This window comes from Oncorhynchus kisutch, linkage group LG2 (genome assembly GCF_002021735.2).
Source record: "Oncorhynchus kisutch isolate 150728-3 linkage group LG2, Okis_V2, whole genome shotgun sequence".
In the NCBI taxonomy this organism is placed as follows: Eukaryota; Metazoa; Chordata; class Actinopteri; order Salmoniformes; family Salmonidae; genus Oncorhynchus; species Oncorhynchus kisutch.
The window spans coordinates 3,337,554-3,480,140 of NC_034175.2; the positions used below are offsets into that span (position 1 = coordinate 3,337,554).

At 46.2% G+C, this 142,587-nt stretch overlaps 8 protein-coding genes and 2 non-coding genes across 15 annotated transcripts in view; 7 read left to right on the forward strand and 3 right to left on the reverse strand.

Annotated features, from left to right (window-relative positions):
* The window catches only part of kcnn3 (potassium intermediate/small conductance calcium-activated channel, subfamily N, member 3), a 99,690-nt gene extending 84,052 nt beyond the window's left edge, over positions 1-15,638 (forward strand). For both annotated transcript variants that reach the window (XM_031837529.1, XM_031837525.1), the window contains exons 8-10: positions 9,214-9,341; positions 9,965-10,034; positions 14,897-15,638. In XM_031837529.1, the coding sequence (XP_031693389.1) occupies positions 9,214-9,341; positions 9,965-10,034; positions 14,897-15,265 (567 nt within the window). In that variant the 3' untranslated portion in view covers positions 15,266-15,638. The remainder of the gene's footprint in view (positions 1-9,213; positions 9,342-9,964; positions 10,035-14,896) is intronic.
* A 3,282-nt stretch (positions 15,639-18,920) lies between these two features.
* On the forward strand, positions 18,921-40,334 carry LOC109885895 (nuclear pore membrane glycoprotein 210). 2 transcript variants are annotated; one of them, XM_031837545.1, is made up of 17 exons: positions 18,921-19,477; positions 19,636-19,805; positions 19,887-20,018; positions 21,396-21,474; positions 24,021-24,171; positions 24,357-24,489; positions 25,223-25,366; positions 25,593-25,661; positions 25,745-25,851; positions 26,362-26,502; positions 26,588-26,725; positions 26,883-27,038; positions 29,469-29,703; positions 31,035-31,180; positions 33,996-34,208; positions 37,314-37,505; positions 40,223-40,334. In XM_031837545.1, the coding sequence occupies exons 1-17, from the start codon at positions 19,311-19,313 to the stop codon at positions 40,238-40,240; spliced, it is 2,391 nt and encodes a 796-aa protein (XP_031693405.1). In that variant the 5' UTR covers positions 18,921-19,310; the 3' UTR covers positions 40,241-40,334. The 2 variants fall into 2 exon arrangements, with proteins under 2 accessions (XP_031693405.1, XP_031693414.1); XM_031837554.1 differs by lacking the exon at positions 19,636-19,805 and having other exon boundaries at positions 19,376-19,477.
* On the forward strand, positions 40,255-75,685 carry LOC109882328 (nuclear pore membrane glycoprotein 210-like). Its single transcript, XM_031837541.1, has 24 exons — positions 40,255-40,416; positions 40,688-40,758; positions 40,839-40,943; positions 58,261-58,362; positions 58,585-58,713; positions 58,908-59,035; positions 59,158-59,290; positions 59,977-60,039; positions 65,973-66,152; positions 66,238-66,318; positions 66,488-66,619; positions 66,757-66,903; positions 67,576-67,661; positions 69,469-69,643; positions 69,798-69,973; positions 70,938-71,158; positions 73,189-73,325; positions 73,409-73,532; positions 73,712-73,864; positions 73,975-74,258; positions 74,393-74,594; positions 74,798-74,911; positions 75,265-75,324; positions 75,415-75,685. Exons 1-24 carry the CDS (start codon positions 40,368-40,370, stop codon positions 75,516-75,518), a joined length of 3,156 nt encoding a protein of 1,051 aa, XP_031693401.1. The 5' UTR covers positions 40,255-40,367; the 3' UTR covers positions 75,519-75,685.
* A 227-nt stretch (positions 75,686-75,912) lies between these two features.
* On the reverse strand, positions 75,913-80,076 carry LOC109882329 (40S ribosomal protein S27-like). Of its 2 annotated transcripts, XM_020474428.2 has the most exons (4): positions 79,972-80,076; positions 79,289-79,397; positions 78,488-78,598; positions 75,913-76,164 (listed from the first exon to the last, which is right to left on the reverse strand). In XM_020474428.2, the coding sequence occupies exons 1-4, from the start codon at positions 79,975-79,977 to the stop codon at positions 76,136-76,138; spliced, it is 255 nt and encodes an 84-aa protein (XP_020330017.1). In that variant the 5' UTR covers positions 79,978-80,076; the 3' UTR covers positions 75,913-76,135. The 2 variants fall into 2 exon arrangements, with proteins under 2 accessions (XP_020330017.1, XP_020330016.1); XM_020474427.2 differs by lacking the exon at positions 79,972-80,076 and having other exon boundaries at positions 79,289-79,439.
* LOC116356893 (small nucleolar RNA SNORA13) lies at positions 78,280-78,415 on the reverse strand. The gene has a single exon (XR_004205191.1). It is a non-coding gene; the product is annotated as a small nucleolar RNA SNORA13 (small nucleolar RNA).
* LOC116356892 (small nucleolar RNA SNORA13) lies at positions 78,709-78,844 on the reverse strand. Its single transcript, XR_004205190.1, has one exon. It is a non-coding gene; the product is annotated as a small nucleolar RNA SNORA13 (small nucleolar RNA).
* Positions 80,077-80,508: 432 nt separating the features above from the next.
* On the forward strand, positions 80,509-93,319 carry LOC109882330 (ras-related protein Rab-13). The gene is made up of 7 exons (XM_031837589.1): positions 80,509-81,175; positions 81,888-81,948; positions 87,432-87,492; positions 87,784-87,861; positions 89,956-90,045; positions 90,324-90,389; positions 90,617-93,319. The coding sequence occupies exons 1-7, from the start codon at positions 81,052-81,054 to the stop codon at positions 90,734-90,736; spliced, it is 600 nt and encodes a 199-aa protein (XP_031693449.1). The 5' UTR covers positions 80,509-81,051; the 3' UTR covers positions 90,737-93,319.
* A 2,528-nt stretch (positions 93,320-95,847) lies between these two features.
* On the forward strand, positions 95,848-114,940 carry LOC109882331 (protein FAM189B). Its single transcript, XM_031837565.1, has 14 exons — positions 95,848-96,182; positions 96,824-96,880; positions 97,161-97,268; positions 97,464-97,580; positions 100,077-100,184; positions 100,331-100,491; positions 108,072-108,171; positions 108,332-108,404; positions 109,428-109,738; positions 109,835-110,172; positions 110,703-110,771; positions 110,864-111,045; positions 111,185-111,331; positions 111,406-114,940. The coding sequence occupies exons 1-9, from the start codon at positions 95,952-95,954 to the stop codon at positions 109,715-109,717; spliced, it is 1,245 nt and encodes a 414-aa protein (XP_031693425.1). The 5' UTR covers positions 95,848-95,951; the 3' UTR covers positions 109,718-109,738; positions 109,835-110,172; positions 110,703-110,771; positions 110,864-111,045; positions 111,185-111,331; positions 111,406-114,940.
* Positions 114,941-115,305: 365 nt separating this feature from the next.
* On the forward strand, positions 115,306-119,279 carry LOC109887305 (farnesyl pyrophosphate synthase). Of its 3 annotated transcripts, none has more exons than XM_031837579.1 (10): positions 115,306-115,517; positions 116,168-116,323; positions 116,478-116,618; positions 116,721-116,801; positions 117,004-117,126; positions 117,225-117,313; positions 117,460-117,532; positions 117,630-117,707; positions 117,795-117,929; positions 118,101-119,279. In XM_031837579.1, the coding sequence occupies exons 1-10, from the start codon at positions 115,515-115,517 to the stop codon at positions 118,293-118,295; spliced, it is 1,074 nt and encodes a 357-aa protein (XP_031693439.1). In that variant the 5' UTR covers positions 115,306-115,514; the 3' UTR covers positions 118,296-119,279. The 3 variants fall into 3 exon arrangements, with proteins under 3 accessions (XP_031693439.1, XP_031693445.1, XP_031693436.1); XM_031837585.1 differs by lacking the exon at positions 115,306-115,517 and adding an exon at positions 115,608-115,712; XM_031837576.1 differs by lacking the exon at positions 115,306-115,517 and adding an exon at positions 115,847-115,927.
* A 5,511-nt stretch (positions 119,280-124,790) lies between these two features.
* The window catches only part of LOC109882334 (RUN and SH3 domain-containing protein 1), a 31,308-nt gene continuing 13,511 nt past the window's right edge, over positions 124,791-142,587 (forward strand). The window contains 1 exon segment of the mRNA XM_031803386.1: positions 124,791-124,855. The gene's annotated coding sequence lies outside the window, so the exon portion shown is untranslated.

Below are 142,587 nucleotides of genomic sequence, written 5' to 3' on the forward strand. Positions count from 1 at the left end.
CTCGCTCCTCTCTCTCTTTCTATCTCCCGCGCCCTCTCTCTTTCTCTCGCTCCTCTCTCTCTCTCTTTCTCTCGCTCCTCTCTCTCTTTCTATCTCCCGCGCCCTCTCTTTCTCTCGCTCCTCTCTCTCTTTCTATCTCCCGCGCCCTCTCTCTTTCTCTTTCACTCTCCATTTACCTCCCTCTTTCCTCTCTCTTCTCTCTCTCTCTCCTTCTCTCTCTCTTGTCCTCACTCTTGTCCTTAACTCTCTCTCTCCTTTCTTATTCAGCCTTGACTCTCTCTCTCTCCTTTCTTATTCAACCTTGACTCTCTCTCTCTCTCCTTTCTTATTCAGCCTTGACTCTCTCTCTCTCCTTTCTTATTCAGCCTTGACTCTCTCTCTCTCCTTTCTTATTCAGCCTTAACTCTCTCTCCTTTCTTATTCAGCCTTGACTCTCTCTCTCTCCTTTCTTATTCAGCCTTGACTCCCTCTCTCTCCTTTCTTATTCAGCCTTAACTCTCTCTCTCTTCTTTCTTATTCAACCTTGACTCTCTCTCTCTCTCTTCTTTCTTATTCAGCCTTAACTCTCTCTCTCTTCTTTCTTATTCAACCTTGACTCTCTCTCTCCCTCTCCTTTCTTATTCAGCCTTAACTCTCTCTCTCCTTTCTTATTCAGCCTTAACTCTCCCTCTCCTTTCTTATTCAGCCTTAACTCTCTCTCTCCTTCCTTATTCAGCCTTGATTCAATTCAAGGGGCTTTATTGGCATGGGAAACATGTGTTAACATTGCCAAAGCAAGTGAGGTAGATAATATACAAAGTGAAATAAACAATAAAAATGAACAGTAAACATTACACATAGAGAAGTTTCAGAACAATAAAGACATTACAAATGTCATATTATATATATATATACACAGTGTTGTAACAATGTACAAATGGTGAAAGGACACAAGGGAAAATAAATAAGCATAAATATGGGTTGTATTTACAATGGTGTTTGTTCTTCACTGGTTGCCCTTTTCTCATGGCAACAGGTCACAAATCTTGCTGCTGTGATGGCACACTGTGGAATTTCACCCAGTAGATATGGGAGTTTATCAAAATTGGATTTGTTTTCGAATTCTTTGTGGATCTGTGTAATCTGAGGGAAATATGTCTCTCTAATATGGTCATACATTGGGCAGGAGGTTAGGAAGTGCAGCTCAGTTTCCACCTCATTTTGTGGGCAGTGAGCACATAGCCTGTCTTCTCTTGAGAGCCATGTCTGCCTACGGCGGCCTTTCTCAATAGCAAGGCTATGCTCACTGAGTCTGTACATAGTCAAAGCTTTCCTTAATTTTGGGTCAGTCACAGTGGTCAGGTATTCTGCCGCTGTGTACTCTCTGTTTCGGGCCAAATAGCATTCAGTTTGCTCTGTTTTTTGTTAATTCTTTCCAATGTGTCAAGTAATTATCTTTTTGTTTTCTCATGATTTGGTTGGGTCTAATTGTTCTGCTGTCCTGGGGCTCTGTAGGGTGTGTTTGTGTTTGTGAACAGAGCCCCAGGACCAGCTTGCTTACGGGACTCTTCTCCAGGTTCATCTCTCTGTAGGTGATGGCTTTGTTATGGAAGGTTTGGGAATCGCTTCCTTTTAGGTGGTTATAGAATTTAACAGCTCTTTTCTGGATTTTGATAATTAGTGGGTATCGGCCTAATTCTGCTCTGCATGCATTATTTGGTGTTCTACGTTGTACACGGAGGATATTGTTGCAGAATTCTGCGTGCAGAGTCTCAATTTGGTGTTTGTCCCATTTTGTGAAGTCTTGGTTGGTGAGCAGACCTCAGACCTCACAACCATAAAGGGCAATGGGCTCTATGACTGATTCAAGTATTTTTAGCCAAATCCTAATTGGTATGTTGAAATTTATGTTTATTTTGATGGCATAGAATGCCCTTCTTGCCTTGTCTCGCAGATCGTTCACAGCTTTGTGGAAGTTACCTGTGGCGCTGATGTTTAGGCCAAGGTATGTATAGTTTTTTGTGTGCTCTATGGCAACAGTGTCTAGATGAAATTTGTATTTGTGGTCCTGGTGACTGGACCTTTTTTGGAACACCATTATTTTGGTCTTACTGAGATTTACTGTCAGGGCCCAGGTCTGACAGATTCTGTGCATAAGATCTAGGTGCTGCTGTAGGCCCTCCTTGGTTGGTGACAGAAGCACCAGATCATCAGCAAACAGCAGACATTTGACTTCAGATTCTAGTAGGGTGAGGCCAGGTGCTGCAGACTTTTCTAGTGCCCGCGCCAATTCGTTGATATATATGTTGAAGAGGGTGGGGCTTAAGCTGCATCCCTGTCTCACCCCACGACCCTGTGTGAAGAAATGTGTGTTTTTTGCCAATTTTAACTGCACACTTGTTGTTTGTGTACATGGATTTTATAATGTCGTATGTTTTACCCCAACACCACTTTCCATCAGTTTGTATAGCAGACCCTCATGCCAAATTGAGTCAAAGGTTTTTTTTAAATCAACAAAGCATGAGAAGACTTTGCCTTTGTTTTGGTTTGTTTGGTTGTCAATTAGGGTGTGCAGGGTGAATACATGGTCTGTTGTATGGTAATTTGGTAAAAAGCCAATTTGACATTTGCTCAGTACATTGTTTTCATTGAGGAAATGTACGAGTCTGCTGTTAATGATAATGCAGAGGATTTTCCCAAGGTTACTGTTAACGCATATTCCACGGTAGTTATTGGGGTCAAATTTGTCTCCACTTTTGTGGATTGGGGTGATCAGTTCTTGGTTCCAAATATTGGGGAAGATGCCAGAGCTAAGGATGATGTTAAAGAGTTTTAGTATAGCCAATTGGAATTTGTTGTCTGTATATTTGATCATTTCATTGAGGATACCATCAACACCACAGGCCTTTTTGGGTTGAAGGGTTTTTATTTTGTTCATTCAATGTAATTGGAGAATCCAGTGGGTTCTGGTAGTCTTTAATAGTTGATTCTAAGATCTGTATTTGATCATGTATATGTTTTTGCTCTTTATTCTTTGTTATAGAGCCAAAAATATTGGAGAAGTGGTTTACCCACACATCTCCATTTTGGATAGATAATTATTTGTGCTGTTGACTCTCTCTCTCTCTCCTTTCTTATTCAGCCTTAACTCTCTCTCTCCTTTCTTATTCAGCCTTGACTCTCTCTCTCCTTTCTTATTCAGCCTTGACTCTCTCTCTCTCCTTTCTTATTCAGCCTTGACTCTCTCTCTCTCCTTTCTTATTCAGCCCTGAACTCTCTCTCTCTCTCCTTTCTTATTCAGCCTTGACTCTCTCTCCATCTCTCTCTCCTTTCTTATTCAGCCCTTAACTCTCTCTCACTCTCCTTTCTTATTCAGCCCTGAACTCTCTCTCTCCTTTCTTATTCAGCCTTGACTCTCTCTCTCTCCTTTCTTATTCAGCCTTTACCAGATGATAACGCCCACACAGAGGGTTCCCTTCCTCACACTCACTCCTCTTCTCTCTCTCTCTTTCTCATTCCCCTTTTCATGGCTCTCTTACTCTATCCTCCATATCTCTTCAGTGATTGGGTTAATTCTAATTGAAGTCAGTCAATTCAGGAAGTAAACTGAAAAAAAAAAATTCAATCACTTCCTGAATTGAGGGACTTTAATTCAAATTGACCCCAACCCTGCTGATGTCATTGCTAAATGATCTCCCTCTCTCCCTATGTGTGTGAGAGAGAGACACGTGTCTACTTCCTTTGTCACCTTTGACATGAGCTAAAGGTCACAGGTAAACACATGTTAGCCAGTGACACGCAGCGTTGAAGGGGAGGTAGGTGGGAGGTCGTTGCCAGGGTAATTGGAAGTTTGTTGATGTTACGTGTTCTCCAAGAAAACACCATTCTAATGCCTTGTCCTCATTGCTAATTATACACGTTACACACATTAGATATCAATTGCACTGTAAGCAGAAACTACATTTTACCATGGGGACACAGAGTAATCATATAAAGCTGTAGAAACCATGTTCTCTGAGTTGGTAATTGCCATTGACAATCCACAAACACATGACAATCATTACCATTGTCACGTAGAGTAGGCAGAAGGCTAAACTGGAAAACCTAACCTTTGTCAAAAAAAAAAGATGTTCTTCTGTGCTTCTGGGTGTTTATTTATTTATTTATTTATTTCTGGGTGTTTATTTACAAAGTGTTCCGGAACAAAAACAACAGTACTGCCATCAAACATATGGGACAGCTAAACACAATGCTGCCCCACTCACAGCTCAATCCAAAATGCCTCTCCATGAACTGAAAGAGAGGCTCCTTTTGTAGAAAGGAACAATTAACACTAATTAATTAAGCAATTACCTATTCAAACCTACATTTTACATTTAACTAAACATACTAAAGTATATACATTGCAACACGTTTATGAAACAATATCCCAATATAACATTTACAAAATTACATCACTACTGACATAGTGTCTTTCAATATGTCCATTTACATCAATTTACATTTCCATCAATATGTCCATTTACATTAATGAGCCATTCGGGACAGGCACTACAAAGTCAGCCCAATTCCCTTAGCTCGGGTCCTTATCCAGCATACCCGGAAGCTACAGAGTTTGAGAGAGAGGAAAAGAACAAACAAACAACGCGCTAATCCATAACAACGATAAGTAAAATACATATTGCTTATATTAAATATGAACACTTGTCTATTTCTTTATACCATAACCGGTTACTGACGTAAGTGTGAAATGTATTTACTAAAATAGTGAAGTTAATTTGTGTGTCGGCCCACATTGTTAATTTATCTGATAACGGAGCAGGGAGGAGTGAAGAATGTGTGCGTGCGTTAAAGAACCAAATGCTGCCCGCGGCAAGTGACGGACGTCTACGTCACAACCATTATTAATGATAATAATTGATAATTTCCAGTTAAAAAATAAACAAAAAATCATTGATATTAATATCACCTAGATTCCAGCTCATCCCTCTGGTCCTCCTCTCTGGTCCTTGACCTGTTAGCCCAGTACATGTTATCCTGTAATCCCACATTAAGCGTTACCACACAGTTAATCCGATTAGTGACCAGATGTTGGACTGTTTTGCTGGAGTTATTGGGTTTTGGGCTCTAGACTGTGAAACTGTTTATATTGAGAGGATGCCCTCCCCCCGCCCTGAGGTACATTCCAATGCTCACAGTGGAGGAGTGAGTGGACTTAGTGATGTCATGTCCTTAGCCCTCACTGTCTCCCCCTCATATGGAGTGGTCACCCACAATTCCCAGCAACCTGCCCACCCTCATGGTTCACTCCCCTTCAACCACCTGTTGATATGATAATAACATGAATATATAGTATATAATAATATGGTAATAACATGGATATGTAGTATATAATAATATGATAATAACATGGATATGTAGTATATAATAATATGATAATAACATGGATATGTAGTATATAATAATATGATAATAACATGGATATGTAGTATATAATATGATAATAACATGAATATGTAGTATATAATATGATAATAACATGAATATGTAGTATATAATATCATAATAACATGAATATGTAGTATATAATAATATGATAATAACATGGATATATAGTATATAATATGATAATAACATGAAATGTAGTATATAATATGATAATAACATGAATATGTAGTATATAATAACATGATAATAACATGAATATGTAGTATATAATAATATGATAATAACATGGATATGTAGTACATAATATGATAATAACATGGATATGTAGTATATAATAATATGATAATAACATGGATATGTAGTATATAATAATATGATAATAACATGAATATGTAGTATAAATCATAATATAATATGATGGTTAGTTAGTATATATGTGGCCCATGCAGGAATCAAATCTCTAACTCTGGGGTTGCTAGCACCATGCACTAACAGGTGGAGCCGTCAGAACCACCACCATTGTTCTCCAAATTGCATTCGCATTTGGTCACAGTGAGTTTGCTGTGTTATGTAAGGAAGGATCCAGAATAGAAACAAAGCTGACTCCAAGTACGAGGTCAGGTCATGATAACCATATGGCACCAACATGGCTGGCCAGTGCCCAGGTAGGGGGAAGCCATACGGCACCAACATGGCTTCCCTGTGCCAAGGTACAGATGTAGGATCTTAATTTGAACCAGTTTGCTACAGCAGGAAAATAATTCTGCAGCAACAAGACATGTGAATTATTATGTGGATGGACATTTGTGTAGGGGTTGATACATTTTTCATAAGCCAAAATCAAGTCTGACATTTCAAATACACTACAAGTTCTCCTGCAGCAGGGTGATCAAGTTAAGATCCTACATCTGTAGGGGGAAGCCATTGTCTGTGCCCAAAAATGTTTGTACCGTGTATGGTGCTGCTACCATGTTGTGTTGCTACCATGTTGTGTTGTCATGTGTTGCTGCCTTGCTATGTTGTTTTCTTAGGTCTTTCTTTATGTAGTGTTGTGTTGTCTCTCTTGTGGTGATTTGTGTTTTGTCCTATATTTATATTGTAATTATATTATTTTTTAAATCCCAGGCCCCCGTCCCCGCATGAGGCCTTTTGCCTTTTGGTAGGTGGTCATTGTAAATGAGAATTTGTTCTTAATTGACTTGACTAGTTAAATAAAGGTTAAATACATTTTTAAAAAATGGAAAAAATGGCAGCAACATGGCTGGCTGGGAAGGAGATGCCCATATGGCCCTAATAGGGATACCAGATTGAGTAGGGAGAAAACCTAACAATGGGATTTCCTGAGGTTCAACGTTATCTTCCTTTCCTAATCTATCTCTGATCTGAATTAATATTGTGTTAATTAATATGTGTTCAGTATCAACACTGAAAACAGCAGGACACGTGAAAGAATGACAGTTATTTAAGATGTCTAACCTCTTGCAGTCTCTATTCCCTGCTGTCTGTTGTACTGATCCTGTTATAAGCTTTAGGAGAAGTCTATCTGCAGACCTCCTCCCAAATAAATAGGAAGGTGGAGCTAGTCTTGGTCCTGAAAGTACCGGAGTAAAATGGAGCAGACATAAACTGCCATCTTTTATCACTATCATCTTAACCATGAGATGAATCAGCTGACAGATGACATTTGACCTGCCAATCTACTAAGGGTTCTGTGGATACTAGATGTTTATTAAACTGCTCTCCAATAACCTGTCCTGTCTGTCACTATTCTAGAGGAACTTCAGTTCACTAAAACATGACCTGTAGGATTTAACCATTGGATGCCACTTCAAACAACTGTTATGTTACAACCAATAAGAACCCATAACCCAAGATGTTGACACACACAAATAGGTTATGACAAGGGCGGTAACAGCACCCATATGTGACTAACAAGGATGATAGCGTTGTAACTATGTGACTAACAAGGATGATAGTGTTGTAACTATGTGACTAACAAGGATGATAGTGTTGTAACTATGTGACTAACAAGGATGATCGTGTTGTAACTATGTGACTAACAAGGATGATCGTGTTGTAACTATGTGACTAACAAGGATGATCGTGTTGTAACTATGTGACTAACAAGGATGATAGCGTTGTAACTATGTGACTAACAAGGATGATAGCGTTGTAACTATGTGACTAACAAGGATGCTAGCGTTGTAACTATGTAACTAACAAGGATGATAGCGTAACTATGTGACTAACAAGGATGATAGTGTTGTAACTATGTGACAAACAAGGATGATAGTGTTGTAACTATGTGACTAACAAGGATGATCGTGTTGTAACTATGTGACTAACAAGGACGATAGTTTTGTAACTATGTGACTAACAACGACGATAGTGTTGTAACTATGTGACTAACAAGGACGATAGTGTTGTAACTATGTGGCGATAAAGTTGCTAGGGAGCACCTTGGAGTTGTTGTGACATCATTATGACACACAATTTCAGAATGTGCCAGCCAGCAAATGCAATGACATTTCCTACCTGCATGTTATCTGTCTACCTTCTGATTAAAACACACTCTCCTAGGTTGAATGAACTCTCCCACCAGCCCTAAGAACTGCTGTGTGTGTGTGTGTGTGTGTGTGTGTGTGTGTGTGCGTGCAGTCCTTGACTGCGGTGGACTCATGCTGATTAGCAGTGCTGCCAGGTCCTTTGTGCTCCTCAGACGGGGGGATAATTGTTTTGTTCACTGCACAGCATCTCTTTGAAGTCCTCATTCAATTTATGTCTTCAGAGATGTTCCCTCATTCAAAGGAAGGGGTTGAGGGGATTTTTCAGGCCCCTGTGTTGTAATTGCATAGCAACCTACTAAACCACACAGAATATACATAATGTACATATATAACAAGGCTAGCTAGGCATCCCTGGTGCTGGAGTTCCAGAAGCAGTGTGTTTTTCCAGCCATGCAGCACACCTGACTGTACTTAGCATTTAACACACTGAGCTAATTGATCCATTTCACTGATTGATACATGCTCCCTCACTGCCACCCTCCAGGGTGTCCTACTGATGATTTAACAGTGTTCTTCAACCCTGGTCTTGGAGAACCACAGTGTGTGTGTGCAGGCTTTTGTTCTACCACAGCACTAACACACCTGGTTCAATTAATCAAGCTTGATTTGTTGAATGGTGTGTGTTAGAATGTGATTTGATATGGCAGAGGCGGTGACTGTGACTCCTCCCAGGTCTCTCCTCTGACCCTCCCTAAGGACAGGTCTGTGTGGATGAATAGTATTGGGCTTTGGAGGCTGACTCCCTAAGGACAGGTCTGTGTGGATGAATAGTATTGGGCTGTGGAGGCTGACTCTCCCTAAGGACAGGTCTGTGTGGATGAATAGTATTGGGCTTTGGAGGCTGACTCCCTAAGGACAGGTCTGTGTGGATGAATAGTATTGGGCTGTGGAGGCTGACTCTCCCTAAGGACAGGTCTGTGTGGATGAATAGTATTGGGCTGAGGAGGCTGACTCTACGTAAGGACAGTGTGTGACTGACTGTATGTGAGCAAATGTGTGTGGAGGGACAGAGAGAGTAGGGACTGTTGTACTCTCCAGGAGAAGAGAAAAACAGAGGAGTGAGTTGAAAGAAGACATTGTCTGTGTGTGGAGGGAGAGGAAGAGAGATGGAAACAGAACGAGAGAGAGGAAGATAGATGGGGAAGAGGCCGGGTAGATCTGCTGCCTGACTTGCTAAAGTGTAACTGTGTGTGTGTGTGTGTGTGTTCTCTCCGTGCAGATAAAAAATGCTGCGGCCAATGTTCTGAGGGAGACTTGGCTCATCTACAAACACACCAAACTACAGAAGAAGATTGACCACTCCAGAGTCCGCAAACACCAGAGGAAGTTCCTGCAGGCCATCCACCAGTGAGAGCACACACATCACATCTCTGACCCGCAGCCCTCAATACACTTACATGTATTAACAACCCAGACATATTGTCTAGCCTAGGTCTCTGTGGTTAGTTCAAGGACAGGAAACACTACATTGTGATTGGTTGACAGGGCTGACCCAGCATCATTATGAGAAACATCCTGATAGACGTGATTAACTATTTCTAGCTAGGTCATCCATGATGAATGAAAAACGCCATTGACCATGCAAACAGTGGTTAACCTGTGTTAATTAGTTGTAGAGGTTGGCTAGCTAGTCTGACACCTGTCTAGTCTGACATGAAAATAGATTAGACAATGATGGGTTTATACCTGCTCTGGAAGCCGAATGGAACTCCTGTCCAGTGAATGGTGCTAACTGAAGCTGTTGGATCAATTGGCTTCTACTGTATGTACTTCCTGGTCTGGTCTATGCTGTCTAATTCTAGAATCTGATGCTATACACCTGCTGCTAACCTAGCTGGGCTAATAACTGTTACCTGGCTGTGACCTAGCAGTTTTCTGGCTTAACTCTTTTGTGGATGCATCATCGATGTGTGTGTGTGTGTCACAGTGTGTAAGTGTGTGACACAGTGTATGTGTGTGTTTCTTTGCAGACTGCGTAGTGTGAAGATGGAGCAGAGGAAACTGAGTGATCAGGCCAACACTCTGGTGGACCTCTCAAAGGTGACACACACACACACACACATCACACACACGTAGAGCAATGTCAAATGCTGACATCTGTAATCATACAGGATATTGTTTACCTCTGTTTGCCACTGACTGGTGTCTTTGTGTACATGGACACTTCCGGATACAGAAAGCACCTCCTCCAAACAGCTAGGCTGCCCATAACAGTTGAAAGGGAGTAGTAGCTCGCTAGTTACTTTGCTTTAGTCTTACTGTACTCAGGCCTGCAATCTGAAGGCCATGTTTTATTTTTTATTTCACCTTTATTTAACCAGGTAGGCAAGTTGAGAACAAGTTCTCATTTACAATTGCGACCTGGCCAAGATAAAGCAAAGCAGTTCGACACATACAACGACACAGAGTTACACATGGAGTAAAACAAACATACAGTCAATAATACAGTATAAACAAGTCTATATACAATGTGAGCAAATGAGGTGAGATAAGGGAGGTAAAGGCAAAAAAACCAAAAAAAGGCCATGGTGGCGAAGTAAATACAATATAGCAAGTAAAACACTGGAATGGTAGATTTGCAATGGAAGAATGTGCAAAGTAGAAATAAAAATAATGGGGTGCAAAGGAGCAAAATAAATAAATACAGTAGGGAAAGAGGTAGTTGTTTGGGCTAAATTATAGGTGGGCTATGTACAGGTGCAGTAATCTGTGAGCTGCTCTGACAGCTGGTGCTTAAAGCTAGTGAGGGAGATAAGTGTTTCCAGTTTCAGAGATTTTTGTAGTTCGTTCCAGTCATTGGCAGCAGAGAACTGGAAGGAGAGGCGGCCAAAGAAAGAATTGGTTTTGGGGGTGACTAGAGAGATATACCTGCTGGAGCGTGTGCTACAGGTGGGTGCTGCTATGGTGACCAGCAGGCTGAGATAAGGGGGGACTTTACCTAACAGGTTCTTGTAGATGACCTGGAGCCAGTGGGTTTGGCGACGAGTATGAAGCGAAGGCCAACCAACGAGAGCGTACAGGTCGTAATGGTGGGTAGTATATGGGGCTTTGGTGACAAAACGGATGGCACTGTGATAGACTACATCCAATTGATTGAGTAGGGTATTGGAGGCTATTTTGTAAATGACATCGTCGATGTAGGATGATCAGTTTTACAAGGGTATGTTTGGCAGAAGAGTGAAGGATGCTTTTTTGCGAAATAGGAAGCCAATTCTAGATTTAACTTTGGATTGGAGATGTTTGATGTGAGTCTGGAAGGAGAGTTTACAGTCTAACCAGACACCTAGGTATTCAATCAGAACCGTCCAGAGTAGTGATGTTGGACAGGCGGGCAGGTGCAGGCAGGGATCGGTTGAAGATCATGCATTTAGTTTTGCTTGTATTTAAGAGCAATTGGAGGCCACGGAAGGAGAGTTGTATGGCATTGAAGCTCACCTGGAGGGTTGTTAACACAGTGTCCAAAGAAGGGCCAGAAGTATACAGAATGGTGTCGTCTGCGTAGAGGTGGATCAGAGACTCACCATCAGCAAGAGCGACCTCATTGATGTATACAGAGAAGAGAGTCGGTCCAAGAATTGAACCCTGTGGCACACCCATAGAGACTGTCAGAGGTCCGGACAACAGGCCCTCCGATTTGACACACTGAACTCTATCAGAGAAGTAGTTGGTGTACCAGGCGAGGCAATCATTTGAGAAACCAAGGCTATCGAGTCTGCCGATGAGGATGTGGTGATTGACAGAGTCGAAAGCCTTGGCCAGGTCAATGAATACGGCTGCACAGTGTTGTTTCTTATCGATGGCGGTTAAGATATCGTTTAGGACCTTGAGCGTGGCTGAGGTGCACCCATGACCAGCTCTGAAAACCATGTACTGTTAGTCTATGTACGTGGCTGAGACTGCCAAATATCAGTGCTACTAACTTGCACTTATATCCAAAGCTGTCCAAGCATGATACGAGGGGCTGGTATTTAAGAAGCACACAAACACATAAACATACAAACACACAATATCCTCTGACACACATAACTTTGCCCCCCAAATATATCTCAGCATTCCGCTGTTTCCATTCTGACCAGTCTGTTTCTGTGGCTTTGCGTCTCCTAGCAACCGGAACCAGTGTTAAAAATGGGATGACAGAGAGAGAAAACGAGAGAAGAGAGGGGGGGGGTGTATTTCTGTTAATGTGTGGGTGTGAATGCGTGAGAGAAAGAAAAAGAGAGAAAAAGAGAAAGAAAGTGAAAGAGAGGGTGGTTCGGTGTGTAGGTGGTGTGTGTGGGTCTCTATGGATCAGTGCCTTCTGCCACAAATATTTTCAATCGGCCACTCTTTACCATGGTTACGCTGCTCTGATGGGCGATGGAGGGATGTTCTATCTACCTGTACTCTCTCTCTCTCCTTTCTTATTCAGCCCTTAACCCTCTCTCTCCTTTCTTATTCAGCCTTGACTCTCTCTCTCTCCTTTCTTATTCAGCCCTTAACCCTCTCTCTCCTTTCTTATTCAGCCTTGACTCTCTCTCTCTCCTTTCTTATTCAGCCCTGAACTCTCTCTCTCCTTTCTTATTCAGCCCTGAACTCTCTCTCTCCTTTCTTATTCAGCCTTGACTCTCTCTCTCTCCTTTCTTATTCAGCCTTTACCAGATGATAACGCCCACACAGAGGGTTCCCTTCCTCACACTCACTCCTCTTCTCTCTCTCTCTTTCTCATTCCCCTTTTTCATGGCTCTCTTACTGAATCCTCCATATCTCTACAGTGATTGGGTTAATTCTAATTGAAGTCAAATCAAATCAAATTTTATTTGTCACATACACATGGTTAGCAGATGTTAATGCGAGTGTAGCGAAATGCTTGTGCTTCTAGTTCCGACAATGCAGTAATAACCAACGAGTAATCTAGCTAACAATTCCAAAACTACTACCTTATACACACAAGTGTAAAGGGATAAAGAATATGTACATAAAGATATATGAATGAGTGATGGTGCAGAGCGGCATTGGCAAGATGCAGTAGATGGTATCGAGTACAGTATATACATATGAGATGAGTATGTAAACAAAGTGGCATAGTTTAAAGGGGCTAGTGATACATGTATTACATAAGGATGCAGTAGATGATATACAGTACAGTATATACGTATACATATGAGATAAATAATGTAGGGTATGTAAACATTATATTAAGTAGCATTGTTTAAAGTGGCTAGTGATATATTTTTACATCAATTCCCATCAATTCCCATTATTAAAGTGGCTGGAGTTGAGTCAGTGTGTTGGCAGCAGCCACTCAATGTTAGTGGTGGCTGTTTAACAGTCTGATGGCCTTGAGATAGAAGCAGTTTTTCAGTCTCTCGGTCCCAGCTTTGATGCACCTGTACTGACCCCGCCTTCTGGATGATAGCGGGGTGAATAGGCAGTGGCTCGGGTGGTTGTTGTCCTTGATGATGTTTATGGCCTTCCTGTGACATCGGGTGGTGTAGGTGTCCTGGAGGGCAGGTAGTTTTCCCCCGGTGATGCGTTGTGCAGACCTCACTACGCTCTGGAGAGCCTTACGGTTGTGGGCGGAGCAGTTGCCGTACCAGGCGGTGATACAGCCCGACAGGATGCTCTCGATAGAAGTTTGTGAGTGCTTTTGGTGACAAGCCGAATTTCTTCAGCCTCCTGAGGTTGAAGAGGCGCTGCTGCGCCTTCTTCACGATGCTGTCTGTGTGAGTGGACCAATTCAGTTTGTCTGTGATGTGTACGCCGAGGAACTTAAAACGTACTACCCTCTCCACTACTGTTCCATCGATGTGGATAGGGGGGTGCTCCCTCTGCTGTTTTCTGAAGTCCACAATCATCTCCTTAGTTTTGTTGACGCTGAGTGTGAGGTTATTTTCCTGACACCACACTCCGAGGCCCCTCACCTCCTCCCTGTAGGCCGTCTCGTCGTTGTTGGTAATCAAGCCTACCACTGTTGTGTCGTCCGCAAACTTGATGATTGAGTTGGAGGCGTGCGTGGCCACGCAGTCGTGGGTGAACAGGGAGTACAGGAGAGGGCTCAGAACGCACCCTTGTGGGACCCCAGTGTTGAGGATCAGCGGGGTGGAGATGTTACCTACCCTCACCACCTGGGGGCGGCCCGTCAGGAAGTCCAGTACCCAGTTGCACAGGGCGGGCTCGAGCTTGATGACGAGCTTGGAGGGCACTATGGTGTTAAATGCCGAGCTGTAGTCGATGAACAGCATTCTCACATAGGTATTCCTCTTGTCCAGATGGGTTAGTTCAGTGTGCAGTGTGGTTCAGATTGCATCGTCTGTGGACCTATTTGGGCGGTAAGCAAATTGGAGTGGGTCTAGGGTGTCAGGTAGGGTGGAGGTGATATGGTCCTTGACTAGTCTCTCAAAGCACTTCATGATGACCGAAGTGAGTGCTACGGGGCGGTAGTCATTTAGCTCAGTTACCTTAGCTTTCTTGGGAACAGGAACAATGGTGGCCCTCTTGAAGCATGTGGGAACAGTAGACTGGGATAGGGATCGATTGAATATGTCCGTAAACACACCAGCCAGCTGGTCTGCGCATGCTCTGAGGGCGCGGCTGGGGATGCCGTCTGGGCCTGCAGCCTTGCGAGGGTTAACACGTTTAAATGTTTTACTCACCTCGGCTGCAGTGAAGGAGAGTCTGTTTTGGTTGCGGGCCGTGTCAGTGGCACTGTATTGTCCTCAAAGCGGGCAAAAAAGTGACTTATTTGAAGTCAGTCAATTCAGGAAGTAAACTGAAATTTAAAAAATCTAATCACTTCCTGAATTGAGGGACTTTAATTCAAATTGACCCGAACCCTGCTGATGTCATTGCTAAATGATCTCCCTCTCTTCCTGTGTGCGTGTGCGTGTGCGTGTGTGTGTGCGTGCGTGCGTGCGTGTGTACAGATGCAAAGTGTGATGTACGAGCTGATGTCGGAGCTGAACGATCGCAGTGAGGACCTGGAGCGGCAGATGCTGTCTCTGGAAACGCGGGTGGAACAGCTGACCACTGGCTTCAGTGCCCTGCCTGCCCACCTGTCTGCCACGCTGTCTGCCCAGCACACCACCTTGCTCCACCTGCTCCGAGAGAGGGACTACAGAGGAGGAGGATGGGGAGGTGCAGGTGGAGGAGGGACAGCCCTGGTCCCTGTTGCTCAGCTGGCCCCTGCCCATGCCCTGACCCCAAGCCCAACCCTGGCCCCAGAGCCACAGCAGCCCCCAGAAGTAACCATAGAGGGCAGCACTAGTCCCAATACTAGCACCTCCAGTTGTTGAAGAGAGGAGGAGGAGAGGATGGGAAGGGGAAAGAAGAGGTGAGGGTAAAGGAGGAGATAGAGGGCCAGTAGGAATACGGGATGAGGAGGTCAGCCCCAATACTAGCAACTTCAGATGCTGCAGAGAGGAGGGGGGGGGGGGGGGCAAGGGAGGTTGGGAGAGAGAGAAGGAGATGGAAACGGAGAGGGGAGAAAGGGGGATGAAGGTGGAAACAGATAACCAGGACTAATTCCAGAGGTTTTTAATGGAATCCAATCTAATGACAGGAAAACGTCTCCCTCTCTTTTTCCATTCGTCCCTCTCTATCCATCTTTCTCTATCTCTTTCTCTCCCTCCATCTCTCACCCTCTTCCCTCCCATCCCTCCATCTCTTCCCCTCTTCCCTCCCATCCCTCCATCTCTCCCCCTCTTCCCTCCCATCCCTCCATCTCTCCCCCTCTTCCCTCCCATCCCTCCATCTCTCCCCCTCTTCCCTCTCTTCCCTCCCATCCCTCCATCTCTCCCCCTCTTCCCTCCCCTCCCTCCATCTCTCCCCCTCTTCCCCCCCCTCCCTCCATCTCTCCCCCTCTTCCCTCCCATCCCTCCATCTCTCCCCCTCTTCCCTCCCATCTCTCCCCCTCTTCCCTCTCATCCCTCCATCTCTCCCCCTCTTCCCTCCCATCCCTCCATCTCTCCCCCTCTTCCCTCCCATCTCTCCCCCTCTTCCCTCCCATCCCTCCATATCTCCCCCTCTTCCCTCCCATCCCTCCATCTCTCCCCCTCTTCCCTCCCATCCCTCCATCTCTTACCCTCTTCCCTCCCATCCCTCCATCTCTCCCCTCTTCCCTCCCATCCCTCCATCTCTCACCCTCTTCCCTCCCATCCCTCCATCTCTCCCCCTCTTCCCTCCCATCCCTCCATCTCTCCCCCTCTTCCCTCCCATCCCTCCATCTCTCCCCTCTTCCCTCCCATCCCTCCATCTCTCACCCTCTTCCCTCCCATCCCTCCATCTCTCCCCTCTTCCCTCCCATCCCTCCATCTCTCCCCTCTTCCCTCCCATCCCTCCATCTCTCACCCTCTTCCCTCCCATCCCTCCATCTCTCCCCTCTTCCCTCCCATCCCTCCATCTCTCACCCTCTTCCCTCCCATCCCTCCACCAGGAATTATTGACTATGACTTTTTGTCCTTATGATCTATTTTCTATCTAACTGCTACTTGTGTGGTAACAAGCATCCCTTTAACGAACAATTTAATCAACGACCATAATACATACTTAACACCGCACACACACACACACACACACACACACACACACACACACACACACACACACACACACACACACACACACACACACACACACACACACATACACAACACACACACACATACACACACACACACACTCTCCATGTAGTATGCCTACCTTTTAACACACACATACACACACACCATGGCAACATAAACACACTACAACAAAATACACAGCAAACACACACACACACACAAAATAGCACACAATATCGCGCAGCATTCTATAGTAGACTATAAAACACTATAGCACAGCCTATACTATAGCCTATTACTGCTAAGCAGACAATGCACTAAGTCCAACTGAAAAGAACATACTGCCAGGCATTTATTACTTGACGCAGAGAGCATAGACACTGTCCAAGGAAACACTACTGCCATATTTCCTTATGCACACACGTCCCCAAAACTCTGTTTTAATGAATGTATGCTGTACATTTCAAACCACAAGCACACAGTTTGCACAAGGGCACAGATATGCCTAAATCCACACACATACACGCTGAACCACATCCACATGCGGACACACACACACACAATCTACCAAAGTGCTCTCTCTCAAATGGACTAGAAAAGAGAGGCAGAAGAGGATGTCACTGGGGAGATGGGAAGAGGAGTTTCAGATTTCCTGACAATGTTTTTCAAGGAACATTGGATTTGGACTAGTACTAGTGCTTTGTGGACGGCACTTTTCACTGTGCTCGATGGACTGCCATAGACAGGGAATGAAGGAATATTAACCAGACAAAGGATACAGGCCATGGCAAGAGAGAAACGATTGCTTACAAAACTTAACCCTATAGAGGGAGAGACTATATATCTGAGAGAATCATTATTATGATGTGATGGAATAAGATTTCTATTTCTACGGAGACCCTTTTCAAAACTGTCTTATAGGGACATTCTGTGGCCGGAATACTGAATTACACCCGCTTGGAATATTGTACTGTACAGTAAGTATACTGTTACTGAAATCTACATAGCTTTGTATTGCTCAGTCTTTTCTACCATTACGATTTAACGGTTATAGCTAATATCTACTATTATTATACTATAGTATTCTTCTCATTCGTCCTGACAATTATGATAAATGTATTAATAATAAACTTGAATAATAATAAATAATGGACAAGGGAAATGCGTTTGAGGGTGAAATGATTTTGTAATTTTATTTTATCAGAGATAATTAATAAAGTATATATCTATATAACATCACTGAGTTATTGGGTGAATTTTGGCTTGTCTGTTCTTTCTTCTTTGGAATCATTACAGTTGACCTGCAGTATAAACACTACTCTGCCTGTAGACACCTGTCCTGTTCCGAAAGGTTGCTTGATCAAATCCCCACCTGTCGTTCTGCCCCTGAGCAAGGCAGTTAACCCACTGTTTCCCGGGCGCCGAAGACGTGGGTGTCCATTAAGGCAGCCCTCCGCACCTCTCTGATTCAGAGGGGTTGGGTTAAATGCGGAAGACACATTTCAGTTGTATACATTCAGTTGTACAACTGACTAGGTGTCCCCCTGTCCTTTTCCTATGTTAGAATACCTGATTTTATGGTCTACATGCTAAAATGTGTGTTCTTTCCCCAGTCCAATTTACACCTCACATTGTTGTTAAAATGGCAATCTGCACTTGTTACATACATTTGACATAAATTAATGATATACTCATTGATTCTTGAAGAATATAACTTAGAAATGCTTATGTTACAATAGTTATATTTGATTTGTTTTTAGTCTCATCCTTCAGCTCCACTCAACCCCTCCCATCTCATCTATCTCTGAACACCATCCAGTTTTGATTTCTATTTGCCATATATTTTTTTGTATAGTATGTATAATCTGGAAGTAGAAGCCTGAGTGTTGTTGTCCATTAGTTTACTCCAATGTATAAATTCCTCATGAGCTTAGTTCAACTGTCACCCCATCAGAACCCAAAATATAAACTTGTTTGACTAAAATGTTTGTAAACATTGTAAATGTAAACAAACACTGTATAGCCTCAAAACATGGTTAAAACGATCATGTTGATATTATGGATGATCACTGCTTGCATCCAAAGCTATGTCTATGAATTTGAGTGGTTCCATTTGTTCAGGCCCATCCCTCAGCTTTTTACCAAAACAGAGGCGGGGCATCTGCTTTGTTATTGTTTTAATCGCAGATTGGCTCTTTAAAGAATCTAGTTGCAGCTGCATAAGGAGTGTTTGAAGACGTATTATGGTGTGAAATTCTATTTGTTCCTTGGAGATACAAAATGTATTGTATATCAATGTAACACGTTTTATAATTTAATGTTAGATAAAAAGAAATGTAGCCTGTCTGTCCAAATAATTATTTTGGGCCCCAAGAAGAGTAGAGTTGGTTGGGGAATGTTCAAGACTGTAAACACATGACGTCCCATGAACGCGCTGCTTTGTTTTTGGCAGCTCAGATCAAAAATCAACAATGATAGTGACGCGTTGCTGTCTACCAACATTTTGCAATATTGATTAGTTTAATGGCTTTTTAGTTGCTGTTTTTGTCTCATTAATTCGTTTATTTAGAAATGACAAGTCACTGCCGAACATATATCGTTTTTTATTACTTGTTAGCTAGCAATGGCTATCGAAACCTCTAAGTTTAGCTAGTTAACGTTAGCTAGCGTTAACAATCCAACGTAAACAATGCGACGTTGCTTAAAAAATTAAACCGCTCTAACGTCAGTTTAAGTGTTTTGATCGCAATTGTTGAGACCTCAACATGTATTCACAATAATGGCCGTTTTAAACTCTAAAGTATTATGTAAATTATTGATTTTTAGTGTAACTATTATTGCTTTGAGTCAGTCGACAAGGCTGAATGTTCCCAAGTTACTTTTGCCCAGATCAAATCATAATCATGTCAACTTCACGTTGACAGCAGAGAAGGGATGCTATAAATGGTGAGTGGCAGTGAATGATGAAATTAATGTTTCTATTCAGATTGTCAAGTTGATGTGGTGGTGCTGAAAAAGCAGAAGATGTATCAACTTAAATATTAGACAATGCCAAGTGGGTGTGGATAGAACGCCACTTAGTTGTCTGTGTGTGATATTTTCAGGGTGTCCTCCCAACCCCAGGCAGTCGTTGTTTGGCCCCTCTCTCCTTCCATCCCTCCCGCCATCCTCCCTTCATCAGCCTGTAGCCAGCAGGTTCTAGTGTCGGCCCGGCCTCTGTCCGCTCCACTGGACACTAACCGAGGGGCCAGCATCATACGGGGACAGGACTCTGGTGAGGGGAGTGTGTGTGTGTAGCAGAAAGGAGAGAGGGAGGTGTGGAGGGTGTAACTAAACAGCCCTCATCATCTTTCAGTGACTGGCCATACCCTGCGCTGTGATGTCATTATTGACCAGATCAAGCAGATTCAGGTTGTCACGACGACGCGTCAACTGTTCACCGAGGACCCACCCCTCGTGCTCTCTGTCATGGCACTGGACTCAGGAGGTACTCGCCTTGTCATTGACATATCACCCACCCTACACATTTAACTCTGAGGGCTAAAGGCTGTCAATATGTAGACACAGTGTTGTTCTTCCTTTCATCCCTCCTTAACTCTGAGGGCTAAAGGCTGTCAATATGTAGACACAGTGTTGTTCTTCCTTTCATCCCTCCTTAACTCTGAGGGCTAAAGGCTGTCAATATGTAGACACAGTGTTGTTCTTCCTTTCATCCCTCCTTAACTCTGAGGGCTAAAGGCTGTCAATATGTAGACACAGTGTTGTTCTTCCTTTCATCCCTCCTTAACTCTGAGGGCTAAAGGCCGTCAATATGTAGACACAGTGTTGTTCTTCCTTTCATCCCTCCTTAACTCTGAGGGCTAAAGGCTGTCAATATGTAGACACAGTGTTGTTCTTCCTTTCATCCCTCCATAAGAATGAGCACTGAGCATGGGCCACTGATGTTCCTTCGAGAGCTGAGCTTAAATGCCCCACACATCCAAATGTACCACAGGCTCACAAAGGGAACAACTCAAACCATCCAAATGTACCACAGGCTCACAGAGGGAACAACTAAAACCATCCAAATGTACCACAGGCTCACAGAGGGAACAACTCAAACCATCCAAATGTACCACAGGCTCACAGAGGGAACAACTAAAACCATCCAAATGTACCACAGGCTCACAGAGGGAACAACTCAAACCATCCAAATGTACCACAGGCTCACAGAGGGAACAACTCAAACCATCCAAATGTACCACAGGCTCACAGAGGGAACAACTCAAACCCAAAGGGTTATTTAGGAAACCTTGGTTTATTGTCGACAGTTTTCGGCTGCCAGGCTTAGTTCAAAACAAACCTGTCTATCACCTTTTGTCTATTATCCACATCCAGCCCCAGAAGGTCCCTTTTCCTCTTTATTCCCTTGGCTTAGAAACTCATCCAGGTCACAGTGTTCAGATTGTATAGCCATCCAATAGCCCAGGGTAGACTGGAGGAAAAAGACAGTAGGTGTTAGACTCAAGGCTAACTAACCTGAGGCTAGTCCCTGCAGGCAGACCGACCGACCGACCGACAGACAGACAGACAGACAGACAGACTGACTGACTGACTCTGTCTGTCTGTCTGTCTGTCTGTCTGTCTGTCTGTCTGTCTGTCTGTCTGTCTGTCTGTCTGTCTGTCTGTCTGTCTGTCTGTTGTGCTAAAGAACCTGGATCTGTGTGTTTACTACTCCCTTCTGGCACCAGGAGTCTCTCTGCCTGAGGATGTCATTATCATCTCTCTCTCTCTCTCTCTCTCTCTCTCTCTCTCTCTCTCTCTCTCTCTCTCACTCTCTCTCTCTCTCTCTCTCTCTCTCTCTCTCTCTCTCTCTCGCTCTCAGGCAACACATTCAGTAGTCTGGCAGGTCTACAGTTTGAGTGGAGGCTAGTAAAGGACTCAGAGACAGCAGAGATTGTTAGGTGAGAGAGAGAGGGGGATGGAGAAAGAGGGAAATAATGGCAAAGGAAGATGAAAGGAACATAGTCAACTGAAAATGTTATGTACAGTGCATTCAGAAAGTATTCAGACCCCTTGACTTTTTCCACATTTTGTTACGTTACACCCTTATTCTAAAATTGATTAAATAAACATTTTCCTCATCATTCTACACACAATACCCCATAATGTCAAAACAAAAACAGATTAGGCCTCCCGGGTGGCGCAGTGGTTAAGGGCGCTGTACTGTAGCGCCAGTTGTGCCACCAGAGACCCTGGGTTCGCACCCAGGCTCTGTCGTAACCGTCCGTGGGGCGACGCACAATTGGCCTAGCCTCGTCCGGGTTAGGGAGGGTTTGGCCGGTAGGGAAATCCTTGTCTCATCGCGCACCAGTGACTCCTGTGGCGGGCCGGGCGCAGTGCGCGCTAACCAAGGTTGCCAGGTGCACGGTGTTTCCTCTGACACATTGGTGCGGCTGGCTTCCGGGTTGGATGGCGCTGTGTTAAGAAGCAGTGCGGCTTGGTTGGATTGTGTATCGGAGGACACTTTCAACCTTTGTCTCTCCCGAGCCCGTACGGGAGTTGTAGCGATGAGACAAGATAGTAGCTACTACAACAATTGGATACCACGGGGACAGGTAAAAAAAATAAAAAAAACATATTTAAAACAACAAAAAACAGGTTTTTAGAATTAAAATAAATAAATACCTTATTTAAATAAGCATTCACACCCTGTTTCCATTGATCATCCTTGAGATGTTTCGACAACTTGATTGGAGTCCATCTGTGGTAAATTCAATTGATTGGCACACAATCTCTGCAGCACTCTACCAATCAGGACTTTATGATTGAGTGGCCAGACGGAAGCCACTCTTCAGTAAAAAGCACATGACAGGCCACTTGGAATTTGCCAAAAGGCACCTAAAGGACTCTCAGACCATGAGAAACAAGATTCTCTGGTCTGATGAAACCAAGATTGAACTGTTTGGCCTGAATGCCAAGTGTCACGTCTGAAGGAAACCTGACACCATCCCTACGGTGAAGCATGGTGGCAGCAGCATCATGCTGTGGAGATGTTTTTCACCGGCAGGGAATGGGAGACTAGTCAAGATCGTGGGAAAGATTAATGGAGCAAAGTACAGCGAGAACTTGATGAAAACCTGCTCCAGAGAGCTCAGGACCTCAGACTGGGGGCAAAGGTTCACCTTCCAACAGGACAACTCTAAGCACACAGCCAAGACAATGCACAGGTGGCTTTGGGACAAGTCTTTAAATGTCTTTGAGTGACCCAGCCAGAGCCCGGACTTGAACCCGATCGAACATCTCTGGAGAGACCTGAAAATAGCTGTGCAGTGACATTCCCCATCCAACCTGACAGAGCTTGAGAGAATCTGCAGAGAAGAATGGGAGAAACTCCCCAAAAACAGGTGTGACAAGCGTTTGCATTTTTTTTATTTCACCTTTATTTAACCAGGTAGGCAAGTTGAGAACAAGTTCTCATTTACAATTGCGACCTGGCCAAGATAAAGCAAAGCAGTTCGACACATACAACGACACAGAGTTACACATGGAGTAAAACAAACATATAGTCAATAATACAGTATAAACAAGTCTATATACAATGTGAGCAAATGAGGTGAGATAAGGGAGGTAAAGGCAAAAAAAGGCCATGGTGGCGAAGTAAATACAATATAGGAAGTAAAACACTGGAATGGTAGATTTGCAATGGAAGAATGTGCAAAGTAGAAATAAAAATAATGGGGTGCAAAGGAGCAAAATAAATAAATACAGTAGGGGGAGAGGTAGTTGTTTGGGCTAAATTATAGGTGGGCTATGTACAGGTGCAGTAATCTGTGAGCTGCTCTGACAGTTGGTGCTTAAAGCTAGTGAGGGAGATAAGTGTTTCCAGTTTGAGATTTTTGTAGTTCGTTCCAGTCATTGGCAGCAGAGAACTGGAAGTAGAGGCGGCCAAAGAAATAATTGGTTTTGGGGGTGACTAGAGAGATATACCTGCTGGAGCGTGTGCTACAGGTGGGAGATGCTATGGTGACCAGCGAGCTGAGATAAGGGGGGTACTTTACCTAGCAGGGTCTTGTAGATGACATGGAGCCAGTGGGTTTGGCGACGAGTATGAAGCGAGGGCCAGCCAACGAGAGCGTACAGGTCGCAATGGTGGGTAGTATATGGGGCTTTGGTGACGAAACGGATTGCACTATGATAGATAGCTTGTTGCGTCATACCCAAGAAGACTCGAGGCTGTAATCGCTGCCAAAGGTGCATCAACAAAGTACTGAAGAAAAGGGTCTGAATACTTATGTAAATGTGATATTTCAGCTTTTTATTTGTAATAAATTACCCAAAAATTCTAAAAACCTGTTTTTGCCCTGTCATTATTGGATGTGTATAGATTGATGAGGGAAAAAAACCATTTAATAAATTTTAGAATAGGGCTGTCACATAACAAAATGTGGAAAAAGTCAAGGGGTCTGAATACTTTCTGAATGCACTATATATACTGTATGTTGTGTAGGTTTGTGCGCTTCTCAGAGGCGGGCTACTCCCCGCCCCATCACATCCTGTCCCTGGAGGAAGCAGGTCAGAAAGGGGACAGTGTGTTGCTGGAGGGGGTCCGTAGCGGTGTGGTACGGGTCAGGGCCTCCCTCTCGCACCCAGACTACAAGGTAAGGAGGATGGAGGGATAGATGAAGGGATTGATGCATTGGCTTCGAAGGATAAATACATTTATGGAAGCACCTGGAATGATGGACGATTGGATGGGGTGATAGATTATGGATGAAGATCGATGGATTAGTTTGTATAAGAATAGTTTGTGCTGGTTTTTACCTGTCCCCTGTGTGTTACTTAGTGGGTAGAGACGGCCTCTGTGAGCCTGACCGTGACAGACAGACTCTACCTTAGCCCCTCCCATGATGCCTACCTGCTGCTAGGCTCCACGCTCTCCTTCAGAGTCTGGAAAAGCGTGCATGACACAGAAACGGGTGAGTCCCTAATGTAGACAGTAGTGTAGTCTGTCAGATCTTTACAGAGCCTTTAGGTGAGTCCCTAATGTAGACAGTAGTGTAGTCTGTCAGATCTTTACAGAGCCTTTAGGTGAGTCCCTAATGTAGACAGTAGTGTAGTCTGTCAGATCTTTACAGAGCCTTTAGGTGAGTCCCTAATGTAGACAGTAGTGTAGTCTGTCAGATCTTTACAGAGCCTTTATGTGAGTCCCTAATGTAGACAGTAGTGTAGTCTGTCAGATCTTTACAGAGCCTTTATGTGAGTCCCTAATGTAGACAGTAGTGTAGTCTGTCAGATCTTTACAGAGCCTTTAGGTGAGTCCCTAATGTAGACAGTAGTGTAGTCTGTCAGATCTTTACAGAGCCTTTATGTGAGTCCCTAATGTAGACAATAGTGTAGTCTGTCAGATCTAATGTAGACAGTAGTGTAGTCTGTCAGATCTAATGTAGACAGTAGTGTAGTCTGTCAGATCTAATGTAGACAGTAGTGTAGTCTGTCAGATATTTACAGAGCCTTTAGGGAGCTTTATGGGTCTAGTTAGGGTCCCTTTGTGTTTTTCTAAGATCCAGAGGAAGAAGAATGAAGGAACATCAAAGCTCAGACAAATATATTGGAGACAGAAAACATCAAGTGCTCAGTCCTCTTTGTACTTATTAGAGCTGTAGAGCAGCCGATGATGCACCACAATGTTCTCTTCTCTGTCTCCTATAGAGGTGCTGCTGGGTGAGGGAGAGTATGAGTTGTCTGTAGAGAGAGACCCAAATAACGATGATGATGTCATCACTGTGGACCAGGACACAGGGACCGTCACCGCCCGAGGGCTAGGCCGCACCACGCTGTCCGTCACACACCCCAGTGTCCTTCCACCATGGGACTACCTTACCTAACCACTTTAAAGTTATTCCTGTAGTTTAGCATTGATGTCGTCCTGTAAGGTGTGGTTTCTGGGGTTGTGGGTAGTGTAGTCCTACAGGTGTGGTTTCTGGGGTTGTGGGTAGTGTAGTCCTACAGGTGTGGTTTCTGGGGTTGTGGGTAGTGTAGTCCTACAGGTGTGGTTTTCCTCAGCATTCCCTGTACCCAGGCCTACCAGAAAACTCTGCTTCCCACCTGCCTCGCTGTTCTGTGTTTGTGGTGGAGCCAAATTACCTGAGTGAGTGAGCCCAGCTATCAACATGTCTGTTGTCGTACTATGGCAAGCCATGACTGTGTGTGTGTGTGTGTGTGTGTGTGTAGCGCTAGGTGTGGAGGAGGAGGACAGGTGGGTGTTGGAGAGTGGTCGTCAGTACCAGGTGACTGTACGAGTTCACGACCAGGAGGGTCACACAGCACACCTGGCACAGGTACGTTACCATGACAACTATAAGAGTTACCCTCCCTTACACTAGACGTCTAAAGCCTACTCTATGTCAGGGACAGGAGGCTTAACTGAACCTAACACCCCTCTCTCTCCCCCCTCCTCTCTAACCCCTCTCTCCCCCTCTTTTCTAACCCCTCTCTCTCCCCCTCTTTTCTAACCCCTCTCTCTCCCCCTATTTTCTAACCCCTCTCTCTCCCCCTCTTTTCTAACCCCTCTCTCTCCCCTCCTCTCTAACCCCTCTCTCTCCCCCTCCTCTCTAACCCCTCCTCTCTAACCCTCTCTCTCCCCCTCCTCTCTAACTTCTCCATCCCCCTCCTCTCTAACCCCTCTCTCGCCCCTCCTCTCTAACCCCTCTCTCTCCCCCTCCTCTCTATCCCCTCTCCCCTCCTCTCTAACCCACCTCTTTCCCCCTACTCTCCAACCCCTCTCTCTCCCCCTCCTCTCTAACCCCTCTCTCTCCCCCTCCTCTCTAACACCTCTCTCCCTCTGGTAGAATGTGGTGATGACCGTGGACTTCTCTGATTGGCTGTTCTATGTCCTGGAGACTTCCTCTAACAGTTCCTACCATGTACTGGAAACACGAGGGGCTGGGCACACTACTATACGAGCTGCACTGTTCACTGTGCTCACTGAGGTACACACACACACCTCTGTTAAACGTCATGGCACCTTGGCATGGGTGATGACAATATCATTACCATGGTTGTCTCTCTCTCCAGGATGGCCGCGCGTTGCCCCTGATACCACCAATCAGAGTAGAGCAAGAAGTCGAGATCTACGAGCCCCTCACCCTGCAGCCCCGCCTCCTTGTGTTTCCTTGGCAACCTGAGGGACAGCTGTATCAGCACCACTTGCAGGTGTGTGTGTTTGTGAGAGTGACAGAAAGAGAGACATGTGTGTTTGACTACTGTAAGTCTGTATATGTTTAAGTGTGTGTTTGACTACTGTAAGTCTGTATATGTTTAAGTTTGTGTTTATCTGTACTCATTACATGGTCTTTATGTGTGTGTCCAGGTAGAGGGTGGCAGTGGTGCTGTGAGCTGGTCAGTGAGTGACAGTGATGTTGCCGTGGTGACAGTAAAAGGGGAAGTCATGGCGGGAAAGAGAAGGGGCCAAGTGGATATCCAGGCATCAGACGCACGCAACCCTCTACACACCGCTACTGGACAGGTGACACACACACACACACACGCACAATCCCAAATCAACTTCTTGTACCTACGGCAGATACACTTGAGTAGATCTGAGGATTGGACAGGTTTATCCAATCGATGGGAATAACACACTCTTATCTCACAGTTCACACTATAGTAACAGTAACTCCCTCTCATCTCCTCCCCTCTCTCTCTCTCTCTCCCTCTCCCTCTCCCTCTCCCTCTCCCTCTCCCTCTCTCTCTCCCTCCCTCCCTCTCCCTCTCTCTCTCCCTCCCTCCCTCCCTCTCCCTCTCTCTCTCCCTCCCTCCCTCCCTCTCTCTCTCTCTCTCTCTTTCAATTCAAGGGGCTTTATTGGCATGGGAAGTGAGGTAGATAATATACAAAAGTGAAATAAACAATAAAAATTAACAGTAAACATCACAAATACAGAAGTTTCAATACAATAAAGACATTACAAATGTCATATTATATATATATACACAGTGTTTTAACAATGTACAAATAGTTAAAGTACACAAGGGAAAATAAATAAGCATAAATATGGGTTGTATTTACAATGGTGTTTGTTCTTCACTGGTTGCCCTTTTCTTGTGGCAACAGGTCACAAATCTTGCTGCTGTGATGGCACACTGTGGAATTTCACCCAGTAGATATGGGAGTTTATCAAAATTTGATTTGTTTTCAAATTCTTTGTGGATCTCTCTGTAGGTGATGTCTTTGTTATGGAAGGTTTGGGAATCGCTTCCTTTTAGGTGGTTGTAGAATTTAACAGCTCTTTTCTGGATTTTGATAATTAGTGGGTATCGGCCTAATTCTGCTCTGCATGCATTATTTGGTGTTCTTCGTTGTACACTGAGGATATTTTTGCAGAATTCTGTATGCAGAGTCTCAATTTGGTGTTTGTCCCATTTTGTGAAGTCTTGGTTGGTGAGCGGACCCCAGACCTCACAACCATAAAGGGCAATGGGCTCTATGACTGATTCAAGTATTTTTAGCCAGATCCTAATTGGTATGTTGAATTTGATGTTCCTTTTGATGGCATAGAATGCCCTTCTTGCCTTGTCTCTCAGATCGTTCACAGCTTTGTGGAAGTTACCTGTGGCGCTGATGTTTAGGCCAAGGTATGTATAGTTTTTTGTGTGCTCTAGGTCAATGGTGTCTAGATGGAATTTGTATTTGTGGTCCTGGCGACTGGACCTTTTTTGGAACACCATTATTTTGGTCTTACTGGGATTTACTGTCAGGACCCAGGTCTGACAGTATCTGTGCAGAAGATCTAGGTGCTGCTGTAGGCCCTCCTTGGTTGGTGACAGAAGCACCAGATCATCAGCAAACAGTAAACATTTGACTTCAGATTCTAGTAGGGTGAGGCCGGGTGCTGCAGACTTTTCTAGTGCCCGCGCCAATTTGTTGATATATATGTTGAAGAGGGTGGGGCTTAAGCTGCATCCCTGTCTCACCCCACGACCCTGTGTGAAGAAATGTGTGTGTTTTTTGCCAATTTTAACCGCACACTTGTTGTTTGTGTACATGGATTTTATAATGTCGTATGTTTTACCCCCAACACCATTTTCCATCAGTTTGTATAGCAGACCCTCATGCCAAATAGACATTTTTGAAATCAACAAAGCATGAGAAGACTTTGCCTTTGTTTTGATTTGTTTGTTTGTCAATTAGGGTGTGCAGGGTGAATACATGGTCTGTTGTACGGTCATTTGGTAAAAAGGTCATTTGGTATAAAGCCAATTTGCTCATTACATTGTTTTCATTGAGGAAATGTACAAGTCTGCTGTTAATGATAATGCAGAGGATTTTCCCAAGGTTGCTGTTGACGCATATCCCACGGTAGTTATTATGGTCAAATTTGTCTCCCAGAGCTATGGATGATGTTAAAGAGTTTTAGTATAGCCAATTGGAATTTGTTGTCTGTATATTTTCGCATTTCATTGCGGATACCATCAACACCACATGCCTTTTTGGGTTGGAGGGTTTTTATTTTGTCCTGTAGCTCATTCAAGGTAATTGGAGAATCCAGTGGGTTCTGGTAGTCTTTAATAGTTGATTCTAAGATTTGTATTTTATCATGTATATGTTTTTGCTCTTTATTCTTTGTTATAGAGCCAAAAAGATTGGAGAAGTGGTTTACCCCATACATCTCCATTTTGGATAGATAATTCTTTGTGTTGTTTGTTTAGTGTTTTCCAATTTTCCCAGAAGTGGTTAGTCTCTGTCTTTCTCTCTTTCTCTCTTTCTCTCTTTATCTCTCTCTCTCTCTCTCTATCTCTCTCTCTCTCTCTCTCTCTCTCTCGCTCTCTCTCTCTCTCTTTCTCTGTCTCTCATTCCCCCTGTCTTTCGCTCTCTCTCTCTCTTTTTCTCTGTCTCTCATTCCCCCTGTCTTTCGCTCTCTCTCTCTCTTTCTCTTTCTCTCTCTCTTTCGCTCTCTAGGTGTACGTGTTGAGGCCAGCTGGTGTGGATATCCTGGCCCAGAGAGGTGACTGTAGGGTGGGAGAGACCATCACGCTTCCCCTGGCTGTCTGGGGGGTCCAGGAGGAGGAGACCCAGGCCCAGGACCCTCCCCAGGGAAGCTCTGGCCCCCAGACCCTGCTGGAGGTGACAGACTGCTCTCTCATCAACCTCCACGTCACCACGTCACCACAGGGGGTTTTCACCCCTCTACCAGGTACACACACACACACACACACAGTGTGGCTCTGCTCTCTATGTGCGTAGCTAAGGTAAGCTGTGAAAGCAGAAATACTGTCACATACACACACACACACCAGCACGCATGCATGCACACACACTCTTGTAAACACACACAGTTTACAACACGCACACTCTTATAAACACACACAGAGGAGAAACACAGAAGTCATTTGTAAGTTCAATTCGTTTTACTTGATATTAGCTGATCAATATCACTCTTCCTGTGATTAAGTATGTATGTTTTAATTATTGAGATGGAATCTCAGTGCTCTTAACGGTGTGCTGATGTGGGTCAGGTCCTCTCTTTCCTTATTGAGTAGAGGACCTGGAGGAGTGGACACCTGATTCACTGCAGGCTAGAGAGACATACAGAAAGACACACAGACAGCGAGAGAGAGAGAGACACACACAGAGTGAGAGAGACACACACAGACCAAGACAGACAGAGCGTGAGACAGACAGAGCGTGAGACAGACAGAGCGCGAGACAGACAGAGCGCGAGACCGACAGAGCGCGAGACAGACAGAGCGCGAGACAGACAGAGCGCGAGACAGACAGAGCGCGAGACAGACAGAGCGCGAGACAGACAGAGCGCGAGACAGACAGAGCGCGAGACAGACAGAGCGCGAGACAGACAGAGCGCGAGACAGACAGACAGAGCGCGAGACAGACAGACAGGGAGCGAGACAGACAGAGCGCGAGACAGACAGAGCGCGAGACAGACAGAGCGCGAGACAGACAGAGCGCGAGACAGACAGAGCGCGAGACAGACAGACAGGGAGCGAGACAGACAGCGCGAGACAGACAGAGCGCGAGACAGACAGCGCAAGACAGACAGAGCGCGAGACAGACAGAGCGCGAGACAGTCAGACCGAGCGCGAGACAGTCAGACCGAGCGCGAGACAGTCAGACCGAGCGCGAGACAGTCAGACCGAGAGCGAGACAGTCAGACCGAGCGCGAGACGGTCAGACAAAGCGCGAGACAGTCCGACTGAGAGAGACAGTCCGACTGAGAGAGACAGTCCGACTGAGAGAGACAGTCAGACAGAGCGCGAGACAGTCAGACAGAGCGCGAGACAGTCAGACAGAGCGCGAGACAGTCCGACTGAGAGAGACAGTCCGACTGAGAGAGACAGTCCGACTGAGAGAGACAGTCCGACTGAGAGACGGTGTATAATGGAATAATCTCCACTCCTGCTACTAACTCTAAAATGCAGTTCACTAGTTTCCAATTCAAATACATGTTTGTGTGTGTGTGTGTGTGTGTGTGTGTGTGTGTGTGTGTGTGTGTGTGTGTGTGTGTAGGTTCTGTGGGTCCAGGCTCAGGGTTCTGTGGAGGACTCCAGCTGGAAGCAGTGGGACCAGGCCACACCCTCATCACTATCACCGTGGAAATGGAACACTACAACATCACTTCCATGGCAACGCTGGCCGCCCACAATCCCCTCAAGGTGCACACTGAGACTGGGAGGGTTTAATTGACTTATTTACCCCAGGTTGGAGGAGAGTGGTTTGTAATGATGCCATTCGAGGGTTTAGCACCACACTGCTCCCATCTGGATACACTCTGACACATGTACTTCTAGTTCCTGATAGGCTTAGGCGGTATCCATTTTTCCATACCTTCATACCATCCTTTTACCATCCCGGGGTTTACGGTATTACCGATGCACGCCCAGGGGGGGGGGTACTGTATGGCCTTCCTTGCGCTTTACAATGCACTACTGCCGGTTCATGTGTTGCGCTTACAATGCACCACTGCCAGTTCATGTGTTGCGCTTACAATGCACCACTGCCAGTTCATGTGTTGCGCTTACAATGCACCACTGCCGGTTCACGTGTTGCGCTTATAATGCTACCTGTCTTATGTCAGTGCCACTGACACAGCATTTACCTTCTCTAGGCCTACTTGTTATTGACATTAGGGTTTTTATGTTCTCGTCAACACAATGCAACACAGCAATCTCACCTCAGTGAGGCACATTCGTTCTATTCTAATTGTTCAGTTATATGGCTCACTTTCCCATCAACTACAACCATGCCTGTTGCTTGTAGCCTACCATTTAAGCCAGGTGGACACTGCACAACTTTCAAAATCCTAACATCGCTGAGCCTCTATTATTAAACGACTGTCTATCCAGTTGGATAAACACTCCAAACAGCCTGTCCGAAGGCTCGGTGGTGTCCGCATGGTCCTAAAGCACACCAGGCCTCATTTTGTATCACATTCCAATGATAATACTGGCGTTGACAAAAATTATTTATTTTCCCCAGTGAAAGTTGCGCACCTGCCCCACATATACAATTATCTGTAAGGTCCCTCAGTCGAGTAGTGAATTTTAAACACAGATTCAACCACAAAGACCAGAGAAGTTTTCCAATGCCTTGCAAAGAAGCACACCGATTTGGTAAAAATAAAAAAGCAGACCCTGAATATCCCTTAGCACATTGGTGAAGCTGTTAATTAGGTTTTGGATGGTGTATCAATAAACCCAGTCACTGCAAAGATGCAGGCGTCCTTCCTGACTCAGTTGCCGAAGATGAAGGAAACCGCTCAGGGATTTCACCATGAGGCCAATGGTGACTTTAAAACAGTTACAGAATTTAATGGCTGTGATAGGAGAAAACTGAGGATGGACCAACAACATTGTAGTTACTCCAACATACTAACCTAAATGACAGTGAGGAAGTCTGTACAGATTTCCTGTTTGCAATAAGGCAGTAAAGTAAAACTGCAAAGAAATGTGGTAAAGGAATTAACTTTATGTCCTGAATACAATGCATTATGTTTTGGGCAAATCCAACGCAACACATCACCACTCTTCATATGGCCTTCCTTGCATGGTGGTGGCTGCATCATGTTATGGGTATGCTTGTCATCGGCAAGGACTATGGAGTTTTGTATGATACAAATGAATGGAATAGAGCTAAGCACAGGTAAAATTGTAGAGGAACACCTGGCTCTGTCAGCCTTCCAACAGACACTGGGAGACAGTCAGCAAGACAATTACCTTAAACAAGGCCACTTGAGTTGCTTGAATGTTCCTGAGTGGCCTAGTTAGTTTTGACTTAAATTGACTTGAAAATAGCTGTCTAGCAATGATCAACAACCAAGTTGGCAGAGCTTGAAGAATTTTTAAAATAATAATGTTGTACAATCCAGATGTGCAAAGCTCTTAGAGACTTACCCAGAAAGACTCACAGCTGCCAAAGGTCGTTCTAACATGTATTGATTCAGGAAGTTGAATACTTAAACTACTTACATACTGGGTAAGTGGGTTTTATTTTTCATATTTTTTGTTTTACAAATATTATAATTTTTTCTTCCACCTTGACATTACAGAATATTTTGTGTAGATCGTTGACAATTCAATAATTGTAATCCCACTTTGTAACACAAAATAATGTGGAAAAAGTCAAACGGTGTGAATAGTGAAAGCACTGTACATCTCTATTCATACAGTATACCAGGTTTCTCTCTGTCTGTCATCTCTATAAATGTACATCTCTATTCATACAGTATACCAGGTTTCTCTCTGTCTGTCATCTCTATAAATGTACATCTCTATTCATACAGTATACCAGGTTTCTCTCTGCCTGTCATCTCTATAAATGTACATCTCTATTCATACAGTATACCAGGTTTCTCTCTGTCTGTCATCTCTATAAATGTACATCTCTATTCATACAGTATACCAGGTTTCTCTCTGCCTGTCATCTCTATAAATGTACATCTCTATTCATACAGTATACCAGGTTTCTCTCTGCCTGTCATCTCTATAAATGAACATCTCTACTCAATACCATCTACTGTATCTTGCCTATGCCGCTCTGTACCATCACTCATTCATATATCTTTATGTACATATTCTTTATCCCCTTACACTTGTATGTGTATAAGCTAGTAGTTTTGGAATTGTTAGCTAGATTACTTGTTGGTTATTACTGCATTGTCGGAACTAGAAGCACAAGCATTTCGCTACACTCGTATTAACATCTGCTAACCATGTGTATGTGACAAATAAAATTAGATTTGATTTGATTATAAATGTACATCTCTATTCATACAGTATACCAGGTTTCTCTCTGTCTGTCATCTCTATAAATGTACATCTCTATTCATACAGTATACCAGGTTTCTCTCTGTCTGTCATCTCTATAAATGTACATCTCTATTCATACAGTATGCCAGGTTTCTCTCTGCCTGTCATCTCTATAAATGTTACTCCTTGTCCCTCTGCTCACCCCTCTCTTCCCCCTCTCCAGGCCCTGGTTTCAGAGGTGGTCTTGTCTTTGGGTGCGTCTTGCCTCGTCGTCTTCGAGGGGGGGCCACAGCCCTGGCCCCTGGTCCCTGCACGTTTCCATGGCGATGCCCAGGCTGAGGGAGAGGGGCTGGGCGTGGAGGCTCTCAGCCTATCAGAGCCCAGGAGAGCCCAGCAGCACACCTACAGGGTCACCTGCCACGCCCTGGGGGAACAGGTGGGGGGGACAGGGGTGTGTGTTTCAGAGGGGGAGACAGGTGTGTGTGTTTTCAGATGGAGGAAGGGAGGGAGGGACAGGTGTGTGTGTTTTCAGATGGATGGAGAGAGGGAGGGACAGGTGTGTGTATTTTCAGATGGAGGGAGGGAGGGACAGGTGTGTGTGTTTCAGAGGGGGAGACAGAAGTGTGTGTTTTCAGATGGAGGGAGGGAGGGACAGGTGTGTGTGTTTAAGATGGAGGAAGGGAGGGAGGGACAGGTGTGTGTGTTTCAGATGGAGGGAGGGAGGGACAGGGGTGTGTGTTTCAGAGGGGGAGACAGAAGTGTGTGTTTTCAGATGGAGGGAGGGAGGGACGGGTGTGTGTTTTCAGATGGAGGGAGGGACAGGTGTGTGTTTTCAGATGGAGGGAGGGAGGGACAGGTGTGTGTGTGTTTCAGATGGAGGGAGGGAGGGACAGGTGTGTGTGTTTTCAGATGGAGGGAGGGACAGGTGTGTGTGTGTTTTCAGATGGAGAGAGGGAGGGAGGGAGGGAGGGAGGGAGGGACGGACAGGTGTGTGTGTGTTTTCAGATGGAGGGAGGGAGGGAGGGACAGGTGTGTGTGTGTTTTCAGATGGAGGAAGGGAGGGAGGGACAGGTGTGTGTTTTCAGATGGAGGGAGGGACAGGTGTGTGTGTTTTCAGAGGGAGGGAGGGACAGGTGTGTGTGTTTTCAGATGGATGGAGGGAGGGAGGGACAGGTGTGTGTGTGTGTGTGTGTGTGTGTGTGTGTGTTTTTTCAGATGGAGGAAGGGAGGGAGGGACAGGTGTGTGTTTTCAGATGGAGGGAGGGACAGGTATGTGTGTTTTCAGATGGAGGGACAGGTGTGTGTGTTTTCAGATGGAGGAAGAGAGGGACGGGTGTGTGTGTTTTCAGATGGAGGGAGGGAGGGAGGGACAGGTGTGTGTGTTTCAGATGGAGGAAGGGAGGGAGGGAGGGACAGGTGTGTGCGTTTTCAGATGGAGGAAGGGAGGGAGGGAGGGACAGGTGTGTGTGTTTCAGATGGAGGGAGGGACAGGTGTGTGTTTTCAGATGGAGGGAGGGAGGGAGGGACAGGTGTATGTGTGTTTTCAGATGGAGGAAGGGAGGGAGGGACAGGTGTGTGTTTTCAGATGGAGGGAGGGACAGGTGTGTGTGTGTTTTCAGATGGAGGGAGGGAGGGAGGGACAGGTGTGTGTGTTTTCAGATGGAGGGAGGGAGGGAGGGACAGGTGTGTGTGTGTTTTCAGATGGAGGAAGGGAGGGAGGGACAGGTGTGTGTGTTTTCAGATGGAGGGAGGGAGGGAGGGACAGGTGTATGTGTGTTTTCAGATGGAGGAAGGGAGGGAGGGACAGGTGTGTGTTTTCAGATGGAGGGAGGGACAGGTGTGTGTGTGTTTTCAGATGGAGGGAGGGAGGGACAGGTGTGTGTGTTTTCAGATGGATGGAGGGAGGGAGGGAGGGACAGGTGTGTGTGTGTGTTTTTTCAGATGGAGGAAGGGAGGGAGGGACAGGTGTGTGTTTTCAGATGGAGGGAGGACAGGTATGTGTGTTTTCAGATGGAGGAAGGGAGGGAGGGAGGGACAGGTGTGTGTGTTTCAGATGGAGGAAGGGAGGGAGGGACAGGTGTGTGTGTTTTCAGATGGAGGAAGGGGAGGGAGGGAGGGACAGGTGTCTGTGTTTCAGATGGAGGAAGGAAGGAAGGGAGGGAGGGACAGGTGTGTGTGTTTTCAGATGGAGGGAGGGACAGTTGTGTGTGTTTTTTTAGATGGAGGGAGGGACAGGTGGGTGTGTTTTCAGATGGAGGAAGGAATGGAGGGAGGGACAGGTGTGTGTGTTTTCAGATGGAGGGAGGGACATGTGTGTTTTCAGATGGAGGGAGGGACAGGTGTGTGTGTTTTCAGATGGAGGAAGGGAGGGAGGGACAGTTGTGTGTTTTCAGATGGAGGGAGGGACAGGTGTGTGTGTTTTCAGATGGAGGGAGGGACAGGTGTGTGTGTTTTCAGATGGAGGGAGGGACAGGTTGTGTGTGTTTTCAGATGGAGGGAGGGACAGGTGTGTGTGTTTTCAGATGGAGGGAGGGATAGTTGTGTGTTTTCAGATGGAGGGAGGGATAGTTGTGTGTGTTTTCAGATGGGGGAAGGGAGGGAGGACAGTTGTGTGTTTTCAGATGGAGGGAGGGACAGGTGTGTGTGTTTTCAGATGGAGGGAGGGACAGGTATGTGTGTTTTCAGATGGAGGAGGGAGGGACAGGTGTGTGTGTGTGTGTGTGTGTGTTCAGATGGAGGGAGGGAGGGACAGGTGTCTGTGTGTGTTCAGATTGAGGAAGGGAGGGAGGGAGGGACAGGTGTCTGTGTGTGTTCAGATTGAGGAAGGGGAGGGAGGGAGGGACAGGTGTCTGTGTGTGTTCAGATGGAGGAAGGAAGGGAGGGAGGGAGGGAGCGAGGGACAGGTGTGTGTGTGTGTTCAGATGGAGGAAGGGAGGGAGGGAGGGAGGGACAGGTGTCTGTGTGTGTTCAGATGGAGGAAGGAAGGGAGGGAGGGAGGGACAGGTGTGTGTGTGTGTTCAGATGGAGGAAGGGAGGGAGGGAGGGACAGGTGTCTGTGTGTGTTCAGATGGAGGAAGGGAGGGAGGGACAGGTGTGTGTTTCAGATGAAGGGAGGGGGGGACAGTGTGTGTGTGTTTCAGATGAAGGGAGGGAGGGACAGGGGTGTGTGTTTTCAGATGAAGGGAGGGAGGGACAGGGGTGTGTGTTTCAGATGAAGAGAGGGACAGGGGTGTGTGTTTTTAGATGGAGGGAGGGAGGGACAGGGGTGTGTGTTTCAGATGAAGGGAGGGAGGTACAGGGGTGTGTGTTTTTTTGATGGAGGAAGGTAGGGAGGGACAGGGTGTGTTTTAGTGTGATGTCTTTAGCTAATTGACAATACATGGACTTTATAGAGTTTATTGACTGACAGTAAAACATTCTTATTGAAGCTGACACCAATTTCTCAGATACAAATACAAGACAATATTCCATTTAAATCTATACTCTTATGAAGTATTTGCCTCTCTGAATCAACTGTGTGTGTCTTTGTGTGTGTGTGTAGTGGCTGGTGTTCAGCAGTGGGAACTCCCCAGGTCCTCTGAATCAGGATCCCTCAGTAGAGCGGAGCAGAGTGAGAGTAGACTGCAGCGCCCCGGGTTCTCTCTCTCTCTCCCTCCTCCCCTCCTTTCCTCCCTCCATCCCTCCATCCTCCCTGTCCCACCCGTGCCCTGAGCCCCACTATCCTGACAGTCTGGTGAGTGTTTCTCTATCGCTCATTGTTTCTTTACCTCCCCTTTCCCCCACCTCTGTCTCTCTCTCTCAGTCTCTCTCGGTCTCTCTCGGTCTCTCTCGGTCTCTCTCTGTCTCTCTCTCTCGGTCTCTCTCTGTCTCTCTCTCTCTGTCTCTCTCGGTCTCTCTCTGTCTCTCTCTCTCTGTCTCTCTGTCTCTCTCTGTCTCTCTCTGTCTCTGTCTCTCTCAGTCTCTCTCTGTCTCTCTCTCTCTGTCTCTCTCTCTCGGTCTCTCTCTCTCCTCGGTCTCTCTCTCTCTCTCGGTCTCTCTCTGTCTCTCTCGGCCTCTCTCGGTCTCTTCTCTGTCTCTCTCGGTCTCTCTCCCATCTCTGTCTCTCTCGGCCTCTCTCGGTCTCTCTCGGTCTCTCTCGGTCTCTCTCTCTGTCTCTCTCTATCTCTGTCTCTCTCGGTCTCTCACTTTTTCATATTTCCTTTTATATTTTTTATTTCTCTGCCCTCATTAACCTCTCCTAGTTTATCTCTGTTTCCCTCTATCACACACAGACACATGCCTCGCTCCCTTCCTCCTTCCTCTCTCCTCCCTCCTTCTCACTCCTATTACTTGTACCTGAGAAAAGTGATGGTGGTCTCCATAGCAACTCCTGTATCTGTCTTCACAGCAACGTTTGTGTGAAAGGGGGGATTTTTCACCCAAGGAAAAGGACATTGGAGCATACACACACACACACACACACACACACACAGAAAACCTGTTGACTGCAATCAGGGCCTCTTTCACACAATTGCCTGTGAAAATTTCAGATGAGAATGTGTGACTGATTTTGATTGAAATAGAACTAGAGTACGATATCCTTTCTGTTTATCCTTGTGGTTTAAGAGGCTGCTTGTAGAGGCAAAGCTAATTTTTGTTGAAACCTAAAAGAGACTGGCCGCCACTCAGGCTAGTAGCCATATTGCAGCAGTGTTCTCAGTGTACAGTGCCCTCTCTCCACTGAGCAAACGAATAAACACACTTCTACTGCAATGTCTCTACTTCCTGTTGGGATGGGAACGACCAATCAGTCAGCACATACACACACACACACACAGCACACACACACACATCACACTCACACACACAGCGCACACACACACACAAATACACAGCGCACACACACACACTCACACAGCACACACACACACATCACGCGCACACACACACACACACACAAATACACAGCGCACACACACACAAATACACAGCGCACACACACACAAATACACAGCGCACACACACACTCACACAGTACACACACACATACAGCACACACACACACAGCACAAACACACACACAGCACTCAGTCCTCTCTTTGCTTATCTTAATGACCCAAACAGATAGCTCAAGTAGCTCAGACCTCTCTCCCACTCTCCGTCTGCCTCTCTCCCACCCTCCGTCTGCCTCTCTCCCCACTCTCCGTCTGCCTCTCTCCCACTCTCCGTCTGCCTCTCTCCCCACTCTCCCGTCTGCCCTCTCTCCCACTCTCCGTCTGCCTCTCTCCCACCCTCCGTCTGCCTCTCTCCCACCCTCACCTGCCACTCTCTCCCACCCTCCGCCTGCCTCTCTCCCACCCTCCGTCTGCCTCTCTCCAACTCTCTGTCTGCCTCTCTCCCACCCTCCGTCTGCCTCTCTCCCACTCTCCGTCTGCATCTCTCCCACTCTCTGTCTGCCGCTCTCCCACTCTCCGTCTGCCTCTCTCCCACCCTCCGTCTGCCTCTCTCCCACCCTCCGCCTGCCTCTCTCCCACCCTCCGCCTGCCTCTCTCCCACCCTCCGCCTGCCTCTCTCCCACCCTCCGTCTGCCTCTCTCCAACTCTGTCTGCCTCTCTCCCACCCTCCGTCTGCCTCTCTCCAACTCTCTGTCTGCCTCTCTCCCACCCTCCGTCTGCCTCTCTCCCACTCTCCGTCTGCCGCTCTCCCACTCTCTGTCTGCCGCTCTCCCACTCTCTGTCTGCCGCTCTCCCACTCTCTGTCTGCATCTCGCCCACCCTCCGCCTGCCTCTCTCCCACCCTCCAGTCTGCCTCTCTCCCCATCCCTCCGCCTCCTCTCTCCACCCTCCGCCTGCCTCTCCCACCCTCCGCCTGCCTCTCTCCCCCACCCTCGGCCGCCTGCTCTCTCCCACCCTCCGCCTGCCTCTCTCCCACTCTCTGTCTCGCATCTCTCCCACTCCTTATCTAACAACACTTTACCCCTCACTCTTGTTCATGTTTGTATTGTGTCTATGTTTACTTTTAGGACGTAAATGGAGATTTGTTGGGCCAGTCATATTATAGGAAACCTCGTCCCCTTAACGTCATCCTCCCTCCCGCCCTCCCGTCCCCCCTCCTCCCTCCCTCCCTCCTCCTCCCTCCCTCCCTCCCTCCCTCCCTCCCTCCCTCCCTCCCTCCTCCCTCCCTCCTCCTCCCTCCCTCCACTCCCTCCCTCCCCTCCCTTCCCTCCTCCCCTCCCTCCCTCCTCCTCCCTCCCTCCTCCCTCCCTCCCTCCCTCCTCCCTCCCTCCCTCGCCTCCTCTCTCCCTCTCCTCCTCTCTCTCTCTCTCCTCTCTCTCTCTCTCTCTCTCTCCTCCCTCCCCTCCCTCCCTCTCTCCCTCTCTCCCTCTCCCTCCCTCTCTCCCTCTCCTCCCTCCCTCCCTCCCTCTCTCCCTCTCTCTCTCTCTTCTCTCTCCCTCTCTCTCTCTCTCTCCAGTTGTCTTGTGTCCAGTAGCAGGGATGCTGTGCTGCAGTTAGCAGTGTTTGACCACCGGGGGGTGCAGTTTGACAACTTCAGCTCGTGCTCAGTGAACTGGCTGACCTCTAACTACTCCCTGCTGTCCCTGCCCTCACACACACACATGGGCCTGGCAGACACACATACACCCAGCGGCCACAGCAAACTGCACGGTCAGGGTTTTCATTACTCGTTCAGCCTAGTGGAGATCCAGGCACAATAGAGATTGTGTGTGTGGTGTTTAGTATGTTTTATGGTCGTTGATTAAATGTTGTTAAAGGGATGCTCGTTACCACACAAGTACCAGTTATCGGGGATTGTGTTGAGGGGATTTCAATAGAATCAGAGAGGCCGTGTTGTCAGGCCCCTAACATTTTCAGAAGTAGATGCTGATAGGCGGTGTGTGTACATGCAGAGTTCTGATTGGTTGTCTCTGTGTTGCAGGTCGTCAGGTGCTCCGCGCCCACGATCTAACAGGGACAGTCACCATCACTGTGGCCCTCACACCTGCACAGGTAATTGTGTGTGTGTGTGCGTGTGTGGTGTGTGTGTGTGTGTGCGTGCGAATTATAACTGTGTGTGTGTTGTATTGTAGGACTCATGGGCAACACCGCTGACTGCGTCTGTGCATCTGAGACTGGTGGAGGACGTGCTGTGGGACAAACGTGCTATAACCCTCTATAACCACCCTGACGTCACTGTGAGTGTTATAAAGCCTTTATAACTACTCTGACACATTGCCAATGCCACTGTGAATAACCTCCTAGCAGATTTAATGCAGGACTTTCCCCTCTCTCTCAATTCAATTCAATTCAAGGGGCTTTATTGGCATGGGAAACATGTGTTTACATTGCCAACGCAAGTGAGGTAGATAATATATAAAAGTGAAATAAACAATAAAAATTAACAGTAAACATTACACATACAGAAGTTTCAAAACAATAAAGACATTACAAATGTCATATTATATATATATATACAGTGTTGTAACAAAGTACAAATGGTTAAAGTACACAAGGGAAAATAAATAAGCATAAATATGGGTTGTATTTACAATGGTGTTTGTTCTTCACTGGTTGCCCTTTTCTCTTGCTGCTGTGATGGCACACTGTGGAATTTCACCCAGTAGATATGGGAGTTTATCAAAATTGGATTTGTTTTTCGAATTCTTTGTGGATCTGTGTAATCTGAGGGAAATATGTGTCTCTAATATGGTCATACATTGGGCTGGAGGTTAGGAAGTGCAGCTCAGTTTCCACCTCATTTTGTGGGAAGTGTGCACATAGCCTGTCTTCTCTTGAGAGCCATGTCTGCCTACGGCGGCCTTTCTCAATAGCAAGGCTATGCTTACTGAGTCTGTACATAGTCAAAATGTCACGCCCTGGTCTAAGTATTTTGTGTTTATCTTCATGTATTGGGTCAGGCCAGGGTGTGGCATGGGGTATTGTGGTGTGTTTTGTCTTGGGGTTTTGGTGTGTATGTATTGGGATTGTAGCTAGTGGGGTTATCTAGCAAAGTCTATGGCTGTCTGGAGTGGTTCTCAATCAGAGGCAGGTGTTTATCGTTGTCTCTGATTGGGAACCATATTTAGGCAGCCATATTCTTTGAGTTTGTCGTGGGTGATTGTCCTTAGTGTCGTTGTTCCTGTCTCTTTGTTTATTTACACAAGTATAGGCTGTTTCGGTTTTCGTTACGTTCTTTGTTTTGTAGTGTTTTGTGTTTATTCGTGTTTCACGTTATTCATTAAACATGGATCGCAATCTACACGCTGCATTTTGTTCCGACTATCCTTCACACCTAGAAAACCGTAACGCAAAGCTTTCCTTAAGTTTGGGTCAGTCACAGTGGTCAGGTATTCTGCCACTGTGTACTCTCTGTTTAGGGCCAGTCACAGTGGTCAGGTATTCTGCCACTGTGTACTCTCTGTTTAGGGCCAGTCACAGTGGTCAGGTATTCTGCCACTGTGTACTCTCTGTTTAGGGTCAGTCACAGTGGTCAGGTATTGTGCCACTGTGTACTCTCTGTTTAGGGTCAGTCACAGTGGTCAGGTATTCTGCCACTGTGTACTCTCTGTTTAGGGCCAGTCACAGTGGTCAGGTATTCTGCCACTGTGTACTCTCTGTTTAGGGCCAGTCACAGTGGTCAGGTATTCTGCCACTGTGTACTCTCTGTTTAGGGCCAGTCACAGTGGTCAGGTATTCTGCCACTGTGTACTCTCTGTTTAGGGCCAGTCACAGTGGTCAGGTATTCTGCCACTGTGTACTCTCTGTTTAGGGCCAGTCACAGTGGTCAGGTATTCTGCCACTGTGTACTCTCTGTTTAGGGTCAGTCACAGTGGTCAGGTATTCTGCCACTGTGTACTCTCTGTTTAGGGTCAGTCACAGTGGTCAGGTATTCTGCCACTGTGTACTCTCTGTTTAGGGCCAAATAGCATTCTAGTTTGCTGTGTTTTTTTGTTAATTACTTGACACATTGGAAAGAACTCTTTTTTTAATCATGATTTGCTTGGGTCTAATTGTGTTGCTGTCCTGGGGCTCTTTGGGTTGTGTTTGTGTTTGTGTTTGTGAACAGAGCCCCAGGACCAGCTTGCTTAGGGGACTATTCTCCAGGGTCATCTCTCTGTAGGTGATGGCTTTGTTATGGAAGGTTTGGGAATCGCTTTCTTTTAGGTGGTTGTAGAATTTAACGGCTCTTTTCTGGATTTTGATAATTTGTGGGTATCGGCCTAATTCTGCTCTGCATACATTATTTGGTGTTCTACGTTGTACACAATATATATTTTTGCAGAATTCTGCATGCAGAGTCTCAATTTGGTGTTTGTCCCATTTTGTGAATTCTTGGTTGGTGAGCAGACCCCAGACCTCACAACCATAAAGGGCAATGGGCTCTGTGACTGATTCAAGTATTTTTAGCCAGATCGTAATTGGTATGTTGAATTTTATGTTCCTTTTGATGGCATAGAATGCCCTTCTTGCCTTGTCTCTCAGATCGTTCACAGCTTTGTGGAAGTTACCTGTGGCGCTGATGTTTAGGCCAAGGTATGTATAGTTTTTTGTGTGTTCTAGGGCAACAGTGTCTAGATGGAATTTGTATTTGTGGTCCTGGTGACTGGACCTTTTTTGGAACACCATTATTTTGGTCTTACTGAGATTTACTGTCAGGGCCCAGGTCTGGCAGAATCTGTGCAGAAGATCTAGGTGCTGCTGTAGGCCCTCCTTGGTTGGTGACAGAAGCACCAGATCATCAGCAAACAGTAGACATTTGACTTCAGATTCTAGTAGGGTGAGGCCGGGTGCTGCAGACTTTTCTAGTGCCCGCGCCAATTCGTTGATATATATGTTGAAGAGGGTGGGGCTTAAGCTGCATCCCTGTCTCACCCCACGGCCCTGTGTGAAGAAATGTTTTTTTTCTTCACATTTTTACTTTCAAATTTGTATTTTTATTTTTGCATTTTCCAATTAAGAACATTCAAAACAAAAGTGAAAGGATATTAGACAACAATAGGACAAAGTGACAGTAAAAGACGAGCGTAAAAAAAATATATATATATAATTATATATACAAACATACAATAAAAAATGAGACATTGGATCATATGGTCACCTGCCGTAAGCTACATATTATACATGACGTGTGAAATATTATGTGAGGATTATATAGAGATTCAATCAATGAGATGTGGGGGGAGATTCTCCATATAGTCAATAAAAGGTTGCCAAATTCGGTAAAATGTCTAACTTATTCCTCAAGCAGTAAGTGATTTTCTCCAGTGGGATACAACTATTAACTTCCGATAGCCACATTGCAACTGGCAGGGAGGAATCCAATTTCCATTTCAAGGCAATACATTTCTTGGCAATCGCTACCAATATTTCTGTTAGCTTTATAGTATGGCTTTGCCTAAGATTGGTGTTCGTAAAGTTGCCCAGTAGACAGACCTCCGGGTCTAAAGGGAATGCAACCCTGTGAATTGAGGATATGGTATCGCATACCCCCTGCCAGAAACCGTGTAGTTTTGAACACTGCCAAGTGGAATTAAGGAATGTTCCTTCATCTGAGCCACATCTAAAACATAGGGAGGAGATATCAGAGTTGAACTTGTGCAGTCTAGATGGGGTGATATAGAGCTGATGGAGGAAATTTAACTGGATCAGTCTGTATCTGGAGTTCAATGTGGATGTAACACCATCCCTGCATAGGTCACTCCATAGACCCTCATCAAGATCAAGATCCAGATCTTTTTCCCATCTTAGTCTGGGTTTATCTAGCTCAGGCAGTGTTAGTCCTGACATAAGACACGGGAAATGGTCTTGAACAGTGGTTGGTCTGCGTGGCAGAGTTGATCAATAGGTGACATCTTAGGTAGGTTCCATTGTACCTTGAGTCACCCTAATAAAGTTTCGTAGTTGTAGGTAGCTAAAGAAGTCCCTGTTAGGCAAGTGGTATTTCTGTTTCAGCTGATCAAAAGGCATGAGAACTCCCTCCTCGTAACAATGTTCCAGAAGAGTGGTACACTTATCAGACCATGGTCTAAAGTTACTATTCTGGAAAAACATAGGAATCAATCTATTGTTCCATAAAGGGGTTTTAGGGGAAATAAATCCCCATCGTCTGAACAACTCTGCAGTTTGCACAATGCCAGGACAGAATGTATGATTAAAGGGTTGTCTGTGATGGTTTTTATAGATTTTCTGTCCCATTTGTAAAACAATTCTGCCCCAGTGTCATCATTTACCTCAAGCTTTTCAATGTTCAACCATGAGGGAGAGGGACCATTGTCAATCCTCTGAGCCAGAAACCTACACTGTGCAGTCCAGTAGTACATTCTAAAATTGGGGAGGTTTAAGCCCCCTTAACTGTAATCAAAGGTCAGTTTATCCAGACCAACCCTAGGGGTTTTGCCGTGCCAGATATACCGTCTGGTCAGCTTGTCTAGAGAGGAAAAGAATGCTGCGGGCACAGGGATAGGGAGAGATTGAAACAGATATAGAAATCTGGGCAGGACATTCATTTTAATTACATTGATTCTACCCAGTAGAGTGAGAGGTAAGTCCATCCATTTACAAAGGTCACCCTCCACCTTTTGCAACAAACTGGCCAGATTGAGTTCATAGAGGTTGTTCAGATTACCATCCACCATTATGCCCAAATATGTGAAGCCCATAGGCGACCATCTAAAAGGAAACTTGTGCTTGATGATATGATGGTCAAAGACAGACAACGGTAATATTTCGCTTTTATCAAAATTGACCTTATATCCAGAGAAAGAACTATAACACTGTAGTAGGATCTGCAAGTGAGAGAGGGAGTGTTCTGGGTTTGTTAGAAATAAGGTAAGGTCGTCTGCAAAGAGTGATCATTTATGGGTATGGGGGCCCACCTCAAAGCCATGTATGTCAGGGCACGTTCTAATAGCCTCAGCCAACGGTTCGATGGCGAGGGCAAAGAGGTGGGGGCTAATTGGGCAACCTTGTCTGTTCCCCCTATAAAGAGGGAAAGTGGAGGAAGTAATCCCATTGGTAGCAATCCTAGCTTTAGGAGATTTGTAGAGTGATTTTATCAAATTTACAAACACGGTACCTAAACCGAACTTTTACAAGATGCGAGAGGTATGGCCATTCAACCCTATCAAAGGCCTTTTCAGCGTCGAGGGAGACTGCGACACTAGGTATTTTGTTTTTGCAAGGTGAATTATATCAAAGAACCTTCTGAGATTATTGGAGGACAATCTATTAATTATGAAGCCAGTCTGATCTGTGTTGACCAACAGGGGAAGACATGACTCCAGTCTCTTAGATAGCATCTTGGTGACCAGTTTACAATCTGTGTTAAGGAGAGAGATTGGTCTATAGGAGGCGCACTTTAGCGGGTTTTTCCCTTTCTTGTGGATTACAGTAATCACTGCTTGAGAGAAAGACTGGAAAGCAGTTGTCTTCCCTGGCTTTTTTAAGTACCTCCATAAGGTAGGGGACCAACAGCTCCCTAAATTCTTTATAGAACTCTGGAGGGAAGTCATCCTCCCCAGGAGATTTATTTAGGTAAGGTAAGGATTTAATGATTATGATTATGATTATTATGATTGCCTCGCCTGGTTCACCAACTACTTCTCTGATAGAGTTCAGTGTGTCAAATCGGAGGGTCTGCTGTCCGGACCTCTGGCAGTCTCTATGGGGGTGCCACAGGGTTCAATTCTTGGACCGACTCTCTTCTCTGTATACATCAATGAGGTCGCTCTTGCTGCTGGTGAGTCCCTGATCCACCTCTACGCAGACGACACCATTCTGTATACTTCCGGCCCTTCTTTGGACACTGTGTTAACAACCCTCCAGGCAAGCTTCAATGCCATACAACTCTCCTTCCGTGGCCTCCAATTGCTCTTAAATACAAGTAAAACTAAATGCATGCTCTTCAACCGATCGCTACCTGCACCTACCCGCCTGTCCAACATCACTACTCTGGACGGCTCTGACTTAGAATACGTGGACAACTACAAATACTTAGGTGTCTGGTTAGACTGTAAACTCTCCTTCCAGACCCATATCAAACATCTCCAATCCAAAGTTAAATCTAGAATTGGCTTCCTATTTCGCAACAAATCATCCTTCACTCATGCTGCCAAACATACCCTTGTAAAACTGACCATCCTACCAATCCTCGACTTTGGCGATGTCATTTACAAAATAGCCTCCAATACCTTACTCAACAAATTGGATGCAGTCTATCACAGTGCAATCCGTTTTATCACCAAAGCCCCATATACTACCCACCATTGCGACCTGTACGCTCTCGTTGGCTGGCCCTCGCTTCATACTCGTCGCCAAACCCACTGGCTCCATGTCATCTACAAGACCCTGCTAGGTAAAGTCCCCCCTTATCTCAGCTCGCTGGTCACCATAGCATCTCCCACCTGTAGCACACGCTCCAGCAGGTATATCTCTCTAGTCACCCCCAAAACCAATTCTTTCTTTGGCCGCCTCTCCTTCCAGTTCTCTTCTGCCAATGACTGGAACGAACTACAAAAATCTCTGAAACTGGAAACACTTATCTCCCTCACTAGCTTTAAGCACCAACTGTCAGAGCAGCTCACAGATTACTGCACCTGTACATAGCCCACCTATAATTTAGCCCAAACAACTACCTCTTTCCCAACTGTATTTAATTTTAATTAATTAATTTATTTTGCTCCTTTGCACCCCATTATTTTTTTATTTCTACTTTGCACATTCTTCCATTGCAAAACTACCATTCCAGTATTTTACTTGCTATATTGTATTTACTTTGCCATCATGGCCTTTTTTGCCTTTACCTCCCTTCTCACCTCATTTGCTCACATTGTATATAGACTTGTTTATACTGCATTATTGACTGTATGTTTGTTTTTACTCCATGTGTAACTCTGTGTCGTTTTATCTGTCGAACTGCTTTGCTTTATCTTGGCCAGGTCGCAATTGTAAATGAGAACTTGTTCTCAACTTGCCTACCTGGTTAAATAAAGGTAAATAAAATGGCCTCCAACAATTCAGGAACTGAGAAGTGTTCACTCAGGCGCTCGTTGTCTTCCCATGACAAGCATGGGAGGTTGAGAGAGGAGAGAAAGGAGTCGATCTCTGATAGATCATCGCTTGATTGGGAAGTGTAGAGGTCTTCATAGTATTTCTTAAAAGTATTATTAATTTCAGTAGGGTCGAAAGATATCTCATTAGTAAGAGTTTCTATAGCAGTAATTGTCCTCTTACTTTCCTCTGCTTTCAGTTGCCATGCCAACACTTTGTGAGCTTTCTCTCCAAGCTCGTAATAACGCGGTTTTGATTTAGTGATGGCCCTCTCAGCTTGATATGTGTTCAGAATATTATATTTCAGTTTTTATTTACCAAAAGCCTGTATAGATCTTTAGTCGGGCCTCTTTGGTAGGTTTTCTCTAGCTCAGAGATTTCAGATTCAAGGGCACTCAGTTCCGCACCGTGTTTTCTCTTCAGCCCTTTAGTATAGGAAATTATCTGTCCCCTCAGATAGGCCTTCAATGTGTCCCAAAGAATGAAACTGTCAGGAGCCGAGGGTTTGTTTGTCAAAGTAAAAATATTGATCTGCTCTTTGATGAATGCACAAAATTCAGGTTGCTTTAGGAGTGTAGAATTTAGTCTCCATCTATATGCTCCATTTACCTTGGTAGGAATGGAGATTGATAATACCAGAGGAGAATGGTCACTAAGCAATCTGGGGAGATACTCGACATCTAACACTCTATGAAACAGTTGTGTCGAAAGTAAAAAGTTATCTGTGTGTGTGTCTTGTGTGGGTGTGAATAAAAAGAGTAGTCCCTATCCTGTGGGTGCAACTGTCTCCAGATGTCTAGTAAATTGAGATCTTTCATGAATGACATAGTGAACTTGTCGGCTTTGGTAAGAAGTGAGGGTTTATCAGAGGACCTATCAAGAACTGTATCTAAACGAAAATTAAAATCTCCTCCAACCAGTAGCCATCCTGGTGGTGCTTGAGTGACCCGAAGGAAGACATTCTGAATAAACATATGGTCATCGAAGTTAGGAGCATAAATATTCAATAGGGACGCAGAAGGGGATGTTTCTACTTAGCAAAATTGCAGTTCCTCTTGCTTTGGAGTTAAGAGGATGCAAAAACTTGTCCTACCCATTCCCTCTTCAATTTCTTGTGTTCACTGGCTGTAAGATGTGTTTCTTGTAAAAACACAATGTCAGCCTTTAATTCCTTAAGGTATGTATAGACTCTTTTCCTTTTAATCGGGCTGTTAAGACCTTTTACGTTGAATGTGACATATTTTAGTGGATTAAGCATAGGTTGGGTTTCAAATATGTAACTGAATGGAAATCTATCATATGTAGATAGTTAGGAAATGTTTCAACTTTGGTTTGAACACAGAAGTGACCTATGTGTCTCTTTAGGAAGGAAACAATAAACATAACATTTTTTAAATCCCACCCACCCCGATTGTCAGACTAAAACAACAATCCCAACAATCAAACATGAATACACTTGTAGAGATACGTTGCTGCTCGCTTTCCATCTTGCTCTTACTAGCTAAACCTTGGCGGAAACTAAAACCTGCGAGCTCTCTAAGTTGAAAACAAATGTTGTGAATAGATATTTATGGCTGAATATTTACTGCCCACGGTAAGGGCTGCTTGAGTCTCTTTTCCGAAAGATTAACATAAATGAGGGGGAAAGCAGTGGGCCTAAGCCCACTTATTGCATCGCCCAGTGGATATGGACTAAACCAAAATGTACTCTCCTGTAAATGTAATAGAACTCACCCCGGAAAGATACAGTTAGTTGAAAATGTACAAATCAATTATAGTGACCGGGAGATACCAGCAGTTTAGTCCAGATAAGAGAAAACAAACAAACTGCATTTTATCCCCCAGAGAGACCGTCCTGGCTCAGACGTTGTTCAGTTCTTTGAGAAAAGTGTGCACTTCTCCCGGTGTGTTGAAGAGATGGCTTCGGCCTTTGTACTGAACTTTCATCCGCGCAGGGTGGATGAGGTAGCCGGTGATGTTCTTCTCCTTCAGTGCTTTGGTGGCAGGTCTGAACTGCTTGCGACGTCTGGTGAGATCCGCGCTCATATCTGGGAAAAGGCTGACCCTCTTTCCATCGATGGTGATGTCCCCTTTGACTCTTGCGAGTTGCAGTATCTTCTCTCTGTCTTGGAAACGGAGGAACCTGATCAGGACGGCTCGTGGGGGCTCATTTGACCGGGGTTTCGGCGCTGATGTTCTGTGGGCGTGTTCGATTTCCAGTGGCTTGGTGAAGTTGATTATGCCTAGGACATCCGGGATCCATTGAGTGAAGAAACGGACCGGGTCACGGACCTCGCTGTCCTCTTTCAATCCCACCACACGGATATTACTACGTCTACTCTGGTTCTCCATCTGATCTACCTTGTTTTTGAGGTAGGCATTGTCCTTTTGCAGTTGTATCAAGACCTGGTCATGTCGAGTGATGGTATCTTCAACTGTGCTAATGCACAACTCTGCCTCAGTCGTTCTCAAAAGGAGATCATTCATGGAGGATTTCAGGTCGTCAATGGAAGAATGGAGTTCAGCCGATTTCTTATCAATTTTCATAGAAAGAACTTTGTTACCATCCTGAATTTCCCGGAGGAGAGTAGCCAGCATGTCGGCAGGCTCGCAAGAGGCTGCTGAGAGCAACAGTCTGGAACTGTCGTCTGAGTTATGAGGGCTAATGCTAATCTTGCTAGCTGGAACGTTATCGTTATCTTGGGAATCAACTACGTTTTGGTCGTCCTTCTTGCCTCTCGGTCCATCGATCTTTGGGAAGGTAAGTACTTGACAACTTATCAGCCGATGTTAGAATATTGTTTCAATGTTGTTATATAGGTAATAATAGACTAACTTTGAAGAGCTAGGTTTGTCAACGTCTGCTCAGCACCGCAGCATCACGTGCTCTGTCTCGTTTTTTGCCAATTTTAACCGCACACTTGTTGTTTGTGTACATGGATTTTATAATGTTGTATGTTTCACCCCCAACACCACTTTCCATCAATTTGTATAGCAGACCCTCATGCCAAATTGAGTCGAAGGCTTTTTTGAAATCAACAAAAAGCATGAGAAGACTTTGCCTTTGTTTTGGTTTGTTTGGTTGTCAATTAGGGTGTGCAGGGTGAATACATTGTCTGTTGTATGGTAATTTGGTAAAACGCCAATTTGACATTTGCTCAGTACATTGTTTTCATTGAGGAAATGTACGAGTCTGCTGTTAATGATAATGCAGAGGATTTTCCCAAGGTTGCTGTTGACGCGTATCCCACGGTAGTTATTGGGGTCAAATTTGTCTTAATTTTTGTGGATTGGGGTGATCAGTCCTTGGTTCCAAATATTGGGGAATATGCCAGAGCTAAGGAGGATGTTAAAGAGTTTTAGTATAGTCAATTGGAATTTGTTGTCTGTATATTTTATCATTTCATTGAGGATACCATCAACACCACCTACCTTTTTGGGTTGGAGGGTTTTTATTTTGTCCTGTAACTCATTCAATGTAATTGGAGAATCCAGTGGGTTCTGGTAGTCTTTAATAGTTGATTCTTAGATTTGTATTTGATCCTGTATATGTTTTTGCTCTTTATTCTTTGTTATAGAGCCAAAACGATTGGAAAAGTGGTTTACCCATTTTGGATAGATCATTCTTTGTGTTGTTATTTGTTTAGTGTTTTCCAATTTTCCCAGAAGTGGTTAGAGTCTATGGATTCTTCAATTACATTGAGCTGATTTCTGACATGCTGTTCCTTCTTTTTCCGTAGTGTATTTCTGTATTGTTTTAGTGATTCACCATAGTGAAGGCGTAGACTCAGGTTTTCCGGGTCTCTATGTTTTTGGTTGGACAGGTTTCTCAATTTCTTTCTTAGATTTTTGCATTCTTCATCAAACCATTTGTCATTATTGTTCATTTTCTTCGGTTTTCTATTTGAAATTTTAGATTTGATAGGGAAGCTGAGAGGTCAAATATACTTGTAAGATTTTCTACTGCCAAGTTTACACCTTTTTACCCAGGAAATTGTCTAAAAGGGATTGAATTTGTTGTTGCCTAATTGTTTTTTGGTAGGTTTCCAAACTGCATTCCTTCCATCTATAGCATTTCTTAATGTTACTCAGTTACTTTGGCTTTGATGCATCATGATTGAGTATTGCTCTGTTTAAGTAGACTGTGATTTTGCTGTGGTCTGATAGGGATGTCAGTGGGCTGACTGTGAACGCTCTGAGAGACTCTGGGTTGAGGTCAGTGATAAAGTAGTCTACAGTACTACTGCCAAGATATGAGCTATAGGTGTACCTACCATAGGAGTCTATGGGACTACCAGCTCTCTGTAACCTAGAGGGCAACCAGTGGGTCCGTCTCCACTATACCAGGTTTCTTGCAGGATGACAATGTCTGTATTACCGATTTATTTGGTGAAGTCCGGGTTCCTGCTCTTTAGGCCAAAGGCAGATGACCTCAGGCCTTGGATATTCCAGGATGATATAGTGAAGGCTTTTTGTTCCATAAAGTGTCCAATGTTGTTGGTCGTGGTTTGGCCTCAGGCCAGTAAGTGTGAGCAGAGCCTGCTGAGCATCTGGTACATGCCATTGGCTTGGGCGAGTGTGAGAGTGGGGGTTGGGACTGTTTGCCCGCTCACTACCTGGGCGTATGTGTGGCTTCCATGTTGAGGCCCTCTTTGCGGGGGTGGGGTGCATGGGGTGGGCAGAAGTGGCATAGGTCTGATCTGAGGGGGCCTAAATGGGGTGTGGGCATGGTTGACGTGGGGGGGTGTTGATTGGTTGGGGTGGGGGTGTGGATGTGTCTGGGGGTGCTGTGGTCTGGATGTAATTCCGCTTGGCGTGGGTCCTCTATGTGTAGGTCCAGGGGGGGTCCTGCAGGTCTGGGAGGGTGTCTCGCTGGTCTGGGTGGGGTGTCTATTGATCTGTTGCTCCTGTGTGAAGTGTTGGGGATACGTTTGAGAGCGATGTCCTTTAGAGTTCGGGCAGAGGTGGGCACTGCTGCTTTGTAGAGGTGGACCTGGTCATAGAGGCTGTTCAAGTCCAGGGTGGAGTGGTGGGCCAGGAAAACAGTTTTGAGGCACAGTCATGGGAAATACTTGCGTTTACCCGCTGTATTGTGGCAGGGTGGAAGTATTTTCGTGGTAGAAGGGTGGAGATAACCACTTGTGCGTTGGGAAAAGTAGAAGGTGCCTTTTCAATCACTCCCTTCAGTGCTGTGGCCACCCTTTCCTGCTGTGCTCTCAGGTCGTTTGTGCCTGTGTGTATTATTATGTGGCTAGGTGAGCCTAGTTGGTCCTCAGACAGAAGGTCGAGGGCGCGCTGGGTGTTTGGACACCAGAGTTTAGACACACTGTGTTTGGGGAAAAGGTTTTTTTCTTCTATATATTTCCCATTTGAGTCCATAAGTAGTACAATCTGGGTCTTGTGTTTGTCCTCAGTGGGTGTGGGGGGGTTGTCAGAAGGGCTATCAGGGTGGCTGACAGGGGGGGTGCTCAGAGGGGGTGAGAGCCGCTGGGCTTGGGGTTCTTCATTTGTCTGTTCTGCTGTGATGTCGACGCTATGGTCAGGGTCTGGTGTGGACTGTTCTGCTGTGCTGTCGAGACTTTTGTCGGATGGGCTGTTCTGCTGGCTTCTCTGTGGGGGTGGCCACCTCTCTAGTGGGTTGTTCTCTGTCATACGCCGTCCCCCTCAACCTCTCCGCCATCCCCCTCAACCTCTCCTCCACCAGCAGTCTGATCCTCTCCTCTAGTGCTCTGTTCTTCTCCTGATCCTGCTCTTTCTCCTGTTGAAGTTGTCTCACCACTGTCCAGAGTGCAGATATGTCTCTCTCCACCTCCAGCATTCCGGGTCTGGTTAAGGGGGTGTTGTTGTGCTGGACTGTTGTCTGGGTCTGTGCTGACTGAAGTGTAATCACCTGCTGTTCCAGCTCCACCTGCCTTACCTCCAGCTGGGTGAATGTGTCCTTCATTTCAATGAGGGAGTGGTAATCTGTGCTGGGAGGTTGACTCTCCGCTGGGGGTTGCTCGTCTGTGGGGTTACATAATGAAGAGGTCTGGTCTGACCCGCTCGGGGTGGGGGTATCTTTATCAAGGGAGAGCTTCTCCTGCTGGGCTAATTCTTTGATTAGGTGAAAGTCCAGCTGAAACTGTTTGGGGTTACCCTGTACCATTACTGTTCCAGACTTATAGATATTTATATTACCTGACTCAGAGTCCTCGTTATCAAGTATTCTGAGTTTCCACCCCTCGTTAACCCCACCTCTCTTAACAAAGGGGTAGTGTGCTAATATAGCACTGTGCCATGCCAGGGGATGGTTTGTGTGGAAGATAAGGTTGCTGATGTTCCCATTTTTGTAATAGTCAGCAAAAAGTGTCTCTTGATTTTCCATAAGGAGCTTCATTTTGTAATCTTTTCTTGCTTTATCATTCTTTACATGCACAGGGTACTGTATTTTAATTACCTCTGAACAGCGGGAGGGAGCTTCTAAGGCCTCTCCATTTGGTTGGGGTAGACTGTGTGACTCTCCTGCCATTGTTGGGCTAATGGGCTTTGACACCTCTCACTTGACACGTCAGTGCTAGTTGAAGCTGTATCAAGCTTGGCAGAATTATGTTAGAATTCAGTCCTTATAAAGTAATGTTGTGTATTTTTCTTCTTGGCTTTTGGAGATAAAATATAGTTTCAGACTAAACTCACTCAGTTCCAGGTTCGATGGTGTTTTCAGGTTTCTGTTGTTTTCCAGAGAATTTGCTGTATAGAGTAATAATAGAGTCTGTACTTCCGGCGCCGACAGAGATGGCAGCCTCGCTTCGCGTTCCTAGGAAACTATGCAGTTTTTTGTTTTTTTACGTGTTATTTCTTACATTAGTACCCCAGGTCATCTTAGGCTTCATTACATACAGTCGAGAAGAACTACTGAATATAAGATCAGCGTCAACTCACCATCAGTACGACCAAGAATATGTTTTTCGCGACGCGGATCCTGTGTTCTGCCTTACAAACAGTACAACGGAGTGGATCCTATGCAGCGACCCAAAAAAACGACTCCGAAAGAGAGGGAAACGAGGCGGTCTTCTGGTCAGACTCCGGAGACGGGCACACCGTGCACCACTCCCTAGCATTCTTCTTGCCAATGTCCAGTCTCTTGACAACAAGGTTGATGAAATCCGAGCAAAGATAGCATTCCAGAGGGACATCAGAGACTGTAACGTCTTTGCTTCACGGAAACATGGCTCACCGGAGAGACGCTATCCGAAGCGGTGCAGCCAACGGGTTTCTCCACGCATCGGGCCGACAGAAACAAACATCTTTCTGGTAAGAAGAGGGGCGGGGGCGTATGCCTTATGGCCAACGTGACATGGTGTGATGAAAGAAACATACAGGAACTCAAATCCTTCTGTTCACCTGATTTAGAATTCCTCACAATCAAATGTAGACCGCATTATCTACCAAGAGAATTCTCTTCGATTATAATCACAGCCGTATATATCCCCCCCCAAGCAGACACATCGATGGCTCTGAACGAACTTTATTTAACTCTCTGCAAACTGGAAACGATTTATCCGGAGGCTGCATTCATTGTAGTTGGGGATTTTAACAAGGCTAATCTGAAAACAAGACTCCCTCAATTTTATCAGCATATCGATTGCGCAACCAGGGGTGGAAAGACCTTGGATCATTGTTACTCTAACTTCCGCGACGCATATAAGGCCCTGCCCCGCCCCCCTTTCGGAAAAGCTGACCACGACTCCATTTTGTTGATCCCTGCCTACAGACAGAAACTAAAACAAGAGGCTCCCACGCTGAGGTCTGTCCAACGCTGGTCCGACCAAGCTGACTCCACACTCCAAGACTGCTTCCATCACGTGGACTGGGAGATGTTTCGTATTGCGTCAGATAACAACATTGACGAATACGCTGATTCGGTGTGCGAGTTCATTAGAACGTGCATTGAAGATGTCGTTCCCATAGCAACGATTAAAACATTCCCTAACCAGAAACCGTGGATTGATGGCAGCATTCGTGTGAAACTGAAAGCGCGAACCACTGCTTTTAATCAGGGCAAGGTGTCTGGTAACATGACCGAATACAAACAGTGCAGCTATTCCCTCCGCAAGGCTATCAAACAAGCTAAGCGCCAGTACAGAGACAAAGTAGAATCTCAATTCAACGGCTCAGACACAAGGGGCATGTGGCAGGGTCTACAGTCAGTCACAGACTACAGGAAGAAATCCAGCCCAGTCACGGACCAGGATGTCTTGCTCCCAGGCAGACTAAATAACTTTTTTGCCCGCTTTGAGGACAATACTGTGCCACTGACACGGCCTGCAACGAAAACATGCGGTCTCTCCTTCACTGCAGCCGAGGTGAGTAAGACATTTAAACGTGTTAACCCTCGCAAGGCTGCAGGCCCAGACGGCATCCCCAGCCGCGCCCTCAGAGCATGCGCAGACCAGCTGGCCGGTGTGTTTACGGACATATTCAATCAATCCCTATACCAGTCTGCTGTTCCCACATGCTTCAAGAGGGCCACCATTGTTCCTGTTCCCAAGAAAGCTAAGGTAACTGAGCTAAACGACTACCGCCCCGTAGCACTCACATCCGTCATCATGAAGTGCTTTGAGAGACTAGTCAAGGACCATATCACCTCCACCCTACCTGACACCTAGACCCACTCCAATTTGCTTACCGCCCAAATAGGTCCACAGACGATGCAATCTCAACCACACTGCACACTGCCCTAACCCATCTGGACAAGAGGAATACCTATGTGAGAATGCTGTTCATCGACTACAGCGCGGCATTCAACACCATAGTACCCTCCAAGCTCGTCATCAAGCTCGAGACCCTGGGTCTCGACCCCGGCCAGTGCAACTGGGTACTGGACTTCCTGACGGGCCGCCCCCAGGTGGTGAGGGTAGGCAACAACATCTCCTCCCCGCTGATCCTCAACACTGGGGCCCCACAAGGGTGCGTTCTGAGCCCTCTCCTGTACTCCCTGTTCACCCACGACTGCGTGGCCACGCACGCCTCCAACTCAATCATCAAGTTTGCGGACGACACAACAGTGGTAGGCTTGATTACCAACAACGACGAGACGGCCTACAGGGAGGAGGTGAGGGCCCTCGGAGTGTGGTGTCAGGAAAATAACCTCACACTCAACGTCAACAAAACTAAGGAGATGATTGTGGACTTCAGGAAACAGCAGAGGGAACACCCCCCTATCCACATCGATGGAACAGTAGTGGAGAGGGTAGCAAGTTTTAAGTTCCTCGGCATACACATCACAGACAAACTGAATTGGTCCACTCACACAGACAGCATCGTGAAGAAGGCGCAGCAGCGCCTCTTCAACCTCAGGAGGCTGAAGAAATTTGGCTTGTCACCAAAAGCACTCACAAACTTCTACAGATGCACAATCGAGAGCATCCTGGCGGGCTGTATCACCAGCTGGTATGGCAACTGCAACCGTAAGGCTCTCCAGAGGGTAGTGAGGTCTGCACAACGCATCACCGGGGGCAAACTACCTGCCCTCCAGGACACCTACACCACCCGATGCTACAGGAAGGCCATAAAGATCATCAAGGACATCAACCACCCGAGCCACTGCCTGTTCACCCCGCTGTCATCCAGAAGGCGAGGTCAGTACAGGTGCATCAAAGCTGGGACCGAGAGACTGAAAAACAGCTTCTGTCTCAAGGCCATCAGACTGTTAAACAGCCACCACTAACATTGAGTGGCTGCTGCCAACACACTGTCAATGACACTGACTCAACTCCAGCCACTTTAATAATGGGAATTGATGGGAAATGATGTAAATATATCACTAGCCACTTTAAACAATGCTACCTTATATAATGTTACTTACCCTACATTATTCATCTCATATGCATACGTATATACTGTACTCTATATCATCGACTGCATCCTTATGTAATACATGTATCACTAGCCACTTTAACTATGCCACTTTGTTTACATACTCATCTCATATGTTATACTGTACTCGATATCATCTACTGTATCTTGCCTATGCTGCTCTGTACCATCACTCATTCATATATCCTTATGTACATATTCTTTATCCCCCTACACTGTGTATAAGACAGTAGTTTTTTGGAATTGTTAGTTAGATTACTTGTTCGTTATTACTGCATTGTCGGAACCAGAAGCACAAGCATTTCGCTACACTCGCATTAACATCTGCTAACCATGTGTATGTGACAAATAAAATTTGATTTGATCCTTCCAGGTGATTCCGTAATTCCGTCGAAAATCAGGTTGTAGGCTTTAAGTTTTGATTTGAAGTGGGGGTTATGTTGTAGAGGGTAGAATCCAGTATGTGTTCCTGACAAAAAATCCAAGTTTATCTAACTCCTAATCTATTTTTTTTTAAAGAAAATGCAGAAAAATGCAGGAGCTCATCTGATCATGACCTCTGCTCTCTCTCTCTCTCTCTCTCTCTCTCTCATATCTCTCTCTCTCTAGGAGAACCTGACATTGGTTCAGGGTTCAGGACAATTCTTGGTTCGTCTTCAGGACAGAGAGCTGGCCAACATCACTTACCTGGAGAACAGCAATGTTGTACAGGTGACACACACACAAACTCACCATTAACACACACACATACACACACACACACACACACACACACACACACACACACACACACACACACACACACACACACACACACACTCACCATTAACACACACACAAACTCACCATTAACACACATACACTGGCCATAGCCAAGGAGTTCTGACTACGGTCCACAGAGTGCTGCTAAGTCAGGCTTGTGATGTCTCTTAGGTGTCTCCCCAGCGGCCCGGCCTCTCCTCCATCCTGGCCTATGACCTGTGTTTGACCTCTGCTGACCCTGCCGTGACCTCCATCTCCATCTCTGACATCACTGACTTCCAGATAGACTTTGTTGACATTGTGAGTGTCCTCTCATTCTGTTGGATGAAGGAGAGTTGGTCTTTACAACCATGCTGGAATATAGGACACCGCATTTGGTGTGTGTGTGTGTGTGTGTGTGTGTGTGTGTGTGTGTGTGTGTGTGTGTGTGTGTGTGTGTGTGTGTGTGTGTGTGTGTGTGTGTGTGTGTGTGTGTGTGTGTGTGTGTGTGTCAGGTGGAGGTGGACCACAGTGCTCTGGTTCGTGTGCGTGTTCTAGACTCTAACAGGCAACCGTTCCTACATCGTTACCTTCCTCTGATGCACCTCAAACTGACCCCCTCCTCACCCATCCTCACTGTGGAGTGAGTACCTGTGTGTGTGTGTACATTCTGTCTGTTATGTCCACATTCCTAAGAAACATTTCACTGGATAGAGATGTGTGAAATATTTAGTCAACCTGGTACATAAACGTGTGTGTGAGTAGGCCTGCAGGGCCGTTGGACAGCGTCTCCGTAGGTTACCGTGTGTCGGGTCATACAGTGGGAGTGGTCAGTCTTCACCTGTCTGCAGTGGACAGCAGTGGGAGTGTCCGGACTTCCTCTCACAAACAGCTACAGGTAGACAACCAATCATAACCCCAGCAGAGCAATGCACACAACACACCATAAAACTATCTGATGTACTGTCACAACACACCATAAAACTATAGTATACAGTCCTGATGTACTGTCACAACACACCATAAAACTATAGTATACAGTCTGTATACAGTCCTGATGAACTGTTACAACACACCATAAAACTATAATATAGAGTCTATACAGTCCTGATGTAATGTCACAACACACCATAAAACTATAATATAGAGTCTATACAGTCCTGATGTAATGTCACAACACACCATAAAACTATAGTATACAGTCTGTATACAGTCCTGATGTAATGTCACAACACACCATAAAACTATAGTATACAGTCTGTATACAGTCCTGATGTAATGTCACAACACACCATAAAACTATAGTATACAGTCTGTATACAGTCCTGATGTACTGTCACAACACACCATAAAACTATAGTATACAGTCCTGATGTACTGTCACAACACACCATAAAACTATAGTATACAGTCCTGATGTACTGTCACAACACACCATAAAACTATAGTATATAGTCCTGATGTATTGTCACAACACACCATAAAACTATAGTATACAGTCCTGATGTATTGTCACAACACACCATAAAACTATAGTATACAGTCCTGATGAACTGTACATTGTTTTCATGTTTTCATATGCAGGTCTACCCCAGATTCACCCTGCAGCCACGAAGTCTGGCACTGACACTGGGCAGCGTAGGACAGGTATCCAAATACACATTATCAGTTTTTCTAAAATGATGGTTCAGGAGGAACCACTGGTGGGTTTCTGGTCACGCTGACACATTGCAGAAATCACTCTGACATTTCCTAGTTGCTAAAATTCGAATAGTTCGCCTAATATCAGTTTATGTGCAAAACCAAGCAAGTATCGTGTGGAGAATCATCGGACCATCTAAACCCCTGTGAAATATATTTTCCATAACTGAAATGTTTTATTTTCAGCTGTTTGAAAATGATGTACAAAACCGTAGGTAAAAGATGCAAAAACAAAAGAATAGGAAGCATAGAATTAGCGCACATTGAACAGATCTACCCCATTTTAGACTTGCTTTCAATGAGAATGACAGATCTATAACACACATTTCTTTGTAAATTTGATCATCACCCAAAAAGTTACATATTGCAGCTTTAACTCTGACTCTAGGTTTCTGTTAACTCTGACACTAGGTTTCTGTTAACTCTGACACTAGGTTTCTGTTAGCTCTGACTCTAGGTTTCTGTTAGCTCTGACTCTAGGTTTCTGTTAACTCTGACACTAGGTTTCTGTTAGCTCTGACTCTAGGTTTCTGTTAGCTCTGACTCTAGGTTTCTGTTAGCTCTGACACTAGGTTTCTGTTAGCTCTGACTCTAGGTTTCTGTTAGCTCTGACTCTAGGTTTCTGTTAGCTCTGACACTAGGTTTCTGTTAGCTCTGACTCTAGGTTTTTGTTAGCTCTGACTCTAGGTTTCTGTTAGCTCTGACTCTAGGTTTCTGTTAGCTCTGACTCTAGGTTTCTGTTAGCTCTGACTCTAGGTTTCTGTTAGCTCTGACTCTAGGTTTCTGTTAGCTCTGACTCTAGGTTTCTGTTAGCTCTGACTCTAGGTTTCTGTTAGCTCTGACACTAGGTTTCTGTTAGCTCTGACTCTAGGTTTCTGTTAGCTCTGACTCTAGGTTTCTGTTAGCTCTGACTCTAGGTTTCTGTTAGCTCTGACTCTAGGTTTCTGTTAGCTCTGACTAGGTTTCTGTTAACTCTGACTCTAGGTTTCTGTTAGCTCTGACTCTAGGTTTCTGTTAGCTCTGACTAGGTTTCTGTTAACTCTGACCCTAGGTTTCTGTTAGCTCTGACTCTAGGTTTCTGTTAGCTCTGACTCTAGGTTTCTGTTAGCTCTGACTCTAGGTTTCTGTTAGCTCTGACTCTAGGTTTCTGTTAGCTCTGTTTCTAGGTTTCTGTTAGCTCTGTCTCTAGGTTTCTGTTAACTCTGACTCTAGGTTTCTGTTAACTCTGACACTAGGTTTCTGTTAACTCTGTCTCTAGGTTTCTGTTAGCTCTGACACTAGGTTTCTGTTAGCTCTGTTTCTAGGTTTCTGTTAGCTCTGACTCTAGGTTTCTGTTAGCTCTGACTCTAGGTTTCTGTTAGCTCTGACTCTAGGTTTCTGTTAGCTCTGACTCTAGGTTTCTGTTAGCTCTGACTCTAGGTTTCTGTTAGCTCTGACTCTAGGTTTCTGTTAGCTCTGACACTAGGTTTCTGTTAACTCTGACTCTAGGTTTCTGTTAGCTCTGACACTAGGTTTCTTTTAGCTCTGACTCTAGGTTTCTGTTAGCTCTGACTCTAGGTTTCTGTTAGCTCTGACTCTAGGTTTCTGTTAGCTCTGACTCTAGGTTTCTGTTAGCTCTGACTCTAGGTTTCTGTTAGCTCTGACTCTAGGTTTCTGTTAGCTCTGACACTAGGTTTCTGTTAACTCTGACTCTAGGTTTCTGTTAGCTCTGACACTAGGTTTCTTTTAGCTCTGACTCTAGGTTTCTGTTAGCTCTGACTCTAGGTTTCTGTTAGCTCTGACTCTAGGTTTCTGTTAGCTCTGACTCTAGGTTTCTGTTAGCTCTGACTCTAGGTTTCTGTTAACCCTGACTCTAGGTTTCTGTTAGCTCTGACACTAGGTTTCTTTTAGCTCTGACTCTAGGTTTCTGTTAGCTCTGACTCTAGGTTTCTGTTAGCTCTGACTCTAGGTTTCTGTTAGCTCTGAATCTAGGTTTCTGTTAGCTCTGACTCTAGGTTTCTGTTAGCTCTGACTCTAGGTTTCTGTTAGCTCTGACTCTAGGTTTCTGTTAACTCTGTCTCTAGGTTTCTGTTAACTCTGTCTCTAGGTTTCTGTTAACTCTGTCTCTAGGTTTCTGTTAGCTCTGACACTAGGTTTCTGTTAGCTCTGACACTAGGTTTCTGTTAGCTCTGACACTAGGTTTCTGTTAGCTCTGACACTAGGTTTCTGTTAGCTCTGACTCTAGGTTTCTGTTAGCTCTGACTCTAGGTTTCTGTTAGCTCTGACTCTAGGTTTCTGTTAGCTCTGACACTAGGTTTCTGTTAGCTCTGACACTAGGTTTCTGTTAGCTCTGACACTAGGTTTCTGTTAGCTCTGACTCTAGGTTTCTGTTAACTCTGACACTAGGTTTCTGTTAACTCTGACACTAGGTTTCTGTTAACTCTGACACTAGGTTTCTGTTAGCTCTGACACTAGGTTTCTGTTAGCTCTGTTTCTAGGTTTCTGTTAGCTCTGACTCTAGGTTTCTGTTAGCTCTGACTCTAGGTTTCTGTTAGCTCTGACACTAGGTTTCTGTTAGCTCTGACTCTAGGTTTTTGTTAGCTCTGACTCTAGGTTTCTGTTAGCTCTGACTCTAGGTTTCTGTTAGCTCTGACTCTAGGTTTCTGTTAGCTCTGACTCTAGGTTTCTGTTAGCTCTGACTCTAGGTTTCTGTTAGCTCTGACTCTAGGTTTCTGTTAGCTCTGACTCTAGGTTTCTGTTAGCTCTGACACTAGGTTTCTGTTAGCTCTGACTCTAGGTTTCTGTTAGCTCTGACTCTAGGTTTCTGTTAGCTCTGACTCTAGGTTTCTGTTAGCTCTGACTCTAGGTTTCTGTTAGCTCTGACTCTAGGTTTCTGTTAACTCTGACTCTAGGTTTCTGTTAGCTCTGACTCTAGGTTTCTGTTAGCTCTGACTAGGTTTCTGTTAACTCTGACCCTAGGTTTCTGTTAGCTCTGACTCTAGGTTTCTGTTAGCTCTGACTCTAGGTTTCTGTTAGCTCTGACTCTAGGTTTCTGTTAGCTCTGTCTCTAGGTTTCTGTTAACTCTGACTCTAGGTTTCTGTTAACTCTGACACTAGGTTTCTGTTAACTCTGTCTCTAGGTTTCTGTTAGCTCTGACACTAGGTTTCTGTTAGCTCTGTTTCTAGGTTTCTGTTAGCTCTGACTCTAGGTTTCTGTTAGCTCTGACTCTAGGTTTCTGTTAGCTCTGACTCTAGGTTTCTGTTAGCTCTGACTCTAGGTTTCTGTTAGCTCTGACTCTAGGTTTCTGTTAGCTCTGACTCTAGGTTTCTGTTAGCTCTGACACTAGGTTTCTGTTAACTCTGACTCTAGGTTTCTGTTAGCTCTGACACTAGGTTTCTTTTAGCTCTGACTCTAGGTTTCTGTTAGCTCTGACTCTAGGTTTCTGTTAGCTCTGACTCTAGGTTTCTGTTAGCTCTGACTCTAGGTTTCTGTTAGCTCTGACTCTAGGTTTCTGTTAGCTCTGACACTAGGTTTCTGTTAACTCTGACTCTAGGTTTCTGTTAGCTCTGACACTAGGTTTCTTTTAGCTCTGACTCTAGGTTTCTGTTAGCTCTGACTCTAGGTTTCTGTTAGCTCTGACTCTAGGTTTCTGTTAGCTCTGACTCTAGGTTTCTGTTAGCTCTGACTCTAGGTTTCTGTTAACCCTGACTCTAGGTTTCTGTTAGCTCTGACACTAGGTTTCTTTTAGCTCTGACTCTAGGTTTCTGTTAGCTCTGACTCTAGGTTTCTGTTAGCTCTGACTCTAGGTTTCTGTTAGCTCTGAATCTAGGTTTCTGTTAGCTCTGACTCTAGGTTTCTGTTAGCTCTGACTCTAGGTTTCTGTTAGCTCTGACTCTAGGTTTCTGTTAACTCTGTCTCTAGGTTTCTGTTAACTCTGTCTCTAGGTTTCTGTTAACTCTGTCTCTAGGTTTCTGTTAGCTCTGACACTAGGTTTCTGTTAGCTCTGACACTAGGTTTCTGTTAGCTCTGACACTAGGTTTCTGTTAGCTCTGACACTAGGTTTCTGTTAGCTCTGACTCTAGGTTTCTGTTAGCTCTGACTCTAGGTTTCTGTTAGCTCTGACTCTAGGTTTCTGTTAGCTCTGACTCTAGGTTTCTGTTAGCTCTGACTCTAGATTTCTGTTAACTCTATCTCTAGGTTTCTGTTAACTCTGTCTCTAGGTTTCTGTTAACTCTGTCTCTAGGTTTCTGTTAGCTCTGACACTAGGTTTCTGTTAGCTCTGTTTCTAGGTTTCTGTTAGCTCTGACTCTAGGTTTCTGTTAGCTCTGACTCTAGGTTTCTGTTAGCTCTGACTCTAGGTTTCTGTTAGCTCTGACTCTAGGTTTCTGTTAGCTCTGACTCTAGGTTTCTGTTAGCTCTGACTCTAGGTTTCTGTTAGCTCTGACTCTAGGTTTCTGTTAGCTCTGACACTAGGTTTCTGTTAGCTCTGACACTAGGTTTCTGTTAGCTCTGACACTAGGTTTCTGTTAGCTCTGACTCTAGGTTTCTGTTAACTCTGACACTAGGTTTCTGTTAACTCTGACACTAGGTTTCTGTTAACTCTGACACTAGGTTTCTGTTAGCTCTGACACTAGGTTTCTGTTAGCTCTGTTTCTAGGTTTCTGTTAGCTCTGACTCTAGGTTTCTGTTAGCTCTGACTCTAGGTTTCTGTTAGCTCTGACTCTAGGTTTCTGTTAGCTCTGACTCTAGGTTTCTGTTAGCTCTGACTCTAGGTTTCTGTTAGCTCTGACTCTAGGTTTCTGTTAGGTCTGACACTAGGTTTCTGTTAACTCTGACTCTAGGTTTCTGTTAGCTCTGACACTAGGTTTCTTTTAGCTCTGACTCTAGGTTTCTGTTAGCTCTGACTCTAAGTTTCTGTTAGCTCTGACTCTAGGTTTCTGTTAGCTCTGACTCGGTTTCTGTTAGCTCTGACTCTAGATTTCTGTTAGCTCTGACACTAGGTTTCTGTTAGCTCTGACACTAGGTTTCTGTTAGCTCTGACACTAGGTTTCTGTTAGCTCTGACACTAGGTTTCTGTTAGCTCTGACACTAGGTTTCTGTTAGCTCTGACTCTAGGTTTCTGTTAGCTCTGACTCTAGATTTCTGTTAACTCTATCTCTAGGTTTCTGTTAACTCTGTCTCTAGGTTTCTGTTAACTCTGTCTCTAGGTTTCTGTTAACTCTGTCTCTAGGTTTCTGTTAGCTCTGACACTAGGTTTCTGTTAGCTCTGTTTCTAGGTTTCTGTTAGCTCTGACTCTAGGTTTCTGTTAGCTCTGACTCTAGGTTTCTGAAGCTCTGACACTAGGTTTCTGTTAGCTCTGTTTCTAGGTTTCTGTTAGCTCTGACTCTAGGTTTCTGTTAGCTCTGACTCTAGGTTTCTGAAGCTCTGACACTAGGTTTCTGTTAGCTCTGACTAGGTTTCTGTGAACTCTGACTCTAGGTTTCTGTTAGCTCTGACTTTAGGTTTCTGTTTACTCTGACTCTAGGTTTCTGTTAGCTCTGACTAGGTTTTTGTGAACTCTGACTCTAGGTTTCTGTTTACTCTGACTCTAGGTTTCTGTTAGCTCTGACTAGGTTTTTGTGAACTCTGACTCTAGGTTTCTGTTTACTCTGACTCTAGGTTTCTGTTAGCTCTGACTAGGTTTCTGTGAACTCTGACTCTAGGTTTCTGTTAGCTCTGTTTCTAGGTTTCTGATCTTGAACAGTGTTTGATTCATCATTGGATCACATGACAATTCAAAAGGCTTTTAGAGATTCACAACAAAGTGAATATGATGCTGATGGAAGTCATGGTATTACTATCTACTGTGTCAATGTCATAACTCCCTCTCATACACTTACACACGCACACCTCTCTCAGGTGAAGTGGGAGGGCGGCCCCCACCCCCAGTCCAGTGTGGGCTTCTCTGTGAGTGACAGCCGCATCGCCACGGTGACCGAGACAGGATTGGTCCGTGGAGTGGCAGTGGGCATGGTCAAACTCAGAGGGGCGTTGCAGACCGTCACTCAGGACACCGGAGCTCTGCTCACCTTCGCACAGGTACACACACACACACACACACACACACACACACACATATACTTTTGAATAGTTGATTATCTGGTTGTCTTTGTGTGTGTGTCAGGATGAGGTGGATGTGGAGGTGTTTAACCTGACAGGGGTCAGGATCCAGGGCCCTCTGGTCAAACTGTCTGTGGGCACTGAGGTAACATACAGATCATGTTTGTATTCTCTCTCAAACATTGTCATTGTATGATGAATGTATGTGGCAGGCAGTGTAGCTTGTTTCTGTGTATGTTTGTACGATATTTGGGTGCGTATGTGCATGTGGTTTAGTAACCCCAGTGTGTGTGTGTGTGTGTGCGTGCATTTAGATGCCAGTGTATGTGATGGGCAGTGACAGTAGTCAGAACCCCTTTGCTCTGGGCAGTGTAGAGTCTGGTCTCTCCTTCCACTGGAATCTGGGCAAGCTTGGAGTACTGGAGATACAAACCCGACACACTCAGGTACGCTACACTTTGTCCCTGTATATGTAGGTCAATGTGTGTCAATCCACTTGGATATGACTGTGTGTGTGTGTGTGTGTGTGTGTGTGTGTGTGTGTGTGTGTGTGTGTGTGTGTGTGTGTGTGTGTGTGTGTTAGGCGGGGGTGACTGTCTCTCCAGCCCATAGTTTCTCTGTGCTGGTGAGGGCATGGGCAGCGGGCAGGACCAGTTTGAGAGTGACAGTTCAGCTGGCCAATCACACGTCAGCCTCCCACCAGCAGCTTTCTGATGAGATACAGATACTGGTAAACACACTGGGTCCACCTCCTGCTTTTGAGACATTTGTTTATAGGTTGTTGTTGAGTAGTTTATGTCCACTCTTTACTCCTTTCTACTCCTGTCCTCTCCTCTCTCCTCTCTAAGGTATACCAGGAGATGCAACTGGCTGTAGGAACCTCCAGATCTCTCCTCTAAGTTGTACCAGGAGATGCAGCTGGCTGTAGGAACCTCCAGATCTCTCTCCTCTCTAAGGTATACCAGGAGATGCAGCTGGCTGTAAGGAACCTCCAGATCTCTCCTCTCTAAGGTGTACCAGGAGATGCAGCTGGCTGTAGGAACCTCCAGATCTCTCTCCTCTCTAAGGTATACCAGGAGATGCAGCTGGCTGTAAGGAACCTCCAGATATCTCCTCTCTAAGGTATACCAGGAGATGCAGCTGGCTGTAAGGAACCTCCAGATATCTCCTTTCTAAGTTGTACCAGGAGATGCAGCTGGCTGTAGGAACCTCCAGATCTCTCCTTTCTAAGTTGTACCAGGAGATGCAGCTGGCTGTAGGAACCTCCAGATCTCTCCTTTCTAAGTTGTACCAGGAGATGCAGCTGGCTGTAGGAACCTCCAGATCTCTCCTTTCTAAGTTGTACCAGGAGATACAGCTGGCTGTAGGAACCTCCAGATCTATCTCCTCTCTCCTCTCTAAGGTGTACCAGGAGATGCAGCTGGCTGTAGGAACCTCCAGATCCATCCTCATGTCTCCCTACTCACACTACGCACTACAGAGCAACAAGTGAGAGCCAGCATGTGTGGTTGTGTGTGTCTGCATGTGCAGAAAAACAAAATATCACATTTACGTATTCAGACCCTTTACTTGATTGTTGAAGCACATTTGGCAGCGATTACAGCCTCTATTCTTCTTGGGTATGACACCACAAGCTTGGCACACCTCTATTTGGGGGGTTTCTGCAGATCCTCTCAAGCTGTCAGGTCGGATGGGGAGCATCGCTGCACAGCTATTTTCAGGTCTCTCCAGAGATGTTCGATCGGGTTCAAGTCCATGCTCTGGCTGGGCCACTCAAGGACATTCAAAGACTTGTCCCATAGCCACTCCTACATTGTCTTGGCTGTGTGCTTAGGGTCATTGTCCTGTTGGAAGGTGAACCGCTCTGGAGCAGGTTTTCATCAAGGATCTCTCTGTACTTTGCTCCGTTCATCTTTCCCTAGATCCTGACTAGTCTCCCAGTCCCTGCCACTGAAAAACATCCCCACAGCATGATGCTGCCACCACCATGCTTTACCGTAGGGATGGTGCCAGGTTTCCTCCAGACGTGATGCTTGGCATTCAGGCCAAATAGTTCAATCTTGGTTTCATCAGACCAGAGAATCTTGTTTCTCATGATCTGATAGTCCTTTAGGTGCCTTTTGGCAAACTCCAAGTGGGCTGTTTATGTACCATTTACTGAGGAGTGGCTTCCGTCTGGCCGCTCTACCATAAAGGCCTGATTGGTGGAGTGCTGCAGAGATGGTTGTCCTTCTGGAAGGTTTTCCCATCTCCACAGAGGAACAATGGAGCCCTGTCAGAGTGACCATCGGGTTCTTGGTCACCTCCCTGATCAACTTTAGAATGAGGCTCTTATTGGCAGACTCAACAGGCTTGGTTTCTCAAATGATTGCCTCGCTTGGTTCACCAACTAATTCTGTATGTCAAATCGGGGGGCCTGTTGTCCGGACCTCTGTTTTATGGTGTGTTGTGACAGTACATCTGGACTGTATACAGACTGTATAGTATAGTTTTATGGTGTGTTGTGACAATACATCAGGACTGTATACTATAGTTGTATGGTGTGTTGTGACAATATATCAGAACTGTATACAGACTGTATACTATAGTTTTATGGTGTGTTGTGACAATACATCAGGACTGTATACAGACTGTATACTATAGTTTTATGGTGTGTTGTGACAATACATCAGGACTGTATATAGACTGTATATTAGAGTTTTATGGTGTGTTGTGACAATACATCAGGACTGTATACAGACTGTATACTATAGTTTTATGGTGTGTTGTGACAATACATCAGGACTGTATACAGACTGTATACTATAGTTTTATGGTGTGTTGTGACAGTACATCAGGACTGTATTGACTGTATATTAGAGTTTTATGGTGTGTTGTGACAATACATCAGGACTGTATACTATAGTTTTATGGTGTGTTGTGACATTACATCAGGACTGTATACTATAGTTTTATGGTGTGTTGTGACATTACATCAGGACTGTATACTATAGTTGTATGGTGTGTTGTGACAATACATCAGAACTGTATACAGACTGTATACTATAGTTTTATGGTGTGTTGTGACAATACATCAGGACTGTATATAGACTGTATACTATAGTTGTATGGTGTGTTGTGACAGTACATCAGGACTGTATTGACTGTATATTATAGTTTTATGGTGTGTTGTGACAATACATCAGGACTGTATACTATAGTTTTATGGTGTGTGTGTCCAGTCTCTATGGGGTTGTGTGTGTGTGTTTGTCTGTACTCATGTCTGTAGTCATGCATGTGTGATTGTGTGTTTTAGAGACGCTATCTGTCCTGTGCGGTACGCCCTGTGTCAGTGTGTGAAAGGGGAGGGTCTTGTAACGGTGGACAGCCAGGGAGTTCTGAGGGCGGGGCCTGACACGGGATCCGCCCTGCTGGAGGTCATCGCTATGGAGACCTGTGGGGTCAACCAGACCCTGCTCATCAGCGTCCGGGTAAGTTGGTCACTTGTGTCCTTCGATGGGATCCATTCTAAAGTAGACCTGGTGAGAAACTCAGCATCCACAGTTGACCCTAACTGGGACTGGGTCATCACTATCTGACCATGCTAGGGAGTACAAAAGTGTATTTGTGTGTTTTGTCTGCCAGGTGTCTCCAGTGTGGTTTGTCAGGCTATTCAGTGTGTCCAGCCTGTACAGTGTTGGAGGGGAAGGCCTGCCTGCCTTTCCCCTGGGCTGGACCATCAGAGTCAGGGCTCTCTGCTACGACAACCTGGGACAACAGTTCAACGCCCATAACACCCTCACACACATTACCACCAACAGGTAACACACACACTCTGACATTACCACCAACAGGTAACACACACACTCTGACATTACCACCAACAGGTAACACACACACTCTGACATTACCACCAACAGGTAACACACACACTCTGACATTACCACCAACAGGTAACACACACACTCTGACATTACCACCAACAGGTAACACACACACTCTGACATTACCACCAACCGGTAACACACACACTCTGACATTACCACCAACAGGTAACACACACACTCTGACATTACCACCAACAGGTAACACACACACTCTGACATTACCACCAACAGGTAACACACACACTCTGACATTACCACCAACCGGTAACACACACACTCTGACATTACCACCAACAGGTAACACACACACTCTGACATTACCACCAACAGGTAACACACACACTCTGACATTACCACCAACAGGTAACACACACACTCTGACATTACCACCAATAGGTAACACACACACTCTGACATTACCACCAACAGGTAACACACACACTCTGACATTACCACCAACAGGTAACACACACACTCTGACATTACCACCAACAGGTAACACACACAGTATATAGTCAAATCTCTCTCTCTGTCTGTTTTATTTTCCTTAAAGCTGGGATCCTTCATGGTCAAACTGCCATGTCCGTTTGGGAAACAAAGAAGTTACTGCCAACAACCAACACTGTTTCTCCTCTCAGACATCACTGCCCGCGTGATAGAACAGCACAATGTATACAGATCATTTTTTACCATGTGGATGGAGTCTGCTGCCCTCTGTTTCTCCTCTGTTTCTCCTCTGTTTCAACAGCAAGACAAAAACCATAACAAAGGTGCTCAGGGCGAACAGTAGCGTTGTTTCCCCTAATGTGGATTCCATCTTAAAACACTCTTTCTTCTCTCTCTCTCCCCCTCTCTCTTTCGCTCTCTCTCTCTCTCTCTCTCTCTCTCTCTCTCTCAGGGATGACTTGGTGCAGGTGACTCCAGACTCAGACAGTCATTCCTTTGTGGTCCAGACAGTGTCTGGGGGTTTGACAGTCCTAGGGGTGCAGGCAGACCCCACCAACCCCTCCCTGAGTGATTACACCCCCCTCCCTGTCCTCCCCGCCATCTCTGCCCCCCCACACACACTCAGGCCCGGAGACACACTCTGCTTCAACACCCCCCTGACAGGACCGCAAGGTGAGACACACACACAAGTTGTACAACTGAATGCATTCACCTGAAATGTGTCTTCCGTATTTAACACCTCTGTATCAGAGAGGTGCGGGGGGGCTGCCATAATCAACATCCACGTCATCGGTGCCCAGGGAGCAGTTGTTGTTGGAGGTTACTAGCTCTTAACCGCTAGGCTACCTGCCACCAAGACATACCCACACTCTCTCAAAGAATCATAACTGAGAAGGAGGAGACAAGTGATGCTTTCAATCATCATTTTAAACAGTGGTTTAACTGAACCTGGTCAGTCAATCGACTGCTCTTCACTCCGCCAGCCTCTAGCTGACTCGACGGTTAACACGTCTAGTGAAACTTTGTTTTCATTTCAGCAATTTACTATCTGTGATGTGCTAGCTGTCTTGCTTAAGATTTATGTAAAAAGAAACATCAAAAACTGGGGCTGATATGCTTGATCCATTATTGCTGCAGCTCTCTGCCCCCTGCTTGCCGAATCATTAACCCATATTTTAACCTGACCATTATATCTGGTACTATTCCCAAGGTTTGGAAGGCGGCCCATGTACTCCCCCCTTCACAAAAGTGGTGACCTAAATAATTATTGCCCTATTTCTAAACTTTCTTGCCTCGCTTAAATATTAGAATCCTTGGTTAATTCTCAGCTAAGATCGTTCTTATCTTTGAAATGTAGTCTAAAAGTACATCAGTCGGGTTTTAGACCAGGTCATAGCATCTCTGCTCCATCCCTAGTTATAAATGTGGTTAATTGTCTGGATAAAGGGCAACATTGTGCTGCCCTCTTCATTGGCCTGTCAAAGGCCTTTTGATACTGTTGTTCACTCACTGCTAATCCAGAAGCTGGCCTCAATTGGCCTGGACCAGGCTGCATGTAACTGGTGTGAAAATCATTTGACAGATGTGTATCTACTGATGGTGTTAAATCAGGTTTCCTGGATACTATGAAAGGTGTCCCGCAGGGGTTCATTTTTGGTCCTGTAATTTTGACTGTTTACATTAACAATATCAAATTGTCTGTAAAAATGTTTAACCTGCAATTGTATGCCGATAATACTGTTGTGTAGACTACAGTCTGCCTTCATTGTATTACAGAAAAACTTTATTGACCTGAAATGAGTATTGAATGCAGGTGAAACTAAGTACATGTTGTTCTCTAGAGCGCATAAATATAACTCTGATTTAAGCATATGTACTTTGGATGGTGTCCATATTGATCGTGTCCCTACTTACAGGCATCTGGATAGATGAAAAGCTGTCTTTTAAAAAGAATGTTGACGAATTAGTTAAGATGCTGTGAATAAAAATGGGCTTCTATAGAAATAGGTCCTGCCTCTCGATAAATAGTAGAAAGCAGATTAGTCAGTCAACGTTCTTATCAGTCCTAGACTGTGGCGACATCATCTATATGAACGCAACTGCTACTTCATTAACGCAGCTAGATGCAATTTATCATAGCGCACTGTGCTTTATTACGGGTGACAGTTTTAGCACTCTTCACTGCATTTTCTACCAGTATGTTGGTTGGCCCTCTTTGATGTCACTCACATAGGTTGATACATTGCTATGTTTTCATTTATAAATGAGTCACAAAAAGTCCCACTGTACCGAACATCTTTACTGAACTTATGAGATAGGAGTTACCACACCTGGTCTCAGGGATTGTTAACTCTGGAAATTTGTCCTTTTGTCTCTAATGAGTTAGGAAATCAGCTTTTAGTTTAGTTAGTTAGTTTTTTGTACCTTATTTGTGGAACAATCTTCAAAATGTTCTTAAATGTGATGTTTTGGTTCCTCTAGGCCAGTTCAGAATGCTGATTGAGGACCTTTTTACTGATGAATGTCTCTTTTTCATGACCATGATTTTATTTCTGCTTCCATTTTGTATTTTTGAAGTGTGTATTTTCTGTAATTTCTGTCATCCAGGGCTCATCTGTAGAGACCTTGGTGTCAGTATGACTCCCTGATAAAATGAAGGTTAAAATAAAAGAAAACACACACACTCTCTGTCTCTGTCTCAGGCCAGCCAGGTCAGTGGAACGTGTCGTCTAGTCGTGTTCTGCAGATTGACCCAAAGACGGGAGCTGCTCTGGCAAAGCATTCTGGGACGGTAGTGGTCTACTACAGACTGGAAGGTGGACAGCAGGCCCTCAGAGAGGTATAGTACAGCAGAGGGTTACCATGGAAACGAGGGGTTGGCATGGAAATGAATGGGCCACCATGGTAGTGTTTTGCCAACAGGTGAAGGTGGACTCTCCAGTCATCCCAGAACTCTCTCCTCCTGATGATCGTTTCCTCACCAACTGGCCTGACGCAGCTGACTACACGGTTCCTGTGGAACTATACACCTCCCCCTTCAACACAGGTGAGTAGTAAATTGATACCTCTCTGCTCTCTCTCCTTACCTTGCTCCTCTTCTCCCACCTCCCCATCTCTTCCCCCACCTCCCCATCTCTTCCCCCACCTCCCCATCTCTTCCCCCACCTCCCCATCTCTTCCCCCACCTCCCCATCTCTTCCCCCACCTCCCCATCTCTTCCCCCAGCCCAGTGTTCCCTGTCCCAGAGGGAGGCCATAGAGAAGAGGCTGCAGCCAGAGGCAGAGTTACGGTGTTTCCTGCATTTCAGCGCCCCCTACCTCCAGCTCAACACGCTGCAGGCTGTGATGGTCACCACGCCTCACTATGACCTCGACACAGGTACGACAGGGACACAGGACTTCTCTTCCCTATCCCATTGATAAAAATACCATGTCTCTAAAATTATACAGTAAATAATTATTTTACCAATTTTTGACTCTCTCCCTCAGGTGAATACAGCTGCAGAGTCTCTGTCCGTCCCCAGTCAGACTCAGTCCTCCACCTCCTCTCCTCCCTCTCTGTCTCCGTCTCTCTCTCAGCCTCTCTGCGGGGCCAGTCCCCCATCCCTGTCCTCCCTCTCTCTGCTCTGTCGCTACCTCTCTCCGGACGTTTGGTACAGTTGCCGTACCTGCCTGCGTTCCACTGCCCAGTGTCTTTCCTGGTGCTATCTGCTCTGCATCCCATGGCAGAGTTCTCTGTGCTGGGCACCAAGGAGGTGCTCTCTGCCCTACAGGTGGGTCACCTTAACATTAAGCATTAGAGCATTTACAGCCCCACAATACACAATGCATACAGCTTTAAGACTTTGGCATAGACAATATGGAGTGAATGCAATCCATATCTCTTCTCTCTCTGTGTTGCGTTCAGTTCCACTCTGACAGTACTGACGTGCTGCTATCTGAGCCCAGTCAATCAGACGGACATCTGGTGTTGTCTGTATACATTTCCACTTCCTGGGTCAAAAGTCAGGCCCTGCCCCCTCCTGCCAACATCACCCTCTCCAGCCACCTGACCCCACAGACTCATGTCCTTACAGTTTACATCACGGTGGACAGCGAGGTGAAGATAGGTGAGGAGCAGACTCACACAGAGCCAAAACACAGCTAAACACGACAATGAAAACGTTCCTATACAACAGTGTTTCCCAAACTCGGTCCTGGGGCCGCCCCTGGGTGCACGTTTTGGTTTTTGTCCTAGGAGGACAGAGTTAGGGAAACCCTGCTATAGCCCACTGACTCACCCCTGTATCCACACATCTGACCCTGTGTTCAGGTTCCACAGATCTGATTCGTCTACAATCTTCCTGGACTCAGCTCCTCGACTTCCATCTCATCCTGGTCTTTGCTGTGTTTGCAGTTATGGCCACTACTGCCACCTTATACATAGGTAACTATCTAACCACTCTTCACCACTACTTGTTCATAGGTAACTATCTAACCACTCTTCACCACTACCTTGTTCATAGGTAACTAACCATACCACCACTACCTTATTCATAGGTAACTAACCACACCACCACTACCTTATTCATAGGTAACTAACCACACCACCACTACCTTATTCATAGGTAACTAACCACACCACCACTACCTTATTCATAGGTAACTAACCACACCACCACTACCTTATTCATAGGTAACTAACCACACCACCTCTACCTTATTCATAGGTAACTAACCACACCACCACTACCTTATTCATAGGTAACTAACCTCAGTTGGCACCTCTGTATTTGTCAGTGCATAACTCCTGCATGCAGACGGTTCCTGTCCCGGTGGTCGGCCTTTACCCAAACACACGTCAGTACCAATTACCTTCTCCTACTATATTGGTGCATCAGGTAGCATAAATTATTTTTAACTTTGTCAAAGCTGGTGTGTGTTCTCCAGTGGAATGCAGCAGGACGGTGCGTTTCTCTCCCTGGATCAGACCCTCGTCTCCAGACACAGAAAGGATCATCCGCCGTCGCAACTGGCTCTGGAGCACACGGTGACACGAACAGCCCTGTGAATGATCCATGTTGAAACCTTCCAACTAAACAATTCCCTGACAAACATTGTCGTTGCGTTGGTCCATTTAAGGCACAGGTGTCAAACTCATTCCAGAGGGACGAGTGTCTGCCGCCTCCCTTGTACTTGAATTAAGGTCACTGATTAGTAAGTTATTGTCCTCGCCTGGTTATTTAGGTCTTAATTGAAAGGGAAGAAACAGCAGACCCTAGGTCCTCCATGGAATGAGAGACACCCCTGATTTAAGAACAGTGGGTCTCTAGGTAGTTCAGGCATAGATCTAGGACCAGCATACATTCCCCACATGACACCATGTTGTTTTCTAATAAGAGTCAAACATATTTGACACCTGGATCAAGGACTGACAAGTAAACTGGATTCTTTAACAAAAAGCTAAACTTTATTAAGTGAGAAAGACCGGTGGAGTGATGTCATCATGCCAGGGGACGTTCTCTCTCTACATACACAAAGCAGAGCTCAACACCATCTTTCCTCTTCAGTTTCATCTCCACTTTTCCTCTCGCGTTGTCACTTCCTGAGCAGGGTCACTCGTCTCTCCTCCCTTGGGTCTCTCGGTCCAACAAGCTCCATTGCTGAGAGTCTAGTGCTGTTTCCTCCTGAATGAGCATCCTGGGTGAAAGAGGAAGAGTTAGTTATGGTCCCAGACAGATTTCACTTTTATATGGTAGGGAGAGTGAGGTCAAACTACTGTTTATTGTTAAGGCCAGACAGACAGCCTAGCGGTTATTTCAATAATTTAATCTAAACTGCATGCGCGTCTGCGTAGCCAGGTGACAAAATGGTTCTATTTTTGATGCTTGATGCGCTGCAAGTCCCGCCTCTCCCATCTCGTTGATTATTGAAATATGAACTAAAGGTCCACACACCAGTCCAGTCGGTGGTGGTAATGCACTTTAAAGTTGGTTGCCAACTGACAAAGTCCACAGAAGGAGAGATGACTAGAAACTAACTAGGTTTCCCCTTTTATCTGTGGATTGTCAGAGTAGAGAACATGATTGTGTGCAACTCAATTGGTCAATATTCTATAAAGATCCAGAAATAAAGGACCTTGTGCATTTCAGGTAAAATAACCCAATGTTCATCTCCCAGGACAAATTAGCTCACAACAGCTAGCTAGCTAAATGTTTTACATCAGTCAATTAAAATAAATTAATTTCACTTGACTGGGAATACAGATATGCATCTGTTGGTCTAAGATAACTATATAAAAAAATGTATCTCATGCTATTTCTGCGCATTTAAAATGCAATTGTGTTCGTAGCTTATTCCTGCCCATACCGTAACCCCGGGGCACTCTGTACACAACGTTGACATCAGCAAACTGCTCACCCACACGACGCCATACACGTGGTCTGCTGTTGGATGTACTGCCAATTTCTCTTAAAACGACGGAGGCAGGTTATGGCAGAGAAAAACGTTAAATTCTCTGGCAACAGCTCTGGTGGATATTCCTGCAGTCAGTATGCCAATTGCACACTCCCTCAACTCCAGACATCTGTGGCATTGTGACAAAACTACACATTTGAGTGGCCTTTTGTCTCCAGCACAAGTGGAACCTGTGTAATGCTCACTAACAGGGATCAACACATGTTGCGTTTATCTTAGTGTTTTGATATTTCAACCTGCGTGTCTGGTGTGGACATAAAAAACCAACATGGACAGACATTCACTAACTCATTGCATGCCAATATTTTCAATCATTAACACTAGGACCAACTGACTGGTGATCCAGGAAACGGTATATAGCACTGGTCACTAAGCAATACAGGGAATAGGTTCCACCTGGCAACAGCACAGATCATATAGTGAGAAATATGTTTAACGTCAAATCGCAATAAAGATTCACCCATTTTGAATGTTTTTGTGCAATGTTCTATCAATTATTTTGGTCATTTCATATGTATCTGAGCCATTGTCATTAAGGCCGGTATGATGTAGCACTGATATATTCCCATTAACTTCCAGAGGTAGTGGGAGGCTGACTTTTAGATTGTAATACTGGGAGAGGTGTCTTCGAGTGAGCCATTTATCGCATTGAAATGTGTAATTTAACAAAGGGTCTAACACATTCTCCCCGTGTCTGCTTCGTCAGTCCAGGGTGCATTGCATGGTGCTGCGGTAATGTCAGACTCTACGATGAGCATCGATCTGCAGGTTGAAAATGGTGAGATTGTAGACTCCTAAATTGATAGTGCAGTTTGTTTAGATGATTTCACAGCTAACTAGCAACTTCATATGCTGATATTGACTTTGCCGTTGCGTTTAGATAAGTTTGCATTGTGGATTTTGTAGTCGGCTTGAGCCGAGACAGATTTCCAAAATGATTTTTACACATTGCTACCAACCTTATAACAAAATGAAACATTTGTTCAAACATTGTCCACTTATGTAGCACCGTAAATGGGTTTGGGTGGAATTTTCCTCTAAGTATTGTTATGCTAATATTGTGAGGTCCCTAGCCATTCCTAGCCTTAACACTGCCAACCTGAGCTGTGGTGAACACAAACCAAGCCAGCTGAGCTGGTCAAGGGTCATGCTTCAATGGGGGCTATTGAAAAGCAATACATTAAATGATTTGGGTCATGGTCAGTAAAGTATGAAAAAAAAACAGCATTTTCAACTGGAAAAACAAAAAGGAGTTTAATTTAACATCTCATGGCATGATCCTAGAGTGGCAGGTCAGACTTACAACTAGAAACAGAACAGTATTATTTCTGTATACTAGGGTGTTCTTGCAGTTAGTTATTGAAAGGAATCAGTGGAGACTCCTTTCCAAAAAAAGACAACCACAAGGTTACTGTATGCCTTGGTTGACACCTCATTCACTCTGGAGACAATGAATGGGCAACACATAAAGGCATCAATTATGTCCAACAGTATTTTTCCATCCTGGACACTGTGTGGAAGGCTGGGGGTGTGTGTAATATAGTACCTTCTGTGAGGCGTGCTTTACCCCCTGTAGGTTGACACAGGACTGTGGAGCATCCGACACACAGGACGACCGTCTGGGCGTGACTGAACACCGTCGTGATCTTATAGCATCCTGTAGAGAGAATAGTTCAGACAAATTAACATTCACCTCAATGTCCTGAACGAGACCAACTCGTGTTTTCAGTCCCAACAAATCACGCACAAATGATGTTCTAATTACTGTTGTGTTCTTGCAGTTGTGGTTATTGAAAGGAATCAGTGGAGACTCCTTTCAAAAAAAAGACAACCACAAGGTTACTGTATGCCTTGGTTGACACCTCATTCACTCTGGAGACAATGAATGGGCAACACAAAGGCAAGTCGCTACACATCCCTCTAGAAACAAGTCAGTCTCTAATAAATAACCACCAGACTAGATTTACATTTAAGTCATTTAGTTGACAACTTACAGAAGAGCACATACATTTTTGTACTGTTCCCCTGAGAGAATCAAACCCACAACCCTGGCGTTGAAAGCCCCATGCTCTACCAACCGAGCCACACTGGATCACATCTAGTTTCCATTAGCCATGCAAACTCTCCCTTTGGTGGACTGACCAATTTTACTGAAGACAGGCAAACCAATGACCTGTCAGTTGAATATGGTCCCACATCTCTAGATACTAAACCATGGTCAGTTTGGTTAACGTCTTTATAAAAATAAAATAAGTCAGTTAGGAACACAATATTTACAAAGACGGCTGCGTTTGGTGTGAGCTGAGCCGTGGAGTCACTTCTAGCTCAGCTACAGGGACACACTAACCTGGACATTTGACGTCCATAAAATACGAGTTAGGGCTCTGTACAAGACGCTTCTTCTTGTGACTCCTCTTCTCCTCCTCTGAGGTTGGGTGCAACAGGTCCTTTGCGAGCTGAAAGAGAAACCAGAGGGTGGCCATCTTAGAAAATGCAGATGGGAAAGTCCATTTGATAATCTAGCTAGCTAACAAGTTAAAACCATGTCCATACGGGAGACATGTACATAAGTTAGTATAATCAAAAACATTTGACAAATGTTCGTTGGGTAAACGCCTGGCTAGTAACTTCAGTACTGGCTAGCCTACGCTTTTTAACGTTAGCTTGTTTAGCTAAAGCCTGCGTACATCTACTATCAAACATAAGTCAAGGAATGCGCATATCTAGTCAAACTGCATCGTGTACAAGCGCTGTCAAATGCTTAGAAACAATCACTAAACAAACTAGTTAATGTCAGTCCATGCTTTCTATTGCATGTACGCCGCCATATTGCGTCAATTCAGCAGACCATAGCACGCGCTTGGCACGCAGTTTAAGATTGTACTAGCTATCCATTGGTTGAATAATCCCGAATATAAATACATCGTAATATTTGCAAAGTTCTAATACATCGATGGATGTGGTCATGTCCCGCTCAAACAAAATTCCCACGGATGAAGCAAGGGTTATATTGCCTGTGTGCGCACTTACTGGCATGTTGGCGAGTTTGTAGCCGTTGCCGAAAAGAAGGATCAACCGGAAGTTGACAGTTAATAAATGAACGGGCCGAAGTGCAGGGGCCGGAAGTGTTTTGTCGCCATTACGTGTCAAGGAGGCGAGGCAAAGGAGGCCATGTTTGTGAGGTCAACGCTTTCTTCCAAATCACACAGGTCTACACACAGAGGTTTTGTTCAGCGCCATCTATAACTAGCCTTACTGGCACATTTGATTTGGTTAGATTTCTCTCGCAGTGTGAGGGAGACACCACTTTATTTTTAATAGAGACATTCCATTTTGTATTTCTCATCCACCTCATCTCTTCATTTAATTGTCAGTCAAATCGTGTTTGTTACTCGTTGTTTTATCCACGAAAAATAAATATGGTACTAAAGGATACACGTATTCAGAGATATTATGACATTTTTCAGTACATGGGGCTCTATAATACAGCTAAAACCATTGACTTCATTCATATGGTCGAGCGCCCTCTGCTGTCTATAAGCAGTATCGGCCATTCCTGCTGTCCCATTTCAGTCTGTTCCCTCCACTGTAATAACTGAACCTCTCCCTCTACGTAATCCTACGTTAATTTCGGCAGTAGAAAGTTTTTGGGCGAAACGTAGCCCTGTCTGTGTGGAATGGATGTATGTTAATCGGCCTTTGGAAGAAAATAACTTGACATTTTGGCTTGATAAATGGATTTTAACAAAGCTTTGTGGCGCTGTAGAATTGTATAGCCCATTGAAGTGCAGAAGCGTTTGTTCCAACTTTCGTTTTTAACTTGTGGCGTTCTGATTTTTCTCGGACCAAAAGAGACATTGGGGGAGAACCGTATTTACCGGTGACAGTTTTCAAGGGAAAGGGAAAACAAGCGGATTTTATGCTAAAGAAAAGCAGAAACTCCCCAGGAGAAATGAGAGTGTAATTTTGACCTTTGTGTATGTCGAGCAATACTTTTTAAGGCATTTGTTAACCTCGTTACACATAAGTGTAAGAAGAACATTGGAAAGTGTACTGGTTTTGTAAAAGGTCGTAGTTTCTGATAATTCACCAAAAACTTTGAAAAACATTATGGCGAAGAAGTACGACTTCCTTTTCAAATTATTACTCATCGGAGATAGTGGAGTGGGGAAAACATGTCTGATTATTAGATTTGCTGAGGACAACTTCAACTCAACCTACATATCAACTATCGGTATGTAGCCTAGCTCTACGAAATCTCATTTAATCGGTTATAGCCTAATCGGCCCAAAAATATTCAGCAACCCTTTAAATTTGTCATTGCTGATATAGGCACCATTATGTCAGCAACATATAATGCCAAGTTCTTATCACTTTCACCACGCACTTGTCTCACGTTTCCAGTTCTGCTGTGTTCATGTCTCTACATGTCTCTATCGCTGTCTTCCTATATCTCAATCTGATATCCCTATTGTAGTTCACCTATATTGTTGCTGTGCTGCTGTTTCTATATCTTCTCCATATCCCCCTCTCCCTTCCCTCACTTTACCCAGAGGGTCCACCCACCCCAATTCCTCCTATCTCTTTTCAGTCTCTCATTAGCAGAAAAATGGTTGTCCTCCCTTGGAATTCACAGTTTAAGACGCCCATCTTCTCTGTCCTCTCTCTCCGTCCCTGTCCTGCAGGAAACCCAGACAATAACAAACCCAGAGAGTGTGTGTGTGTGTGTATGGCAGAATGGGGCAGAGCTAGACAGACTTTACTATCCCAGTGAAAGTTTGATGAATTGAGAATGCCTGTCTCACCCTCCATGCATGTCAAAATGGTTTAATTGGCATGACCTATATTTGCTGCAATGTGTGTGGGAATTGAACTCATTGCCTTCCCTCCCTTCCTGTCGACCTCCTCCCTCCCCTCTCTCTGTCATCCTCCCATCCTTTCTTCAGGCATCGACTTTAAAGTAAAGACGATAGACGTGGAGGGAAAGAAAGTCAAACTGCAAGTCTGGTAAGAGAAGAGGATCCAGGCAAAGACAGAATGAAAGGTCCATTTAGGACTACTGTTTCCATTTAGGACTACTGTTTCCATGTAGGACTACTGTTTCCATGTAGGACTACTGTTTCCATGTAGGACTACTGTTTCCATGTGGGACTACTGTTTCCATGTAGGACTACTGTTTCCATGTAGGACTACTGTTTCCATGTAGGACTACTGTTTCCATGTAGGACTACTGTTTCCATTTAGGACTACTGTTTCCATGTAGGACTACTGTTTCCATGTAGGACTACTGTTTCCATGTAGGACTACTGTTTCCATTCAGGACTACTGTTTCCATTTAGGACTACTGTTTCCATTTAGGACTACTGTTTCCATTTAGGACTACTGTTTCCATTCAGGACTACTGTTTCCATTCAGGACTACTGTTTCCATTCAGGACTGCTGTTTCCATGTAGGACTGCTGTTTCCATGTAGGACTGCTGTTTCCATGTAGGACTGTTGTTTCCATGTAGGACTGCTGTTTCCATGTAGGACGACTGTTTCCATGTAGGACGACTGTTTCCATGTAGGACGACTGTTTCCATGTAGGACGACTGTTTCCATGTAGGACGACTGTTTCCATGTAGGACGACTGTTTCCATGTAGGACGACTGTTTCCATGTAGGACGACTGTTTCCATGTAGGACGACTGTTTCCATGTAGGACGACTGTTTCCATGTAGGACGACTGTTTCCATGTAGGACTACTGTTTCCATGTAGGACTACTGTTTCCATGTAGGACTACTGTTTCCATGTAGGACTACTGTTTCCATTTAGGACTACTGTTTCCATTTAGGACTACTGTTTCCATGTAGGACTACTGTTTCCATGTAGGACTACTGTTTCCATTTAGGACTACTGTTTCCATTTAGGACTACTGTTTCCATTTAGGACTACTGTTTCCATTCAGGACTACTGTTTCCATGTAGGACTACTGTTTCCATGTAGGACTGCTGTTTCCATGTAGGACTGCTGTTTCCATGTAGGACTGCTGTTTCCATGTAGGACTGCTGTTTCCATGTAGGACTGCTGTTTCCATGTAGGACTGCTGTTTCCATGTAGGACGACTGTTTCCATGTAGGACGACTGTTTCCATGTAGGACGACTGTTTCCACGTAGGACGACTGTTTCCACGTAGGACGACTGTTTCCATGTAGGACGACTGTTTCCATTTAGGACTACTGTTTCCATGTAGGACTGCTGTTTCCATGTAGGACTACTGTTTCCATTTAGGACTACTGTTTCCATTTAGGAATGCAAGATTTAGATTTTATTCGTCTTGTCAGACTAAAGACATGCAACCCAGTATGCAATAGCTGCAATTTACACTACAAATTAAAATCAAATCAAATACCGTGAAATGCTTACTTACAAGCCCTTAACCAACAATGGAGTTAGTCCAGGTGGCTGTTTGATTAGTTGTTCAGCAGTCTTATGGCTTGGGGGTAGAAGCTGTTAAGGAGCCTTTTGGTCCTAGACTTGGCGCTCCGGTACCACTTGCCGTGCGGTAGCAGAGAGAACAGTCCATGACTTGGGTGACTGGAGTTGTTGACCATTTTTTGGGCCTTCCTCTGACATACCTAGTATATAGCCACCTGCCAGGGCGGCAGGGTAGCCTAGTGGTTAGAGCGTTGGACTAGTAACCGCAAGGTTGTGAGTTCAAACCCCAGACCTGACAAGGTACAAATCTGTTGTTCTGCCCCTGAACAGGCAGTTAACCCACTGTTCCTAGGCCGTCATTGAAAATAAGAATTTGTTCTTAACTTGCCTAGTTAAATAAAGGTAAAAAAAAAAAAAAGGTCCTGGATGTCAGGAAGCTTGACCCCAGTGTTGTACACACTACCCTTTGTAGTGCCTTACGGTCAGATGCTGAGCAGTTGTTGTACCAGGCGGTGATGCAACTGGTCAGGATGCTCTTGATTTTTAAAATTTGACCTTTATTTAACTAGGCAAGTCAGTTAAGAACAAATTCTTATTTTCAATGACGGCCTAGGAATAGTGGGTTAACTGCCTTGTTCAGGGGCAGAACGACAGATTTTTACCTTGTTAGCTCGGGGATTCGATCTTGCAACCTTTCAGTTACAAGTCCAACGCTCTAACCACACCTGCCGCCCGAAGGTGCAGCAGTAGAACTTATTGAGGATCTGGGGACCCATGCCGAAAAGGTGATGTCGTGCCCTCTTCACAACTGTCTTGGTGTGTTTGGACCATGATAGTTTGTTGGTGATGTGGACACCAAGGAACTTGAAACTCTCGACCAACTCCACTTCAGTCCCGTCAATGTTATCGGGGGCCTGTTCGGCCCTCCTTTTCCTATAGTCCACATTCAGTTCCTTTGTCTTGCTCACATTGAGAGAGAGAGGTTGTTGTTCTGGCACCACACTGCCAGGTCTCTGAACTCCTCCCTATAGGCTGTCTCATCGTTGTCGGTGATCAGGCCTACCACTGTTGTCTTCAGCAAACTTAATGATGGTGTTGGAGTCGTGCTTGGCCACGCAGTCGTGGGTGAACATGGAGTACAGGAGGGGACTCAACATGCACCCTGAGGGGCCTCAGGGTTGCGAATCAACATGGCAGATGTGTTGTTGCCTACCCTTACCACCTGGGGGTGGCCCGTCAGGAAGTCCAGGATCCAGTTGCAGATGGAAGTGTTTATTCCCAGGGTCCTTAACTAGTGATTAGCTTTTTTGATCACTGGCGTTGAATGCTGAGCTGTAGTCAATGAACAGCATTCTCACATATGTGTTCTATTTGTCCAGGTGGGAAAGGGCAGTGTGGAGTGCAATAGAAATTGCATCATCTGTGGATCTGTTGGGGTGGTATGAGAATTGGAGTGGATCTAGGGTTTCTGGCATGATGGTGTTGATGTGAGCCATGACCAGCCTTTCAAAGCACTTCATGGCTACCAAAGTGAGTGCTACAGGGCGGTAATCATGTAGGCAGGTTACCTTCGCTTTCTTAGTCACAGGGACTATGGTGGCCTGTTTGAAACGTGTAAGTATTACAGACTCTGCCAGGGAGAGATTAAAAATGTCAGTGAAGACACTTGCCACGTCCTGGTAATACATCTGTCCCTGCGGCCTTGTGAATGTTGACCTGTTTAAAGGTCTTGCTCACATCGGCTACGGAGAGCGTGATCATACAGTAATCTGGAACAGCTGTTGCTCTCATGCATGCTTCAGTGTTGCTTGCCTCGAAGCGAGCATAAAGGGCATTTAGCTCGTCTGGTAGACTCGCGGTGACCAAAAGCATGTGGGCACCTGTTCGTTGAACATCTCATTCCAGATTCATGGGCATTAATATGGGGTTGAGGTCAGGGTTCTGTGCTGGCCAGTCAAGTTCTAACACACCAATCTCGACAAACCATTTTTGTATGGACCTGGCTTTGTGCATGGGGGCTTTGTCATGCTGGAACAGGAAAGGGCATTCCCCAAACTGTTGCCACAAAGTTTTAAGCACAGAATCGTCCAGAATATCATTGTATGCTGTAGTGTTAAGATTTCCCTTCACTGGAACTAAGGGGCCTAACCCGAACCACGAAAAACAGCCCCAGACCATTATTCCTCCTCCACCAAACTGTACAGTTGGCACTATGCATTGGGGCAGGTAGCTTTGTCGTGGCATCAGCCAAACCCAGATTTGTCGGTTGGACTGCCAGATGGTGAAGCGTGATTCATCATTCCAGAAAACATGTTTCCACTGCTCCAGAGTCCAATGGCAGCGAGCTTTACACCACTCTAGCTGACGCTTGGCATTACGCATGGAGATCTTAGGCTTGTGTGAGTCTGTTCGGCCATGGAAACCCATTTCATCAAGCTCCAGATGAACAGTTCTTATGCAGAGGCAGTTTGGAACTTGGTAGTGAGTGTTACAACAGACTATTTTTACACGGTACGTGCTTCAGCACTCAGCAGTCCCGTTCAGTGAGCTTTTGTGGCCTACCACTTCATGGTTGAGCCGTTGTTGCTCCGAGACGTTTCCACTTCACAATAACAGCACTTACAGTAGACTTGGGCAGTTCTAGCACGAACTGACTTGTAGGAAAGGTTGCATCCTATGACGTTGCCACATTCAAAGTCACTGAGCTCTTCAGTATGGGCCATTCTACTGCCAATGTTGGTCTATGGAGATTGCAAAGCGGTGTGCTCGATTTTTATACACCTGTCAGCAATGGGTATATACCTGTCAGCAATGGGTATACACCTGTCAGCAATGGGTATACACCTGTCAGCAATGGGTATACACCTGTCAGCAATGGGTATACACCTGTCAGCAATGGGTATACACCCGTCAGCAATGGGTATACACCCGTCAGCAATGGGTGTGGCTGAAATAGCCACACCCACTAATTTTAGAAGAGATGTCCACATACTTTTTTTTATATATAGTGTATATCTGGCATATGTCACTGAGTACACTGAGACATTGACTGGCAAGGCCTTTGGTGTAGGCTATGACTTCACCTATGTTTTATCTGTCAGGGAATGCCAGTGAGTTATCATAAAGTCAGACATGAAGTCTGAAGCAGCCATAAAGAGTTTATTGAATTGGCATGAAACATACGCATGTCTCATCTCTGTGGATTCCACACCCCTGGTAGAAGTTGTCCTTTGATACAGGATCAGGTTAACCTCCCCAAATCCTGACTTGAGCCGTTAGGGGGGGGATATGCCGTACTGACCATCACAGGAGGCTGCTGAGGGGAGAATGGCATGAACGGAGCAAATTGGAATGGCACCAAAACACCTGGAAACCATGTGTTTGATGTATTTGTTACCGTTCCACTTATTCCGCTCCAGTCATTAGAACGAGCCTGTCCTCCCCAATTTAAGGTGCCACCAACCTCCTTTGCTGACCATAGCTCAGTGTGTAGGTGGGGAACTTCTACGTGCTGTGAGAACATTAGTGTGACCATAGCGTAATGTTTTTGCAGAAGCGTGGATAAATGATGTGCTGGACACACGTGTGTGAAGGCTGCATGGCTCTGGATATGTATGTGTAAACAGTGTACTCTTTCAATTGGGTGCTGCATTAGAAAAACAGGAAATGTGTAGAGAAAGAACAGCCACCAACTGCCAACACAGACACATCTGCAGTAGTTTCAGTGCTTACTACAGACGTCGAATCTTAATTTGATCATGCTTTTGTTGCTGAGAATCTTCCTGCAAAGTATGAAATGCAAACTTATAGTGTTTTTGATTTTTAAAAAGGGTTCTAAAATGTGTAATTTCCACTTTCAAATTTCAGACATGATTTACCCTTATGGAAAATGTATCAACCCCTACAAAAATGTCCAGTAATTATAATCCACATAATAATTCACATTTCCTGATGCTGCAGGATTATTTTCCTGTTGTTGCGAACTGGCTCAAATTAAGATCCTACATCTGTACTCCAGGTTGTTCAAAGAGCTACTTTGGTGAAACATTTTCCCTAATATATTCTGTTTTCAGGGACACAGCAGGGCAAGAGAGGTTTAAGACCATCACTACAGCCTACTACAGAGGAGCTATGGTGAGACTCTCAACTCTCTCTCAATCAGATCACAAGTGATTTAATCATCTACACCTGTCTAAAACTGTGAGCACAATCAGAATGTGGACAAGATCAGGACAAAAGGGGCATCTTAGCACCAGGCATAAACGGGCCTTCTCTCTCTCTTCACCTTTGTAGATATGAGAGAACATTATGGGTGTAAGATTATGACTGAAACTATTAGTATCAAATTTCTTACATCCATCAGGTTGATTTTGAATTGCACAATGTTTTATTTTTGTCTGACTCATGTCTCCCGTGATCTCTCAGGGCATCATCCTGGTGTATGACATCACAGACGAGAAGTCCTACGAGAACATTCAGAACTGGATGAAGAGCATCAAGGAGGTGACAGGGGAACACAGACTGACTGTTGACAGGGAAACACAGACTGACTGTTGACAGGGTAACACAGACTGACTGTTGACATGGAAAACACAGACTGACTGTTGACATGGAAACACAGACTGACTGTTGACTTGGAAACAAGAAGACTGACTGTTGACTTGGAAACACGAAGACTGACTGTTGACTTGGAAACACGAAGACTGACTGTTGACATGGAAACACGAAGACTGACTGTTGACATGGAAACACGAAGACTGACTGTTGACATGGAAACACGAAGACTGACTGTTGACTTGGAAACACGAAGACTGACTGTTGACTTGGAAACACGGAAGACTGACTGTTGACATGGAAACACGAAGACTGACTGTTGACATGGAAACACGAAGACTGACTGTTGAAAGGGAAACACGAAGACTGACTGTTGAAAGGAGAACACGAAGACTGACTGTTGACAGGAAACACAGACTGACTGTTGACAGGGAAACACAGACTGACTGTTGACAGGGGAACACAGACTGACTGTTGACAGGGTAACACAGACTGACTGTTGACATGGAAAACACAGACTGACTGTTGACATGGAAACACAGACTGACTGTTGACTTGGAAACACGAAGACTGACTGTTGACTTGGAAACACGAAGACTGACTGTTGACATGGAAACACGAAGACTGACTGTTGACATGGAAACACGAAGACTGACTGTTGACATGGAAACACGAAGACTGACTGTTGACTTGGAAACACGAAGACTGACTGTTGACTTGGAAACACGAAGACTGACTGTTGACATGGAAACACGAAGACTGACTGTTGAAAGGGAAACACGAAGACTGACTGTTGAAAGGAGAACACGAAGACTGACTGTTGACAGGAAACACAGACTGACTGTTGACAGGGGAACACAGACTGACTGTTGACAGGGGAACACAGACTGACTGTTGACAGGTGAACACGAAGACTGACTGTTGACAGGGGAACACGAAGACTGACTGTTGACAGGGGAACACGAAGACTGACTGTTGACAGGGGAACACGAAGACTGACTGTTGACAGGGGAACAGACTGACTGTTGACAGGGGAACAGACTGACTGTTGACAGGGGAACAGACTGACTGTTGACAGGGGAACAGACTGACTGTTGACAGGGTAACACAGACTGACTGTTGACAGGGGAACACGAAGACTGACTGTTGACAGGGGAACACGACAGACTGACTGTTGTGGAAGAGGGAAGGGACAAGACATGACACAGGCCAGAAAGAAACCGAGGACAGCATTTTCTCAGGCCTCTAGAAAGGATTTGAAACAATAAAATTAGACATGAGCAACACTACCAGAGGGTCTCATACCACTGTTTCTTTATTCCTTGGTCAGTGATGGATGACTTTTAGAAAAGCACGAGGAGCAGAAATCATGTAGCTGTCTCTCCACTGACATGTTAACATTCTTTAGATGAATCAGCCATTATTGCACAGTGACATTAAACAACCCCTAGACAGACAGTCTTATGGAATGACTGCACAGTGACATTAAACAACCCCTAGACAGACAGTCTTATGGAATGACTGCACAGGACATTAAACAACCCCTAGACAGACAGTCTTATGGAATGACTGCACAGCGACATTAAACAACCCCTAGACAGACAGTCTTATGGAATGACCGCACAGGACATTAAACAACACCTAGACAGACAGTCTTATGGAATGACTGCACAGGACATTATTCTGATTGACCAGACTTCTTATTGCCATCTATAAACCACAGTAACAAGGGTTACATTGAGACTAGATGTTAGTCTGTTTTCTAGGGGGGTGCCTTTAGTGAGTAACGGGGCATACAACTGCACTCCCAGAAACATGTTTACATTTGTTTGCATAGTTAACAAAGATAACAGCTCAAAGTGAACATTTTGAAATGAGTTCATGATTCCCCATCTGAACCAAGAGTTAGACGTGGCTCCAATTTAGAGCTGAATTAAAGCCTCTCCTAGAGGGTGCTTGGGGAGGCAGAACTAAGGGCAGAAGATGAGGGATACATCATTGAAATATAAAATGGATGCCAACTCCCTATCTTTTATCCCCCAGAATGCATCAGCGGGGGTCAGCCGGATGTTGCTAGCTAACAAGTGTGACATTGAGGCCAAGAGGAAGGTATCCAAGGAAACGGGGGAAAAGGTGAGCCTCTACCATTTTAATGATCATTGTTTTGATTATGAAGTGTTTTCTTTCAATGATATTGACACTGATGTGCAGATGTTCGTGATGGATGGATGTGTGGATCATTGAGGGAGAAGAGCTCCGACTTTTCAACCTGAAGATCACTGACGTCATGATTTGACCTCATATTTTTCTTAGTTCCCAGTTGTTTTGAACGTGGCATAAACTCTGCTGATTAGGAGAGGGAAGTGACATCATATCCTGCTGTAATCACACTTGTGTTCTGTTGTTGACAGCTGGCAAAGGATCATGGGATCAGATTCTTTGAGACCAGTGCAAAGGCCAGCATCAATGTTGATGAGGTGAGATAAATATGTTATTTTAGATATTATATTTATCTCCTTTATTCAATCACAGAGTCTGTCTTTATCTGGTCCTTTATTATGCATTTCACATGGGGAATATGGGTGTTGTCCTTCTCATACAGGTTACATGTGCCACATACCCTAATAATCCCCATACCCCCTCTCACCTACTGTTACCCTTTCTCTGCCCCTCTCTCCCTCCACCTCTTCCTGCCTCTCTGTAGTCTTTTATGGCTTTGGCTCGAGATATTCTACTGAAGTCCAGCAAGAAGCCGGGCCCCACAGGTCGCGAGGTCAAAATCACCAACGCTGAGAAGAAATCCTCCAAATGTCTCCTACTGTAGAGGCAGAGCTGGCCTGTCCTGGCTGACTCTTCGTTGCCCGAGGGAACAATCACATATAGGAACAATATTATTGCAAAGGAAAGGGTTTCAAAGGCGCAATCCACAAGTTCTCTGTCCCCTGTGGCAACAAGATCAATTTCAAACACTATTGACTTGAAAAAATATAAATGTTTTCATTTACTTCCCCCTCCCCTTTAAAAAGTGCTTACTACACTTTTTTTTTTGACCAGAAAGCAAACTTCTGGATTGCACTTTTAATGACCATGTAACTATGTTGAGGTGGTCCAAGGGCATTTTACAGAGGAATATCCAGTGGTTTGTTTAAACAATAGGATGAACACCACTTTGATTTCACCCAAAACATGTTTTGTATCAACTGTCTTCAATCTCCTGTAATTGCTTGGTTGTCTTGGTGACTGACTGATTGACATGGTATGTTTACACTCCACCAGAGCCATACAGAGTTAAGGAAAATATCTTCCATGTTGGCTCCACATGTTCCATGAGACAACATTCCAAAATTAATTCCTTCTACAATGATCTGTTGAACTAGATTTTTTGGAACCAACATGGTGGTCGATCAAATTCTAAATCCCAAACTGAGTTTGCTGAACTCTGTAATCCCATGGCTCTGGACTTCACACTGTAGAGTAGGGGTGCACAGCTCCTTAATGGAACAAGAGTCTGCTGTGTTATTATTTTTCCTTGATTAACCAGGAACATTAACAAGTGACCTTTCAGTCAAACTGCCAATCACATTCTTGCTTTTTGATTGAACAGTTGATGTACCAGTAGATTGTCTCGAGAGTGTAATCACTGGGCTCCTCGGATGGAAATGAGTTCCTGATGGAGAGACGAGGTCAAAAAGCAGCAGGTAGTACTGTAACATTAAAGGTAACTACTACCATAATGGGGACCCTAGAGGACCTGAGTTGTGCACCGCTGCGATAGAATCACTTTTCAGTGTCATAGCCAAAGAATGTAAATTAGGACAATACACAGACATTCCCTTCCATTCGTTTTATTTCTATGTTCATAGCAGCTCATAGTGTTTAGGAGGAGCACAGGGGGCATTCTAGAGCGTGACGGGAGTTTAGATCTATATGCTGTAACTATGGTGATGGTACCTTATGCTCTTAAAGGGATAGTTCACCCTGAATTGTAATTTTGCCTGTGTTTTCCACCCTACGTAAAGATGGGTGATCTGGGTTGTGCTTGTTGTAAACTATTCTTCTACTACATAAAGTGTGGTACATGGATGGACTGAGGATGTGGAAGAGGGAGACAGGGAAGTGCAATATGAGAGGAGTGATGAGAGAATGAGATGGATAGATGAAGCAAGGGAACAAAAACAGATGAGTAAAGCAAGTGTCATAGAGACAGGGATGGAATGATGCTGATGAGAGTTGGACATGGAGGGATGAGATGTTCTCTTTTGCTGATAGACATACTGACCCTTTCTGATCTGATACACATACTGACCCTTTCTGATCTGATACACATACTGACCCTTTCTGATCTGATACACATACTGACCCTTTCTGATCTGATACACATACTGACCCTTTCTGATCTGATACACAAACTGACCCTTTCTGATCTGATCCACAAACTGACCCTTTCTGATCTGATACACATACTGACCCTTTCTGATCTGATACACATACTGACCCTTTCTGATCTGATACACATACTGACCCTTTCTGATCTGATACACATACTGACCCTTTCTGATCTGATACACATACTGACCCTTTCTGATCTGATACACATACTGACCCTTTCTGATCTGATACACATACTGACCCTTTCTGATCTGATACACATACTGACCCTTTCTGATCTGATACACATACTGACCCTTTCTGATCTGATACACATACTGACCCTTTCTGATCTGATACACATACTGACCCTTTCTGATCTGATACACATACTGACCCTTTCTGATCTGATACACATACTGACCCTTTCTGATCTGATACACATACTGACCCTTTCTGATCTGATACACATACTGACCCTTTGTCTCATGCACCTGTTCAACAGCTTTGTTAAAAAAGAAACACCCTTCCTTCCTCTTTCAGACAGACCAGGGCCCTGGTCCAATGCACCCCTGGAGGTAATCACTGATGTACTACTGGATAGATTTGCAAATATATCTCTCCATATATCATTTACTGTACTGTGATTGGACAAGACTTCCACCTCGATACTCTCACCAATCCAAACGTGCCAGATCAGTGATTACTCTGAAGGAAGGAATGATGTCTCTTCCCATGCCAGACACTACATAATCATTACTGTGCCAGCAAGCTTCTCTGTCTATGGGTTCATTTCAATTCTCTAAAGTGGCTTCCACTGGGAAGAAGACAAGGGGAAGAAGCTACTCCAGACTATTGAGATGATGCACCCTGTGTGTTTTTACTCTGATATCTCACTGTCCCCTCCCTCACCTTTCCTCTTTTCCTTCACACACATGTTCACCCACCATTCCTTATCTGATCAATTATCTTATGACCAATGTATACCAGTTTACATACGCTCTGCTTAGCCTATTCAATAAAAGACTGTCAAAAAGAACCCTTCTATTTTGTAGGATTATACTTTCATTTTCTCAGAGTGAATTGCATGTTGGTGCATCACTCTTGTCTCTCCCACTAAAATAGTGTATCTCAGCTTACAGGAATCAGTGCATTGTCTCCCAGTCTCTAAACCTTCCCAGTTTCATGAATAAATCTAAACCCCCCTAAAGAGCATTGCTGCATTTTTACACTATGACAATACCAGCTGGGCAAAATGTGTCCTTTAATGGCTTACATAAATGTTCTTGTGGAGGCCCTCACCATTCTTCCCCCTGGTATGTATAGGCCTATATAAGAGATGAGGATGGAACCAAAGTGAAACACAATGTAACATGCAGACAGTCCTATAGTGTGAGACGTGTATAATAGTGAACTACAACTGCCTATAGTCCTGGGACTACAAACTTCCTGGAGGCCTCACAGTGCAGTGAAATCCTATCTGATTGGCTGGCTGCAGTAAACCTTGAAGGTGGATGCCCCTCCCTCGCAGCATCAGCACCAGGACACGCGGGCTTTGCCGCATCCTCCACGCGCGTCTGGCGTGCCTTTTCGTCACATGACGACGTGTTGGTTTACAAACACTAGGCATTCCTTTCTTTTGCCTCTATGGTGAAGGAGAGAGAATGGAGGGGTGGGGTGATGGTGAACGGGAAAGAGAAGAATGATCATCAGCAAGGCTCTTAGACTTGGGAAACGGATGTGTGTGAAACTGGAACCGATCGCTTGAGGTGTGTGTGACGTATAATTCGGTGCAGTGAGGTAGATGTCCGGGATATACACGAGCAGAACGGGAGGCCCGCGTGACTGCTGCAGGGAAGAGAGAAGAGGACAGAGGGGGTGAGTTTGTGTGGTCCATCGCAAAACTCCCATGGAGGTAAAATATGGAAAGATGAGGAATAGCAAATGAAAACAGCACAAACGTGCCGACGCCTCAAGGATAATGGACTTTCTATAATTGATTTACGTTTACTTTCGACGGATTTAAGTAATTTTTTAACCTGGACGGTTTGCCGACCGGACCGATTAAGATCTGATCAAGAGCTATCTCTCTCATCCTTCGGATAGGTCGGGTAGTCGGACCTTCGTGAGGACAGGACAACTCGGGCCTTGTTTCGATGCTTGTTCCTCGTCACCTTGACAAGATCCAGTCCCACTCACCGCCACACAATACATATGGTTTCTCATTACGGTAGAAACAACGGGATATCTGGTGCTTAATAACGGGTGCAGCTACAGGACTGCGGCCTCGGGGCTCCGCCCACCGCAATGCTATGGGCCTTGGGAGGTAGAGATATGGAGAGAAAAGAACAGAGGGACGGAGCTGTGTGTCGTAAATGATTCAGGTTCTCAAAGATTAGCCCTAGATATTTTTTCTTATTTTTCCCCTCACGTGAACATGTTGAAGTTTGTCTGGGGTGCAGATGTAATAGGACATATACACTCTGCTAAGCAGCTATTGCTGTTTTCATATGCTAAATAGCCCAGTCTTCTGAGTTGAGAGTTTTTGGAAACTGCACTGTGGCGCGTCAGGATCGAACCTTGGGGATTATTGCACAACGGGCTTTGTCATCTGCCAATTGACAACCCAGGGCCAAAGTGAAAAGGGGGTGATTTTTTCAAAGCAACAAACTCTCCATCTCTCTTTTACACACACACACCGCATATAGGCTTACACACACGCACACATACACAGGCTCACCACTCTCCACACACACACAGGCTCACCACTCTCCACACATACACAGACTCACCACTCTCCACACATACACAGGCTCACCACTCTCCACACATACACAGGCTCACCACTCTCCACACATACACAGGCTCACCACTCTCCACACATACACAGGCTCAACACTCTCCACACATACACAGACTCACCACTCTCCACACATACACAGGCTCACCACTCTCCACACATACACAGACTCACCACTCTCCACACACACACAGGCTCACCACTCTCCACACACACACAGGCTCACCACTCTCCACACATACACAGGCTCACCACTCTCCACACATACACAGACTCACCACTCTCCACACATACACAGACTCACCACTCTCCACACATACACAGACTCACCACTCTCCACACATACACAGACTCACCACTCTCCACACATACACAGACTCACCACTCTCCACACATACACAGACTCACCACTCTCCACACATACACAGACTCACCACTCTCCACACATACACAGGCTCACCACTCTCCACACATACACAGACTCACCACTCTCCACACACACACAGGCTCACCACTCTCCACACACACACAGGCTCACCACTCTCCACACATACACAGGCTCACCACTCTCCACACATACACAGACTCACCACTCTCCACACATACACAGACTCACCACTCTCCACACATACACAGACTCACCACTCTCCACACATACACAGACTCACCACTCTCCACACATACACAGACTCACCACTCTCCACACATACACAGGCTCACCACTCTCCACACATACACAGACTCACCACTCTCCACACATACACAGACTCACCACTCTCCACACATACACAGACTCACCACTCTCCACACATACACAGACTCACCACTCTCCACACATACACAGACTCACCACTCTCCACACACACCAGCCATGCCATCCCCGTCAGACTCCAGCAGTGTAGTGTCAGCCTCTGGGTCTAGGGGCTGGTCAGATAGCTGCCGGGGCATGTCTGGCCGTCAGGGTGGGGCCAAACTGCTGCTGTACCTGGGGCTGTGCCACCTGGGCCTGGGGGCCATGGTCCTGGCCTTCTCCTTCACCAGCATGGCCTTCACATCCTCAGCCCGCGTCCGACAGTCCTGCCCCTTCTGGGCCGGCTTCTTTGTGAGTATCCTGTGGGAGCATCTCTAAATGGGCTGAATCACTACCTTTCCTTCATCTGCACTGATAAGGAGGGACTATCCTGGAGACCTAAATATCATGTTTAGCAGGATAATCATAAGTCCATTATGCAATGGAGGAACATGATCGTAATGCAAATAAATCGATTTATATTTTACAGATGGGGGAACTTTGTTTGATCACTATTTCACATGCAAAGCATGAAATGCAAACTTGTAGTGTATTTGAGTTTTTCCACATTCAAATTTCTGGCTTGATTTGCCCTAACTGAAAATGTATCAACCCCTACAAAAATATACGCAAATTATAATTCACAAAATAATTCACATTTCCTTTTGCAGCAGGATTATTGTCCAAACTGCACCAAACTGTCTCAAATGAAGATCCTACATCTGAATGTGAAACTCACCCCTGAAAAGACAGAAGGCTGTTTTATAGGTGAAAGTAATATGGAGAATGTCTCTGTCAGATGGAGATGGAGTGCAGATGGAGGAAAGGATTCATGGAGAAGAAACCTCTTCAGAATATTGAAATGATTCCATATTTCCTGGCTGTGGTTCATTGTGTTCTAGATGTGATAATTGATGAATGTATTTTCCTTACTGTTATTTGTGTGTTCTTAGGTTGTGGCATCAGGGTTAGTTGGACTTATCTCATGGAGAAGACCACTCACTCTGGTGGTGAGTAGTACACAAGAGCCTATTTATATGTCTATGGTGTGTGTGTGTTTGTGCGTGTTTGTGCATGTGTGTGTGTGTGTTTGTGCATGTGTATGTTTGTGTGTGTGTATGTAACTGACCAACCTGCTACCTGATTGGAACACAGATCATCTGCACACCGAGCGCACCGAGCTACAGCCTATAGGCAGCTAGAACAAGTATTTAGGTCACAGGCAAGGTTACTCATCCCATGTGTAGTTCTCTGACCCCCTGCGTGTCCTCCCCACGTCTCCCTCTCCAGGTGTCCCTCTTCATGCTGCTGTCTGCTGTGTGTGTCATCCTTAGTCTGGCTGGATCCATGCTCTCCTGTCAGAACGCACAGATGGTCAAGTCACTCCTCACCTGCCAGGTATGTAGGGAAAGGGGAAATGGGTTGCACCACTGAATGGATTCAACCAAAATGTGTCTTCCGCATTTAACCCAACCCATCTGAATCAGAGAGGTGCACACAGCCCTGTGGAGAGTAGGTGTGTGTGTGTGTGGGGGGGGGGGGGGGGGGGATGTGTGTGTGTGTGTGTGTTAATTCTCTGTGTGTGTTTTGCAGGTGGAGAGTGGGTTGTGTGTGTGTTGCGCCCCAACACACTCCTGCTCTATAAACGAGGAGGAGACCCTGGTACTCTACCTAAACGCAGACTGCCACTCTGTCAGACATCAGCTAAAGGTGTGTGTGTGTTTAATGACAGCTCGGTGTGTGTCTGTGTTTAATGACAGCTCAGTGTGTGTGTGTTTAATGACAGCTCAATGTGGGTGTGTTTAATGACAGCTCAGTGTGTGTGTTTAATGACAGCTCAGTGTGTGTGTTTTTAATGACAGCTCAATGTGGGTGTGTTTAATGACAGCTCAGTGTGTGTGTGTTTAATGACACTCTGTGTGTGTGTTTAATGACAGCTCAGTGTGTGTGTGTTTAATGACAGCTCAGTGTGTGTGTTTAATGACAGCTGAGTGTGTGTGTTTAATGACAGCTGAGTGTGTGTGTTTAATGACAGCTCAGTGTGTGTGTGTTTAATGACAGCTCAGTGTGTGTTTAATGACAGCTCAGTGTGTGTGTGTTTAATGACAGCTCAGTGTGTGTTTAATGACTGTGTCACGTTCTGACCTTTATTTCCTTTGTTTTGTCATTATTTAGTATGGTCAGGGTGTGAGCTGGGGTGGGCAGTCTATGTTTGTTTTTCTCAGATTTTGGGATTTCTATGTTTCGGCCAAGTATGGTTCTCAATCAGAGGCAGGTGTCATTAGTTGTCTCTGATTGAGAATCATACTTAGGTAGCCTGGGTTTCACTGTTTGTTTGTGGGTGATTGTCTATGTTAGTTGCTTGTGTCAGCACAGTTCTCATTATAGCGTCACGGTCATTATTCGTTTATTGTTTTGTATAGTTTGTATTCAGTGTGCAGTGCTTTCTTTAATTTAAAAATCATCATGAGCACATATCACGCTGCATTTTGGTCCGCTCCTTACGACGATCGTGACAGACAGCTCAGTGTGTGTGTGTTTAATGACAGCTCAGTGTGTGTGTGTGTGTGTGTTTAATGACAGCTCAGTGTGTGTGTGTTTAATGACAGCTCAGTGTGTGTGTGTTCAATGACAGCTCAGTGTGTGTGTGTGTTTAATGACAGCTCTATGTGTTTAATGACAGCTGAGTGTGTGTGTGTTTAATGACAGCTCAGTGTGTGTGTGTTTAATGACAGCTCAGTGTGTGTGTGTGTGTGTGTGTGTGTTTAAAGGCAGCTCAGTGTGTGTGTGTTTAATGGCAGCTCAGTGTGTGTGTGTTTAATGACAGCTCAGTGTGTGTGTGTTTAATGACAGCTCAGTGTGTGTGTGTTTAATGACAGCTCAGTGTGTGTGTGTTTAATGACAGCTCAGTGTGTGTGTGTGTTTAATGACAGCTGAGTGTGTGTGTGTTTAATGACAGCTCAGTGTGTGTGTGTGTGTGTGTTTAATGACAGCTCAGTGTGTGTGTGTTTAATGACAGCTCAGTGTGTGTGTGTGTGTGTTTAATGACAGCTCAGTGTGTGTGTGTGTTTAATGACAGCTGAGTGTGTGTGTGTTTAATGACAGCTCAGTGTGTGTGTGTGTGTGTGTGTGTGTGTGTGTTTAATGACAGCCCAGTGTGTGTTTAATGGCAGCTCAGTGTGTGTGTGTGTGTGTGTGTTTAATGACAGCTCAGTGTGTGTGTGTTTAATGACAGCTCAGTGTGTGTGTGTTTAATGACAGCTCAGTGTGTGTGTGTGTTTAATGACAGCTCTATGTGTTTAATGACAGCTGAGTGTGTGTGTGTTTAATGACAGCTCAGTGTGTGTGTGTGTGTGTTTAATGACAGCTCAGTGTGTGTGTGTTTTAAAGACAGCTCAGTGTGTGTTTAATGGCAGCTCAGTGTGTGTGTGTTTTAAAGACAGCTCAGTGTGTGTTTAATGGCAGCTCAGTGTGTGTGGCGTCTATATTCTCTGAGAGTATGTGGGCTACATTTTCTGATGTCGACAATTTATGCAGATGATGTAAGCAGAGCATAATATAATAGCCAAGGGAATTGATGCACGCTGCAGTATGTATAAATTATTACAAACAGTAACCTGTATATAGACTCCCCCTTTGTTTTCTACTGTGTTATTGACTTGTTAATTGTTTACTCCATGTGTAACTCTTTGTTGTCTGCTCACACTGCTATGCTTTATCTTGGCCAGGTCGCAGTTGCAAATGAGAACTTGTTCTCAACTAGCCTACCTGGTTAAATAAAGGTGTTCTCAACTAGCCTACCTGGTTAAATAAAGGTGTTCTCAACTAGCCTACCTGGTTAAATAAAGGTGTTCTCAACTAGCCTACCTGGTTAAATAAAGGTGTTCTCAACTAGCCTACCTGGTTAAATAAAGGTGTTCTCAACTAGCCTACCTGGTTAAATAAAGGTGTTCTCAACTAGCCTACCTGGTTAAATAAAGGTGTTCTCAACTAGCCTACCTGGTTAAATAAAGGTGTTCTCAACTAGCCTACCTGGTTAAATAAAGGTGTTCTCAACTAGCCTACCTGGTTAAATAAAGGTGAAATAAAAAAATAAAAACCTAACTGCCCTGGCCTCCTGACTGTGTTACGTGCTGATCTCTTCTTCTCTGTTCCAGGACCTGTTGTTCAGTGCTTGTGATCTGAGTGTCCTCTTCTCTGTTCCAGGACCTGTTGTTCAGTGCTTGTGGTCTGAGTATTCTCTCTACCATCATCTGTACTCTCTCTACTGTCACCTGTAGTATACACATCTTCTCCCTGGACCTAGTGCACCTGGTGAGTCTACACACACACACACACACACACACACACACACACACACACACACACACACACACACACACACACACACACAGACAATATTTTCTTTATCCATCCCTTATGATTTCTCCCCTCCTCTATCTCTATTTGTTTCTCTCTAGCTCGCCCCGCACCGCTCTCGCTCCGTCAACCCAGAATGCACCACTCCTCAGGACGCCTTCCTGACCAACATCATGGACTTTGAGGAGTTTGTCCCGCCCATCCCTCCGCCCCCCTACTACCCCCCTGAATACACCTGCAGCTCTGAGACAGACGCACAGAGGTAATAACACACACACAGGTAGCCTGCAGGTTAGAGCGTTGGGGTTGCTGGTTCGAATACCGGACCTGACAAAGTGATAGATATGTTGCTGTGCCCTTGAGCATTGCACCTAACCCTAATTGCTCCAGGGGCGCTGGACAATGGTGACCTTGGCTGTGACCCTACTCCCTGCGGGTGTCTCAGGGGGAGTTGGGATATGCAGGAAACACATTTGTTACAGTTTTTCTTAAATTGCTAACAAGCATTGGTCAATACTGAAGCCACTTCAAAACTCTTCACAGTCTGCATTACTGTCAAGAGAATTATGTTCTCAGTGTTCATAAACCCAATTGAATTAATTACTCAGCCTGAAACCCAGAATTTGTAGGAAACTGGTTGGAATGAATCAGACGGAGGCCCAGTTACAATAGTCAGATAATTTATTTACGAGAGAGCGCTGCCTGTCATTTCCTGTACATTGGTCTATATAGCTCACATTTCGTCATAAATGTCCCTCCTCCTCTCAGAAACAATGACAATATGGTTCACAAGTCTTCTCTTACTCACACATTGTCTGCCACCTGTTAAACAATCTACTACAAGCCCAAGGTCTCTCCCCTCCCTGGGTGGGGACAGAATGTCCTGTAAGGAACATAATATTCCATCCTGTCTGACGGTAGCTCCATTTTGTTTCTCACTTACACCCTGCTTACACTCTAACAAGGAACAGAAAGTCCTTGTTCTAATTCTTGACTAAAACTACACACATTATAATTAGTTTTATGATTCTAATAAGATTCATACAATCATACAGTGACAGGGTAGTATTCTGTTGGTTATAGTTTTACGCTAAATGTATACCTCATTTAGTAATTATTCATAACAATTACCAACATGCATCTTGGCCAAACACTTAATCTCACCTCCTGGCAACAATTCTCAGTCAGAAAGCGTACAGTACGTTGTCACACACGGACCTAAATAACACTAACAGGGAGCATTACATAAATGAGGAACTTTTCTTTGAAGTTGAATGATTTTTCATTATAGAAATAGAATAACACCTTTTCACTTTATTGACTGTACTAAAGTTTATGTAACAAGAATGAACCAGAAATGTTGCAATTTGCTTCAATAACCTTAATTGTTTTCTTTATCTTTGCATATATTAATTTACTTGTGAAAAATAAAAAGTTTAAACAAAAACAAATTCCAGAAATTCCAGGGTTGCAATAATAATTACAAAAAACCATCATCACCATGTCTAGTATAACACTCATACTGTACAGTACTGTGAGGGTTCTAGTTCTCATCAACATGTCTAGTATAACACTCATACTGTACAGTACTGTGAGGGTTCTAGTTCTCATCAACATGTCTAGTATAACACTCATACTGTACAGTACTGTGAGGGTTCTAGTTCTCATCAACATGTCTAGTATAACACTCATACTGTACAGTACTGTGAGGGTTCTAGTTCTCATCAACATGTATAGTATAACACTCATACTGTACAGTACTGTGAGGGTTCTAGTTCTCATCAACATGTCTAGTATAACACTCATACTGTACAGTACTGTGAGGGTTCTAGTTCTCATCAACATGTATAGTATAACACTCATACTGTACAGTACTGTGAGGGTTCTAGTTCTCATCAACATGTCTAGTATAACACTCATACTGTACAGTACTGTGAGGGTTCTAGTTCTCATCAACATGTATAGTATAATCACTCATACTGTACAGTACTGTGAGGGTTCTAGTTCTCATCAACATGTATAGTATAACACTCATACTGTACAGTACTGTGAGGGTTCTAGTTCTCATCAACATGTATAGTATAGTCACTCATACTGTACAGTACTGTGAGGGTTCTAGTTCTCATCACCATGTCTAGTATAACACTCATACTGTACAGTACTGTGAGGGTTCTAGTTCTCATCAACATGTATAGTATAGTCACTCATACTGTACAGTACTGTGAGGGTTCTAGTTCTCATCACCATGTCTAGTATAACACTCATACTGTACAGTACTGTGAGGGTTCTAGTTCTCATCAACATGTATAGTATAACACTCATACTGTACAGTACTGTGAGGGTTCTAGTTCTCATCAACATGTATAGTATAGTCACTCATACTGTACAGTACTGTGAGGGTTCTAGTTCTCATCACCATGTCTAGTATAACACTCATACTGTACAGTACTGTGAGGGTTCTAGTTCTCATCAACATGTATAATATAATCACTCATACTGTACAGTACTGTGAGGGTTCTAGTTCTCATCAACATGTCCAGTATAACACTCATACTGTACAGTACTGTGAGGGTTCTAGTTCTCATCACCATGTCTAGTATAACACTCATACTGTACAGTACTGTGAGGGTTCTAGTTCTCATCACCATGTCTAGTATAACACTCATACTGTACAGTACTGTGAGGGTTCTAGTTCTCATCAACATGTCTAGTATAACACTCCTACTGTACAGTACTGTGAGGGTTCTAGTTCTCATCAACATGTCTAGTATAACACTCATACTGTACAGTACTGTGAGGGTTCTAGTTCTCATCAACATGTATAGTATAACACTCATACTGTACAGTACTGTGAGGGTTCTAGTTCTCATCAACATGTATAGTATAATCACTCATACTGTACAGTACTGTGAGGGTTCTAGTTCTCATCAACATGTCTAGTATAACACTCATACTGTACAGTACTGAGAGGGTTCTAGTTCTCATCAACATGTCTAGTATAACACTCATACTGTACAGTACTGTGAGGGTTCTAGTTCTCATCAACATGTCTAGTATAACACTCATACTGTACAGTACTGTGAGGGTTCTAGTTCTCATCAACATATATAGTATAATCACTCATACTGTACAGTACTGTGAGGGTTCTAGTTCTCATCAACATGTATAGTATAACACTCATACTGTAGAGTACTGTGAGGGTTCTAGTTCTCATCAACATGTATAGTATAATCACTCATACTGTACAGTACTGTGAGGGTTCTAGTTCTCATCAACATGTGTTGTATAACGCTCATACTGTACAGTACTGTGAGGGTTCTAGTTCTCATCAACATGTCTAGTATAACACTCATACTGTACAGTACTGTGAGGGTTCTAGTTCTCATCAACATGTATAGTATAACACTCATACTGTACAGTACTGTGAGGGTTCTAGTTCTCATCAACATGTATAGTATAATCACTCATACTGTAGAGTACTGTGAGGGTTCTAGTTCTCATCAACATGTATAGTATAACTCTCATACTGTAAGGTACCATGAGGGTTCTAGTTCTCCATCTCTCCTGTATTTGGCCACAAGTTCTCATCAACATGTATAGTATAATACTCATACTGTAAGGTACCATGAGGGTTCTAGTTCTCCATCTCTCCTGTATTTGGCCACAAGTTCTCATCAACATCACATCTTATGTCCTCTCTGGCGATGCATCTTGGAAAGTATCTTCTGGAATGTCTAATCCAACCCTGCCCTGAGAACCTTGAGAAGTGTAAACTTCTGGCAGTCTTCAGGAAAAGTGTCTCCTTACCCCTGGCAGTCTTCAGGATAAGTGTCTCCACACCCTGCCAGTCTTCAGGAGAAGTGTCTCCACACCCTGGCAGTCTTCAGGAGAAGTGTCTCCACACCCTGCCAGTCTTCAGGAGAAGTGTCTCCACACCCTGCCAGTCTTCAGGAGAAGTGTCTCCACACCCTTGCCAGTCTTCAGGAGAAGTGTCTCCACACCCTTGCCAGTCTTCAGGAGAAGTGTCTCCACACCCTGGCAGTCTTCAGGAGAAGTGTCTCCAAACCTAGAAGTCTTCAGGAGAAGTGTCTCCACACCTAGCAGTCTTCAGGAGAAGTGTCTCCACACCCTGCCAGTCTTCAGGAGAAGTGTCTCCACACCCCTGCCAGTCTTCAGGAGAAGTGTCTCCACACCCCTGCCAGTCTTCAGGAGAAGTGTCTCCACACCCCTGCCAGTCTTCAGGAGAAGTGTCTCCACACCCCTGCCAGTCTTCAGGAGAAGTGTCTCCACACCCCTGCCAGTCTTCAGGAGAAGTGTCTCCACACCCTGGCAGTCTTCAGGAGAAGTGTCTCCACACCCTGGCAGCCTTCAGGAGAAGTGTCTCCACACCCCTGCCAGTCTTCAGGAGAAGTGTCTCCACAGCCTTGCAAGTCTTCAGGAGAAGTGTCTCCACACCCCTGCCAGTCTTCAGGAGAAGTGTCTCCATACCCCTGCCAGTCTTCAGGAGAAGTGTCTCCATACCCCTGCCAGTCTTCAGGAGAAGTGTCTCCACACCTTGCCAGTCTTCAGGAGAAGTGTCTCCACACCTTGCCAGTCTTCAGGAGAAGTGTCTCCACACCTTGCCAGTCTTCAGGAGAACACCCCGAATACTTCTGGCCCTTCCTCGGACACTGTGTTAACTAACCTCCAGACGAGCTTCAATGCCATACAACTCTCCTTCCGTGGCCTCCAACTACTCTTAAATGCAAGTAAAACTAAGTGCATGCTCTTCAACCGATCGCTGCCCGCACCTGCCCGCCCGTCCAGCAACACTACACTGTTCTGACTTAGAATATGTGGACAACTACAAATACTTAGGTGTCTGGTTAGACTGTAAACTCTCCTTCCAGACCCATATCAAACATCTCCAATCCAAAATTAAATCTAGAATTGGCTTATTTCCCCACCAACCTGTCTCCCTCTCCCAGTCACTCTTCTTTCCCCACCAACCTGTCTCCCCCTCCCAGTCACTCTTCTTTCCCCACCAACCTGTCTCCCCCTCCCAGTCACTCTTCTTTCCCCACCAACCTGTCTCCCTCTCCCTGCCACTGATCTTTCCCCACCAACCTGTCTCCCCCTCCCAGTCACTCTTCTTTCCCCACCAACCTGTCTCCCTCTCCCAGTCACTCTTCTTTCCCCACCAACCTGTCTCCCCCTCCCAGTCACTCTTCTTTCCCCACCAACCTGTCTCCCCCTCCCAGTCACTCTTCTTTCCCCACCAACCTGTCTCCCTCTCCCTGCCACTCATCTTTCCCCACCAACCTGTCTCCCCCTCCCAGTCACTCTTCTTTCCCCACCAACCTGTCTCCCTCTCCCAGTCACTCTTCTTTCCCCACCAACCTGTCTCCCCCTCCCAGTCACTCTTCTTTCTCCACCAACCTGTCTCCCTCTCCCTGCCTCTCTTCTCTCTCCACCAACCTGTCTCCCTGCCACTCTTCTTTCCCCACCAACCTGTCTCCCTCTCCCAGTCACTCTTCTTTCCCCACCAACCTGTCTTCCTGCCACTCTTCTTTCCCCACCAACCTGTCTTCCTGCCGCTCTTCTTTCCCCACCAACCTGTCTCCCCCTCCCAGTCACTCTTCTTTCTCCACCAACCTGTCTCCCTCTCCCTGCCTCTCTTCTCTCTCCACCAACCTGTCTCCCTGCCACTCTTCTTTCCCCACCAACCTGTCTCCCTCTCCCAGTCACTCTTCTTTCCCCACCAACCTGTCTTCCTGCCACTCTTCTTTCCCCACCAACCTGTCTTCCTGCCGCTCTTCTTTCCCCACCAACCTGTCTCCCTCTCCCTGTCACTCTTCTTTCCCCACCAACCTGTCTCCCTCTCCCTGTCACTCTTCTTTCCCCACCAACCTGTCTCCCCCTCCCAGTCACTCTTCTTTCCCCACCAACCTGTCTCCCCCCTCCCAGTCACTCTTCTTTCCCCACCAACCTGTCTCCCCCTCCCAGTCACTCTTCTTTCCCCACCAACCTGTCTCCCCCTCCCCAGTCACTCTTCTTTCCCCACCAACCTGTCTCCCTCTCCCTGCCACTGATCTTTCCCCACCAACCTGTCTCCCCCTCCCAGTCACTCTTCTTTCCCCACCAACCTGTCTCCCCCTCCCAGTCACTCTTCTTTCCCCACCAACCTGTCTCCCTCTCCCTGCCTCTCTTCTCTCTCCACCAACCTGTCTCCCTGCCACTCTTCTTTCCCCACCAACCTGTCTCCCTCTCCCTGTCACTCTTCTTTCCCCACCAACCTGTCTCCCTCTCCCTGTCACTCTTCTTTCCCCACCAACCTGTCTCCCCCTCCCAGTCACTCTTCTTTCCCCACCAACCTGTCTCCCCCTCCCAGTCACTCTTCTTTCCCCACCAACCTGTCTCCCCCTCCCAGTCACTCTTCTTTCCCCACCAACCTGTCTCCCCCTCCCAGTCACTCTTCTTTCCCCACCAACCTGTCTCCCCCTCCCAGTCACTCTTCTTTCCCCACCAACCTGTCTCCCCCTCCCAGTCACTCTTCTTTCCCCACCAACCTGTCTCCCTGCCACTCTTCTTTCCCCACCAACCTGTCTCCCTCTCCCTGCCACTCTTCTTTCCCCACCAACCTGTCTCCCTCTCCCAGTCACTCTTCTTTCCCCACCAACCTGTCTCCCTCTCCCTGTCACTCTTCTTTCCCCACCAACCTGTCTCCCCCTCCCTGTCACTCTTCTTTCCCCACCAACCTGTCTCCCTCTCCCTGTCACTCTTCTTTCCCCACCAACCTGTCTCCCTCTCCCAGTCACTCTTCTTTCCCCACCAACCTGTCACCCTCTCCCAGTCACTCTTCTTTCCCCACCAACCTGTCTTCCTGTCACTCTTCTTTCCCCACCAACCTGTCTCCCTCTCCCAGTCACTCTTCTTTCCCCACCAACCTGTCTCCCTCTCCCAGTCACTCTTCTTTCCCCACCAATCTGTCTCCCTGCCACTCTTCTTTCCCCACCAACCTGTCTCCCTCTCCCAGTCACTCTTCTTTCCCCACCAACCTGTCTCCCTCTCCCTGTCACTCTTCTTCCCCCACCAACCTGTCTCCCTCTCCCTGTCACTCTTCTTTCCCCACCAACCTGTCTCCCTCTCCCAGTCACTCTTCTTTCCCCACCAACCTGTCTCCCTCTCCCTGTCACTCTTCTTTCCCCACCAGCCTGTCTTCGTGCCACTCTTCTTTCCCCACCAACCTGTCTCCCTGCCACTCTTCTTTCCCCACCAACCTGTCTCCCTCTCCCTGCCACTCTTCTCTCCGCACCAACCTGTCTTCCTTGATCCATGTTTCCAAACTAAATCATTCTGAAGCCGTCCTCTTTTGTCTGTTTGGTAGCGAGACCAGAAACAGGACACTTGGGTCGGCTTTCAGCTGAAATTGCAATCAGCTGTGTTTGGAATTATTAAATATTCTGCTGAGTTTTTCTGTTTCAATCTGGTTACTGCAGAAATGCGCGGCATTTGCCATCATTCTGTTTTGAATGTGTTTAACAAATTTTGGAAACAGTGTGTTGGCATTTGAAAACCTGTGCTGCAAGTATATAGTTTTACAGGTGGTGGAGTATGAATGAGAAAAGAGTTCATGGATGTTGGAGAATGTGGTCATTGATGCATTTCTGTGTCACTGACTGTGTGAAGAGGTTTGACAATGTGACTTCAGTTTTGACCGATGCATGTTGAATTGAAAAAAAAACGAAACACTTGTGTGTAAAAGGACAAATATATATTATTATTACACACACACTCTAGCATTTGTAAATAGACAATATAATCAGTCTTCATTGTTTTGTCTGTGTATCTATATGTCCTCAGTATCACCTATAACGGGTCGATGGAGAGTCCAGTTCCTCTGTACCCCACTGACTGTCCCCCTCCTTACGAATTAGTGATGGGACAGAGAGCAGCTAGCCAGGTCAGTGGAGGAATCTAGACATGTTTGCGTGTGTGTGTGAAATAGAGAGAGAGAACGTGCTAAGCAGGAATACAGGACAATTGTCTCTGTGTGTGTTTGTTTGTGTGTGCATGCGGGTGTATGTGTCTATTAAACACATGTGCTGTGTGGTTGTCTTTAGGCCACGGTGTTTGACAGCCATGGGAATGAGCTGTCTGGAGAGAGGGCCACATCCACTGCCTTCAGCGGAGAGGGTCAGAGTCACACATGCTACATTCTGTTCACTTCAGCTCTGTTATTCATGTTTTTACCAGTCTGGTATTGAAAGGAGAGTTTCCATGAAGGGCCCATTGACTCTGGTTCTTTACCTACAGTTCAAGTCAGAAGTTGACATACACCTTAGCCAAATACATTTAAACTCATTTTTTCACAGTTCCTGACATTTAATCCCAGTAAAAAAAAGAAATCTGAGGTCTTGGCTGATTTTCCCATGATGTCAAGCAAAGAGGCACTGAATTTGAAGGTTGAAATACATCCACAGGGGGCCTCACGGGTGACGCAGTGGTCTAGGGCACTGCATCGCAGTGCTAGCTGTGCCACCAGAGACTCTGGGTTCGCGCCCAGGCTCTGTCGCAGCCGGCCGCGACCGGTAGGTCCGTGGGGCGACGCACAATTGGCCTAGCGTCGTCCGGGTTAGGGAGGGTTTGGCTGGTAAGGATATCCTTGTCTCATCACGCACCAGCGACTCCTGTGGCAGGCCGGGCGCAGTGCACGCTAACCAGGTCGCCAGGTGCACGGTGTTTCCTCCGACACAATGGTGCGGCTGGCTTCTGGGTTGGATGCACGCTGTGTTAAGAAGCAGTGCGGCTTGGTTGGGTTGTGTATCGGAGGATGCATGGCTTTCAATTGAGAAGCTTCTAAAGCCATGACATAATTTTCTGGAATTTTCCAAGCTGTTTAAAGGCACAGTCAACTTAATGTACTGTATGTAAACTTCTGACCCACTGGAATTGTGATACAGTGAAATAATCTGTCTGTAAACAATTGTTGGAAAAATTACTTGTGTCATGCACAAAGTAGATGTTCTAACCGACTTGCCAAAAACTATAGTTTGATATAGTTTGATAACCATGAATTTGTGGAGAGGTTGAAAAACGAGTTTTAATGACTCCAACCTAAGTGTATGTAAACTTCCAACTTCAACAGGCAACACTGCCAATTCATAAATTTAGCCTAATATAAACAAGTAAATTAACGGTCTCCCTCCCTCCCTCCAGTCTCCATGGACAGTGGTTCTCTGTTGATGTCGGAGATCATTGACATCCCAGACGACTCCTCACCTTCAGAGGACTCCTGCCTCGTGGGGGTGGGGGTGAGGGCTAGGGGGGAGAGAGGGAGCACCGGGGGGAGTGGAGGGGGGAGATGGGGGAGAAGGAGGGGAGTATGTGAGCTTCCGTGGCCCCCCTCCCCAACCCCCGGAAAGTCCCCTGGTAGAGAGTCCCCTGGTGGGCCCCAGGGCCAGGCGATGCTACAGAGGAGAGAGGTCCAACTCCTGCTCCTCATCTAGCACTGCTACAGCTACATACAGGTAAATACAAGGACAATCACACACACAGTTCACAGCCACTTTCTTACAGCTCCTTCTCAAAAGAGAACAACCCTCCCCCTCCCCCCCTCTTTGCAGGTCTCCAGTGTTGAGGCGACAGGCTATGTTGGCCAGTAGTTGTTCCCAGTTGGAGCTGCTAGGGGGCGCCACCTCTCACCAGTGCTCCTCTATCCTAGAGAAACGAGTCGGACCTTGCACCCCTTTACGATGCGGTTCCACCCTCAGGCAGCTCCTCCCACTTCCTCATCCTCAGCTGTCAATCAGCTGGGTGGTCAGGGCAACGGGGGTACCCCTCCCCCTACAGCCGTTGTACCTGCGTCGTCAGGGCGGAAGGAGCGAGAGGGGGGATAGTGACGGGCTTTTGCCCCTAGTGAGGTCACACAGCGAGCCTGGCCTCAGCTCTTCTGCTGATACAGGTGGGTACACACACACACAACACATGTACAGACATCCAGTGTTAGTGATTTACAACTCATACTATGAACACACTATATAACACACTATAACACACTACTCTCTCCTCTTTTCCCTCCTTCCCACTCTCCTCTCTCTCCCCCCTCTCTCCTCTCTCCCTTCCTTTCTCCTCTCCCTCTCTTTCCTCTGACCCCTCACGCTCTCCTCTTTTCCCTCCCTTCCTCTCTCCCTTCCTCCCTCTCTCCTCTCTCCATCCCTTTCTCCTCTCTCCCCTCACTCTCTTTCATCTGACCCTCCCTCCCTTTCCTTCCATCTCTCCTCTCTCCCCTCCCTTTCTCCTCCCTCCCTTTCTCCTCTCTCCCTTCCTCTATCTCCCTCCTTCTCCTCCCTTTCTCAACTCTCCCTCCCTCTCTTATCTCTCCCACCCACCCTCTCTCTTCTCCCAGCTCCTTCTCTTCTCTCCCCTCCCTCTCTCCTTTCTCCCCTCACTCTCTCCCTCCCTCTCTGCTCTCTCCCTCCCTCTCTACTCTAGTATACTTCAGTGGTGGCTCAGTGGGCAGTAAAGGAGTGAGGGAGGGCTCTCAGACCTCTACAGACACAGGTGAGAATCTAAAGGTTAGCGGTTAGAGAAGGCAGTGTTGACCACCTTTGGGTTAGACACTACAGATTATAGTTTCGGTCTGTCTTCCCCAGGTCCGTCCTCCGAGGCATGCCTGCTACCCCGCTCCTCTCTGGTGCCCCCCTCAGCCCTCCTCCCCAGGAAGGGCGGTGTGAAGGCAGCCACCATGAGCCGCACCTTGCCCCTCTCCAAAGGCCCTGCCAACTCTCCCTTGCACCTTCCCAAAGAATGCAACCGCTCTCTTGGGGACCTCAAGGTGTGTAATGGCTGAAAAAGACTAATAACAGCAGCCATAAACTCTGCAAAGATACTTATATCTAGAAATGGACATATTGTATGTAGAAAGATTATGCCAGGTCCTCATTTCTCATCCTCTCTCCTTTTCTTCCTGTCAGGTGACGAGGGGGTTGGTGGCTCGCTTCCTGCAGCGCTCCAAACGGAACCTGGCGTCCGCCGCAGAGCATTCTGGGAACACGGGACAGGGTCAGAAAAGAAGAGGTGGGGTGGAGGGCAACGGGACAGGCCATCTCCCTTTAGAACAGGTAACACACACTGACACATATAGACACATACAGTAAATACACACACACTCACACTAGTGTCTGTCTGTCTCAAGGTGTTACGTAACTCCTGGGGGGCCAGCCAGGGATCCCACCCGCCATACCCTCATCACCGTGGTCACCACCACTCCCATAGCGACAGCCGCCACAACCGCCATCATAGCAACCAACCCCCTGTGACGGAAGGGATCCACTTGCGCAGCTGCGGCGACTTAAGCTCCTCCTCCTCTGCGTCGCTATGGCGATTACTGACGGCCAACCCCCCTCACGGGTCATCAGGGGCACTGTACACAGAGTCAGCCCTGTAAGAGGGGGAGGAGGGAGGAAAGATGGGAGGGGATGGGGAGGAAAAGGAGAGGAGGCAGAAAGTGTACCCACACAGAGGAGAGTGGAGGCATGGTATGGTCTAATGAAGAAGAGATACAAAGGGAGGAGGAGAGGTGGAGGATGGTAGGATGAGTTAGACAGGGGAGAGGAAGGATGAAGGAACAGGCTACTGACATATCCTGATGGGCGGTGGAAGGAGTCAGCACTATGAGGAGGGAACGACTGGACCTTTGCTACAGCCTTGTTCCAATACTTTCAACATGCATCCTACTGCTTTCCCTTCCTCCTTCCCCTTGGAGCCCTCCTCTGCACCTGCGCCTGGCCTTCCTTTCCTGAACTTTGACCTCTCAACTAACCTTCAACCTCCACCTAGCCATACTGAAAACAACTCTATCTGTCCTCTCCAACTCTCTGGGATCTCTCTCTAACTTCAAGAGTAGAGAGGATGGAGAGAAGGAGTAGGATAATGAAGTTTCCCCTAGACTCTGAGCTATGGTCAGTTTAGTGTTTCTCCTCCTAATGGTTAAGGTTAGGATCAGTGGAGCATAAGCTGATCCTAGATCTGTGTCTAAGGTAAACACTTTTCTGGAGCTGTGAATATCACTCTTACACAAACCGCATACACTCATTAAACTGCTCACTCTTTTTCAAAACTCAAATGTACGTTCATTTGTCCAGCTCTTCATCTGGAGCGAAACTCACTTTAAGTGTTCACGGAATTCACCTTTTTGTCTTCCACTCGCGAAATGGTTAACCTTCCTTTTCTCCTGATGACACTGTAAAATGTACAGAAACATGTACACTCATTTTGCCCACTGACAGTGAAAGTTTAATGGCCTGCTAGTGTCGCCGTATGTTTACAAACTTACATCGTTATTATTTTAGTATTTTATTTGTGGTTAATTTTCTTGAGGTAAAATCAACATGTAATCCTCAACACCCCTTACCTAGTCCATCTCCAATCTGCCTTCAGAAGAAAGGTGCCTCAAACTCAAAACTCACACACCATCTACCCCAGACTCAAAACTAACACACCATCTACCCCAGACTCAAAACTCACACACCATCTACCCCAGACTCAAAACTCACACACCATCTACCCCAGACTCAAAACTCACACACCATCTGCCCCAGACTCAAAACTCACACACCATCTACCCCAGACTCAAAACTCACACACCATCTACCCCAGACTCAAAACTCACACACCATCTGCCCCAGACTCAAAACTCACACACCATCTGCCCCAGACTCAAAACTCACACACCATCTACCCCAGACTCAAAACTCACACACCATCTACCCCAGACTCAAAACTCACACACCATCTACCCCAGACTCAAAACTCACACACCATCTGCCCCAGACTCAAAACTCACACGCCATCTGCCCCAGACTCAAAACTCACACGCCATCTGCCCCAGACTCAAAACTCACACACCATCTGCCCCAGACTCAAAACTCACACACCATCTGCCCCAGACTCAAAACTCACACACCATCTGCGCCAGACTCAAAACTCACACACCATCTGCCCCAGACTCAAAACTCACACACCATCTGCCCCAGACTCAAAACTCACACACCATCTGCCCCAGACTCAAAACTCACACACCATCTGCCCCAGACTCAAAACTCACACACCATCTGCCCCAGACTCAAAACTCACACACCATCTGTCCCAGACTCAAAACTCACACACCATCTGCCCCAGACTTAAAACTAACACACCATCTGCCCCAGACTCAAAACTCACACACCATCTGCCCCAAACTCAAAACTCACACACCATCTGCCCCAAACTCAAAACTCACACACCATCTGCCCCAGACTCAAAACTCACACACCATCTACCCCAGACTCAAAACTCACACACCATCTGCCCCAGACTCAAAACTCACACACCATCTGCCTCAGACTCAAAACTCACACACCATCTGCCCCAAACTCAAAACTCACACACCATCTGCCCCAGACTCAAAACTCACACACCATCTACCCCAGACTCAGAACTCACACACCATCTGCCCCAAACTCAAAACTCATACACCATCTGCCCCAGACTCAAAACTCACACACCATCTGCCCCAAACTCAAAACTCACACACCATCTGCCCCAGACTCAAAACTGACTATTACACCGTTCTAAGACATCCTACTCCTAAACTCTGCATTTCCTGTCTCTGAGATGCCCTTGGACATAGCGATTTGATGTGTATGTTATGGTACAACCCCCCATAATGTACTCCGAATGAAACAGGAACCTTGTTCAAATACTACAACTTCCCTCCCTGTGTATCAAATCCTACAAAATAACCAACCTTCCCCTAAGAATGACTTTAGCTGCATGTTTTGGCAATGCTTCTTACTTTTCTCTCTCTCTCTTGCACCCAAAACCTAGTTGCTCTGAGCCTTTGGAAATGTGTTAATGTATAGTGAAGGAGATGGATCAATGTTGTGCTGTTGAACCCAGAGCCGTAGATATACTGGGTCCTAACTATCATCCATGAACTCTGTGATGTGTCTGGCTCTGGCTGAACAGTTATGTCTGATCAATTACACCTCAGTATGAGTCCCAAAGCACTAAAGAGATTCTTGCAATAAATGTACAGATACGTTTGTATAGATGTTGGGGATCAGATATTCAGGATGGTAGTTCCACCAAGACTTAGTGGGAACTATGAGAATCTGGATATTATAGTCTGATACTGGAGGTTGGATGACATAAAGCATGCAGTATTCTTAGAAGACATACTGTCTGGATTGGAATAGAAGCTGGCTAACCTCAACCCAGTCAGACAAGAGTTATACACTCAATGGCGATATTGTGAAGTCTTAAGTTTTGAATATACACACAATTATGTATGTAACTGATTTAAACACAACACACACAGACACACAACCACCCACACACAGACACACACAGACACACAACCACACACACACAGACACAGACACACAACCACCCACACACAACCACCCACACACAGACACACACAGACACAGACACACAACCACACACACACAGACACAGACACACAACCACACACACACTCAAACTCACAGAAGCACTGAGCTGTGTTAAAAATGTTGCTATAATTTCTACCTCCTATTTTGCACAGTGTATAATTGTATGGCTTGAAGTGATAGAGCCTAACTGAATAAACATATTATTCTCTTCAAATATGATACATAAATGTTCTAATGCAAGAACTTTTAATGCAAGTAATGTATTTCAACATATTGAATAAATGATCCACAACATGAAAGTGTTCATGCGTGTAATGCGCTCAAAATGTGTAGCTAGGTTAAACATTTGATAGAAATGCGCTATTTATTCTATTCTTATGGAACCACAGATTTAATGTTGCATATTATATATTGTTTCATGTATTAGACTATTAAACCTCTAACTCATGCATGGGTTAAACCTCTAACTTATGATTGGGTTAATGTTCATATTTTGTGGGCAGTTCCTTTCACCACACAACTCTCGAAACATCAGACATGTTCCCCCCATCTAAACTCCCCCTCTTCCGGATTTCTATTGGTTAGTCAGCCCGAAAGCCCATCCTGGTTCGATGGCGTTATCGAATCAAAAGGCTCGATGTCATATGAAGCCTTGTGGTCCCACGGCCCTGCGATCACTCGCGAAGGCTGTCGGGAGGTTTAGTTCAGAAGCTATGCCATAAAATAAACACCAACGTGGTCAAAAACTACAATACACCGAATTCCCTAGTTCTGTGTGCGTCGTACTCTCCCATTTGACAGGTAAAGAGACACCAGTGAAGAGGGATTTGCCAAACAGACTGTCACTACGAGCAAGAACAAGATAATAATGGTAAGAAGGACTGCAGATATTGCAACCTAGTGTGTAGTTGCTTATTTAGTTATCTATTTATGAAAGGGATCTAACGTTCAGGCGTGATATCGCTCTGTGTCGTGAATGGCAAGCCAGACAAGTTTATTATCTGGAGACGAAGCGCTTTCTACTGTAGCTAGGTAACGTTAGCTAGCTAGATGTATTCTAGCCAAGGTAACGTGCTATTTTTACTAATGTTAGTGGGTCATCTCTATTATTAGACTTTGTTTATCTGGGTCTTTCGAGCTATAGTTTCACCTTAAATTCGTCACATTACTGCAGAGAACATACTGTTGAAGCTACTGCTGACAGCACCGCTGGGATGTTGCTAGCGGTCATTTACTGTAGTTGTGCAGTTTGCTGTAAAGATGTTCATCCTGTCTGCTTGTGTGTGTGTAATGAGCTTACAGTTTTAGTTAGTTAGCTACATTGCTATAGCCAACTAACTTAGTACTGGTAGTTAACAAACTGAGAGTTGTTGACACAGTGAACTATGTTTCTGTATAAGCATTCTTTGGGTGGGATAAGCACAAACCAGATCTTTATTTACATGTGATGCTTTGGAAACTAAGGCTGTTGTTTCTCCCTCCTGCTTTTCCCTCACAATCTGAAATGTCCTCTGCTCTCAGGGTGACAGTAGTTGCAGCAACGGGACCCACCACTCGGGGGCGGTGCAGTCAGACCCACAGCTGTTTGAGGCCCAGTTTGAGGAGCTGGTGACCGAGCTCACAGAGCAGGACCTCACAGACTCTGTCCTCGCTGACGCTCTCAACAGACTCCGAGAGGTAGGGTGTGTAGGGGTTGTGAGAACACCATAGGAAGTTTTTAAAGTATTTCTCCTTCAGATCTATGAGAAGTGTCTAGGGGTAGGTGCTAGGGTTTGATTTGAGAAATTGAGATGTGCAAAGATGCCATACAACTCATCTCTATTTCTCTTAGGTGTTGCATTACAACACTCCTGGAGGAAAAAGAAACAGAGGTCTGTCTGTGATTGGCTCTTTGAGGGAGCTTGTTCCTCCCACTGAGCTGACCCAGGATGCTGTGCGACGGGCCTTGCTGGTTGGCTGGTGCATTGAGCTGGTGAGAGACACACACTCAGTTATTGCCTCAATTAGCACTTTGCTGAGGTACCACAGTGAAATGACTAACGCTGACTTTTTATTTCTCTTCTCTCTCTCTCAGCTCCAGGCGTTCTTCTTGGTAGCTGATGACATCATGGATGCTTCAGTGACTCGGAGAGGTCAGCCCTGCTGGTACAAGAGGGTGAGACTGACTGTTATCGCTCTCACAAGAATTGTAGTCTAATCTAAAAGCATTGTTATGGTCAGCCAACTGGTTTACCCAAAATTAGCTGTAAGCTTACATCAACTTCCATATTGCATCACCTGTCAACAACACCATGTGTCCCTGTTAACATAGTAGGCTTCAAAGTGTTTTCTCAGTCAGTAACATAGCTGTTTCTCAGGAGAGAGTGGGTCTGGATGCCATCAATGATTCTTTCCTCCTGGAGGGATCCATCTACAGACTACTGCGCAGACACTGTAGGGCACAGCCCTACTACGTACACCTATTGGAGCTCTTCACTGAGGTACACAAACACACACACACACACACACACGCACATACTTACACAGCTGACTCTTGTGCTGTAGCTGACTATTGTTTCTCTGTCCCTGTGTGTTTCAGACGTCCTTCCAGACCGAGCTGGGCCAGGCACTGGACCTGATGACCGCTCCTCCTGGTCAAATAGACCTCAACCGCTTCACCATGGAGAGGTTTGTAAGAGGGAGAGGGGTGGGATATAGCGATGGAGGGTATATGGAGATTCAAGGTACAGGTGATTGGGGGGTGTTGAGTGTATTGTTGGGGTTTGGAAGGGTATAATCTTTACTCTTTCTCCCTCCCTCTCCCTGTGTGTCAGATATAAGGCCATAGTAAAGTACAAGACTGCCTTCTACTCCTTCTACCTCCCTGTGGCAGCAGCCATGTACATGGTGAGTGTTTAGTGTTGTAATGTCTGGTCAGTCTCATTATACAAGGTGCAGAAACTAACTTACACCCTTTGTATATCTCTTTCTGAATAATTCCCAGGCGGGTATCGACAGTGAAGAGGAACACAACAACGCCAAACATATCTTACTGGAGATGGGAGAGTTCTTCCAGATACAGGTGAGACCACAGTAATTCTATAAGACTGACACACACACACAAACAATGTCGTAACAGCATTGTTTTACAATGTTTCTCTGTTGCCAGGATGACTACCTGGATTGCTATGGCGACCCGGCGGTGACAGGGAAGATTGGAACAGACATCCAGGACAACAAATGCGGCTGGCTGGTGGTGACCGCTCTAGGGGTCATGACCCCGGAACAAAGGGCAGAGCTGGAGGTGAGGGGTCAACCATGAACAGTCACAGTTGACCATTGAACTGTAAACACACCTAAGCCATGATTGAAGGATGATTGAGGGAATGAATGCATTTATTCACTTCTTTACATAGTAAACTGCTCTGACTAGAATATCTCTGAGAAATAATTCACTTTTATTGTCCTCTTCCAGTCATGTTATGGTCGGCATGACAGTGTGGAGAAGGTGAAAGCACTGTACAACACCCTACAGATGCCCACCCTGTACCACCAATACGAAGACGACAGCTATCAGCGCTTACAGAAACTCATCGCGCGTCACGCCCAAAACCTTCCACACGCAGTTTTCCTCAACTTTGCCAAGAAAATCTACAAGAGAAACAAGTGAAGACTATGATGAGACTGTTTTTATTTAGTGTGTGTTGCACTGTAGCTGGACTGAGGAGGGCTAGTTGGTGTGGCTGCTTCCATTTCGGTCCCTTGCTCCTACCCCTTCAGTGAATACCATGGGGTTAAGGGCTAGGGCAGGGCTCTCCAACCCTGGTCCTGGAGAGCTACCATCCTGTAGGTTTTCGCTCCAACCCTAATCTAACGCACCTGATTGTAATAAGAGTGGAAACCTACAGGAGGGTAGCTCTCCAGGAACAGGGTTGGGGAGCCCTGGGTTAGGTTAAGGGTCTAGGGACCTAAATAGAACAAGGCTTTAGTTTGGACTGCGAGTGAACCTGGTTGAGGCCAGTCAGTCTTAAACCTGGTCTTCAAGGTGCCCATTTTTTTTTTTGGTCTCCATAATATGATTTTCAATTATGTACAGAATAACTGATTACTCAAACTGGGAATACCATGTCATCATTGATGATGATGTGAGTATAACATCATGTCACTGTTAGGAACTGTCTGCTCTAGAATCCTGTGGATTTGATGATGACGGCAGGGAGTGACATCATTATTGGTTGATCACATCAATCAGGATGACAACCTGGGCCCTGTTTAGCAGAGGGCTCTGGTCTCTACCGGCAGAGGGCTCTGGTCTCTACCGGCAGAGGGCTCTGGTCTCTACCGGCAGAGGGCTCTGGTCTCTACCGGCAGAGGGCTCTGGTCTCTACCGGCAGAGGGCTCTGGTCTCTACCGGCAGAGGGCTCTGGTCTCTACCGGCAGAGGGCTCTGGTCTCTACCGGCAGAGTGAATGGACTACAGCAGGAAGCTGCCTGATAGGAACAATCCTGCTGTCTCTCACACCATGTTCTTTGTATTATGTTTTCTCTATCTCCCTCTGTGTATAATCATCTCTTTCTAATTACTACTGTACATCTACCTGCTGCTGACAATATGGCATCTTATTGCTTTTAATAAAGAAATGTGACCAACATGGGTTTAGTAGTCAGACCTTTTGTGGAAAACAATATACAGCGAGCAGTAACATTGTATGACTTTCCATCATGATTCATAAAGACAATGAGACTATTTTTCACGGTTCCTGTGTTTAATAAGGAAACAGTCTTCCTCGATCAGTGTGACTAGATTACTATACAGCAGGTGCTTTCACCATGTTACCTTCCATTTCCACTGAGAATGAAAGAGAATAATAAAGATGGAGGGAGTGTGATGGCGGATAGGAAGAATGGTTCCAATACTAGAGATCAAAGAGAATAATAAAGATGGAGGGAGTGTGATGGCGGATAGGAAGAATGGTTCTAATACTAGAGATCAAAGAGAATAATAAAGATGGAGGGAGTGTGATGGCGGATAGGAAGAATGGTTCCAATACTAGAGATCAAAGAGAATAATAAAGATGGAGGGAGTGTGATGGCGGATAGGAAGAATGGTTCTAATACTAGAGATCAAAGAGAATAATAAAGATGGAGGGAGTGTGATGGCGGATAGGAAGAATGGTTCTAATACTAGAGATCAAAGAGAATACGGTAGAAGATTTCGTAGTGATTGTCTTTTTCTTGGAGGGAGGAAGCGAAGGTTGAGAGGGATGGAAGGCGCTGACTGATGAACAGAGAGGGAGATTGATTGGTGAGGCAGAAGAGGGGTGTGGTCCCGGCGGATGACGAAAGATAAGGTGTTCGCGAGAGCTCTCGCTTTAACCCTTGGAGAGGCTGTTCGTTTTGTCGGACGGGGTTGCGCGCTCGCATCCGTTTACCGAGAACGGGATCCAGCATCTCCATCTTCTCCTCAACGAAGCCGATGGTGAGTCAAATATCTCACAATCATATGATTATAGGTGTTGTTGATCAAATGCTCTCTATTTACCGAGATCTAGGCTATACGTTTTGCTATGCATTCAACACCTGCCCACATCCCCAGATCCAGATAACCAATGTCAATAACCATTTTCTTGATTTATAGCCTACGGTTGTTTACTAGAATGACAGACATAATCATGTTGTAAGTTAATTTAATAAACATTGCGATACATTTTGTCATAGTAGCGGGGGGTGGCTGTGTCAGGACGATGCGGCTTGAGGTACCCCCTCTCTTCCCCCCCCTCCGCCACTTCAGGTCGATAAATCCGATGGTAAATACCGAAAATCCAGCAGATGATGTGCTCTGCGGTTACGAGGCATTATTCTAACGGTTCTGAACAGGGCGACGTGTCCCAGGCCCGATCTAAGCGCTGTTCAGGTTATGATTTATATGGGCCTACCTTCTCCCCGTTTGATGTGAAGGGCACGGTGCTGCTGTGGAGGAATATGTGTTCAGCCTTGGCAGTGGATGAGTTTTAAAAGACAGTCTTGTACGTTAGTCATTGCGCAATTGAGGATTTTCTTCTCTAAACAATTTGATCTTGTTTACTAAAGATGTTTGTACTAGGCTATATATTGGGGCAGCAGGTAGCCTAGTGAGCGTTGGGCCAGTAACAGAAAGGTTGCTAGATCGAATCCCTGAGCTGACAAGGTAACAATTTTGTCGTTAACCCACTGTTCCTAGGCCGTCATTGTAAATAATAATTAGTTCTTAACTGACTTGCCTAGTTAAAATAAATGTCAACATTTATTTTAATGCAAATAAGCTTAAAATTGAGATAGTTCATTTTGATTTATCACAATTCAATTTACTTGGCCTATACTTAACCTATTTGTCAGAGAGAGAGTTACAGTACATCCTTTCTCACTCCATCAAGCTGAATCTCAGAGTAGACTGGGATGCTGAAGACCACAATCCTTCATTAGTTCCCAACTGTTTTCATGGAGAGCTCCTCTCTATCACTGACATTGCATTTAGGTGTGTGTGCATGTGTCTGTCTCTCTGTCTGCTTATATATAGAGAGAGGGAGGGAGGATAGGAGTAAGGAGAGATGGATTTAATTTTCATCTAACTAGTCCCAGCACTGAGGAGGTAATTATACAGCAGAAAATGCCCAATAGTTATATGGAACAAACCAGGGGATTTAACTTGTAAGATTTCTTATGAACAAGAACAAGCTGGTCCCTTGTACAGTTAGAGGAGCACAGACTCCTCTCATCTCTATTATCTGCTGTGCCTCTATTGACTGCATGTCTCTTTTGATGTTGCAGGATCTTTGGAGTCAAGCCAAGATGTGACCGTCACGTTTTGGATCTCTCCATCCTTTAGATAGAAAACAGAACCCCTGTTTCTATAGAAACAGAAATAATTGACAATTAGAAAACTATTATTCCTAAAATGCACTCCTCTAGCCGAACCTTCGCTCCGCCCTTGAGGCCTCGTCGCATCGACACGAGCAGGCGAACCACCGCAGCGGAACCAAAGCCACACGGCTCTGTTTCCCAGAGGGAAGACAAAAACATGAACACCATTTCCTCTTCCTCTCCTCGGCGCGCCACCAAAGCGACCCCTGAGTCTTCCAGGACCAGGGTGGGGGTCCAGCCTCGTGCCCCCTTGGGTCAGTCCAGATTGGGCTTACAGAGAAACACAGCTCCCCTCTCTACGACCAAACCCAAAAGTGTCCGTGCAGGCAGCAGCTGTGTCGAAACGCGCCCCTCTTCCTCCTCCTCTTCCTCATCTGGACCCCAATTGTAATGAACCCAGCCTGCCTTGTCTGTGCTGCGACGGCCATTCCCCCCAGGACAATAACAGTCTGTTCAATCACAACCACAACAACAACAATACCATCTCCATCAGACAGCAGCTGAAGCTTCAGCCCCCTCCACCACCTCCCCTGCTACCCCAGAGACAGGAGGGGACAGGGGGCAAGACCAAGACACAGGCCAGCCCCTCTCAGCCCCAGCCTCAGGTCCTGGCCCCAGCCTGCCCCCCTAATGCCCTGGAACTGGAGAAAGGAAAAATAGATGAGGAGAATGCAGATGTTAACAAGAACACAGATGTGGTCATAGACAACAAGAAGGAAACAGAGGAGGAAGAGATGGATAACAAGAAGGAAACAGAGGAGGAAGAGATGGATAACAAGAAGGAAACAGAGGAGGAAGAGATGGATAACAAGAAGGAAACAGAGGAGGAAGAGATGGATAACAAGAAAGAAACAGAGGAGGAAGAGGAAAACAGTGTTGAAGTTGATGATGAGGAGGGAGATGATGATGATGATGATGACGACACGTTGGTCCCATCGTGCTGCGACTGCCCTCCCTCTCTCCTGGATCTCTCCCTGACCTCCTCCACCTCCTCATCCTCCACTTCCATCAGCTCCTGCTCCGATCTGGAGTCAGACTGCGCCGATCTCTCCACCTCTCTCTCGTCCTCTGGCCACAAGTGGAACGCTGATCTGTCAATCGCTCAGGACCACACTCACATTCATGTTCCTGAATGCTACCCAGCCTCCCGTTCACCCCCTGTCCTGCTCCTCAACCCCAAACCCCCTTCTGTCTCTCGTTGCCCTTCCCCCCCCCCCACCCGCCTGCTCCCCAGACGAGGGCTACCCCTCCGCCCCCGCCTCCCCCTCCTCATCCGACTACCTGGGGGTCAAAGGTCAGACAGGCTTAGGGTCAGAGGTCACCAAACTAGGCCTCCTGGACTTCCTGGAGTCAGTGGGAGACTTTGGAAAGATGGAGCGCTTTAGCCAGGTGATTCAGGTGGCTCGCTGGGACCTGGAGGGGGATCCTCAGGGGGATCTACTGAGGGATCGACTGGATCACCTGGACCGACTGGAGAGTGTCAACAGGCAGGTGAAGCTGGCCCACATCACCAGGCTCCATGAGAAGGGACTGGATCTAGGCGATCTGGGCAAGCTGTATAAGGGCCGGGGAGGGTCTTTGGGAGATTCCCAGGAGTTCTCTGATGCTGGAGTGGACCTGACAGCACCTTCAGACTGTGACGAGCCCCTGGTCTCACAATCAGAGACCTCTTCGCCCATAGAGCCCCCACCGAGACCCCCCAAACCCCCTGCCCGCTATGCCAGCGTGAACTCTGAACTCCACACCTACATCAACATCAGCCGTGACATCACCCCCTCCGTCTCTGTCTGCACCTCTCCATCCTCATCCCCCACTTTCTACACCTTCAGGTGTGAGAAGGCCCTCCCTCCTTCCCCACGCTCTGTCCCCCCTCCTCTTCTCTGTCAGCCCATCCCTTACTTTACTCTCTACAAATCTTCCCCTCTCCCATTCTCCCTCCCCTCCTCCACTCCCCCCATCCCTCCCCCTCGGAGGAAGCACCTAGCCCGTAAGGAGGCTCAGCGTCTCGCCACCCTCCAAGCAGGATGCGGGAAGACCCCCCTGTCCCTCTCCACTCCCACCTCTCACCTCCCTCCTTTCCCCCCTGCCCCCACCATTTCCATCTCCAACTCCACTACCCCCCCCTGCCATCCCTCCCCCGCCCTCTCTCCCCCCTCCTCCCTCTTTCCATGCGTTGGATGATGAGATCCGTAAGCTACTGGTGCTAGCAGGACTGACCCAGGCTGAGCTCCTCAAACTCAGCCCAGAGCTGGGGGTTTGTGTGGGGGGACTGGAGGAGGAGGGAGAGGGGGAGACCCACCACACCTCCAGGCCTGGACAGACACAAGATAGAGGGATCAGGAGAAAAGAGGAGAAGGCTAAGGAGCAGTATGATATAGATGGGTTGGCTGTGGATGGATGGAGAGATGGAGGAGGGAGGTCAGAGGTGGAAAGGGATAGAGAGACTGATATATTTGGAGGAGTAAAGGAGGATGAGGGAGAGAAAGAGGAGAGCAGAGATGTGTTTAGAACCACGTCTTTCACTGACATGGCGAGAAGGAGGAAGAGAAACAGTGGGTTTGGGGCTAACGTTAGCCTAGCATCTGACTCCTACTACAGCACTGGCAATACCAACACCTCTAACAATGTTAACTTTGAGACTTTCAAATATTCCCCTGTGCTCTCAGAAACCCCTCCCCCTCCTCCTCCGCGTCCCTTACCCCCTGTCCCCCCTACCCTGCCCCCCCTCAAAGTTTGCACCCTTCTCGCCAACTCTTTACGCCCTGAGCGATTTGATTGGCTCATGGCTTTCTCCCCCGATGGTGAAACCCTGACCCTGCCCCCGCCCTTGGAAGTTAGAAAGTCCAATGAGGAAACCCTGAAGAAATCTACTTCCGGGTCAACGTCAGGGTCGGGTTCAAAAGTGATGACCTTCAAGGAACTGCGTAACCGTAGCAAACACAGCTCCCCGGCCTACCAACTAATAACTGAACCGGATCCTGATCCTACAGTCATAACCCCTGACCCTGACTTCCTCTACAACCTCAAGTGGAGGAGGGAAAAGACGGACAGCGACGGAATCCAATGGGAGTACACCTCCCAGGCCCAGGCCACCTTCCTGCAACCACCTCCCCTCACCTCATTGGCTGCTTTTAGGGAAATGTTCCAGAAAGCAGAGGATGCGATTGGACAACCCGAGTTATGTCCCTCGCAGCGGATTGGGTGCTCAGCCAGTGAAGGGAACCTGTGGAGGATGGATGGACAGAGAAAAGAGGAGGGAGAAAGAGGAAAGAAGAGGTGGAGGTGAGAGGAACAGCTGATGGAGGAAGAACCTGGGAGTCAAGAACGACAGGTGAGTTAGATGATGATGATGACTATAGGCCTAGTTGCTGACTGTGAGGTGCTGATTTGGGGTGAAAATGTGGAGGTAGTAACAAACTACAGTATTCACTGAAGGCACCTTCCATCTAATATTATGTACACAACACCACATCTGAAACTGTGTCCTCTCCTGGGAATAAAAACTAAACCAGCAGAGAGAAGGGTGACAAAAACACGGGGAGAATTCTCCGCATTCCAGAGTAGAGGGAAAGAGAAATAAGGGGAACAAGAGAGAGATGCATACATAGATGGGTGCAGTGGAATGTAGTTTCTATCTAGGATGGACAGATAGATGATGGAGATGGAAAGGAGGAGAGAAAAAGGATTAGATGGGCTGCACTCATTCTTTTTCAGGGATGGACAGGTGAGTGTATGGGGCAGAGTGAGAGAGGGAGGAAGAGTATGGGGCAGAGTGGGAGAGGGAGACAGAGAGGGAGGAAGAGTATGGGACAGAGTGGGAGAGGGAGACAGAGAGGGAGGAAGAGTATGGGGCAGAGTGAGAGAGGGAGGAAGAGTATGGGGCAGAGTGGGAGAGGGAGACAGAGAGGGAGGAAGAGTATGGGGCAGAGTGGGAGAGGGAGACAGAGAGGGAGGAAGAGTATGGGGCAGAGTGAGAGAGGGAGGAAGAGTATGGGGCAGAGTGGGAGAGGGAGACAGAGAGGGAGGAAGAGTATGGGGCAGAGTGAGAGAGGGAGGAAGAGTATGGGGCAGAGTGAGAGAGGGAGGAAGAGTATGGGGCAGAGTGGGAGAGGGAGACAGAGAGGGAGGAAGAGTATGGGGCAGAGTGGGAGAGGGAGACAGAGAGGGAGGAAGAGTATGGGGCAGAGTGGGAGAGGGAGACAGAGAGGGAGGAAGAGTATGGGGCAGAGTGGGAGAGGGAGACAGAGAGGGAGGAAGAGTATGGGACAGAGTGGGAGAGGGAGACAGAGAGGGAGGAAGAGTATGGGGCAGAGTGGGAGAGGGAGACAGAGAGGGAGAAAGAGTGTGGGGCAGAGTGGGAGAGGGAGACAGAGAGGGAGGAAGAGTATGGGGCAGAGTGGGAGAGGGAGACAGAGAGGGAGGAAGAGTATGGGGCAGAGTGGGAGAGGGAGACAGAGAGGGAGGAAGAGTGTGGGGCAGAGTGGGAGAGGGAGACAGAGAGGGAGGAAGAGATGGTGGAATCTCTTCAGTGCTTCCTGTGGGCCTGGTGTGATGTCATCACTGCCTTATTCAATTATTCATCCAATCTGCAGAAGTGGGGGGAAGTAATGGACTACCCACAGCTATCTCTCCATCTCCCTCTAGCTCACTCTCTCTCCTCTCTCTCTCTCTCTCTCTCTCTCTCTCTCTCTCTCTCTCTCTCTCTCTCTCTCTCTGTCCATCTCCCTCTCCCCATCTCCCTCTCTCTCTCTGTCCATCTCCCTCTAGCTCACTCTCTCTCCTCTCTCTCTCCCCCATCTCTCTCTCCCCATCTCTCTCTCTCCCCCATCTCCCTCTCTCTCCCCATCTCCCTCTCTCTCCCCATCTCCCTCTCTCTCCCCATCTCCCTCTCTCTCCCCATCTCCCTCTCCCCATCTTCCTCTCCCCATCTCCTTCTCCCCATCTCCCTCTCTCTCCCCATCTCTCTCCTCCCATCTCCTCTCTCTCCCCATCTCCCTCTCTCTCTCCCCATCTCCCTCTCTCTCCCCATCTCCCTCCATCTCCCTTCTCCCTCCCTCTCCCTCTCCCTCCCTCTCCCCATCTCCCACTCTCTCCCCATCTCCCTCTCTCATCCCAATCTCCCTCTCTCTCCCCAATCTCCCTCTCTCTCCCCATCTCCCTCTCTCTCCCCATCTCCCTCTCTCTCCCCATCTCCCTCCCTCTCCCCATCTCCCTCCCTCTCCCCATCTCCCTCTCTCTCCCCATCTCCCTCTCTCTCCCATCTCTCTCCTCTCTCTCCCCATCTCTCTCTCCTCTCTCTCCCCATCTCTCTCCCTCTCTCTCCCCATCTCCCTCCCTCCCTCTCCCATCTCCCTCCCTCTCCCCATCTCCCTCCCTCTCCCCATCTCCCTCCCTCTCCCCATCTCTCTCCCTCTCCCCATCTCCCTCTCTCTCCCCATCTCCCTCTCTCCTCTCCCCATCTCCCTCTCTCTCCCCATCTCCCTCTCTCTCCCCATGTCCCTCTCTCTCCCCATCTCCCTCTCTCTCCCCATCTCCCTCCCCTCCCCATGTCCCTCTCTCTCCCCATCTCCCTCTCTCTCCCATCTCCCTCTCTCTCCCCATCTCCCTCTCTCTCCCCATCTCCCTCTCTCTCCATCTCTCTCCCTCTCCCTCCCTCTCCCCATCTCCCTCCCTCTCCCCATCTCCCTCCCTCTCCCCATCTCCCTCTCTCTCCCCATCTCCCTCTCTCTCCCCATCTCCCTCTCTCTCCCCATCTCCCTCCCTCTCCCCATCTCCCTCTCTCTCCCCATCTCCCTCCCTCTCCCCATCTCCCTCTCTCTCCCCATCTCCCTCCCTCTCCCCATCTCCCTCTCTCTCCCCATCTCCCTCCTCTCCCCATCTCCCTCCCTCTCCCCATCTCCCTCTCTCTCCCCTCTCCCTCCCTCTCCCCATCTCCCTCTCTCTCCATCTCTCTCCTCTCCCTCCCTCTCCATCTCTCTCCCTTCCCTCCCTCTCCCCATCTCCTCCTCTCGTCCCCATCTCCCTCTCTCCTCCCCATCTCCCTCTCTCTCCCCATCTCCCTCTCTCTCCCCATCTCCTCTCTCTCCCCATCTCCCTCCCTCTCCCCATCTCCCTCCCTCTCCCCATCTCCCTCTCTCTCCCCATCTCCCTCCCTCTCCCCATCTCCCTCTCTCTCCCCATCTCCCTCCCTCTCTCCCCATCTCCCTCCTCTCTCCCCATCTCCCTCTCTCTCCCCATCTCCCTCTCTCTCCCCATCTCCCTCCCTCTCCCCATCTCCCTCTCTCTCCCCATCTCCCTCTCTCTCCCATCTCCCTCTCTCTCCCCCATCTCCCTCCTCCTCCCCCATCTCCCTCTCTCTCCCCATCTCCCTCCCTCTCCCCTCCTCCCTCCCTCTCCTCCCCATCTCCCTCTCCCCATCTCCCCATCTCCCATCTCCCTCTCCCCATCTCCCTCCCTCTCCCCCATCTCCCTCTCTCTCCCCATCTCCCCTCCCTCTCCCCATCTCCCTCTCTCTCCCATCTCCCTCCCTCTCCCCATCTCCCTATCTCCCTCTCTCTTCCCATCTCCCTCTCCCCATCTCCCCATCTCCTCTCCCCATCTCCCCATCTCCCTCCTCTGCTCCCCTCTCCCTCTCTCTCCCATTCTCCCCTCTCTCCCCTCTCTCTCCCCTCCCTCCCTCTCCCCCATCTCCCCTCCCTCTCCCCATCTCCGCTCTCTCTCCCCATCTCCCTCTCTCTCCCCATCTCCCTCTCTCTCCCCATCTCCCTCTCTCTCCCCATCTCCCTCCCTCTTCCCCATCTCCCTCCTCTCCCCATCTCCCTCCCTCTCCCCATCTACCCTCTCTCTCCTCCCATCTCCCTCCCTCTGCCCCGATCTCCCTCTCTCTCCCCATCTCCCTCTCTCTCCCCATCTCCCTCTCTCTCCCCATCTTCCTCCCTCCCTCTCCCATCTTCCTCCCCTCCCTCTCCCCATCTCCCTCCCCTCCCTCTCCCCATCTCCCTCCCTCCCTCTCCCCATCTCCCTCCCTCTCCCCATCTCTCTCCCTCTCCCCCATCTCCCTCTCTCTCCCCCTGTCCCTCTCTCTCCCCCTGTCCCTCTCTCTCCCCATGTCCCTCTCTCTCCCCATCTCCCTCTCTCTCCCCATGTCCCTCTCTCTCCCCATGTCCCTCTCTCTCCCCATCTCCCTCTCTCTCCCCATCTCCCTCTCTCTCCCCATCTCCCTCCCTCTCCCTCCCTCTCCCCATCTCCCTCCCTCTCCCCATCTCCCTCCCTCTCCCCATCTCCCTCTCTCTCCCCATCTCCCTCTCTCTCCCCATCTCCCTCTCTCTCCCCATCTCCCTCTCTCTCCTCATCTCCCTCCCTCTCCCCATCTCCCTCCCTCTCCCCATCTCCCTCTCTCTCCCCATCTCCCTCTAGCTCTCTTTCTCTATATATCTCTCTTCCTCTTTCTGTCTCTTTCCTCCTCCCTCATTCTCTTCCTATCCTTTTCACTGTTTATGCACTGTAGCCTGTTCTCTCGGTCTCCCCTTCCCTCTATCATGCCCTCTCTCTCTCTCCACTATCTGGTGAGTCATTGGTTCATGTTTTGTTGCCTACTTCCTCCTGTCTCTCTTCTGTCCTTGACCTCTCACTCCTTTCTCCTCTATCTTCCATCTTTCTTTTTTCCAGACTGTTCTCGTAAAATTCTGGCAAATTAGTTTGCAATGAGCCTTGCGGCCCAAACTGTACCCTGACTCTGCGTGCAATGAACGCAAGAGAAGTGACACAATTTCCCTAGTTTAATATTGCCTGCTAACATGAATTTCTTTTAACTAAATATGCAGGTTTAAAAATATATACTTCTGTGTATTGATTTTAAGAAAGGCATTGATGTTTATGGTTAGGTACATTCGTTCAACGATTGTTCTTTTTTCGCAAATGCGCCTTTGTTAAATCAATCTCCGTTTGGCGAAGTTGGCTGTCTTTGTTAGGAAGAAATGGTCTTCACATAGTTCTCAACGAGCCAGGTGGCCCAAACTGCTGCATATACCCTGACTCTGTTGCACAGAACGCAAGAGAAGTGACACAATTTCTCTAGTTAAAAGAAATTCATGTTTGGCAGGCAATATTAACTAAATGTGCAGGTTTAAAAATAAATACTTGTGTATTGATTTTAAGAAAGGCGTTGATGTTTATGGTTAGGTACACCATTGGTGCAACGACAGTGCTTTTTTTGCGAATCCACTTCAAATCAAATCTAATCAAATCAAATCAAATTTATTTGTCACATACACATGGTTAGCAGATGTTAATGCGAGTGTAGCGAAATGCTTGTGCTTCTAGTTCCGACAATGCAGTAATAACGAACAAGTGATCTAACTAACAATTCCAAAAAAAACTACTGTCTTATACACAGTGTAAGGGGATAAAGAATATGTACATAAAGATATATGAATGAGTGATGGTACAGAGCAGCATAGGCAAGATACAGTAGATGATATCGAGTACAGTATATACATATGAGATGAGTATGTAAACCAAGTGGCATAGTTAAAGTGGCTAGTGATACATGTATTACATAAGGATGCAGTCGATGATATAGAGTACAGTATCTACGTATGCATATGAGATGAATAATGTAGGGTAAGTAACATTATATAAGGTAGCATTGTTTAAAGTGGCTAGTGATATATTTACATCATTTCCCATCAATTCCCATGATTAAAGTGGCTGGAGTAGAGTCAGTGGCATTGACAGTGTGTTGGCAGTAGCCACTCAATGTTAGTGGTGGCTGTTTAACAGTCTGATGGCCTTGAGATAGAAGCTGTTTTTCAGTCTCTCGGTCCCAGCTTTGATGCACCTGTACTGACCTCGCCTTCTGGATGACAGCGGGGTGAACAGGCAGTGGCTCGGGTGGTTGATGTCCTTGATGATCTTTATGGCCTTCCTGTAGCATCGGGTGGTGTAGGTGTCCTGGAGTGCAGGTAGTTTGCCCCCGGTGATGCGTTGTGCAGACCTCACTACCCTCTGGAGAGCCTTACGGTTGAGGGCGGTGCAGTTGCCATACCAGGCGGTGATACAGCCCGCCAGGATGCTCTCGATTGTGCATCTGTAGAAGTTTGTGAGTGCTTTTGGTGACAAGCCGAATTTCTTCAGCCTCCTGAGGTTGAAGAGGCGCTGCTGCGCCTTCTTCACGATGCTGTCTGTGTGAGTGGACCAATTCAGTTTGTCTGTGATGTGTATGCCGAGGAACTTAAAACTTGCTACCCTCTCCACTACTGTTCCATCGATGTGGATGGGGGGGTGTTCCCTCTGCTGTTTCCTGAAGTCCACAATCATCTCCTTAGTTTTGTTGACGTTGAGTGTGAGGTTATTTTCCTGACACCACACTCCGAGGGCCCTCACCTCCTCCCTGTAGGCCGTCTCGTCGTTGTTGGTAATCAAGCCTACCACTGTTGTGTCGTCCGCAAACTTGATGATTGAGTTGGAGGCGTGCGTGGCCACGCAGTCGTGGGTGAACAGGGAGTACAGGAGAGGGCTCAGAACGCACCCTTGTGGGGCCCCAGTGTTGAGGATCAGCGGGGAGGAGATGTTGTTGCCTACCCTCACCACCTGGGGGCGGCCCGTCAGGAAGTCCAGTACCCAGTTGCACAGGGCGGGGTCGAGACCCAGGGTCTCGAGCTTGATGACGAGCTTGGAGGGTACTATGGTGTTGAATGCCGAGCTGTAGTCGATGAACAGCATTCTCACATAGGTATTCCTCTTGTCCAGATGGGTTAGGGCAGTGTGCAGTGTGGTTGAGATTGCATCGTCTGTGGACCTATTTGGGCGGTAAGCAAATTGGAGTGGGTCAAGGGTGTCAGGTAGGGTGGAGGTGATATGGTCCTTGACTAGTCTCTCAAAGCACTTCATGATGACGGATGTGAGTGCTACGGGGCGGTAGTCGTTTAGCTCAGTTACCTTAGCTTTCTTGGGAACAGGAACAATGGTGGCCCTCTTGAAGCATGTGGGAACAGCAGACTGGTATAGGGATTGGTTGAATATGTCCGTAAACACACCGGCCAGCTGGTCTGCGCATGCTCTGAGGGCGCGGCTGGGGATGCCGTCTGGGCCTGCAGCCTTGCGAGGGTTAACACGTTTAAATGTCTTACTCACTTCGGCTGCAGTGAAGGAGAGACCGCATGTTTTCGTTGCAGGCCGTGTCAGTGGCACTGTATTGTCCTCAAAGCGGGCAAAAAAGTTGTTTAGTCTGCCTGGGAGCAAGACATCCTGGTCCGTGACTGGGCTGGGTTTCTTCCTGTAGTCCGTGATTGACTGTAGACCCTGCCACATGCCTCTTGTGTCTGAGCCGTTGAATTGAGATTCTACTTTGTCTCTGTACTGGCGCTTAGCTTGTTTGATAGCCTTGCGGAGGGAATAGCTGCACTGTTTGTATTCAGTCATGTTACCAGACACCTTGCCCTGATTAAAAGCAGTGGTTCGCGCCTTCAGTTCCACACGAATGCTGCCATCAATCCACGGTTTCTGGTTGGGGAATGTTTTAATCGTTGCTATGGGAACGACATCTTCAACGCACGTTCTAATGAACTCGCACACCGAATCAGCGTATTCGTCAATGTTGTTGGCTGACGCAATACGAAACATCTCCCAGTCCACGTGATGGAAGCAGTCTTGGAGTGTGGAGTCAGCTTGGTCGGACCAGCGTTGGACAGACCTCAGCGTGGGAGCTTCTTGTTTTAGTTTCTGTCTGTAGGCAGGGATCAACAAAATGGAGTCGTGGTCAGCTTTTCCGAAAGGGGTGCGGGGCAGGGCCTTATATGCGTCGCGGAAGTTAGAGTAACAATGATCCAGGGTCTTTCCACCCCTGGTTGCGCAATCGATATGCTGATAAAATTTAGGGAGTCTTGTTTTCAGATTAGCCTTGTTAAAATCCCCAGCTACAATGAATGCAGCCTCCGGATAAATCGTTTCCAGTTTGCAGAGAGTTAAATAAAGTTCGTTCAGAGCCATCGATGTGTCTGCTTGGGGGGGGATATATACGGCTGTGATTATAATCGAAGAGAATTCTCTTGGTAGATAATGCGGTCTACATTTGATTGTGAGGAATTCTAAATCAGGTGAACAGAAGGATTTGAGTTCCTGTATGTTTCTTTCATCACACCATGTCACGTTGGCCATAAGGCATACGCCCCCCGCCCCTCTTCTTACCAGAAAGATGTTCGTTTCTGTCCGCGCGATGCGTGGAGAAACCCGCTGGCTGCACCGCTTCGGATTGCGTCTCACCAGTGAGCCACGTTTCCGTGAAACAGAGAACGTTACAGTCTCTGATGTCCCTCTGGAATGCTACCCTTGCTCGGATTTCATCAACCTTGTTGTCAAGAGACTGGACATTGGCAAGAAGAATGCTAGGGAGTGGTGCACGATGTGCCCGTCTCCGGAGTCTGACCAGAAGACCGCTTCGTTTCCCTCTTTTTCTGAGTCGTTTTTTTGGGTCGCTGCATGGGAACCATCCCGTGGCGCTGGTTGTAAGGCAGAACACAGGATCCGCATCGCGAAAAACATATTCTTGGTCGTACTGGTGGTGAGTTGACACTGATCTTATATTCAGTAGTTCTTCTCGGCTGTATGTGATGAAACCTAAGATGACCTGGGGTACTAGTGTAAGAAATAACACGTAAAAAAAACTAAAAACTGCATAGTTTCCTAGGAACGCGAAGCGAGGCGGCCATCTCTGTCGGCGCCGGAAGTTCCGGTCACCTGTTTGGCAAAGTAGGCTGTGATTCAATGATAAATTAATAGGCACCGCATCGATTATATGCCACGCAGGGCAAGCTAGTTAAACTAGTAATATCATCAACCATGTGTAGTTAACTAGTGATTATGTTAAGAAAGATTTTTTTAAATAATATAAGTTTAATGCTAGCTAACACCTTACCTTGGCTCCTTGCTGCACTCACATAACAGGTAGTCAGCCTACCACGCAGTCTCCTCTTGGAGTGCAATGTGATCGGCCATGATGGGTGTCCAAAAATGCAGATTACCGATTGTTCTGAACTTAAAATGGGTCCTAATTAACCGGCCATTCCGATTAATCGGTCGACCTCTAGTTCTTAGTTCCATAGGCTGAAGGGCTGAATAGCTCTATTCATTTGTATTTCAATTTCACAGCTTTATTGTTTTGATAACAATTTACATTAAGTCATTTCATTGTGTGGTGATTGTCTGAAATATACATATTTCTAATCAAAGTCACAATGCGTGTGTGTGTGAGAATGTGTGTGTAGTGTGCTTCCCTCTGTGTGTGTGTGTGTGTGTGTGTGTGTGTGTGTGTGTGTGTGTGTGTGTGTGTGTGTGTGTGTGTGTGTGTGTGTGTGTGTGTGTGTGTGAATGTGCTTCCCTCTGTGTGTGTGTGTGTGTGTGTGTGTGTGTGTGTGTGTGTGTGTGTGTGTGTGTGTGTGAATGTGCTTCCCTCTGTGTGTGTGTGTGTGTATGTGTGTGTGTGTGTGTGTGTGTGTGTGTGTGTGTGTGTGTGTGTGTGTGTGTGTGTGTGTGTGTGTGTGTGTGTGTGTGTGTGTGTGTGTTGTGTGAATGTGTGTGTGTGTGTGTAGTGTGCATCCCTCTGTGTGTATGTAAAAGCCAAGTTGTATGGTATTTGTAAACGTATAAGGAGTTATGTGTGGTCAGCTCTTCACAGCAGTAGGATAAACTTATCCTAGGTTATGTATGGCCACATACAAATAATACAATTCAGACCAGACTATTTGTTACATATGCGTGTACAGCTTTAAGAACCAAACAGGAGGGGCTCCATCTACCAACCAATGGCAGAGACTTATTTCACAGTAGCGCAAAAAAAAACAGGAAGTGTAATGTGTGGCTGCATCTGAGAGACAGTCAGATCAACTCAAGGCTAAACCAAGGTATGGTAGTTAACACGCTCTGTGTAGCCTCTATCTCTCTGTCACGGTGATATTAAATGAGACAATGTATTTCTGTGCAGAATGGACTAGTCAGCATAGGCTATTATCCAATCATCTCCAAGGAGACAGAGAGATAGACAGTGGGCAGCCAGGCAGGAACAGAACTCTCCATAGCCTGACTCAGCGTAACCAACGGCACTTTTCTCTGCTAGAGAGAGGGAAAGAAATAGAGAGAGAGAGAAGGTGAAGATAGAGAACAGCATACCACTACTGTACAGAGAGAGGACAGCATACCACTACTGTACAGAGAGAGAGGACAGCATACCACTACTGTACAGAGAGAGAGGACAGCATACCACTACTGTACAGAGAGAGGACAGCATACCACTACTGTACAGAGAGAGAGAGAGGACAGCATACCACTACTGTACAGAGAGAGAGGACAGCATACCACTACTGTACAGAGAGAGAGAGGACAGCATACCACTACTGTACAGAGAGAGGACAGCATACCACTACTGTACAGAGAGAGAGGACAGCATACCACTACTGTACAGAGGGGGAGAGGACAGCATACCACTACTGTACAGAGAGAGGACAGTATACCACTACTGTACAGAGAGAGGACAGCATACCACTACTGTACAGAGAGAGGACAGCATACCACTACTGTACAGAGAGAGGACAGCATACCACTACTGTACAGAGAGAGAGAGGACAGCATACCACTACTGTACAGAGAGAGAGAGGACAGCATACCACTACTGTACAGAGAGAGAGAGGACAGCATACCACTACTGTACAGAGAGAGAGAGGACAGCATACCACTACTGTACAGAGAGAGAGAGGACAGCATACCACTACTGTACAGAGAGAGAGAGGACAGCATACCACTACTGTACAGAGAAAGGACAGCATACCACTACTGTACAGAGAGAGGACAGCATACCACTACTGTACAGAGAGAGGACAGCATACCACTACTGTACAGAGAGAGAGAGGACAGCATACCACTACTGTACAGAGAGAGAGAGGACAGCATACCACTACTGTACAGAGAGAGAGAGGACAGCATACCACTACTGTACAGAGAGAGAGAGGACAGCATACCACTACTGTACAGAGAGAGAGAGGACAGCATACCACTACTGTACAGAGAGAGGACAGCATACCACTACTGTACAGAGAGAGAGAGAGAGGACAGCATACCACTACTGTACAGAGAGAGAGAGAGAGGACAGCATACCACTACTGTACAGAGAGAGAGAGAGAGGACAGCATACCACTACTGTACAGAGAGAGAGAGAGAGGACAGCATACCACTACTGTACAGAGAGAGAGAGAGAGGACAGCATACCACTACTGTACAGAGAGAGAGAGAGAGGACAGCATACCACTACTGTACAGAGAGAGAGAGAGAGGACAGCATACCACTACTGTACAGAGAGAGAGAGAGAGAGAGGACAGCATACCACTACTGTACAGAGAGAGAGAGGACAGCATACCACTACTGTACAGAGAGAGAGAGGACAGTATACCACTACTGTACAGAGAGGGAGAGGACAGCATACCACTACTGTACAGAGAGAGAGAGGACAGCATACCACTACTGTACAGAGAGAGAGAGGACAGCATACCACTACTGTACAGAGAGAGAGAGGACAGCATACCACTACTGTACAGAGAGAGAGAGGACAGCATACCACTACTGTACAGAGAGAGAGAGGACAGCATACCACTACTGTACAGAGAGAGAGAGGACAGCATACCACTACTGTACAGAGAGAGGACAGCATACCACTACTGTACAGAGAGAGAGAGAGAGGACAGCATACCACTACTGTACAGAGAGAGAGAGAGAGGACAGCATACCACTACTGTACAGAGAGAGAGAGAGGACAGCATACCACTACTGTACAGAGAGAGAGGACAGCATACCACTACTGTACAGAGAGAGAGAGGACAGCATACCACTACTGTACAGAGAGAGGACAGCATACCACTACTGTACAGAGAGAGAGGACAGCATACCACTACTGTACAGAGGGGGAGAGGACAGCATACCACTACTGTACAGAGAGAGGACAGTATACCACTACTGTACAGAGAGAGGACAGCATACCACTACTGTACAGAGAGAGGACAGCATACCACTACTGTACAGAGAGAGGACAGCATACCACTACTGTACAGAGAGAGAGAGGACAGCATACCACTACTGTACAGAGAGAGAGAGGACAGCATACCACTACTGTACAGAGAGAGAGAGGACAGCATACCACTACTGTACAGAGAGAGAGAGGACAGCATACCACTACTGTACAGAGAGAGAGAGGACAGCATACCACTACTGTACAGAGAGAGAGAGGACAGCATACCACTACTGTACAGAGAGAGGACAGCATACCACTACTGTACAGAGAGAGGACAGCATACCACTACTGTACAGAGAGAGGACAGCATACCACTACTGTACAGAGAGAGAGAGGACAGCATACCACTACTGTACAGAGAGAGAGAGGACAGCATACCACTACTGTACAGAGAGAGAGAGGACAGCATACCACTACTGTACAGAGAGAGAGAGGACAGCATACCACTACTGTACAGAGAGAGAGAGGACAGCATACCACTACTGTACAGAGAGAGGACAGCATACCACTACTGTACAGAGAGAGAGAGAGAGGACAGCATACCACTACTGTACAGAGAGAGAGAGAGAGGACAGCATACCACTACTGTACAGAGAGAGAGAGAGAGGACAGCATACCACTACTGTACAGAGAGAGAGAGAGAGGACAGCATACCACTACTGTACAGAGAGAGAGGACAGCATACCACTACTGTACAGAGAGAGGGAGATTACAGCATACCACTACTGTACAGAGAGAGAGATGACAGCATACCACTACTGTACAGAGAGAGAGAGGACAGCATACCACTACTGTACAGAGAGAGAGGACAGCATACCACTACTGTACAGAGAGAGGACAGCATACCACTACTGTACAGAGAGATGACAGCATACCACTACTGTACAGAGAGATGACAGCATACCCCTACTGTACAGAGAGAGAGATGACAGCATACCACTACTGTACAGAGAGAGAGGACAGCATACCACTACTGTACAGAGAGAGAGGACAGCATACCACTACTGTACAGAGAGAGAGAGGACAGCATACCACTACTGTACAGAGAGAGAGAGAGAGGACAGCATACCACTACTGTACAGAGAGAGAGAGGACAGCATACCACTACTGTACAGAAAGAAAGAGGACAGCATACCACTACTGTACAGAGAGGGAGAGGACAGCATACCACTACTGTACAGAGAGAGAGAGGACAGCATACCACTACTGTACAGAGAGAGAGAGGACAGCATACCACTACTGTACAGAGAGAGAGAGGACAGTATACCACTACTGTACAGAGAGATGACAGCATACCACTACTGTACAGAGAGAGAGATGACAGCATACCACTACTGTACAGAGAGAGATGACAGCATACCACTACTGTACAGAGAGAGAGGACAGCATACCACTACTGTACAGAGAGAGAGAGGACAGCATACCACTACTGTACAGAGAGAGAGAGAGAGGACAGCATACCACTACTGTACAGAGAGAGAGAGGACAGCATACCACTACTGTACAGAAGGAAAGAGGACAGCATACCACTACTGGACAGAGAGGGAGAGGACAGCATACCACTACTGTACAGAGAGAGAGAGAGGACAGCATACCACTACTGGACAGAGAGAGAGAGGACAGCATACCACTACTGTACAGAGAGAGAGGACAGCATACCACTACTGTACAGAGAGAGAGAGGACAGCATACCACTACTGTACAGAGAGAGAGAGAGAGAAGACAGCATACCACTACTGTACAGAGAGAGAGAGGACAGCATACCGCTACTGTACAGAGAGAGAGAGGACATCATACCGCTACTGTACAGAGAGAGAGATGACAGCATACCGCTACTGTACAGAGAGAGATGACAGCATACCCCTACTGTACAGAGAGAGAGAGGACAGCATACCACTACTGTACAGAGAGAGAGAGAGAGGACAGCATACCACTACTGTACAGAGAGAGAGATGACAGCATACCACTACTGTACAGAGTGAGAGATGACAGCATACCACTACTGTACAGAGAGAGAGAGAACAGCATACCACTACTGTACAGAGAGAGAGATGACAGCATACCGCTACTGTACAGAGAGAGAGAGGACAGCATAACACTACTGTACAGAGAGAGAGAGGACAGCATACCACTACTGTACAGAGAGAGAGAGAGGACAGCATACCACTACTGTACAGAGAGAGGACAGCATACCACTACTGTACAGAGAGAGAGATGACAGCATACCACTACTGTACAGAGAGAGAGATGACAGCATACCACTACTGTACAGAGAGAGAGATGACAGCATACCACTACTGTACAGAGAGAGAGATGACAGCATACCACTACTGTACAGAGAGAGAGAGAACAGCATACCACTACTGTACAGAGAGAGAGATGACAGCATACCGCTACTGTACAGAGAGAGAGAGATGACAGCATACCACTACTGTACAGAGAGAGAGAGGACAGCATACCGCTACTGTACAGAGAGAGAGGACAGCATACCGCTACTGTACAGAGAGAGGACAGCATACCACTACTGTACAGAGAGAGAGGACAGCATACCGCTACTGTACAGAGAGAGAGAGGACAGCATACCACTACTGTACAGAGAGAGAGAGGACAGCATACCACTACTGTACAGAGAGAGAGAGGACAGTATACCACTACTGTACAGAGAGGGAGAGGACAGCATACCACTACTGTACAGAGAGAGAGAGAGAGGACAGCATACCACTACTGTACAGAGAGAGAGAGGACAGCATACCACTACTGTACAGAGAGAGAGAGGACAGTATACCACTACTGTACAGAGAGAGGACAGCATACCACTACTGTACAGAGAGAGAGAGGACAGCATACCACTACTGTACAGAGAGAGGACAGCATACCACTACTGTACAGAGAGAGGACAGCATTCCACTACTGTACAGAGAGAGAGGACAGCATACCACTACTGTACAGAGAGAGGGAGATTACAGCATACCACTACTGTACAGAGAGAGAGATGACAGCATACCACTACTGTACAGAGAGAGAGATGACAGCATACCACTACTGTACAGAGAGAGAGGACAGCATACCACTACTGTACAGAGAGAGAGGACAGCATACCACTACTGTACAGAGAGATGACAGCATACCACTACTGTACAGAGAGATGACAGCATACCCCTACTGTACAGAGAGAGAGATGACAGCATACCACTACTGTACAGAGAGAGAGGACAGCATACCACTACTGTACAGAGAGAGAGGACAGCATACCACTACTGTACAGAGAGAGAGAGGACAGCATACCACTACTGTACAGAGAGAGAGAGAGAGGACAGCATACCACTACTGTACAGAGAGAGAGAGGACAGCATACCACTACTGTACAGAAAGAAAGAGGACAGCATACCACTACTGTACAGAGAGGGAGAGGACAGCATACCACTACTGTACAGAGAGAGAGAGGACAGCATACCACTACTGTACAGAGAGAGAGAGGACAGCATACCACTACTGTACAGAGAGAGAGAGGACAGTATACCACTACTGTACAGAGAGATGACAGCATACCACTACTGTACAGAGAGAGAGATGACAGCATACCACTACTGTACAGAGAGAGATGACGGCATACCACTACTGTACAGAGAGAGAGGACAGCATACCACTACTGTACAGAGAGAGAGAGGACAGCATACCACTACTGTACAGAGAGAGAGAGAGAGGACAGCATACCACTACTGTACAGAGAGAGAGAGGACAGCATACCACTACTGTACAGAAGGAAAGAGGACAGCATACCACTACTGGACAGAGAGGGAGAGGACAGCATACCACTACTGTACAGAGAGAGAGAGAGGACAGCATACCACTACTGGACAGAGAGAGAGAGGACAGCATACCACTACTGTACAGAGAGAGAGGACAGCATACCACTACTGTACAGAGAGAGAGAGGACAGCATACCACTACTGTACAGAGAGAGAGAGAGAGAAGACAGCATACCACTACTGTACAGAGAGAGAGAGGACAGCATACCGCTACTGTACAGAGAGAGAGAGGACATCATACCGCTACTGTACAGAGAGAGAGATGACAGCATACCGCTACTGTACAGAGAGAGAGGACAGCATACCCCTACTGTACAGAGAGAGAGAGGACAGCATACCACTACTGTACAGAGAGAGAGAGAGAGGACAGCATACCACTACTGTACAGAGAGAGAGATGACAGCATACCACTACTGTACAGAGTGAGAGATGACAGCATACCACTACTGTACAGAGAGAGAGAGAACAGCATACCACTACTGTACAGAGAGAGAGATGACAGCATACCGCTACTGTACAGAGAGAGAGAGGACAGCATAACACTACTGTACAGAGAGAGAGAGGACAGCATACCACTACTGTACAGAGAGAGAGAGAGGACAGCATACCACTACTGTACAGAGAGAGGACAGCATACCACTACTGTACAGAGAGAGAGATGACAGCATACCACTACTGTACAGAGAGAGAGATGACAGCATACCACTACTGTACAGAGAGAGAGATGACAGCATACCACTACTGTACAGAGAGAGAGATGACAGCATACCACTACTGTACAGAGAGAGAGAGAACAGCATACCACTACTGTACAGAGAGAGAGATGACAGCATACCGCTACTGTACAGAGAGAGAGAGATGACAGCATACCACTACTGTACAGAGAGAGAGAGGACAGCATACCGCTACTGTACAGAGAGAGGACAGCATACCACTACTGTACAGAGAGAGAGGACAGCATACCGCTACTGTACAGAGAGAGAGAGGACAGCATACCACTACTGTACAGAGAGAGAGAGGACAGCATACCACTACTGTACAGAGAGAGAGAGGACAGTATACCACTACTGTACAGAGAGGGAGAGGACAGCATACCACTACTGTACAGAGAGAGAGAGAGATGACAGCATACCACTACTGTACAGAGAGAGAGATGACAGCATACCACTACTGTACAGAGAGAGAGATGACAGCATACCACTACTGTACAGAGAGAGAGATGACAGCATACCACTACTGTACAGAGAGAGAGAGAACAGCATACCACTACTGTACAGAGAGAGAGATGACAGCATACCGCTACTGTACAGAGAGAGAGAGATGACAGCATACCACTACTGTACAGAGAGAGAGAGGACAGCATACCGCTACTGTACAGAGAGAGGACAGCATACCACTACTGTACAGAGAGAGAGGACAGCATACCGCTACTGTACAGAGAGAGAGAGGACAGCATACCACTACTGTACAGAGAGAGAGAGGACAGCATACCACTACTGTACAGAGAGAGAGAGGACAGTATACCACTACTGTACAGAGAGGGAGAGGACAGCATACCACTACTGTACAGAGAGAGAGAGAAGAGGGACAGCATACCACTACTGTACAGAGAGAGAGAGGACAGCATACCACTACTGTACAGAGAGAGAGAGGACAGTATACCACTACTGTACAGAGAGAGGACAGCATACCACTACTGTACAGAGAGAGAGAGGACAGCATACCACTACTGTACAGAGAGAGGACAGCATACCACTACTGTACAGAGAGAGGACAGCATTCCACTACTGTACAGAGAGAGAGGACAGCATACCACTACTGTACAGAGAGAGGGAGATTACAGCATACCACTACTGTACAGAGAGAGAGATGACAGCATACCACTACTGTACAGAGAGAGAGATGACAGCATACCACTACTGTACAGAGAGAGAGGACAGCATACCACTACTGTACAGAGAGAGAGGACAGCATACCACTACTGTACAGAGAGATGACAGCATACCACTACTGTACAGAGAGATGACAGCATACCCCTACTGTACAGAGAGAGAGATGACAGCATACCACTACTGTACAGAGAGAGAGGACAGCATACCACTACTGTACAGAGAGAGAGGACAGCATACCACTACTGTACAGAGAGAGAGAGGACAGCATACCACTACTGTACAGAGAGAGAGAGAGAGGACAGCATACCAC

Coding starts and splice junctions, on each gene's coding strand:
- LOC109885895 (XM_031837545.1), top strand. CDS start 19,311: ATGGCCGTTTTAAACTCTAAAGTATTATGTAAATTATTGATTTTTAGT. Junction 26,726..26,882: donor TGTATCAGCACCACTTGCAG/GTGTGTGTGTTT, acceptor GTGTGTGTCCAG/GTAGAGGGTGGCAGTGGTGC. Junction 27,039..29,468: donor TACACACCGCTACTGGACAG/GTGACACACACA, acceptor TTCGCTCTCTAG/GTGTACGTGTTGAGGCCAGC.
- LOC109887305 (XM_031837576.1), top strand. CDS start 115,907: ATGTTCATCCTGTCTGCTTGT. Junction 117,127..117,224: donor TATTGGAGCTCTTCACTGAG/GTACACAAACAC, acceptor TGTGTGTTTCAG/ACGTCCTTCCAGACCGAGCT. Junction 117,314..117,459: donor AACCGCTTCACCATGGAGAG/GTTTGTAAGAGG, acceptor CCTGTGTGTCAG/ATATAAGGCCATAGTAAAGT.
- LOC109882330 (XM_031837589.1), top strand. CDS start 81,052: ATGGCGAAGAAGTACGACTTCCTTTTCAAATTATTACTCATCGGAGAT. Junction 81,176..81,887: donor AACCTACATATCAACTATCG/GTATGTAGCCTA, acceptor TCCTTTCTTCAG/GCATCGACTTTAAAGTAAAG. Junction 87,862..89,955: donor GGATGAAGAGCATCAAGGAG/GTGACAGGGGAA, acceptor TTTATCCCCCAG/AATGCATCAGCGGGGGTCAG.
- LOC109882328 (XM_031837541.1), top strand. CDS start 40,368: ATGGGCCTGGCAGACACACATACACCCAGCGGCCACAGCAAACTGCAC. Junction 58,714..58,907: donor AGATAGACTTTGTTGACATT/GTGAGTGTCCTC, acceptor TGTGTGTGTCAG/GTGGAGGTGGACCACAGTGC. Junction 59,291..59,976: donor CCTCTCACAAACAGCTACAG/GTAGACAACCAA, acceptor TTTCATATGCAG/GTCTACCCCAGATTCACCCT.
- LOC109882331 (XM_031837565.1), top strand. CDS start 95,952: ATGCCATCCCCGTCAGACTCCAGCAGTGTAGTGTCAGCCTCTGGGTCT. Junction 96,183..96,823: donor CCTTCTGGGCCGGCTTCTTT/GTGAGTATCCTG, acceptor GTGTGTTCTTAG/GTTGTGGCATCAGGGTTAGT. Junction 100,492..108,071: donor TCTGAGACAGACGCACAGAG/GTAATAACACAC, acceptor ATATGTCCTCAG/TATCACCTATAACGGGTCGA.
- LOC109882329 (XM_020474427.2), bottom strand. CDS start 79,424: ATGGCCACCCTCTGGTTTCTCTTTCAGCTCGCAAAGGACCTGTTGCAC. Junction 78,599..79,288: donor TATGGACGTCAAATGTCCAG/GTTAGTGTGTCC, acceptor TTCTCTCTACAG/GATGCTATAAGATCACGACG. Junction 76,165..78,487: donor TAAAGCACGCCTCACAGAAG/GTACTATATTAC, acceptor TCTTTCACCCAG/GATGCTCATTCAGGAGGAAA.